The sequence below is a fragment of the Heptranchias perlo genome, chromosome 1 (assembly GCF_035084215.1).
Source record: "Heptranchias perlo isolate sHepPer1 chromosome 1, sHepPer1.hap1, whole genome shotgun sequence".
NCBI lineage: Eukaryota > Metazoa > Chordata > Chondrichthyes > Hexanchiformes > Hexanchidae > Heptranchias > Heptranchias perlo.
Window position 1 is genome coordinate 132,077,185 of NC_090325.1, and position 144,179 is coordinate 132,221,363.

The 144,179-nt window shown below is 45.1% G+C and overlaps 2 protein-coding genes across 2 annotated transcripts; both read left to right on the forward strand.

Annotated features, from left to right (window-relative positions):
• Positions 1 to 17,246: 17,246 nt before the first annotated feature.
• gpr78b (G protein-coupled receptor 78b) lies at positions 17,247 to 24,771 on the forward strand. Its single transcript, XM_068007165.1, has 3 exons — positions 17,247 to 17,914; positions 19,020 to 19,133; positions 24,462 to 24,771. Exons 1-3 carry the CDS (start codon positions 17,247 to 17,249, stop codon positions 24,694 to 24,696), a joined length of 1,017 nt encoding a protein of 338 aa, XP_067863266.1. The 3' UTR covers positions 24,697 to 24,771.
• A 922-nt stretch (positions 24,772 to 25,693) lies between these two features.
• cpz (carboxypeptidase Z) lies at positions 25,694 to 80,592 on the forward strand. Its single transcript, XM_067991089.1, has 11 exons — positions 25,694 to 25,838; positions 51,710 to 51,733; positions 52,852 to 53,226; positions 55,087 to 55,290; positions 56,922 to 57,118; positions 67,203 to 67,364; positions 69,193 to 69,351; positions 69,438 to 69,573; positions 71,675 to 71,814; positions 75,861 to 75,960; positions 79,338 to 80,592. The coding sequence occupies exons 1-11, from the start codon at positions 25,751 to 25,753 to the stop codon at positions 79,673 to 79,675; spliced, it is 1,923 nt and encodes a 640-aa protein (XP_067847190.1). The 5' UTR covers positions 25,694 to 25,750; the 3' UTR covers positions 79,676 to 80,592.
• The last annotated feature ends 63,587 nt before the right edge of the window (positions 80,593 to 144,179 follow it).

A 144,179-nucleotide genomic window follows, 5' to 3' on the forward strand; every position in this document is an offset into this window, starting at 1 on the left:
TAAAATGGCAACCAGGGTCCAGGACCTTGATTTGCATATCAAAAGGGGCCTACTGCCTGAAACAAATGGGCACACTGAGGGCCTTTCCAAATGGCTCCAGCCGCATCGTTGGGGTTAATGAAGCAGTAAGGTTACTGGCCCATTAACACCAGGTGCAACAAATTAAAACTGACCCCACTGTGTCCATCGCTGTCCGTCTGTTGGTCGGTCTGTTTCGGTGTCACTATCTGTCTGTCACTACCTTCTTGTTTCTCTCTCTGTTTCTGTGTATCTCTTTCACTATCTCTCTGTCTATTTTAGTCTGTCCGTCTCTTTTTCTGTCAGGCTCTGTCTGTCTGCCTCTGCCTGTCTCCCTTTCTCTGTCTTTGTTTCTCTCTATTACAGTCCCAAATACCTCTTTATGTGGCTCGGTGTCAAATTTTGTCTGATAATGTCTCTGTGAAGCGCCTTGGGATACTTTATTACGTTAAAGGCTCTCTATAAATCTTGTTGTTTATCTTTCTGTCTCTATCAGTTGCATTCTTTGCCTTTGTCTCCAATTCCCTCTCTTTGCCTGTCTCACTCACACACACTTAATGGGGGTGATTTTAAACCCCAGGAACAGCTAGGTTGGGGGTGGGTGGGAGTTGAAAATAGTTGTTTTTTTGGGTTGCAACTGCAAAATCTTTGAACTTTGCATTCCCAGTGGGATGCCTGTACTTTTCCGTGCCAACGTTAAACCCGGAAATAAAGCCGGGTTGCGGTCACGACCCAAAAAACAACTATTTTCAACTCCCACCCGCCCCCAACCCACCCGTTCTTGGGGTTTTAAATCGCCCCCCCAATGTGTGCTCACTTTTTTTTCCCTCACACTACTTTAGTCTGCCTGAAGTAAAAATAGGTTTCCTGTCGAAACTTGCCTCAAAAAAGTTCCAAAGTTTATGCTTGAGCATGTTTGGATGTCAGTTGGAAAAACAAACACATTTATTATTACTGCTAGGGTCTCATGCTGTGAGTAGCACGGTGCAATTTAACTGCTGAAAATGAAACCGATGCATGCTGAGAATTGCTCCACAGTGCAGACACTCAGGCTGTGACATACTGGGAATCCTAGGAACAGATGTTTGCTGAGATTTGTAGTTGTTAAGTGCCCTCAGCTGCCAGGCCACAAAATGAATGCCATTTCAATCTCTTCACACACACAGACAAAAACTTACTTTATTGACAAATTTAATTATGTTCGCGGGGAAATGTTCTTATGTTAAACCTAATTTTTAAATGTTTCAGTTACCAAGAAAACAAAGAGCGCAGCCAAAAGGATTTTGAAGAACATATTTTGAGTGGTTTGGATTGGTTTATATATTGGTAGCTGTTGTGACTACTAATTTTTTATTCGTATCTTTATGAACTCTATGATTGAAGGTTTTTATTCCTGCTTGCTACTTGCTGATTGGTATGTGAGTTATTTGTTCAGTGGCTATTTAACCCGTGGAGGTGAAAGTAACCCAGAAATGTGATGCAGTGTGATGGACAAAGTGTATGCTAGGTGTATCATTGTTATTATATCCTTGTGGATCTCCTGTGGCATTGCTCACCCTGAGTTGGAGGACACATTTTTTTTACATTGGGGGTGTTATGTCATGTAACACAATTTAATATAAGGACCACTGATTTATGATAGTTTAAAAGTCACATAGCATTTTATGAGATATTTATTGGTGGTTTGGGTATTATCTTCCATGATCCTTTCCATGAAAGCCTTAAATCAGTAGCCTTTATCACTATTATATTCCTTTACTTATGCACTAAATGTGTTTTATCTCTTTTTAAAAAAAGAGATATCAACAAGAAGGTAGGCACGATGCGCCAGATTGGAGATAAGTGCCTAGTGTTTAGCAATACAGGGGTCAGGGCATTGTGGAGTTTAGCACCACTAGGGGTCCTATGCTTTGTAGCACCAGGGTGCCCTGGGATTTGTCAACGCTGGGATGGGTGCTCTGGAGTTTGGCATTATGAGGTTTGGTAGCACTAAGGTGGTGACACCTGGAATTTGGTAGCACTTTGGTGCAGATCCTAGTGTTTAGCAGCAGAGGGGATCCTTGGCTTAGGGACAGTTGTTGTGGGGGTCCTGTAGTTTAGCAGAAATGCAGAGAGTGGAACTTTGGGTTTTGGTAAATTGGGGGGTGGGGGGAAAGGTTCATAGCATTAAAGCAAGGATCTCAGAATCTGGGAACAGAAACATCTGGAAAGAAGTTTGTAAGAAATCTTACCAGAAACAATAAAGTAACTGATTAGTTAAATTGGTGCCCAGAGAGATTTGAGTGTCCTGGTATAAGAAACACAAAAAGTTAGTGTGCAAGTACAGCAGACAATTAGGAAAGCAAATGGAATGTTGGCCTTCATTGCAAGGGGGTTGGAGTGCAAGAGTAAGGAGGTCTTACTACAATTGTACAGGGCTTTGGCGAGACCTCACCTGGAGTAATGCGTCCAGTTTTGGTCTCCTTATCTAAGGAAGGAAGGGCCTGTTTCCATGTTGTAAACTTCTATGATTCTATGATTCTATACTTGCCTTAGAGGCGGTGCAACAAAGTTTCAATAGATTGATTCTTGGGATGAGAGGGTTGTCCTATGAGGAGAGATTGAGTAGAATGGGCCTATACTCTCTGGAGTTTAGAAGAATGAGAGGTGATCTCATTGAAACATATAAGATTCTGAGGGGGCTTGACAGGGTAGATGCTAAGAGATTGGGCTCGAATTTAGCAGGCCTGCGGGTTCCCAGCGGGTGGTCCTCCGGGAGCGTCGAAAACGCGGACGGGTAATTGTTCGCGTCCCCCACGCGATCGCGGGATAATTGGACCCATTAAGGCCTGCTTCCGGGTTCTGCGCTCCCCAGCTGCGTGCCGGCCGGCTGCGCATGCGCAGTACCGTCGACGCGATGTAGGAGCTCCAGTTAAAGGGGCAGTCTCCCAAAGCCCCTCCTGCTGCAAGCAAGAGGTCTGGGAGAATGGCTCAACCAAGGGGAAAGGCTGCGCCCCGTTTTTCAGATCTGGCACTGCAGCTGATGCTGGAGGGCGTGAGGAGGAGGAGGGAAACACTCTTCCCTGAGGATGGGCGCAAGTTCCCTGCCGCCGCAACCAGGAAGGCATGGGCAGAGGTGGCGGCGGAGGTGAGCAGCAGGGGCAACACCCCAAGGACTTGGGAGCAGTGCCGCAAGCGCTTCAATGACCTGACTAGGTCTGGCAAGGTGAGTACACCAACGCACCCTCCCACATCCCGTCCCCACCATCACGCCAAGCAGATCACAACCCCCTCCTGCACAGCCACCACTGCGCTCCATCAGCAATCCTCACAGCCACTCATTCACCATCCTCGCCGTGCACGCAAGTACCCACCGTCCCTGACCCCACCCGAACACTACCACACACCCCAATCCCCATGCAATGGGATGGGCACGTGGCCCACACTTCCTCCCATCCGTTCCGCGCCACGCTCAACCCAACCACACCGATGCTCGATGCGTCTCACGATGCAAGACGCACCCACTCACACATCTGTGTTTTGCCTTCACAGGAGAAGAGGAGCAAGAACAACCGCGAAAGGGCACGCACCGGAGGTGGGCCGCCGCAAGTGGTGGAGCTCACCGACGCAGAGGTGGAGGCGCTCGACCTCGCCCGCACGCGACATTGCCTGTCGGTGGCCGATGGCGAGTGTGTCGCTGCCGAAATGGGCGGTAAGGGAAAGCTGACACTCAACACCCATGATCGCGAGTGACCGTATCATCACCTGCCATCAGGCGCACTGTCAAGTTGGTCCACATGCCTCAAAGTGCCCTCTGTTCTCTTGCAGGTGCGTCTTTGGATCAAGCGAGCATGGAGGGCGATTCCTCAGAGGACATGGCGGTCTCTGAGGGTGCATCGTCACATCAGAGCCAACCATCCACCAGCGCAGAGACACGCACCTCGGTGGGTCCCCCTCGCCAACTAGTTGGGGTAGCACTTGGTGAGTCACTGCGCACGAGTGAGCATGAGCAGACCCTGGTGGCAGGGGCAGCCGCGGAGGGTCCGCGACGGAGGGAGCACTCATCTCCAGGCTCTGCTCAGCCGGACCCAGATGCTGAACCCAGGGGGCCACCAGAGAAAAGGAGAGTCGTCGAGGGCCACCAGCTAATTGCTGAGGTGCTGGCAGAGGTGCCGCGCGCATTGTCCACAATAGCGCAGGCGATGGAGGAGTCCACCTCCTGCATGTGGGCATTGGTGGCGCAGGCACAGGAGGGTACCGACGACACAGTGTCGCAGGTAGGTGCGGGACTGTCTGCGGTGGAGGACAGGCTGGCCTCCCTCGAGCGTCACGCACAGCTCCACTTCGAGTCCTTGCAGGCCCTCACAACGTCTGTACGGATTCAGGGTGAGCAACATTCCGACGCCACCAACAGGCTGAGGGATACACTAGGGGTGGCCTTGCAAGGCCTCACACATGCCATCCAAACTGCCGTCCAGCAGGGTGGAAGGGGTGATGTGGGCCGAGGCCAAGAGAGGGATGATGGTGACCGGGGACATGGAAGCGGGGACGCCTCTCAAGGCGTCCCCACGTCCCACCCGTCGCCCACCTCTCAACCAGCACCCGCAATGGTGCCTCCTCTCCAGGTGGCCGAGTCTGCCCCTGCCCCGGTGCAGGAGGAGCAGTCTGTGGAGGTGCCCTCACGGGCACCGAAACCCAGGGGCCGTCCGCCAAAAGCATCTACCCGGTCAAGGCAAGAAGACGAGCAACCTGCCACTACCTCTGCTGGAGCCACAGGGGTAGCACCACGTAGGGGTTCCCGGAGAAGAATTCCAAAGGCCTTATAATCACAAAGGGAATACACCAGGGTGTTTATTATTTTGTACTTTGTTTCTTAAATGATGTCACATTCCACATATTAAATAGTCTATTCTCACCACTCCTGCCACCTCTCGTCCATTCTTCCGCGGCTTGTGCAGTAGTTGCGTTCCGTGGAGGCCATCATGACGGCGAACACCTGCTGCCACCCATTGGGCACACTGCTGTGGGTGCAGGATTACTGGCAGCACTCTTCAGTGGAGGGGGCTGGTATGGCCGCTCGCATGTGCAGGTGAGGAGATGCGAGCGCCTCGCAGTGTCTGACTCTAGGAGAACCGTTGACGTATGAGTGCGTCCCTGGCCCGGCGACCATCCCGGTGAGTCGCGGCTCGGCGCATGGGTCGTCCAACATCCTCGGGCGCGTCCTCCTCCTCCTCCTCCGCCTCCGCCTCCTCCTCCTCCTCCTCCTCCTCCTCCTCCTCCTCGCCCTCGCCTTCCTCAATGTGGGTGGCGGGTGTGGATGGGGCCTCCTCCAGCGGCACCCCTCTCTGTTGGGCCATGTTGTGCAGGGCACAGCAGACAACTATGATTCGTCCCACTCTGAATGGTGTGTATTGGAGCGCTCCCCCAGAACGATCAAGGCACCTGAAGCGCATCTTGAGAAGCCCTATGGTCTGCTCAATTGTAGACCTGGTAGCAGTGTGGCTGTCATTGTACCGACGCTCCGGCTCGGTGATGGGGTTCCTCAGAGGTGTCATGAGCCACGTGTGGAGGGGATACCCCTTGTCGCCGAGGAGCCAGCCGTTGCCGGCGTTGGGTGCCTGCAGGATGGGCGGGACGGCGGACTCCCTGAGGACGAAGGCATCGTGGCAGCTGCCGGGGTATCTGGCGCACACGTGTAGGAATCTCTGGCGGTGGTCACAGATGAGCTGGGCGTTCATGGAGTGATACCCCTTCCTGTTGATGAACAGCCCTGGCTCATGCGGAGGTGCCCGTATTGCGATGTGGGTGCAGTCGATTACACCCTGCACCCGTGGGAAGCCGGCCATGGCATGGAATCCAACCGCCCTCTCCATCTGGCTGCGCTCGTCCATGGCGAAGTTGATGTAGTGGGAGGCCCTGCGGAACAACCCATCGGTGACCTGCCTTATGCACTTGTGTGCAGAGGACTGACAGACCCCGGTGATGTCCCCGGTGGCACCCTGGAAGGAACCGGATGCGAAGAAGTTGAGGGCAGTGGTGACTTTGACGGCGACAGGTAAGAAGATGCTGCTTGGTCCATCAGGGAGCAGCTCGTCGTTAAGGAGGCTGCAGATGTCGGCGACTACCTGGCGATTGACTCTGAGCCTCCGTATGCACTGCTCCTCGGAGAGGTCCATGAAGCTGAGCCTCGCTCTGTACACCCTGTGCGGAGGGTAGTGCCTCCTGCGACGCATCTCTCTCTGCGGTTGCCCTCCCTCCTGCTGTGCAGGTGGGTGTGCCGCAGCACCGTGTTGGGGGGCCCCACCTCTCCGAGGCGGACGGCGTGGACTGTGAGGCTGCTGGGGCTGGTCATCCTGTTCGTCCTCCGACGATGTCAACGCACCACCCATCTGGCAGGTGTTGGTGTGAGGGGTTGTGCAGGGTAGGTGGGTGGGTCCTCGGACTGGGGCTGCGGTTTCGTGTCGGTCTGTCCTCTGGCTTGGCGGGGGTTGGTGGAGGGCAGGGGTTGCCCTATGTGACGCGGTGGCCTCCTGCGTGGGTGAGGGCTCTCCCCCGTGGAGTGCACCTTGGCACCTGCCACAGGCTGCTGGCTGCAACACGCCTGGTTTGAAGGGTCCTGTTTCCCCCAGTGTGGGAAACTGACTGCTTTGACCGTAAAATCCCACACTTCCTCTTTTGACAGCTGCTTCAGCTCATTAACTGACCACAACGAGCAAGTTAAGTGCTCTCAAGTGGAACCCCGCTGGCTTTAATTGCCTGCGGGATTCCCACCAGCGGGGCTTGCGCGCGCAGCCCCGCACGTCAGCGCGGTACCCGGAAGTGGCCGGGATTTCGTCCGATTCCGGTCACGTGATCGGAGATCGGGATTTTCGGGGCCCCCCCGCTGGAAACCCGCAGGTAACCCGACCCTAAAATCGAGCCCATTGTTTCCCCTGGCTAGAGAGTCTAGAACTAGAGGGCATAGTCGCAGGATAAGGGGTCGGCCATTTAAGACTGAGATGAGGAGGAATTTCTTTACTCAGGGGGTTGTTAATCTTTGGAATTCTCTACCCCTGAGGGCTGTGGATGCTCAGTCATTGAGTATATTCAAGGCTGGGTTGGATAGATTTTTGGACTCTAGGGGAATCAAGGGATATGGGGATTGGGCAGGAAAGTGGAGTTGAGGTTGAAGATCAGCCAGGATCTTATTCAATGGCAGAGCAGGCTCGAGGAGTCATACGGCCTACTCCTGCTCCTATTTCTTATGTTCTTATGTTCTTAAATTAACTGGATTTGTTTTTGTAGACACTAATAGTAAGTAGACACATGCTGTTCTAATAATCATAAATTACCCAGGATGCATCAGTATAATTTCCTCGGTGCAACTGGAAGCAGAGAAACCACCCTTAGTACATACATTGTTTATTGTGTCACCTCACAATGTGCTCAAAGCTTCATGTTTTATGCTGTTTCTGTGTTGGTGCTGGGCTGTGGAAGTATGCATATCTCTAGTGAAAGAATTTAGAAAGAAATATCTCAGACTTTTGCTCAGAGACAGAAAAGAAAGTTTTTTTTTGATTGGTTCCTGGAAAATAAATAGTGTTTCTCTTACCAACTGCAATTGTGCAAACAAATATTTATAACAACAAAAACTTGCATTTATATAGCACCTTTATCATACTAAAACATCCCAAGGTGCTTCACCGGAGCATAATCAGACATAATTTGACACCGAGCCACGTGAGGAGATATTAGGACAGGCTTGGTCATAGAAGTAGGTTTTAAGAGGTGTCTTAAAGGAGGAGACAGAGGTAGAGAGGCAGAGAGATTTAGGGATGGAATTTCAGAGCTTAAGGCCTAGGCAGCTGAAGGCACAGCAGCCAATGGTGGAGCGATTAAAATCGGGGATGCGCAAGAGGCAAGAATTGGAGAAGCACAGAGATCTCGGAGGTTTGTAGAGCTGGAGGAGGTTACAGAGATAGGGAGGAGTAAGGCCATGGAGGGATTTGAAAACAAGGGTGAGAATTTTAAAGTCAAGGCATTGCGGACTGGGAGCCAATGTAAGTCAGCAAGTACAGGGGTGATGTGTGACCGGGACTTGGTGTGAGTTAGGATATGGGCAACATAGTTTTGGATGAGCTCAAGTTTATGGAGGGTGGAAGATGGGAGGCCAGCCAGGAGAGCAAAAGAATAGTCAAGTCTAGAGGTAAAAAAGGCATGGGTGAGGGTTTCAGCAGCAGATGAGCTGAGGCAGGGGTGGAGATAGATGATGTTATGGAGGTGGAATTAGGCGTTCGTGGTGATGGTGCAGCTATGTGGTCAGAAGCTCATCTCAGGGTCAAATAGGACTCCAAGGCTGCGAATGGTCTGGTTCAGCATCAGACAGTGGTCAGGGAGAGGGATGGAGTGAATGGCTAGGGAACAGAGTTTGTGGCAAGGACTGAAGACAATGGCTTCAGTCTTCCCACTATTTTGTTGGAGGAAATTTCTGCTCACCTACAAGCAGTGCCAGACAAGCAGTGTGACAAATCAGAAACATTGGAGAGGTCGAGAGAGGTGGTGGTGAGGTAGAGCTGGGTGTCATCAGCGTACATATGGAACCTGCAGTTGTGTTTTTGGATGATATCGCCGAAGGGCAGCATATAAATGAGAAATAGGAGGGGGCCGAGGATAGATCCTTGGGGGATTCCAGAGGTAACAGTGCGGGAGCGGGAAGAGAAGCCAATGCAGGTGATTCTCTGGCTATGACTGGACAGATAAGAATTTAACCAGGCGAGGGAGGAGAGGCTTTGGAGGAGGGTGGTGTGATCAACTGTGTCAAAGGCTGCAGACAGGTCGAGAAGGATGAGGAGGGATAGTTTAGGTAAATAATGATTGGCTTTGAATTCTAATTGGAAACAAGAAAAAAAGCAGTTGTTCCAAACATCTACCTCTGCCTTATTTTCTCCATTGGTCGGTCTCTCTATTTCAGTCAGCCTCTTTCCCTCTGAAGTAAACTATAAGCAGTTGATAATGTGAAGCTTTACTTCAAAAAACTTCTTGAATTTAATTTTTTGAATTTAATTATTTTTTAAAGTGCTCTAATCTCATCTCCCTCTAGCTGTCTGTACTAACTAATTACTTTCTCTGAAGTAAATAAGCAGTTGATAACTTTAATTTAGTGGTTGTTGGAGGCCAATCATCTCAGCCCCAGGGCATTGCTGCAGGAGTTCCTCAGGGCAGTGTCCTAGGCCCAACCATCTTCAGCTGCTTCATCAATGACCTGCCCTCCATCATAAGGTCAGAAATGGGGATGTTCGCTGATGATTGCACAGTGTTCAGTTCCATTCGCAACCACTCAAATAATGAAGCAGTCCGAGCCCGCATGCAGCAAGACCTGGACAACATCCAGGTTTGGGCTCATAAGTGGCAAGTATCATTCGCGCCAGACAAGTGCCAGGCAATGACCATCTCCAACAAGAGAGAGTCTAACCACCTCCCCTCGACATTCAACGGCATTACCATCACCGAATCCCCCACCATCAACAGTGATTATACTTATGAGTTACATAGAACTACATAGAATGTACAGCACAGTAACAGGCCATTCAGCCCAACAGGTCCATGCCGATGTTTATACTCCTCATGAATCTCCTCCCTCCCTACTTCATCTAACCCTATCAGCATATCTTTCCATTTCTTTCTCCCTCATGTTTTTATCTAGCTTCCCCTTAAATGCATCTATGCTAGTCGCCTCAACTACTTCTTGTGGTAGCGAGTTCCACATTCTAACTTCTCTGGATAAAGAAGTTTCTCCTGAATTCCCTATTGGATTTATTAACGACTATCTTATATTTATGGCAGCTAGTTCTGGTCCCCCTGCAAATGGAAACATCTTCTTTATGTCTACCCTATCAAACCCTTTCATAATCTTAAAGTCCTCTATCAGGTCACTCCTCAGTCTTCTCTTTTCTGGAGAAAAGAGCCCCAGCCTGTTCAATCTTTCCTGACAGATATATTCTGTCAGTTCTGGTATCATCCGAGTAAATCCTGGGGGTCACCATTGACCAGAAACTTAACTGGACCAGCCAACTAAATACTGTGGCTACAAGAGCAGGTCAGAGGCTGGGTATTCTGCGGCGAGTGACTCACCTTCTGACTCCCCAAAGCCTTTCCACCATCGACAAGGCACAAGTCAGGAGTGTGATGGAATACTCTCCACTTGCCTGGATGAAAGCAGCTCCAACAACACTTAAGAAGTTCAACACCATCCAGGACAAAGCAGCCCGCTTGATTGGCACCCCTTCCACCACCCTAAACATTCACTCCCTTCACCACCAGCGCACTGTGGCTGCAGTGTGCACCATCCACAGGATGCACTGCAGCAACTCGCCAAGGCTTCTTCGACAGCACCTCCCAAACCCTCAACCTCTACCACCTAGAAGGACAAGAGCAGCAGGCACATGGGAACAACACCACCTGCACGTTCCCCTCCAAGTCACAAACCATCCCGACTTGGAAATATATCGCCGATCTTTCATCGTTGCTAGGTCAAAATCCTGGAACTCCCTTCCTAACAGCACTGTGGGAGAACCTTCACCACACGGACTGCAGCGGTTCAAGAAGGCGGCTCACCACCACCTTCTCAAGGGCAATTAGGGATGGGAAATAAATGCCGGCCTCGCCAGCGATGCCCACATCCATGAATGAAGAAAAAAAAAATTGAACATTTTACCTCAAAAAGCTTTTTAAATTCATCTGCCAGGTTGTTTTTAGTGTCATATAATCATGTTATCATGAAATATGCAATTTGTGATGCTTTTTGGTATGTTAGATAACTACTTGAGGCCTAAGCATTCGATTTTGTGAGAAAGAAAAATGGCAGACAGAAGGATTTTGAAAAAAAATGCTGACTTCATTGGATCAATTTCTGCTCTGTATTGATCAATTTTTATCAGTGATTATACTTATGAGTTACATAGAATTACATAGAATGTACAGCACAGTAACAGGCCATTCAGCCCAACAGGTCCATGCCGATGTTTATACTCCTCATGAATCTCCTCCCTCCCTACTTCATCTAACCCTATCAGCATATCTTTCTATTTCTTTCTCCCTCATGTTTTTATCTAGCTTCCCCTTAAATGCATCTATGCTAGTCGCCTCAACTACACCTTGTGGTAGCGAGTTCCACATTCTAACTTCTCTGGATAAAGAAGTTTCTCCTGAATTCCCTATTGGATTTATTAATGACTATCTTATATTGATGGCAGCTAGTTCTGGTCTCCCTGCAAATGGAAACATCTTCTTTATGTCTACCCTATCAAACCCTTTCATAATCTTAAAGTCCTCTATCAGGTCACTGCTCAGTCTTCTCTTTTCTAGAGAAAAGAGCCCCAGCCTGTTCAATCTTTCCTGACAGATATATTCTGTCAGTTCTGGTATCATCCGAGTAAATCTTTTTTGCACCTTCTCTAGTGCATCCCCTTAAATGCGTCTATGCTAGTCACTGAGATGAGCTTCCGACCACATATCCACTCCATCACCAAGAACGACTACTTCCACTTCCGTTACATCGGTCGTCTCCACCCCTGCATCAGCTCATCTGCTGCTGAAACCTTCATCCATGTCTTTGTTACCTCTACACTGGACTATTCCAATGCTCTCCTGGCTGGCCTCCCATCTTCCACCCTCCATAAACTTGAGCTCATCCAAAACTGTGCTACCCGTATCCTAACTCGCACCAAGTACTATTCTCCCATCACCTCGTGCTCACTGACCTACATTGGCTCCCGGTCCTGGAACACCTCGATTTTAAAATTCTCATCCTTGTTTCCAATCTCTCCATGGCCTCACCCCTCCCTAGCTCTGTAACCTCCTCCAGCCCTACAATAGATCCCTGCGCTCCATCAATTCTTGAATCTTACACATCCCTGATTTTAATCGCTCCACCATTGGCGGCCGTGCCTTCAGCTGCCTCGGTCCTAAGCTCTGGAATTTCCTCCCTAAACCTCTCAACCTCTCTCCCTCTCTCTCTCCTCCTTTAAGAAGCTCCTTAAAACTCAACTCTTGACCAAGCTTTTGATCACCTGTCCTACTACCTCCTTATATGGCTCGGTTTGATAACTCTCTTGCAAAGCACCTTGGGACATTTTACTACGTTAAAGGCATTATATAAATGCAAGTTGTTGTTGTTGTTGTTGTTGTTGTTTTATAATGTGGACACCAGAACTGTGCACAGTACTCCAAATGTGGTCTAACCAAGGTTCTATGTAGGTTTAACATAACTTCTCTGCTTTTCCATTCTATCCCTCTAGAAATGAACCCCAGTGCTTGGTTTGCTTTTTATATGGCCTTATTAACCTGCGTCATTACTTTTAGTGATTTGTGTATCTGTACCCCTCGATCCCTCTGCTCCTCTACCCCATGTGATCGGTCATTGTTTTGTGAATGTAAAATTTGATCTAATCAGCTTAAGCTATAACAATTGAAATTTCTGTACATAGATGGTGTAACAGACACTGAAGTGTGAGGGCCACAGAAATGTGCTGGCATTGAAATATGACAGACCAAACTTATAAAAGTTGTACCATTTTTACAAATACTAGCAATTCTCTGAGGGTACCATTTTAAAAACATGTCTTAGCTCTACCCAAATAAAGCTTTTGATTATTTTTTTCCTGTAGATTTTTTCTTCAAAAAAATAACCAAGATCATATATACTGTTAAAAGACTGAAGAGAAGCATTGAGCCAGAATTTACTGTGAGCGGTGAAAGAATGGAAGGCCTTGCATTTGCCTATATTTCAGTGGCCCTCACACTTTCCATGAGCTTTTGCGCTGGAAGTTGCTGGAAGTTAGAGATCCAAATAGCAAGGCGCCCTCTACAGGGCATCTGGGACCTGTGTAAACAGGGCAAGCAACTGTGTATCTCCCAAAGCAATCAGATTGAAGAATCATTAATGAACAACACAGAGTTTGAATGGTGAATTCAATGTCAAATCAGGTACAGAAAGTGAAATAATAAGAGGGAAAGAAAGTTTGGATTAATAGAGAGAGATAAAGAGACAGAAAGAAAAAGTAAAAAAAAGTATCAAATTTTTAAAAATCTCCAACAACCATTAAAGGCTGAAAGAATGAGACTCCACACTTGTCAAAGTTAATTTTCACTGCCAACGAGGTTGTTTGGCAGTAATTAAGACATATCATATCGTTAAAAGGGTGCTTACACTGAAATGGACAAGCAAGGGTGCTTACACTGAAATGGACAAGTAAGGGTGCTTACACTGAAATGGACAAGTAAGGGTGCTTACACTGAAATGGCGTGAAGTTCCTGGACGAACCGGATAGATACCGACTAAACTCACCACTTTGTTATCTATCTACCTAGATACCGACTAAACTCACCACTTTGTTATCTATCTACCTATTTATCATTAAAAGTCTTGCATTTAGTTTACGGTTTCTACAAGTGTAACACTTTGTGGTGAGTTTAGTCGGTATCTATCCGGTTCGTCCAGGAACTTCACGCCATTCAATGTATTTGAATGGTGAGTCAGACAACGAGATGTGATATTCGCGAAGCTGATGGAGAGGCAGCGCATCTCGGATAGCAACTTCTGGATTTTCGTGTTTAACTGCGCATGTGCGCTTGCAGGAAGTTACTGTTCAATTTGCACTTAAATAATGGTGAGCGTTGTTAGTCTCATCGTTATTTTCACAGTAAATTCTGGGCCTTTATATCAATTGGGCTGACAAAATGCTACTGATACATTCTGGAAAATTCTGCACACTGTCCATGCTCAGACTATGATATCATAGAATCGTACAGCACAGAAGGAGGCCATTCAGCCCATCGTGCCTGTGCCAGCTATCCACCTTTAGCCACAGAATCTTAACTGGACAAAAATATCAAGTACAAGGTTGAGGCCTTCATGTAAAAACATTAATAAAATTAAACAAAGACACAAAAGACCACTTTATATTTATGCATAACCATGTTATTGTGAAATATTTTATTTTAATGCCTTCTTTATTTTACAAGTATATTTTGAACAGTCGAAATTTCAGTTGCTGGAAAAAATGGCAGACATTGTTTTCAAAAGTTCTTTGTACCTTTTATAGATAGTTTTTGAGCCACAAGCCTTGCTTTTGATTCCTACATTGCCTGCCTTTTTGAGTTTTGGTTGCTATTGTTTACTTTCAGCCAATTAAGTGTGATAGAAAACTGTGACAGAAAAAAGAATGACCTAATAGTGTGACAGGAAACTATTAGAGGAAGTGTTACACTTGTAGAAACCGTAAACTAAATGCAAGACTTTTAATGATAAATAGGTAGATAGATAAATGATCAATAGGATGAATAACAATATTTATGCTTAAAAATTTATTTAAAACCTAGCTTTACTCCAAACGTTTTACTCTAAGTGATTTCCTTTCTTTCAATAGTGAAACCACTAAGCAACCAATTAAATGAGATCAGCTAATAATTGAGAAATAAAATGCCTCAAATATTTGAATAAGAATTTTACTGAGTTAGATATAAGGATGTTAAATGTATTTATTGCTCACTTAGCCTCTCACAAATTGGGAGAGGTTTTGTATTTTTTCCATGATGCTCTTTATAATTGAAGTTAATTTGGAAACTGCATCTACTATGGTGGAACTATCAATCACATGAAACTCATTGGAACTCACCATTAATTACTCCTGAAACAAAAATGATGTTTCCACTTTCCTAATTATGTTAATGTCTACATCTATTCAAAAGTTCATTAAACTTGCATTACCTTGTCATTTTTTCAATTAAATCGTGTTGAATAATTGAATCATGTTTTCTTCAAAATTCAGCTCAATCAGTATTGTTGTGTTTTACACTTATTAAAAAATAAATTAATCACTACAACACATTCAATTTTGTCTTAAGTACTGGTGCAGTTACGAAGCTGAACATATTTCCTTCAGGCAATCAAGGTATTTGTGAATGTGCATCACAATTTAAGAACTTTGGCAAAAGAAAAGGTCATTGGCCCCAATAAAATGGCTCCTTTGGAATTTTAGATCAACTGTTGCAGCCGATCATTCTAAGATGACTTTCCTGTGTATTTCAGATTTATCAACTACTCCTCAGGCCCTAAACAAGGCAGTGTCCATCATATACCCAAGTTTACACCATTCAATGTTTTCCCAGTTAAGAAATGTGTCCAAATCTCGCTTTTGAATAACTCTACCGTTTCAGCGATCACTCTTCTAGATGGTGCATTAACCAATGTATGTACATGTACGAATGAATTCAGACGATTAGTCCTGTAGTTTAACAGTACAGCTGTATACAAATGAAATCAATATTGTACAGAGTACTATAATACAAAGCATAGGCCAGGCTTATGCTCTGAAAATAATGGCAAGCCTAACAGCGCTCACTGTTATTTCAGTGCAAATGATAGAGCAACTTTCGGCGACCGCACGTGAGCAGTTCAATGCAGAAATCCAGATGTTGCTCTACCAGATGCCCTGTTCCTCCATAAGCTTCCTGGGAAGGACATCTCACTGGTTGACTCACTGTTTAGGTGAATGGCTGTGAAGTTCCTGCACTGCCCTGATGGATACAAAGTAATCACGCCAAATAAAGGTACATCAAGTTATTTAAGTCTAAGCACACTTTTAATGATTGCCAGACAACCTCTCTGGCACTGAAAATTAACTTTTACAAGTGTGGAGTCTCATTCCTTCAGATTTTAATTGTGTTGGACATTTAAAAAAAATATTTTTTTTTTACTTTTTCTTTCTGTCTCTTTTATCTGCCTCCCAATATTTCTTACCCTCTCTTTATTTTGCTTTCTGTACCTGATCTGACAATGCATTTTTTATTCTAACTTACACTTGCTGGTCCTGACTCTGCAGTCTTATTAACATGCTTCAATCTGATTGGTTAAGGGGATGCACAGTTGCTTGCTCTGTTCACACAGTGCCCAGATGCCAAGAGAGGACGCCAGGCTGGATTGAACGTCCCATGAGAGGAACTTGCCGTGCAAAAGCCCATGCAAAGTGCAAATCTAACAAATGACGGCGCGCTTCGTTCGCCGCTCAGAGCAAAATCCAGCCCATTATATTTTTATGGGTGTATAAATCTCTATCATTGGATGTGTGACTGCCTATCATTGATGCAAATTAAATTTGGAATGGCTTAAAGCAGCATACATGTTCTAGGCGATTAGGTGACACCACTCATATCAGTATACGGTGGTGAGAAGGCAGGCAGCTTTCATTTATAGAGTAGCTAACCATTCATTTTCCCACCAGTTCAGGCGAGGCAACACAAGCAGGTGGGCATTGTAAACTTGTTATTTTCTTTTACTCGGCTGTCCGTTATGTTTTTTTTACTTTTATGAGCACACACTCAAAAAACAAATCACACTGCTGTTACAGCGCTTGCCCTGTGTTTGCTCACATTGTTAACACTGATCGTTGAATAATATAATGATCTCTATCTACGTGTACTTTAGTGAAGTCCCAAGGCTGCAGCTGGACCTGTTTTAAGAGCTTAACCGTTCGCAAAAACTCCAGGAGAGAGCAAAAGCCAGTTATTAGCAATGACAAAACGACACAGCTGTCATCGAAATAATACAACTTCAATAAAGAGAAATGACACAACTCGCCACCCTGCCTTGGCGACCAGTCTTCTGAAAAACTCTTTCCACTGTATTGCACTTTAAAAGGTGACAACGAGCTCTCTCTCTCTCTCTCTGTCTGTCTCCTTTATCTCTTTGTAACGATATTCAGTATAATGTGTGCAATTCTACTGCGGGTCCCTATGCGCATGACTCGACCGGTGTTGTTGGATGGAACTGATGATGAAAAGGTGACAAACGGTGTCTATTTTGGGGAGAGATCAACACTGTCTGTTGGCTCAGTTGAGTGCGGCTGGGAGGTGGGGTGGGAGGGAGGGGGGAGCTTGAGGAGAAGGGGCTGATCGGTTGTGCTGTGCTGAAGTCATTGTGAAAGGAACCCGACTGCACCGATGAGCAGTGCGGGAACTGAGGTTAACAGGCATTTATTCCAGCAACATCTGTATCTTTTCAACTCTCCATCTCGCATTTTTTTCAATCGGTTCCGAGACTCTGGACAGCTCCGATTTAGAGAAGCTTTCTTGGATATCTGTTGAGTGCGATTGCGGAGAGAAAAAATAGGTATCAAAGAAGATTATTGCCGATGGTGCTGATGTTCCCATTGAATCTTTTTCGAGATAAAAGGATGGGCTCTGACCTATTGCTATAGGCTACCCTTTGAGAGATGGACTTGACAGGAGTTTTTTTGGTGCTGTTCATTGTTGTGGTGCTGATCGTCTCCTTGTTGTCCAACTTGTTAGTGTTGATATGCTTCATCTACAGTTCCGACATCCGCAAGCAAGTGCCGGGCATATTTATAGTTAATTTGTCATTTTGCAATCTGCTTATCACCGTTTTGAATATGCCAACGACCTTGTTGGGGATTGTCAAAAAACAGCAGCCATTTGGTGATTGCATCTGTCAAACAGTTGGCTTTTTGGAAACATTTCTCACCACAAACACTATGCTGAGCATGGCAGCACTAAGTATAGACAAGTGGATTGCCGTGGTGTTCCCCTTAAGTTATGCCAGCAAGATGAGGTACAAGGACGCTGTGCTTATGATGAGCTACACTTGGGTTCATTCTCTCACTTTCCCCGTCGTCGCAGTTTTCTTTACCTGGGTCGGTTTCAACAATATATACACATCGTGTACTTTGCATCTGCAAGAAGAGATCGAGAGGAGACGGTTTACAGTGTACACCATTGTCTTTCATGCCGCCAGCTTTATGCTTTCCCTTGTAATATTGTGCTTTACATATCTGAAGGTCTTGAAGGTTGCACGCTTTCATTGCAGAAGAATAGATATCATCACCATGCAGACTTTGGTTTTACTGGTGGATATCCATCCCAGGTAATGCCATCTCGCTTTAGAAACTTTTAAAATTTGTTGCAACAAGTTTCCTATGATGTGGGCACTATAACTTTTGAACGCAGTGCATTATTGTTGGTACACAGTGTAGGTGCTGCACAATACATTTCAAGGTGAATTAAACATGTTTTGTTTGAAGTGAACATAAACACCTATTTATTCTAAGGGCGGTTAACGGCCGTACGTTGAAAACATATCAGTCATTCGTCATTGTGTCTGCAGTACTGCGAACACATAAGGTTTAAGAATCATATATTCTTACTGCACAGAAGGAGGCCATTCAGCCCATCGTCTCTGTGTCGGCTTTCTGAAAGAGCCTCACTCCCCTGCTCTTTCCCCATAGCCCCGTATTGTTTTCCTTTTCAAGTATATATTCAATTCGCTTTTGAAAGTTACTATTGCATCTGCTTCCACCACCTTTTCAGGCAGTGCATTCGGGTGCCAGACCGTGTCAGAAAAGTTACAACGTTCTCAGCATAATCTTTTCGATCCGAGAATTAACATTCGAGCGTTCGCTGTCTTATGACCCATTTTGTATTATCAATATTAATTATGAAAAGTGGCAGACTAAAGTTTCATAACAGTAGATTCATGAGTTCTGTTCCGGTTGTCGCCACGACAGTATTTAATAGCCTAACTTTGTTATTCAGAGTACTTTTTTTTCAAAAACCAAGTACAACAGACATCTGTTTTGAAGATGGAGGAGGGCATGCTCTAAGACAGAAAGCAATTTGGTTTTGCAAACCATTTAAGTTTCTTTTGAACTATTGGAAATATAAAGGATTAAGTACATTCCCCGGATTGATACGTGGGCAGCCATATGCACTATGGAGACTTGTTTATAAATACAGCCATGCTACATTAATGCAACAGCAAGGTTGTGTTTAGACATACAATGACTTGATCAACATTTCTCGTTTTTTAATTATATTTTACTTTTTGGCATTGACTGGATTTTTTTGACGAATAAAACTAACTGAAACGGAATATTTACTCAACTGATCATTTTCATGGCTTGTACGGTCTCGGAATTCAGCACATATCTCTAACATTGTGAAATTAAGTGCTGGCTTTCTTCTCATTTCAGTGTGAAACAGCGTTGCCTCGCGGAACAAAAAAGTAGAAGACAGCGTGCAACTAAGAAGATCAGCATTTTTATAGGCTCGTTTATTGTCTGTTTTGCTCCTTATGTTATCACCAGGTAAAATACTTCAGATATTCAACTTTCTTGGCTTTCAATAGTTTTTTTTAAAAAATTGCCAAATAATTGAAATCTTCTTTATTTTTCTTATTAGGACGAATAGGAAATAATAATTCCTATTATTATATAATAGTTTAATTAAGGTAATTGAAACACAATCAGAAGAAAATGATGTCCTACTGAAAGACCTCTTACAACATAAAGCAGCAGCTTGCTTTGCACTGTTAAGAGTCATGCTTGTACTGGGGAGGGCGGGGTGGGGTGATTGGAACAACACAGAATAAAACAACACAATGACAAGCTATATTTACGACGGCTGCTGAAATCTGGGATTCCGTAACCAGTATACAGGTCCAACCCATTAAAGCATATCCAAGTTAACAGGAAACATCGTTTTTTTTTTACCAACGGCAGTTACATTTAGCTCATTACTTATTTGGAGTGGGTCTGTGCTGTTAAACGACAGCAGTGCATTCTAACCCATTACCTATTTATCATTTTCACAAGAAACTCGGGCTTTCCTTCGAGTGGTAGCAACCCGCCATTAAGATGAGCCCGATTGTCCTCTTGACTTTGGAGGTGTCATCCTTAAGATGTGGCAATAACAGTAAAAGCACTGAAACACTACTACAGAGCAAACACCTTACTACTGTAATGCAAAGATATAGTACTGAGTAGTTATTTGAATCCTTCATTTGCGCGTCGCCACTTTCCCAAAAAACACAATTTATGATTAACAATCCCAGTTATGTGCTGGTTGCGCCTTCGTGTGTTCTTCAATTGTTAACAATGATCAACAACCTTAAAAGGTGTAATGTGATCCAAACATGAAACATTCCGTATTTTACAGTCTAGCAGTGTGACCGCAGTGTGAATGTTATCTATTTTCTAGTAGTGAGCGCAAGGTATAAATGTGCATTATCAGCTGGCTATACTAGGCGAACATCACGGTGGGTCGGCGGTAGGGGAAGAGGGAGACAGATCCAAGTTTACCGCAAGTCGGATCTAAAAGTAGCAAGTTTCACGCTACATCTTAACGTGATAAATGTGTTGGGTAATTATTTGCAAGGTGTAAATGAATGTGGATCGATATCCCTTCCAAATCCCATAAAGATTGCACGCAAAATCCTACCTTTTACACACCACTAGAGTGCCCTGCTAACCGTTAAATGGACCGCAAACAAAATCTCATACCTTATCATACACATGGTAATAACTTACCACAAAACTCCGACTTTCCTAAAACATCAACCCACAATCCAATCTATTTTGACCCTACACACACGTGTCTATATGGAAGTTATTGCATGAAGTAATCCGTACTAACTGATGGAACATTCCTCACACCTTAACGGAGCACCGATTCAACGGGTGCCCTTTAACTAGCAGCTACGATAATTATTCATCGCTCCAGAACTCAGGTCCAAGTGAAAGTATAACCGTGGGCTTTGTCTGCTATCAATCTCAGTCTCCGTGACAAGTATATTTTGAATCACTGCAAAAGTCTGTCTAATGGCCATTGGCTGAGCAGAAATAACGGAAAGAGTTTAGTTAAAACTTGTGCCTTTCCGTCGTATAAAGCCAGGAATAATTGCCATGACTATCCGTCCAGTGATCTTATGCTAAATATGTATTCAGTAGAAAAGGTATTGAAAGAAGTGTGGGTTAGTTGTACCTAATGCCTACGGCTACATAAACATTGTAAAATCACCCTTCTTTCCAGACTATAAGATTCTTTAAGACTATAGTGTTTTTTACACTACCAATCTGTGACTGGTAACGGTTGAGTGTGAATTGCAGCTGGCAAGACTGAAGTTACATTGCGGCAGCAATTGGCACCCCGTCGAGCAGGAGCTAGCTCTGTGCATGCATATTTGGCTGTGTCTGCTTTCTCATAACATTTTAAAAAGACTCAATTCCAAATTCATGATATGACCTAGAAATCGAAGTCGCCGCTCGAGCACTTTTTAAAAAAGAATCTGGCTTCACATGCGACTGCAGATACACTCCACCTGGAATGAAGCCCGGTCAGTGTGAGGATGAGTCGGGTCGGGCTCTCTCACCTTTGACTTCAGTAGCCTTGGAGGTCAGATGGGACCTGACATCTAAACGTTCACATTGATACAAAGCCCAAAACTGCTTCAGCTGATGCAAAACTGATGGTGTGAGTACAGCCTAAATCACTGCCAATAAGGAATTATGGAAAAGAAAGGTGAGTTTAAGTGTAGGCTTGTCGCTGGTTTTGATCACCTGATTAGCATCAGTCTGTAGAAATGTGCACCACCCTATAACTGCAATTCTGGTTTCACAGTCCCCACGTGCACTACAACCTTAAAAGATAAGCAGGTCTTAACCATTAATTCTTACTAGTATACCTAGTTCCCCAGATTTACATTTCCCTCTTTTGCTATTAAAAATTAAGATGCACCACGCGCAGATCACCCGGTTATCGCCATTAGTTCCAGTATGCCCAGTATTTGACCTGCTTTTTTGATATTGCAACAAGACCTGAACATGAGACACACAACGTTACTGTTAAGCACTAGCCCCTCATCTGACGAGTGTCTTAAATAATAATTTGGATAGAGATGGACTAATGCATATCGACATGCAGCTCCAATCTCTTAAAGTCATTTTAACAGAGAAGCCTGGAAATAACCTCTTGGGGCACTTATCCAAGGCTAGTGATTTCTAAGTCTATTTTTAAGAGACCGTCTATTTTTAATGTCCGGAGTTTTGAAAGAATTCTCCAGGGAAAGCTCACTGGAAAGGTATCCATAAATCTTAGCCAAGCCCCCTAAAGTTCTTTAGCAAAGTAAACATTATCTGCATGTGGTATTTTACTTTTAGTTGAAAAAGCGTTATCTACCGATTGGAATGATTGAGTCATTAAACTGTGCCTACTCAGATTGAGATGGCAAGGTTGGATGCCAATTTTACGCTGTTGAGCAAAGCATTGACCCGAAAGAAAATGTTACTAACAATACACCGCCCTCCCAGCAGGCGGACTTCATTACAGAGGTATAAATAAACCAGGCTCCCCTCCCTGCCCCTCCTGCCGAGTGTTCAGGTTTCCCATAGTAGGAAGCTCGACCGCGTGATTCGAATAAGGATTACGAGCCTCACCATGACTGTAACCTGAGATTCAGAGGCTGACTTCCTGGGGTCTATTAAATCCAATCAAAAAGGTATGAAGTATTCCTCAGGCGGCATCGTCCTTCAGGCTGTAGTTGTCACTTGACACTTTTGGCTTTGTCTCGCCAGGATGACAGCAATTCTTAGGAGGTACAATGTTACAGAAGACTAGTACAGCTAGCATTTGATTTCAAAGCTTCAGTTGTTTTAGCATTTGCAGAATGCATAAATAGTTCACATTCCCTAAAAAAAAGCGTCTATAACCATAAAGGTTCTATATACTTAACAGTACAATATGAAACTCCGACATTGATTTGGTGAAGTTGGATTGCTTCGCCAAGTCAACAGCATCCTCCCCTGTTTTAAACTTTCGCCAATGGTACACCAGAGGCGCAATTGAAACTGAGAAAATCGCCTCTGGGACTTTGGTTCAAAGACCTCGATGTGTGCAATTCATTCACCGCCTCGGGATAACAGCCGTGAAACTAAGAAACTAATAGAAAAAGCGGTAGTCCATTCAACCTATTTGCAAGTAACATTGAGCACTTATTATTGTTCAGACACAAAAATCCCATCTAACTCATTCGCTAAAATGAGGTGACATACCCCCGGTTTTCCTTCAAACATAGTGTATGCATCGTATTTAATTACACAATGTCGATAAGCCAGTGCTGAAAATGGATGTGATGGGATCCGTGTGAAAAGAAATCCTGAGTGGATTTAATTTAAAAGACGTGTGGCAAACGTAAGCATAGAATGGTGTCCAGGGAAACAAGAAACACGATGGGGAAAAATCAATGCTACGGTGGATGGCGAAACTTAATAATCCGTGAGCTCAATGTGGTAACTTTTTTTTACTCTCGTCCAACTCCGAGCTGTACGTACTTGAGCCGTGTCACATCATTCAAACGTGTACAATGTGAAACACACGGTAAGGACACAGAGAGCCACGCAGTTTGCTTCGATGCTGAGCTGGCTATGCATAAATGGAACACGAGGATCTGAAGAGGGGCCAGCCAACAAGTGCAATATAGAGTACCCGCCCAGCACGATAAACACATTTATAGATTAACATTAATTTGGACAACAAGCAAGTTTATACGTCATAAGATGTGTGTTTCAGAAACAGATAGTGTTAAAACTATTAAAATGGATGATGCATTTACGAATCTATATATATAGGGGAAGAACATAAGAAATAGGAAGAGGAGTAGTCCATACCATCCCTCTAACCTACTCAGCCATTCAATAAGATCATGGCTGATCTTCGACCTCAACTCCACTTTTCCTGCCCTATCCCCATATCCCTTGATTCCCTTAATGTCCAAAAATCCATTGATCTCAGCCTTGAATATACTCAATGATTGCGCATCCACAATCCTCTGGGATAGAGAATTCCAAAGATTTACAACCCTCTGAGTGAAGACATTTTTCCTCATCTCAGTCCAAAATGGCCAACCCCTTATCTTGAGACTATGACCCCTAGTTCTAGACTCCCCTACCAGGGGAAACCGCCTCTCAGCATCTACCCTATCAAGCCCTCTAAGAATTTTCTATGTTTCAATGAGATCACCTCTCATTCTTCTAAACTCCAGAGAATTTAGGGCCATTCTACACAATCTCTCCTCATAGGACAACCCTCTCATCCCAGGAATCAATCTAGTGAACCTTCATTGCATCCCCTCTAAGGCAAGTATATCCTTCCTTTGGTAAGGAGACCAAAACTGTACACAGTACTACAGGTGTGGTCTCACCAGAGCCCCATATAATTGTGGCAAGATCTCCTCATCTTATACTCCAACCCCCTTGCAATAAAGGCTAACATATCATTTGCCTTCCGAATTGCTTGCTGTACCTTGCTTGGAGGGGGGCTTGATCTGTGTGGGACCGTTGGAATTAAAGATGACATCCTCGTTTAGGTGGCTGCTGGGAACACTCGGTCCTCAGTTGAGAAGATATATGGTGATATGCTGATAGATGAAGAGGGGTGGGAGAAGGCTCCTGTGGAACATAAACATCCCGCATTGACCAGGTGGGCCGAACGGCCTGTTTCTGTGCTGTAAATTCTATGTAATTGATATGTAATGGCATCGGACCGCTGTTGTTTCGATTGCAAGTAGACTACAGGACTTTAAAACATTTAGTATTAACGAACCCGGTATGATTTTCTTCCCCCCCCCCCCCCCCATATAGGTTGATAGAGCTCCTTCCGTTTGTGACCATAAACTACTACTGGGGAGTTCTGAGTAAGTGCCTCACCTACTGCAAAGCTGCTTCTGATCCCTTCGTCTATTCGCTGCTGCGACAACAGTACAAGAAAGTCCTGGTCAACATAGTCAACCGGGTACTTAAAAGGGATTTGTATCCCTCCTCCGGACACAACAGCTCCTTGGATACTGAGAACGATTACTGTCTACAGAGAACCTGAGGGAACCCTTACCCTGAGGGATCCCTTTCACCAATTGTAAATGAAAGTTCTGCCAATCGGAAGCACGCGAGACTACATGCACTTTTTGATCATTCCAGTATTATGAGGAAAACTATAAGAGCCAAAGGCAAACGTCTTTTTATGATATTAAATATTTTATTGAAAGAATGTATTATTGTCAGAGTTTTCGTCTTATTCCGTAAATATTTGTATTTTCGCAGTTTTGTGCAAATTATTATTATTAAGCTTGAGCATTTGTATATGGGGGGAGGGAGGGTCAGTTGAAACTATCTGTTTGCACTGTATCACTTAATTTTTGTTAAGGCTTTCTATAGAGCAGTTACAGAATGAATAAACTTCTTGAAGAGGAATATGTTACTCATTAACCTGTCTAGGTCCTGTGCCAAAAGTCGAAGCATTCATGATCCCGTTTAAAACCAAAACGTTAAAAAAACAAAAAGGAACGTTGTCAAAGATCAAGGCAACTCCACCAAACATTTGAGTTGAATGGTGTCCACAATGTATGCTCAAAGTCGTTGATTTAGACTAGATTTCAGGGCGGGGGGAAACCGTTGTGAGATTAATACTGAACGTGTTTACATTCTGTGTGAGCTTCGCGACAGATAGACGAAGCAACAATAAAAGTTTGATGAGACCACTTCGTGTGTCGAGCAGAATTTTATTTGGACACGAGTCTGTCGTTTGAGGAAATACATCCAAAACAAACAAATTGCGGAATGTGAATAAGATAACAGTTACTACCGTCGGTTAACTCTTTAATTTCACGCAGTGGTTTAAGAGCAATCTGTGTGAGTCGAAAGTTTACGATTACGAATGCAAACATTTCGATCGAGACGAATTGGTGATTTTCTCTCGTGATTTCACGATTGTAATTGTACCTCCACGTGGCAATACGGTAATATGATATTCCGCCGTATTTCTTATAAAACATGCACATTGCCTTTCGGATCCTATTTCGCAACTGTGCACACATGTAATTCAAGCCTGTAGTCTAGTGCCATTATCAGGGAGCAGTGCACTCAAACGGAGCGAAATGAACCCGGTTCCGTTTATTCTGCATTTCCTTCTTATTACAATAATACATTGCGCTCCACGGTGTGAGCCCGGCGATCAAGCACTAGGTAAGAAAGAATAACTCGGAGTACATGTTTCATTTAACGCCGCATTCCGGGACTTAGCAAGTAGCCACCGAACGTACTACACTGTACCTTTTTACTCCAGACACAATACCGGGTGCTTCTTTAACATTGAAGATGTATTTATATAAATTCAGTTTATGTTTTGACGCTGATCTCTCGATGCTTTTGAAAGAATTGCTCGCTAGACGCTGCACTGCAATCTTTGTGGGAATGGTCTGTGATCTCAGATAAGGACTGGTACAGCTTCTACCATTAGACAACATTGTATGTAAAACACATGTATTCCCCGGGGGATTATTATACATAATACAAAATGATTATACTTTCCCCAGATGTAAGTTAGAAAGTGCAATGTGGCGATTCGTTATGTGACATGCAACTTTTTTTTGGAAAAAAAAGTCAATGTGAAGAGCTTGCACATAAATCTTGAAGATGAAAAAAAAAGTTTCAAAAGTTGGATTGCCCGTGCCATCGTGGCGAATTCGCAGCGCAGTAATAACTGCGGGAATAACTTTAAGAGAACCTTAGCTTTAACTTTGGCTAAAAAAAAATATTTTTCATTTTTAAAGAGCAGAATGTCTAAATTAGTTAAAGGATCCTGTGCCCTAATACGAGAAGTCAGCGTTTTGTCACCGGTGAGGTTATCTGCAACGACAAACGTGGATCGCCGTTTTATTCGTACCCACATCTCGCAGGCACAATCCCAGATACATCTGGGGAAAGTATAATAGGGATCCCATCCCATGTTTGCACCAGATGCTCGTGGGCTGCTGGAGAAATTAGTTGCAGTCCCTGAGAGACCACCCCTCCCCCGTCCGGTAGCTTGAGCGTATCATCACCATTGAATTCGCAGTGGTTTCCAATCGAAGGAGAATTACTGAATGCAATACGTTATATGTATGCTAAAGACTGAAGAATATGTATCAGTTCGAGGTTACTTTTGAGTGTAGGGTAGAACAACTCATTATAGAAATAGCCAAGAGAATGTTATTTCTGAATTAGTTACGTACAGACTAAACGTGCACTATATTAAGGGTGCCAATAAATAAATTCCTTATTTCACTTTCCAGCAGATGCAGGTTTCCTGCTCTGATCAAAGGCAGGGCGCGGATTTATAAAATCTGAAGACAAAACGAAAGGAGTAGGTGGCACTGCGACTCGATCTTTTCAAAATCAAAATTAAACACTTCGGTTCTGCTTTGGTCTCTGAAGACTTTAGTTCCAAAGTTTCAACCATGGTTAGCAACTTTATCTTTTACTAGTTTCCCCTATGGTTAATTGTTCAGGATTAAACAAAAATTAACATAGTCTCTGCTGCCACCCAGTGTCACTAGTATAAAATACAACATTATAAAAAAAACAAAAGTAAAAACACTGCCGGATGCTGGAAATCTGAAATAAAAATATAAAACGCAGGAAACACTCAGCAGGCCAGGCAGCATCTGTTGAGAGAGTTAACGTTTCAGGTCCATGACCTGTCATCAGAACACTGATGCCTTTACTTATATTAGTGGATTTCCCGTGACGTTTCCGATGGTAAGTCAGTGGATACATGGGCCTGGGATTTCTGCGGTGGTTCTCAGGTGGGAGATGAGCAAATTCCTCGGACAAACAATGTAAACAGCCAAAAACGGCCGTTTTTACCAGTTTTCCAGGGTTCCACTGATCTGCCAATGGAGTTAATGGCAGGAGAATCCTGCAGAAATTCAGGACCAAGCTGTTTAATAAGGAAAGCACGGTTACACCCTGTAATACACGGTGTGTTATTCTGCTTCCGAGGTAGCAGGTCTAGTTGCTGAAGGCTACAGGTCTAGTTGCTGTAAATAGGGACATTCTGAGGTCAATTAGAGGCTAACTGGCTGCTCCCAAAGTCAGAAAAGGCAGCAAGAAATGACTGGCATTCTTTCTCTTTTCTAAGACTGTGTTGATCTGAAGCAAAGCGTGTCATTTTAAAGTGTGATGTCTGAAGTGTGATAGACGCCAAACTTTAATATTCATGGTTAGATAACAGACTAAAAAATGTACAATTAGGAAAAGACTGAGAGAGACAAGAAGTTTCACAGTTTTGAGGTCCTGGGAAGGAATGAACTAAAGTAGGAGACAATACAATAAGTTCTGATTTGAATATAATGGAGATGTAAGGAGGAGGAATAGCATGCAAGATGGTGTATTTGCAGTTCAGAGGGAACAACAGGAACATTAACACATAGACAAGAAAAGTTGCAATAGAGAGGGAGGAATTGGAGTCTAGATGTGAGAGAGGGGCACCTATATGACAACAAGCTTTTTCTTGTAAACCATCTAAGAGTGCAAGACAGCTTCCCCAGATGTGGAGGCATTATTCAAGTCTTGGACAGAATTGAGTTTCATAGAGAGATAAGAGTTGTCAAGTTGAAAAGAAGTCTTTGGCATGAAAGAGCAAATTGAGTTTCTTTGAGGCAGCGTTAGCAACAGAGGAAATACAGGATTTCCATTTGCTTTAGGTAAGGTCTAATATAAGCAGGTGCAGAGCAACGTTCTCCACTGTCCAAACAACATGCCTTAAACCAAACCACCTCAAACCTGCTTCAGTGTGAATTTTCTGTTTCTCACACTATATATGTTTGTACTTTAGCACCAGATTACATTGAATTATAGGCACCTATAGCACCATTGTGGGCTGTGGCCCCAAGCTCACCTAAAAATCATGTTGACAGTAGGGCCTTGACAGACAGCAGAGAGTAAATTGTATTTCAAACAACTTTTCATGGGCTTGGTTTATACACAAGGAAAGCCCATCTCTCTGATTAAAAGTCCTGCACACAGTGAACATTGCACTTTAAATCTGAATGTCATACCCTAAACCTGTTATGTTACATTTTAATAATTGACTTAAATACCCTGAATTTTCTCAGTTAAGTGTGTTGTTTTGCTGAAATATCTAGTAAGCTAAGAGAAGGTAACAGTGCCAATCAGGAACAAGGAATCTCTATCCAATTAAATCGTTTTTTTAAAACAAACTGACACAATTATATTGCCCAAATAATTTTTTTGAAGTGGTTTCAATGACAGACTTGATTTCTGACTGACTTCTGAGTATATCCTCATTTAAATAATACTTCTAACATGGTAAAGTTGTAAAGCATAATAATTCTGAATAAACATACCTATAAGGTCAATCATTGTATGTTAGAAATTCCTCTATAAAATCTCCCCCTCTCTCTGTGACCTGAGATTTCAGTTCTGCTACATTCGCAGTTTACGTTGTATACCTGCCTCAATGAAGAGGCTTGACTAAGTGGCAGACTCACAGAATTCACACACTTCTAGATTAAAACTCCCAGAATCCACCTTCTACCGAGTCTCGTATTGGACAAGGAATGGCTTACAAACAGGAAGTCGTGGCATGCTCTATAAGTAACTAATTTTGCTGTCAAACCTAAAATAGATTCCATGCTTTAAAGGCACAACCCAATTTTCTGAATTGGCAAACAAAAATAGACACAAACTTCTGATTGAAAATTAAGATCCAGAAAAAAAAATCTCTCACAATAGCTGACACCAAAGTCCAGTGCATCCCACATACTATTAAACAGGTTGGTCCCTATTTTACTCCAGGTCCATGGCTTTAATTTTAAAATTCTGTGGCCTGTTGTCCAGCCCCTTTTATGCTCTTCCTCCTGGCCCTTCCTATTGTGCTATACCCCCTGGACTTCCCTCTGCTGTATTCCATTCCCCAACTTCCACAGTGCTCCACTCTCCGGCACATGCAATATGTCACAACCACACAGCAGTCTCCAGACTACACGAAGCAATATCATAGGAGATCAGTTAGTCTATATTGTTAGTGAGATAAACAATTGATGGCATGAAAGTACTTCTGTATCCTGATTCAGGTTTTACTGCAAAGCACAATTTCCTTCCTCTGTATTTTCCTTGAATTTTCAGCCTAGTTTTCATTTCCTGTGTTCACATGGATGCAAACACATAGTAAATATTTTGGAAAGAATAAAAGTCTTTCTTAATTTTTGTGAGGTATTTCCAGTTGTTTGCATGAAGGAATTAACTAATTCAATACTAAATTTTAACATTTATGTATGGTCTTTCTCAATGTAATAGCCGTTTCTTTTGCTTCTCCTTTTTGTCGTTTTTATTTATCTTTATTCACTCACCCTGGCTTCTGATGTCATTTCTTTGCTGCTCATTCTTTTGTTTCCCCCCTTTTTTCAGTATTGATTTGAATTTCTTATTCATCATCTCCAACATACAAACTTACGAAATTGACGGGCAGGAAAACAGCAGCTGGTCCATCAAACCTGCCCCACATCATGATGGCCAGAGTATCATGACTAAATGCTTCCCCCCGCATCCCCCATCCTTCCTCCCAGCCATGTGGTCTCATGGGAGAGGCAAAAAAACAGAGAAAGAACCCAGGGCCAATAAAGGAAAAAGTATTCTCTGGAAAATTCCTTTTTGACCACCTGAGGCGATCAAAACCAGTCCAGGAGATCTAATGGACTAAGTGTTATCTACAAAGATACTGACCATCTCTTCGTTCTTTATCTTTTTGTTCTTTCTCCTTCAGATCTTTCTCTTTGCTATTTCTACCAGGTTTATCTGTTCCTTTGGCTAACAGACCACCAATCAGCCAGAGAAGCATTTTTTTCCACAAAAGTTGCCTTCTGTACACTCTCTAATGCATTAATGGAGCACGTGTTATGCTTGTCAGTTATGCCATTTTATAACTTTGGCAGCAGTCAACTATTTAAATTGTGCCATTTCTAAACACAATAGAAAGACAATCTTTCACTACACTAGAATCTCTTTATAGATGAAGGCACTGGCATGTTATTTAGTCTAATGAATATGTGCCATTCAGGTTTTATTCTCAAGGGATAGGATGTGAGGAGAGTCCTTTGATTGAATTACAGCTTGGAACGTGCTCCAACTAATTTATTAAGTGAACCGTAAAGAACTTTTCTTTTTCTTTCTGGAAGTATTTAGCATTACTGTTAAATTAAACAAGGGCACAAAAGTTGGAAATGCGTATGGTTTACATTATAAACGCAGTAGAAAGTATGACACAAAGTTACAACACCACCAAGAGACTTTGATTACATCACATACTGTGAAGCTGAAGACTGTATTACAGCCCACAGCAAACTCTCATGAAACAGTGTTCTATACAACTACATCATCAAACTATTTGTCTGAGCTGCTGGTGGTAAATTACCTGCTTTGTCTTACTGCCTTTCATTAGTAATTCAGTAATCTGTTAATAATTCATCATTCATCCCAGTAAGTAATTAATACAATGTATTTTATAAATGCAATTCAGAATAACAAAAGAAAGACTTGCATTTATATAGCACCTTTTATGACCTCAGGACGTCCCAAAGTGCTTTATAGCCAACAAAGTACTTTTTATTGAAGTGTAGTCACTGTGGTAATATAGGAATCACAACAGCCTATTTGCACACAGCAAGGTCCCACAAACAGCAATGTGATAATGACCAGATAATCTATTTTTAGTGAAATTGGTTGAGGGATAAATATTGGCTAGGGCATCAGGGAGAACTCCCCAGCTCTTCATTCAAATAGTGCCATGGGATCTTTTACATCCACCTGAAAGGGCAGACTTTGGTTTAACATCTCATCCGAAAGACGACACCTCCAATAGTGCAGCACTCCCTCACTGTGGGAGGGGGAGTGGGACTTGAACCCATAACATTCTGACTCAGAGACCAGAGTACTGCCATCTAGTGCTGATGGAAATAACATAATTTTTACAAAATATCACATGGCTCTTAATTTGTAATGTGGAAGTATTATTTGATTGAAGAGTGTTCTGACTGAAAAGAAAAGAAGGTAATGCTATCGGCATAAACAAATTGTTATGTTTGATTTCAGTGAGTCATGAGACCCTAGTGTAAAATAGGATGCTGTTCAGAAGAGGCAATTTATGGGTCCCAGTTACTGAAAACTAGAATGAATGAACCATTGGACTTTTCATTGGAATAGCAGACTGAGAGCTGATTAATGTCTTTGTTATACAAAACCTGCTGGTATAAACAAAGCGCATTAAATAATGTCATCTTAGTCTCGCATATTGTGCATTGTTGGGTGCTCTGGCTTCCTCCAAAACTAAGAACACTGCCAGAACTGCTCAAGCATTTAGGAACATAGGAACAGGATTAGGCCATTCAGCCCCTCAAGCCTGTTCTACCATTCAATTAGATCATGGCTGATATGTATCCTAACTCCTTCTACCCACCTTGGTTCCGTAATTAGGGATGGGCAATAAATGCTGGCCTTGCCAGTGACGCCCACATCCCATGAACGAATAAAAAAAACCCTGTAATACCCTTACCTACCAAAAATCTATCAATCTCAATTTTGAAATTTTCAATTGACCTAGCCTCAACATCTTTTTGGGGGAGAGTTCTCCAGATTTCCACTACCCATTGTGTGAAGAAGTGCTTCCTGACATCACCCCTGAACAGTCTAGCTCTAATTTTAAGGTTATGCCCCCTTGTTCTGGGTGCCCCCACCAGAGGAAATAGTTTCTCTATGTCTACCCTATCAAATCCTTTAATCATCTTAAATACCTCAATTAAATCACCCCATAATCTTCTATCCTCAAGGGAAATCAAGCCTAGTCTATGCAACCTGTCCTCATAATTTAACCCTTTTAGCCGGTATCATTCTGGTGAATCTGCGCTGCACCCCCTTCAAGGCCAATATATCCTTCTTGAGGTGCGGTGCCCAGAACTGAATGCAGTACTCCAGATGGGATCTAGCCAGAGCTCTGTACAGCTGTAACATAACTTCCACCCCTTTGTATTCCAGCCCTTTTGAGCGAGGGCTAACATTCCATTAGTCTTTGAAAATATTTTTTGTACCTGTTCACTAGCTTCTACTGATTTCTGTACTTGGAAACCTAAATCACTCTGTTCATCCACTGTCCCTAGCTTCTCACCATTTAGAAAATACTCTAATCTATCTTTCTTAGGTCAAAATGGATAACCTCACACTTTCCCACATTGAACTCCATCTGCCACAATTTTGCCCACTCATTTAATTTATCAATGTCCTTTTGCAACTTTCCGTTCCCATCTACACTATTTACTCTGCCGCCTAACCTAATGTCATCAGAAAACATAGATATACAGCTCTCTATTCTTTCATTCAAGTCATTTATAAATATAGTGAAAAGCCAAGGCCCCAGTACAAATCCCTGGGGGACACCACTAGTCACATCCTGCCAACTGGAGTACGTAACCATTATCCCTACTCTCTGTCTCCTACCTCCTACCTCCTAACCAATTCCCTATCCAAGCCAATAGGTTGCCTCCGATTCCATGCACTCTCATTTTTGTTAGTCTCTTTTGTGGAACCTTGTCAAATGCTTCTGCAAGTCCATATAAATAACATCCATAGACATGCCCTTATCTACCACATTAGCCACCTCCTCAAAAAATTCAACTAGGTTCATTAGACATGACTTATCTATTACAAGTCCATGCTGGCTCTCTCTGATCAGCTCATATTTGTCCAAATGCTCAGTCAATCTCTCCCTAATAACAGATTCTAGTAACTTCCCCACAACTAATAGGCCTGTAATTTCCTAATTTATCTCTTTTGCCCTACTTAAATAGTGAAGTGACATTGGCTATAAGGGACAGAAAACAGAGAGTGGTGATGAACGGTTGTTTTTCAGACTGGAGAGAAGTATACAGTGGTGTTCCCCAGGGGTCGGCATTAGGATCACTGCTCATTTTGATATATATTAATAACCTGGACTTGGGTATAGAGGGTATAATTTCAAAGTTTGCAGATGACACAAAACTAGGAAATGTAGTAAACAATGTGGAGGATAGTAACAGACTTCAGGAGGACATAGACTGGTGAAATGGGCAGACACATGGCAGATGAAATTTAATTCACAGAAGTGTGAAGTGATACATTTTGGTAGGAAGAATGAGGAGGCAATATAAACTAAATGGTACAATTTTAAAGGGGATACAGGAACAGAAAGACCTGGGGGTGTATGTACACAAATCTTTTGAAGGTGGCAGGACAAGTTGAGAAGGTTGTTATAAAAACATATGGCTTTATAATAGAGGCATAGAGTACAAAAGCAAGGATGTTATGCTCAACCTTTATAAATCACTGGTTAGGCCTCAGCTGGAGTATTGTGTTCAATTCTGGGCACCATGCTTTAGGAAGGACGTCAAGGCCTTAGAGAGGGTGCAGAAGAGATTTACTAGAATGGTACCAGGATTGAGGGACTTTAGTTATGTGGAGAGACTAGAGAAGCTGGGGTTGTTCTCCTTAGAGCAGAGATGGTTAAGGGGAGATTTGATAGAGGTATTCAAAATCATGAACAGTTTTGATAGAGTAAATAAGGAGAAACTGTTTCCATTGGCAGACGGGTCGGTAACCAGAGGACACAGATTTAAGGTGATTGGCAAAAGAACCAGAAGCAACATGAGGAAACATTTTTTACTTAGCGAGTTGTTGTGATCTGGAAAGCTCTGCCTGAGGGGGTGCTGAAGGCAGATTCAATAGTTACTTTCAAAAGGGAATTGGATGAATACTTGAGGGGAAAAAATTTACCGGGCTATGGAAAAGAACAGTGGAGTGGGACTAATTGGATAGCTCTACCAAAGAGCTGGCACAGGCACGATGGGCCAAATGGTCTCCTTCTGTGCTGTATCATTCTATGATTCTAAGATATATACGTTGTTTCATACATATCTGCGCATATGTAATGATGGACAAAGTCAGGATGCTCATATGGACAGCTAGGATAACCTAACTGATACACGTTGATTGACTTAACCTGAGGTATAATTGATATTTATAATGCATGTCATGATACATATTGGATTATGAGGTATTGTGTCAGCTTTAGGTGTTAGACTGCAGCTGAATGCATTACTTTATCACTAGGCCAGCACTTTGGCTCAGTATCAGAGAGAGAAATCAACGTTAGATTTAATAGCAGCATATTGAGTTTTTCACACCATATTTCTTCTGTTAGTTATAAATGCAGAACAGTAATCCTAATATAACAAAGACATAAAGCACATGGTCATAGACAAGTGAATTAATTCATTGTTACTACAACCTACTCCTGATGATTCAAAGTCCCTTTTTTACTTAAAAATATGAATTATCAAATAATTTGGATTAAGCAAAGTAAGAATTTAATACTAAAACTTAATTATCAGATAATTTGAATTATGCGGCTTTTAATTAAGAGGAGTGGACTGTATTCCAATGCACTGGATAATTCATTCTAAATGATACTCACTGGTAGCACTTTTTAATTCCCAAATGAGGAGTGTGAAACTTTAACATGGATTAATGCTGGGCAATTAGTTTGTGTTTTCTGAATAATCAATTCAACAGTGACCATTAATATTACAGATTGAAGTAAACCATAAGCAGTTAGTTTCTTTCTTTCAAGGAATTACTTGGTTGCATTCTTTTATTCAGCACCATTACTTAATCAATAGTAGCTACAAAGCACTATCATACCTGATAAAAAATTGCATCACAGACTGGGAGCAACAAATCACAAACCTGTTGCTTCAAATCTTCTTGTGGTGAAGAATCAATGTGAGCTGCCTTTACCTACCAGCCACATCTCTTCAGGATGACAGTAAAATCACCCTGTGTTGGCATACAGCCGTGCTGTGGATTCAGCTAATACTTTTTCCAGCTTGCGTACCTCCGGATCAGCAACCAGGCTGATACAAATTGGAACATTCTGGGTTTCCCTACGGAGTTCCCCCATTCCATTCCATAGCCAATGTTATTGAAATGGTTCTAGGTGAGATTAAGGAAGCCTGAAACGGTAGGTATCTTGGGGGAAGGGACGGTGATAAATCAAGACTGAATACTAGGAAATTTACTACAAGGTAGGATTTTTTTTTAACTCAGTTACATAACGTTATATGGATGGAAGGAAGAGTACTTATGGTCTCAAGTATAATGAAAGTAATTCCCTGCACTACTTGTCTCTTTCATAACCCCAGGCAAAGAATTGCTAAAAGAGTGAGAAGTCCAGTCACAATTACCTACAGAAATGAACAGATTGCATTGCATGAAAGCCTTAATGGACTTCTGAAGACTATTGTTGTAAATGTCCAAACCGATCTCTATATCTCTGGTCATCAGAACCAAGAACAGCACTGAGCATTTACGAGAAACGGCATTGGTTTATGACCCTTCATAGGTATTAATGAGATTCTATCACATGCTAACTCAACATCTGCCATTGACCAGTAAGTTGATATTAAAAGTCAAAAGCTGAAGAGAAAAGACACATATGCCAACCTAAAAATCTAGTAAAAACTGACCAATAGCTTCATAAAAGCTGACACAGGCCCCAAAAAGGCTCCATTTGCTTTCTCCTTCATTACAATCCATTTCCATATTCATTGCCATCCATTTCCCCCCTTTCTGCTTTATTTATTTTCCCCCTTCCCTTTCCTCTTCATTGTCATTCACTCCAGTCCCTTCCCTCTCCCCTCAGCTCTATTCCTACCTGAGTGCTGTTGCTAGTGGAACTGAGTGCAGCCACTGTTCACTATGGGTGCAAATTCTTGTTGTTGTGAGAATTCCCACCTATAGTATTCTGTGGCCAGAATCACTACATTAGCAACAGGACTCTTGTAGGAGCAGCATTGAGGGGAGGAGGACCTGGTCCACACTGATCTTTGACAGCAAACGTTGACATGGAGAACAGAGCCTCAAAACACTAATGTTAGCATGAAAAACTGATGGTGCGCATGTATGAAAGGAGCAGCTCAGCCCACAAATATAGGAAGATCAACAACACGGCTTTTCACAGTAGCAATCTGTTCTTCCCTGTAAAGAAAAATATACATATGCGCGCGCGCGCGCACACACAGACACACACACACACACACACACAGACATAAGAACATAAGAAATAGGAGCAGGCGCAAGCCATACGGCCCCTCGAGCCTGCTCCGCCATTCAATAAGATCAAGGCTGATCTTTGACCTCAACTCCACTTTCCCATCTGATCTCCATATCCCTCGATTCCCCTAGAGTCCAAAAATCTATCAATCTCAGCCTTGAATATATTCAATGACAAACCATCCACAGCCTTCTGGGGTAGAGAGTTCCAAAGATTCACAACCCTCTGAGTGAAGATATTTCTCCTCATCTCAGTCCTAAATGGCTGACCCCTTATCCTGCGACTATGCCCTCTAGTTCTAGACTCTCCAGTCAGGGGAAACAACCTCTCAGCATCTACCTTGTCAAGCCCCCTCAGAATCTTATATGTTTCAATGAGATGACCTCTCATTCTTCTAAATTCCACAGAGTATAGGCCCATTCTACTCAATCTCTCCTCATAGGACAACCCTCTCATCCCAAGAATCAATCTAGTGAACCTTTGCTGCACCGTCTCGAAGGCAAGTATATCCTTCCTTAGGTAAAGAGACCAAAACTGTACACAGTACTCCAGGTGTGGTCTCACCAAAGCCCTGTACAGTTGCAGCAAGACCTCCTTACTCTTATACTCCAACCTCCTTGCAATAAAGGCCAATATACCATTTGCCTTCCTAATTGCTTGCTGTACATGTGTGTTAACGTTCTGTGTTTCTTGTACGAGGACACCCAAATCCATCTGAACACCAACATTTAACAGTTTCTCACCATTTAAAAAATATTCTGTTTTTCTATTCTTCCTACCAAAGTGAATAACCTCACATTTCCCCACATTATACTCCATCTGCCACCTTCCTGCCCACTCACTTAACCTGTCTATATCTCTTTGCAGACTCTTTGTGTCCTCCTTACAGCGTACTTTCCCACCTATCTTTGTATCATCAACAAACTTGGACACATCACACTCAGTCCTTTCATCTAATTCATTAATATAGATTGTAAATAGCTGAGGTCCAAGCATTGATCCTTGCGGCACCCCACTAGTTATAGCCTGCCAATCTGAAAATGACCCAATTATTCCTACTCTCTTTTTTGTCCGTTAACCAATCCTCTATCCATGCTAATATATTACCCACAACCCCATGAGCCCTTATCTTGTGTAATTACCTTTTGTGTGGCACCTTATCGAATGCCTTTTGAAAATCCAAATATACTATATCCATTGGTTCCCCTTTATCTACCCTGCTAGTTTCATCCACAAAGATCTCTAGTAGATTTGTCAAACACCATTTCCCTTTCATATAACCATGTTGCTCTGCCCACGCATATATATATATATATATATATATATATATATAAATAAGTGCCCCATTACCTTAATAATGGATTCCAACATTTTCCCAACTACTGATATCAGGATAACTGGCCTGTAGTTCCCTATTTTCTCTCTCCCTCCTTCCTTGAGTAGCGAGGTTATATTTGCTACGTTCCAATCCACTGGGACATAGAGAATTTTGGAAGATCACTACCAATGCATCCACTATCGCTGCAGCCACATCTTTTAGAACCCTAGGATGTAGGCTATCAGGTCCAGGGGATTTGCTGGTTTTTATTCCCTTAATTTCTCCAATACTTCCCCTTTACTAACATTAATTACTTTAAGTTCCTCACTCTCATTAGACCCTTGGTTCCCCATTATTTCTGGTATATTTTTTGTGTCTTCTACTGTGAAGAAAAATAAAATATTTGTTTAACATCTCTGTCATTTCCTTATTCTCCATTATAATTTCTCCTGTCGTAGCCTCTAAGGGACCCATGTTTAATTTTGCTATTCTCTTCCTTTTTACATACTTGTAGAAGCTCTTAAAATTTGTTTTTTTATATTTCTTGCTAGTTTACTTTCATATTCAATTTCCTTCCTCTTTATCAATTTCTTGGTCATCCTTGGCTGGTTTCTAAAACTCTCCCAATTCTCACGCTTACTACTGTTCTTGGCAACATTATAGGCCTCTTCTTTTAATCTAATACTATCCTTAACTTCTTTAGTTAACCATGGATGGATCACTTTCCCTGTGGAGTTTTTATTCCTCAATGGAATGTATATTTGTTGAGAATTATGAAATATTTCTTTAAATATTTGCCATTGTTTATCTACCGCCATACGTTTAATCTAATTTCCCAATCAACCTTGGCCAACTCACCCCTCTTACCGATGTAATTGGCTTTGTTTAAGTTTAAGACTCTAGTTTTGGACTTAAGCATGTCACTCTTGAACTCAATGTTCATATCACATTCATGCACGAGGAATCTTCTACAATTAATTTTCCTCAAGATGAATATCAGAGATGTTAGGATGGCACTCTGCCAATATTCATCCATGTGTAGCAGGAAGCTGCTTTTTTCTTTCAACGGTGGGTTTTTATGGCGCAGGGGCTGATGTGATAGCTATATGATATAAAAGCTTGATCTGATACCCACTCCACTAATTATCTAAATTACTTTTAGGTTAACTGAGAAAAACAGCAATTATGTTAGCAGAAATTGTTATGCAGAGTGAATCCCATGAGAGTCACTCTGGAAACTAGTGCAAATAGGGCTTAGGATATAAGCAGACAACATCACATTGTTTTGTTTGGCCTCCTTCAAATGTTATAATTACAGTGTAAAAGAAAGGTTCTTTATAAATGTAAAATAGTATCATCAATGATAGTAATTAAAGTCAAACACGTGCATGCCTTTTCCAAGTACTGTCATTGGGGGTCACCAATCTAATCTTCTTTACAGTATACCTGCATCAGAAGCAAGGCCTTCTGAGCCTCAAAGGTAATCATTGTGTCTTTTCTCATCAGTCACAACCTGCACATCAGGCTGAATTATAGGTTTTCACACTGGAATCCCTGGACCCCAAAGGGTCTGTGAGGGGATCCTGGGGGTCTGCAAGATCATCAGATTTCTGTATTTTTTCACTGACTAGCACATTATTTCTGTTGCTGTTTATGGTGGAATCTGGTTATATTGGTTGATTTGGACAGCCCCCAAGTAATCACCGTAACTGAATGATCACTAAATTCAAAGATGACAATCTCATGATGCCATGTGGGACAGCTGTTAACCAAAACTGAGACTAAGCATTGGCAATTTAAATAGCTAATCGATAAGCAGTTGGTGCACTGCTGAAACTGTTACAGAGAACACAAACAAAGAACCAGTTATGAAAGTGTTAGAGATACGCAACAGATCTGTCAATATCTGTAAAGAAAAAAGATAGGTTTTGAGACCATGAGAACTGGAAACTGGAAGAAAAGGGAACTCCTTAATAGAACTGAACAAAATGGCAGGGATTGGGGGGTAGGAAAACAGGTAATTGTAGACTCAGAAATGCTGAGGCTGTCATAGAGAGGAGTCAAGAGTTTGAATGGTCTGAAAACAGATTTTTTGATAAGCTGGAAAGTGGTGAAAACTTATGGATACTATAGGATGATCATCTCAATAAGACAATGAAAAAACATTGAAAGAACAAAAGGGCATGAAAATAGCTCAGTAAGATGGCGAAAAGGATATGGGAAAGAAACAAATGAAGTGAAAGGAGATGGGAGTAATAGGAAAGAAAGTAAAAAGATAAAAACTGCAAATACTGGAAATCTGAAATACAGGCAGAAAGTGTTGGATACATTCAGCAGACCCACCAGCACTTGCAAAAAGCAGTCCAGTGCGACTGGCATTGCTACTCACAAGAAGATGCATTACCCCATGTGGTGAAGTAAAACCCTCCATACAACAAATAAGTGATTGAAACATTAGTGTGAGTCAGAATGGATAATGTCCACTAGCAGCTCTCTAGTTACCAGGTAGTTCGGAGATCTTTCCTCAAAGCATACATGACTCTCCTATTCCCTAGCACACACATACAGACACAAACAGACACCTATGCACTGAATCTGTGTCTTTCTCTAGTTTCTCTTCTATCTCCCCTCATACCCATCTCCAAGCTCATCTTGTTCATGAGACCCACCTCCTGCTGCCTTCACCCCATTCTCACTAAACTGCTGAGCACCCATCTTCCCTTCTTGGTCTCCATGCTAACTGACATCATAAATGGTTCCCTTTCCTCAAGCACTGCACCCCCTGCATTTCAAAACCAATCCCCCGCCTCAAAAACTCACCATGACCTCTCTGTCCTTGCATACTATATCCCCATCTACAACCTACCTTTACTCTCTAAAGTACCTGCACCTGTTGTTAACTTCCAAATCCATACTCATATTTCCCACAACTCTATGTTTGAATCTCTCCAATCAAGTTTGAACCCCTGCTTCAGTGCTGAAATGGCCCTAATCAAATTCATAAATGACATCTTCCATGACTGTGACCGTGGTGCACTATCCCTCCTCATCCTTCTCGGTCTCTCTGCAGTCTTTGACACAGTCAACCCTACCTACCTCCTGTAACGACTGCCCTCGCATTATGCCACTCTTAACTATTCATTCATTGCTACAGTATCTCAGGCGATGGCTTCTCTTGCGCCCTTGCATAGTTACCTCTAGAGTTCCCCATGAACATATCCTTGGCCCTCTCCTCTTCCTCATCTACATGCTGCCCCTTGATGACATCATCTGAAGACACGGGGTCAGATTGTACATGTACACTGATGACACACAGCTCTTCTTCACCACCACCCTGAGCTGAGCTTCTGGTCCCATATCCTCTCCAACACAAAGACTGCCTACTTCCACCTCTGTAACATTGCCACTGCTTCAGCCTATCTGTTGCTGAAACCCTCATCCAAGGTCTGGTTAGCTCCAGACTACTATTCAAATGCTCTCCTGGCTGGCTTCTCATCCTCCACCCTCCATAAACTTCAGCACATCCAAAACTCTGCTGCCAGTATCTTATCCTGCACCAAGTTCTGCTCACCCCTGTGCTCGCTGACCTATATTGGCTCCCGTTCCTTCAAAACCTGAAATTTAAAATTCTCATCCTCATTTTTAAATCCCTTTATGGCCTCACCCCTCCCAATTTCTGTAACCTCCTTCAGCCCTACAACCCTCTGCATTCTCTGCATTCCTCCAACTCTGGCCTCTTGTGTGCCCCCACTCCCTTCACCCCAACACTGGTGGACTTGCCTTCAGCCGTCTAGGCCCTATGCTATGGAATTCCTTCCCTAAACCTCTCCATTGCTCCACCTCCCTCTCCTCCTTTGAAACTCTGCTTAAAACCCATCTCTTTGACTAAGCTTTTAGTCATCCCATCAAATATCTCCCTCTTTGGCTTGGTGACCATTTTTGCCTGAATAAGATTCTGTGAAGCACCTTGGAAATGTTTTTCTACGTTAAAGGTGCTATATATAAATGCAAATTGTTGTCATTGTTGTATGCATCAAGAAAATAAAAAATAAACACCAGCTAAAAACAACACATTCTAAAGCCCCTCAAAAGGTAATCATCCAAACCAGTATGAGCACTATATAATATTCCCAACCCAATGAAATCCCAGGATCTGTCATTATTTTATCTTGGCTACCAAAAATCAAGTTGTTTCCAGTGTGTACACTAATACACTGATAACTCCATTGTGCTACTATGTTCTCCTGTAAGTACTGTGCAACAAAACTATACAGTGACTTCACTAAATCTCTACAGTGACTTCATAAATACATAGGGTTAAATGAAGTAGGGAGGGAGGAGGTTCGTGTGGAGCATAAACACCGGCATTGACCTATTGGGCTGAATGGCCTGTTTTTGTGCTGTACATTTCTATGTAATTCTATGTAATGTATCTAAATTTCATAAATGAAAATGGAAACAAAATAAAAAATTACTTTTAGGGATGATAAAGTGCACTTAGTCTATCTAGTTCACACTTTTTTCTTACCCCAGATTCCTTGGGGTTGATTTTGCAATGGTGGCGGGTTGGCAGCGGGGGAGGGTGGGGGGGTGGAGGGGGTGGGGGCGGAGGGGTGGTGTCAAACTCGCATGAACAAAACTCACCGTTTCCAAGGTGCTTCACAGAATCTTATTCAGGCAAAAATGGACACCAAGCCAAAGAGGGAGATATTAGATGGGATGACTAAAAGTTTAGTCAAAGAGATGGGTTTTAAAGAGGGTTTCAAAGGAGGAGAGGGAGGTGGAGCAATGGAGAGGTTTAGGGAAGGAATTCCATAGCATAGGGCCTAGACGGCTGAAGGCAAGTCCACCAGTGTTGGGGTGAAGGGAGTGGGGGCACACAAGAGGCCAGAGTTGGAGGAATGCAGAGAATGCAGAGGGTTGTAGGGCTGAAGGAGGTTACAGAGATTGGGAGGGGTGAGGTCATAAAGGGATTTAAAAATGAGGATGAGAATTTTAAATTTCAGGTTTTGAGGGAACGGGAGCCAATATAGGTCAGCGAGCACAGGGGTGAGCAGAACTTGGTGCAGGATAAGATACTGGCAGCAGAGTTTTGGATGTGCTGAAGTTTATGGAGGGTGGAAGATGAGAAGCCAGCCAGGAATGGTGATTGCTGATGATTGACGTCCTCTCCGGGTTTTGTGCCTGGCAGCCGGCCTGATTGACAGGCTGGCTGCCGTCAGGAGCTGCAACGTTGTTGGGGAGGGGGACACGAGAAAGAGAGAGAGTGAGACGTCATCCGGAACTGGAATGTAAGATCGGGGTGGGAGGAGAGGGGAAGATCTGAGGAGAGAGTGGAAGATCGGGGGTGAAGAGGAGGACATTGGGGGAAAGAGGGGAAGATCGGGAGGACATCGGGGGGGGGGGGGGGTGAAGAGGGGGAGATCGGAGAGGGAGACAGCGGACATCAGAGCAGGGTGCATAGGTAGGTTCATTTTGTGTTTTAACTTCCTTCTATGGTGTTTTATGTAATTTATTTTGTTACTTTTTCCCTGATCCGGCCCTTCATGCCTGGTGAAGGGCCGAATCATTTTACTCTTTAACTGACATCCCGCCGGCTTTAATTGCCGGCGGGACTTCGGGTTTCAGGTCGTCCATGCTCACACAGGTGGGTCCCTGGGAAACTTGGATGTCGGCGTGCCGGGCTCCAAACCCGAACAGAATTTCTGTGATTTTTGGAGCCCCCCTCTCTGCCCCCAACGCACCCCCAATTGCCCCCTAAAATTCAGCCCCTTATCTCTCAACTTGCTACCAAGCTAAAGTTAACATTTTCTCCATTCCTACATCACTGAATTTCCTATGCCTGGACTTATTTAATTGTTGAATGAACAGTCTGCACAACAGATCACCTAATACACTTGCATGAATGGCTGGCTGATTGTAATTAAGCAATTCTCAGCCCCAAAATGCTTTATGGAAGTTCAGGTTTAAATCGTGATTAAGTCTTTGGAATTAATACTGGACTGTTCTGGTTATCACAGTATTGCAACCTTCCTCCTCATCCCCCTGCCCCCCCACCAGTATTAGTACTTTCCATCCATCCTTTAGATAAGACACTAAAACAAAGCAACATTTTGGGATACAGTGTATGAGTAATTTGAGACATGACATGGTAAGTGTAGCGTGCTTGAGAGGAAAAAGGTGACTTTAGGCCTATGGTTCTCAAAGCTCTCCACCAGTGGGGTTTTCTTTGCATCACACCTGGGTCTGTTATAGATTAATTGATAGAGGTTGATTCCTATGATTAATCAACAACTCCATTATCATATCATGTGACTACCAGGATGGTAGAAAGTGAACTAAATGGACCGTGGTCTTTCTTCGTGTAGCAATTCCTATGTTCCTATGGCCCCTTCTGCCTGTTCCAAAGGTGAATGTTAAAGGCCCAATGGCACTATTCAAAAAAGAGCAGGGACTTCTCCCACTGTCTGGGCCGACATTCCTCCCTCAAACAATATCACCAAAAATAGTTTATCTGGTCAATCACCTCACTGCTGTTGGTGGGACCTTGCTGTGTGCAAATTGACTGTTGTATTTGTCTACTTAACAAGGCCTGCACTTCAAATTCATTGATTGCGAAGTGTTTTGAGACATTTCTGAGAGACATGATAAGGGACTATGCAACTGCATGTTCTTTGTTTAAAGGGGCAATCAAGAGCTCAGCTATCAAGTAAAATTGATAATTTGACTACCATTTGTCATTACATTTCAAATGTAGGACATTCAGAATAAAATAAACCACTTTTCTTTATTCTACGTAGAGCTACTGGCAGTGTAGGGGCTGGTCAGCTCCACATTTGAATTTGTGGCAATAATTTAACATAGCCAAAGCTAACCTGCCTGCTGGGAAGAGAAAAGGACATTTATCTCAAGTAGATCATCTTTTTGCACAGATCTATCCACATTCTCTCCAAACTACTTCTCTCTCCAGAAATTCATTCAATTGTCTCTTGAGTCCACATATAATGTCCACTTCTATGGTCTCCCCAGGCAATTCATCCCACATGCCCATTACACCTTGCATAAAAAAAATTGCCGGACTTCCCTATATAGTCCTAATTTCCTAATTTTTATGTAGTGTCCCTAATCTTTCATTTTTCCTTATAGTGAGCAACATGCATAATTTTGTGAATTCCCTTAATCTGTTGTATATTAGATTCGATACATGGGGTGCTTGTTTAATTGAAATCTCATTATAAGTATCTGTACTACCTGTTACTCTTGTAGGTGGTGTTGTGATTGACCTTTTCAATGTTAAAGATGTCACTTTATAGTCAGAGTATATTATGCTGAGATAGTGCAATCTGGCCAAATCACTCAAAACGCTTTCTAAAAATTTGTTTCAGTTGCCATTTTTTCTCAGAATATCTTAAATCTTAAATAAGGATTACAATTACATTTTTAAAAATTACATTTATCCATTGAATTGTCTTTTGTGTTTTTTAATGCTTTTACTAAAGTTTTTACTTCTCTCAAAACCCTGGAAATAGACTTGATATTTTTGGTCAGGGTTGCGATCCTGTGAACTGAATTTAAATTGTGACGTCTGAGCATGTGCAGTGTACCTAATTTCTCATAGAAACATAGAAACATAAAAATAGGAGCAGGAGTAGGCCATTCGGCCCTTCGAGCCTGCTCCAACATTCAATATGATCATGGCTGATCCTCTATCTCAATACCATATTCAGTGACTCGGCCTCCACAGACTTCTGGGTAGAGAATTCCACAGGTTCACCACCCTCTGAGTGAAGAAATTTCTCCTCATCTCAGTCCTAAATGTCCTACCCCATATCCTGAGACTGTGACCCCTCGTTTACCAGCCAGGGGAAACATCCTCCCTGCATCCTGTCTGTCTAGCCCTGTCAGAATTTTATACGTTTCAATGAGATCCCCTCTCATTCTTCTAAACTCGAGTGAATATAGGCCGAGTCGACCCAATCTCCCCTCATATGACAGTCCTGCTATCCCAGGGATTAGTCTGGTGAACCTTCGCAGCACTCCCTCTATGGCAAGTATATCCTTTCTTAGGTGAGGAGATCAAAACTGCCGACAATACTCCAGGTGTGGTCTCACCAAGGCCCTGTATAACTGCAGTAAGACATCCTTGCTCCTTTACTCATCCTCTTGCAATGAAGGCCAACATACCATTTGCCTTCCTAACTTCTTGCTGCACCTACATGTTTGCTTTCAGTGACTGGTGTACAAGGACACCCAGGTCCCTTTGTACATCAACATTCCCCAATCTATCACCATTTAAATAATACTCTGCCTTTCTATTTTTCCTTCCGAAGTGGATAACTTCACATTTATCCACATTATACTGCATCTGCCATGTATTTGCCCACTCACTCAACTTGTCTAAATCACCTTGAAGCCTCTTTGCATCCTCCTCACAACTCACAATCCAACCTAGTTTTGTGTCGTCAGCAAACTTGGAAATATTACATTAGGTTCCCGCATCCAAATCATTGATATATATTGTGAACAGCTGGGGCCCAAGCATTGATTCCTGCGGTATCCCACTAGTCACTGCCTGCCACCCCGAAAAAGACCCATTTATTCCGACTCTCTGTTTCTTGTTTGTTAACCAATTTTCAATCCATGCCAGTATATTACCCCCAATCCCATATGCTTTAATTTTGCACACTAACCTCCTATGTGGGACTTTATAAAAAGCCTTCTGAAAATCCAAATAAACCACATCCACTTGTTCTCCTTTATCTATTTTACCAGTTACATTATCAAAAAACTCCAGTAGGTTTGTCAAACACGATTTCCCTTTCATAAATGCATGTTGACTTTGTCTAATGCCGTTGATATTTTCTAAGTGTCCTGTTATCACATCCTTTATGATAGACTCTAGCATTTCCCTACTACTGATGTTAGGCTAACCGGTCTATAGTTCCCTGTTTTCTCGCTCCCTCCTTTTTTAAATAGTGGGGTTACATTTGCCACCCTCCAATCTGCAGGAACTGTTCCATAATCAATAGAATTTTGGAAGATGACAACTAATGCATCCATTATTTCCATGGCTACCTCTTTTAGTACTCTGGGATGCAGATTATCAGGTCCTGGGGATTTGTTGGCTTTCAGTCCCATTAATTTCTCCAGTACTTTTTTTTATTAATACTAATTTCCTTTAATTCCTCCTTCTCACTAGTCCCTTGGTTCTCTAGCATTTCTGGGAAGTTATTTGTGTCCTCTTCTGTGAAAACAGAACCAAAGTATTTGTTTAATTGGTCTGCCATTTCCCTGTTCCCCATTATAAATTCTCCCGTTTCTGACTGTAAGGGATCTACATTTGTCTTCACTAATCTTTTTCTTTTTACGTACTTGTAGAAGCTTTTACAGTCCACTTTTATGTTCCTTGCAAGTTTAGTCTCATACTCTATTTTTCCCCTCTTAATCAATCCCTTGGTCCTTTTTTGCTGAATTCTAAGGCTTGCTACTTTTTCTGGCAAATTTATATGACTCCTCTTCGGATCTAATACTATCCTTAATTTCTTTTGTTAGCCATGGTTGGGCTGCATTTCCTTTTGTGTTTTTGCACCAGAAAGGAATGTATAATTGTTGCAATTCATGCATTCGTTCCTTAAATGTTAGCCATTGCCAATTCACCATCATGCCTTTTAATGAAGCTTCCCAATCTATCATAGCCAACTCACTCCTCATACCTTCGTAGTTTCCTTTGTTTAGATTTAGGACCCTAGATTTGGATTGGACTACTTTAATTTCCATCTTAATGAAGAATTCTATCATGTCATGGTCACTCTTCCCTAAAGGACCCCGCACAACAAGATTATTAATTAACCCCTTCTCATTGCACAATACCCAATCTGTTCCCTGGTTGGCTCCTCAATGTCTAAAAAACCATCTCGTACACACTCCAGGAATTCATCCTCCACGGTATTATTGCGAATTTGGTTTGGCCAGTCTATATGCACATTAAAGTCACCCATGATTACTGTAGTACCCTTGTTACATGCATCTCTAATTTCCTGTTTGATCCCATCCCCTACATTACCACTGCTGTTTGGAGGCCTATCGACAACTCCCACCAGTGTTTTCTGCCCCTTGGTGCTTCTTAACTCCAACCAGACTGATTCTACATCTTGATTTTCTGAGCCCATATCCTTTCTCACTCTTGCTCCGATTTCATCCTTTACTAACAACGCCACCCCACCTCCTTTTCCTTTTTGCCTGTCCTTCCTAATTATCGAATACCCTTGAATGTTCAGCTCCCAGCCTTGCTCACCCTGCAACCATGTCTCTGTAATTGCTATTATATCATATCCATTTACATCTATTTGCGCTGTTAATTTGTCTACCTTATTACGAATGCTTCGTGCATTCAGATACAGTGCCTTTAGATTTGTCTTTTTAACATTTTTAGACATCTTAACATTTTTATGTACTATGGCCCTATTTGTCTTATTACCATTTTTTCTTACCCGGACCCTATTTGTTGTCTTTTATTTGTACGCTCTGTCCCTTCTTGACACAGTCTGATTATCCTTACCCCAATCACTTTCCTGCACTGCTTCTTTGTCTTTTCTCTTTAGCATTCTAGATTTCTCTCCACTGGGACCCTCCCCCCACTATTTAGTTTAAAGCCCTATCTATCTCCCTAGTTATTCGATTCGCTAGAACTCTAGTCCCAGCAAGGTTCAGGTGTAGTCTGTCCCAACGGAACAGCTCTCTCTTTCCATTCTCAGAATGCATCATTACTGTTTAGTTAGCTGTAGTGATGGGATATTTTTCTGTAGCTTCTATTACTTTCTGCCTAGCAGTTCTTCAAATAATTGTGAAAAATAGGAAGACAAATGTCAAAAGTTTTACTGAGGTAAAGTTTATATTGAATAATTGTGAGAATATTCCGATTACACACCTGTGGTAGTTTAAAAGTGTATTAATCTGAGAGTCAGGAAGATCGACTGTGTGTTTCTTCATTTACCACTTCCATCTTGAAGCCAACTAATTATCTCCAGGGGGACAATGAATGGAGTGTTAAGGATTAGGTGAGTGACAGTGAATCAAGAGGAAGAGGAGGATTTAAGGATTGGGTCGGCAGTTCAAAATGTGTATTGATAGGAGTGAGCGGTGGTTGGAAGGGGAATGGTGGTAGGAATGTGAAGGGATAGGGAACGTGATGGGAGCAAGGGGGAAGATGAAGGGGTAGAAGACATGGTGGAAGCAAGGGGATGGGAGAAGCATGAGTGATTGGGGGAGGGGATGGGAGGGAACCACTAAGGGCCATATTTTCCCTGCAACCACCTCGTCAAAAACAGAGTGTAGCAGTTAATGCGTGGTTAAATGCCAATATCTAAAAGTTGCTGTTTGAGTTACGCTGCTCCACCATTAGCTTCTCGAAAACGGCATCTCGCTGTCTACCTCACCATTCACATGTATTGAATGGCGTGAAATTGCTGTATTTGCGCAGTAGATATGAACTAAACTCGCCACAGAAAGTTAAGTCTTTTCATTTCAAGCGGAAGTACCCTTTTAATGACGTGATAATTGTTAATTACTGCCAATCAACCTCTCTGGCACTGAAAATTAACTATTACAAGTGTAGAGTCTCATTCCATCAGGTATTAATCGTTGGTGGAGATTTTAAAAATGTCAAATTTAAAATTTTTAATTTTTATTTTACTTTTCCTTTGTCTCTTTTCTCTCTCTCTTAATCCAATCTTTCTTTCCCTCTCTTTATTTCTCTTTCTGTACCTGATTTGTCATTGAATTCACCCACTCTAATTTACGCTTTCTTCTCAGTCCTTCTGCTGTCTATTTCTCAATCCTTCAATCTGATTGGTTAAAGAGATACCTTGTTGGTTGCCCTGTCCACTCAGGAGAACCTTCACCACACGGACTGCAGCGGTTCAAGAAGGCGGCTCATCACCACCTTCTCAAGGGCAATTAGGGATGGGCAATAAATGCTGGCCTCGCCAGCGACGCCCACATCCCATGAACGAATAAAAAAAAAGGTCTTAGATGCCCCGATCCCCTCACTGCACCGTTATCAGCTCGCACTTTCAGTACCTTAATGGGCAAAAATGTTTTGAGCTGAAGGGGGAAGGGGCAAATCTAACTAACGGCAGGTGCTGTAAGATGCCCTGACACAGCAAAATCTGGCTCCATATTCTCTGACTTATGTGTAATTTCATGGAAGGAGGACTAGTAACCTTTAAAATTTCAATTAGATTAGATTGAAGTTTTGTTTCTTTGCCTATTTTCATCTCTACCTTGAACGGGCTGATTCCTTGTTGGGGTTGCATGGGCTCAGATGGACCTCTGATACCTTGCCCAAGTGATTATTCTTCATATGCAAGCCCAGTCAGTGAGGCCTCACTTTTAAGCCCGGCAATTCAGGTCCTGGACGCGGCACCCGCTAAAAGCAGGCGAGTAGGGGCTACTTAAGATTCAAAAGTCACGACCTTAAGATGTTACCCGGCAGCAGAAATGTGGTGGGAGGAGCCGACTAGCCAGAAGAGACCCAGATAAGTTTTACAACTTTGCCTGTTTTTAAGCTCCTTGTGGGCCAGGAGCAGCAGGAGTGCTCCCCCCAGGCCTCACGAGGAAGCCTTTGGCACCCCCAGCCCTGGCCTTCAGCTGATCGTGCCCAGACCTCCCCTCCCCTCCCGATCGTGCCCAGAGCCTTCTTCCTCCTCCCAGGGATCACAATCAGGCCCGGAGCCTTCCTCCTCCCCCTTGCAATCGTGCCCAGAGCCTTCCTCCTCCCCCTCACGATCATGGCTGGAGCCTTCCTCCTCACCCCCCAGGGATCGCCATTGTGCCTGGAGCCTTCCTCCTCCTCTCTCCCTATCACTATCACTCACAAGCCTTTCTTCTTCCACTCTTCCTCCGGAACCCTTCCCACTTTCCTGTTAATATCGGGGCCTAAGTGTCAGCAGGCTATTTGATCGCAGGGTAAATCATAGTCAGGGCCAATTACCCAAAGTCCAGCCACATGCACTTTGACCAGGGATTGCTAGATCCCTGTTTAATTATTTCCTCACTAGGTCAGGGGCACTGAGGCCAATTATAGAATTCCTACCGCCACACTCATGGAGATCAGCTAACTCAGCATAAAAAGAAAAGGAAGAACTTGCATTGTATGGGGGAGGGGGGCGATTTTTACCTTACCCACCCAGCAGAAATGTAAATTTCCTCCGTTAGTAAAGAGTTGACAGGACAGTCACCCTTCACTAATGTGTCACTGGTGTTTGGACAGTGTTTAGCAGGATATTGTGCATGTACTACATGTGCATGTGCAGTGCTCTGCTTTACCTGAATTGAGAACAATGCAGTCGGGAGCATAATGACATGCTGCCAGCTCGCATCACTCTAAAGTAGATACTCTTGTGAAACCAGTATGTGTAGTATAATGGTGACATCCCAAGGAGTAATTTTGACTTTGGGTGATAATGTAAAACGGACGGTTTCGATTCAGCCACCCGTTAAACATCTTTTCATTTCCAATCAAATATTACCCCCCCTCCCCCCTGATTCTAATGCAGATCTTATTCTTTTTCTCTGAACCCCATATGTTTTCTCTTTCAGGACGATGTCAGGTGGAAGAGAAAGGTAAGGGTTCAAGCTTTTATTTTCCCTGTACATCTATCAGCAAGGTTGAATTTTAAAATTTCAGAGCAACATAATTTAAATACATGATTATGTAAGTCATAACCCCACCCCAGCCAGATTCACTTCAAACCTAGACAGAAAAGCCAGTGTAAGTACAAATATTGGTGACTGAAGTGTCTCGATTCACATCTCTTTAAGGAATATGAATATAATTATATTCAGTGGGGTGAGTACAAAGAAATTATTTATCCATTCACATCAGTAACAATTATTTTATTTCCATGATGGTGCTATTCAATACCTTGTAACATTTTGCAGCAGAGTGCTGTGCTAATTTAATTCATAAACTGAGAAATGAATTTGATTTTCATATGCATGGCAGCACAGTTGAAATACGTTTGATCAACCTCACTAACCTTTTTCATCAGACTTGGAAATAAAGTAATCAGGTATTAAGTAATAATAAAGAAGTGGACACAGCCTGGGCTCTCCAGCAACACTTAAATCTCAGCAGTCCAGTCATTCAGTTAGGTGGCTGCAGACAAGCAACATTTTCCATTGCCTCAACACACCTGGAATGAGTGAAACAGTCCCATGATACTTAGCTTGGATCAATCCAAAAAAAACATCCCAATTCAAGCCAAAACTGGCATATTCAAAACAATATTTATTCCCTTATCAATGGAAAAATAAAAAGTAAACTCTCCCAACTCCAAGTTTCTCACACAAATAAAATAAATTATAGTACAAATTCCCACAATTTGAAGGGGACTGCCTGCATGTGAAGCACACATTTTTTCATTTGCTGTGGATTGCACTGAAATATCATATTTCATTATAAAAATATCATTGTTATGATAGTGCATGATGTCACTGTGATGAAAGAAATGCTCAGTCTTTTGTGATTATTCTTTCCCAGCAATAAAGACAATCCTACTTTAAAATGTGAACCAATCAAAGCTTAGATCTGGTTTTGATTTCTGGTTTTGAGATCTGTGCTCATCCCTAATGCATTTAAAATAAAGACCAGATTAGATCAAACTGCTGCTATAACCTATCTGAGAGCATGGTAATGTACATCTGATTTAATTAACTTGTTCCATTTTATGTTTCTACAGCACAGTGTGTAGATAACTATCTAAGTTACTGTACTGGTATGTCTTACTCAAAGATTATGTTTCCTAACTTGATCGGTCAAGCATCGAGAGACGTAACTGAGTTAAGTACAGAATATGTTCTTATAAGTGTCTTGGACAACTTGCTGAATGGAGAATGCAATGCTGATCTCAAGATGCTGGGCTGTTCCATCATAGCTCCACGTTGTGAAAACAATAAGATTCTAAAGCCTTGTCGATATGCTTGTGAAGCACTTAAAAGAGACTGCCAGTATGCATTTGAACAGATACAAATGGCGTGGCCACATTTTATGGACTGTGATCGGTTCTTTGTCAGTGAAGAAGAGGGTTGTTATGACCCTATCGGAAAAAGCAGAGGTAGGTATCTAATTTTGATTAGAACTGGAAATTATGCTGTGAAACCTAGCTTGTATATTTTCAGTAAGAAGTGATAAATAACTGTGAAATAGTATGCTCTTCCTATTACTCGAAGTGAGATTCTGTCCCCTACACAACACTTTACAAATTTAGTCCATATGAAAAATAAATAAAACTCACACCCCCCCTTTAGTGATTCAATGGTAAGTGCACCCGGTTTTACTTTCCAGTGAAGATTGGGTTATTTTAAAATTACTCCCATAAAAGAACAGAAAGATTCTGTATTTAATCCCTGTCTGTACTGAGTTAGCTGATCTGGCACAGCAAGTGGGACCCTATAGTCAGTCTCAGTGTCAACAGGTTAAAGAAAGCATTCCTGGTCTGGACTATTGTCCAGTGACTCAAGCTGGAAGTATCTATGTGTGGATGTTAGATGAGGACAGGATCACGCTTAGATGTGAAGTCCCACACATTGTCCAGTCTGACAAACCATTGCAAATTTCCACTTTGCACTCGATATTCTCTCAGATTCGGTGTCATCTTAACTGCCCAATATTTACTCATAAGACTGCATGATCCAGGGTTGTGACAATGAAACCCCTTGTTATTTGAACCAGAAGATGTACACTTGCAAGTCTGACCAATCTTCTGAAAGGCAGATTAATTAACACTTTTAGTAAGACCAGGCCAAATGTAAATCCATAAAGAACGAGGAGAGGCAATATAAACTAAAGGGTACAATTCTAAAGGGGGTGCAGGAACAGAGAGATCTGTGGGTATATGTGCACAGGTCGTTGAAGGTGGCAGGGCAGGTTGAGAAAGCGGTTAAAAAAGCATACGGGATCCTGGGCTTTATAAATAGTACAAAAGCAAAGAGATCACGATGAACCTTTATAAAACATTGGTTCGGCCACAACTGGAGTATTGTGTCCAATTCTGGGCACCGCACTTTAGGAAGGATGTGAAGGCCTTGGAGATGGTACAGAAAAGATTTACTAGAACGGTTCCAAGGATGAGGGACTTAGTGGTCAGTTATGTGGATAGACTGGAGAAGCTGGGGTTTGTTCTCCTTAGAGCAGAGAAAGTTGAGAGGAGATTTGATAGAGGTGTACAAAATCATGAGGGGTCTAGACAGAGTAGATAGAGAGAAATTGTTCCCATTGGCAGAAGGCTCAAGGACCAGAGGACACAGATTTAAGGTGATTGGTAAAAGAACCAAAGGCAACATGAGGAAAAACTTTTTGACACAGCGAGTGGCTATGATCTGGAATGCACTGCCTGAAAGGGTGGTGGAGGCAGATTCAATCGTGGCTTTCAAAAGGGAATTGGATAAGTACTTAAAGATAAAAAATCTGCAGTGCTACAGGAAAAGGGCGGGGGAGTGGGACTAACTGGGTTGCTCTTGCGGAGAACCGGCATGGGCTCGATGGGCCGAATGGCCTCCTTCTGTGCTGTAACCATTCTATGATTCTATGATTCTAACTGATTTATTTTACAATTGCGAAGTGATTAACGTAAATCTCACTATTCTTAGTGGGCTAAATATTCACGTTTCAGCCTTTCCTCTGGTCTTGAAACTTTCTCATGCTGGGTCTGTCTGCCTCCCTAAATTTTATCCAACTGAACTGGAACATGTGTTCCTCTGCTCTTTTGTTTTATTCCCTAGCTGGACAGAAAGCCAGCTGCTTGACCTCTGACCCTCTCCTTGTCCAGGAGTTGGCGAGTAGGGCTGGCAATGAAACTGGTTATTGTTCCTCCCACCCCCCCCAAGGTATGGGCTCCTTAGGGGTTATTTTAACTTTTGCCGATAACGTAAACGGGACGATGTCAGATGTAAATAGCAGTCATCTTTTTTGACAGATACAAGTTTGACAGATGAATCTGAGACACCATATACCATGTTACAATTCAAATACCACAGTTATTCAGAGATGACAAAACTGCTGAAACGGACTGTATCTGTGTGTGCACCTATTTCAACAATGTACACCATTGGCCGTAGTTTTGAAGGCAAAGACCTTTATGTAATTGAATTTTCAAGTAATCCTGGGGAACATGAACTGCGTAAGTAGCTCATTTATTCATCCTGCCCCTTCCTTCTCTTCTTACCCTTCATTTTCAGTGCCTTTCTTGATTCAATGGGGACAATTTTAATCTAACCCGCCCAGAGAGAAACTGACAGGAACAGATCGGCCACCCATTTTACACCTTGCCGGATTTTACTTTCCATCAACTTCCCTTTAAAGTAAAATCGATGGGTTGTAAAATGGGCGGCCTATCCAATCCCATTAGTTTCTCGCCAAGTGGGTTAGGTTAAAGTTACTCCTAATATTTTAAAGTAATAGGCCTCGATATTAACAGGAGAATGTGAGGGGTGTGGGGGAGCCCGGTAGCAGGTGACGAACTCGGCAAGGCCAGGGACGTGGAGGCCCTGCTGATTTTAATGGCAGAGCCTTGTTTAAATTACTCTTCATTGACTCCAACCTGACACCCGGCCAGATTGACTGCCTGGCCGATGGGCGGGAGTAGAAATTAGCAGCAGGAGGCCGCAGCCGGGGACCCATGAGGACATTCCCCAGTAGTCAGTGGAGGGCTTTGCATGAGATGGGGGAATCGGGGGTGCCAGCCAAATCGAGGAGGAGGCTGGGGCTGGGGAGGCCCAAGGATTCCTTGAGGAGGCTGGGGGAGCAATCCTGAGCCTCATGGCCCACAAGGAGTTTTAAAAGGAGTAGATCTTAAATCGTACCTTGGCCATTTGATGCCCCTCGCCTCGGATCTGCTGCCGGACAGCTAACAGCGCAGGAGTCCCCCTGACGTTGGGACTCACCTGACGTTGGGACTCCCCCTGACGTTGGGACTCCCCCTGACGTTGGGACTCCCTCTCTCGTTGGGATTCCCCCTGACGTTGGGATTCCCCCTGACGTTGGGACTCCCCCTGACGTTGGGATTTCCCCTGACGATGGGACTCCCCTGACGTTGGGACTCCCCCTGACGTTGGGACTCCCCTGACGATGGGACTACCCCTGACGTTGGGACTCCCCCTGACGTTAGGACTCCCCCTGACATTGGGACTCCCCTGACGTTGGGACTCCCCCTGACGTTGGGACTCCCCCTGACGTTGGGACTCCCCCTGACGTTGAGTTAAGTTTACGATGCGCGCCGATGATGTCATCGAGCCACGACTTTTGAATGTTATCTAGGCCCCCACCTGCCTTTTGCGGAAGCCCCGTCGATTGCCTGACTTGGGGTAGTAAAAATTTAAACGGCCGGGAAGGGTGCCATTGGAGCCAAGATGTAGAATTTTTAAAATTTAAACCCCTCCTCGCACCATTCCTGCTGGGAGGGTGGCGGAGCGGGAGGCGGGGGGGATGTTAAAATCGGGGCCATTGAATCTGTAGTTTTACATGAAGTAATTTTTGCTCCATATAAAAGAAATGATTTATTTAAATCTTTTAGGGTAATTTTAATCTAACGTACCTGGTGGGAAACTGATGGGATCAGATCGGCCGTGGGTTTTATACCCTGTCTGATTTTACTTTCCATTGATTTTGGGTGGGTTGTAAAACAGGCGGCTACTCCGATCCCGTCAGCTTTCACCAGGCGGGTTAGATTAAAATACTCCCTTTGTTGACAAAAGACGTATAATACATCATTTATATAATCACTTAACAATAAATCTCATTTTATTTTCTCAGTTGAGCCAGAATTTAAGTATATTGCAAATATGCATGGCAATGAAGCATTGGGAAAAGAGCTGCTGATTTATCTTGCACAGTATTTGTGCTCTGAGTATTTAAATGGAAACCAAAGGATTCAGGCTTTAATCAATAATACCAGAATCCATCTACTTCCTTCTATGAATCCTGATGGCTATGAAATAGCATCTGAAGAGGTATTTTTATTTTCTTTTAGTGCTCCTAAATACATAAATACCGGAAGATCTCCCATGGCATTGCTCATAATAAGCTGTATTTCATCTTGCAAAGCAGAATGTATTATTTTGATTATTTTCTTGTAACCACGCCAGCTCTTTTAAGGCCACAAGATTTATCTTAAGATAAACAAACAGGACTGTCACAATAGACCAATTGTTTCAGTCTGCTCCTATCTTCCCGAATTTATTTTCTCTTATCTTTACTCAATCCCCCCCCGCCCCCGCCTTATCCATTTCATACCCACCTACATCCGTAACTCTTCTGACCCCCTCTCCCACTTTAGCGAATTCTGGTTTTCTGGTCCTAACCATCTCCTCTTCACTATGAATGTACAGGCCCTCTACATCTCCAACCCTCACCAGAACATCCTGTGACCGCTCCCCCCCCCACTTAGCTTCTTTCTTGAACACCAGCCCAACCAGGGCCCATCCACCCTCCCCTCTTCCACCTGTCTGAACTTGTTCTCACATTGAACAACTTTTCTTTGAACTCTACTCACTTCCTCCGGATAAAAGATCCCAACTATGCCTGTCTTTTTGTAGGATATGTTGAACCCTCTTTATTCCAGACCAACTCAGGTTCCTCCCTCACCTCTTTTTCTGGTACACTGATGAATGTGTGGGTGTTGCTTCCTGCTCTTACCTTGATCTAGAGAATGTCACTAATTTTGCTTCAAATTTCCACCCCTCCTTTATCTTAAATGGTCCATCTCCTTCCCTTCCCTTCCTGGACTTTTCCCTCTCTTATCTCTGTGGATGTGCTTTCCAATAACATCAATTAGAAGCCCACCAATTCCCACAACTACTTCTTCTCATCTCGTTTCCTAAAAGGACTCCATTCTCCCAGTTTCTCCATTTCCATTGCACCTGCTCTGATGAATCCACCTTCCACACAGCTTCTGAAACTACCTCCTTTTACCTTAGCCAAGGATTCCCCATCACCACTGGGCACACGATTCTCGACCAGGTTAATCCCATTTCCCATGCTTCTGACCTCACCCCTTCCTCCCCCCTACAACCAGGATAGGGTCCCGCTTATCCTCACCATCCAACCCACCAGACTTTGCGTTTGACAGATCCTCATCCAGCATTTCTACCACTTCCAATCTGATCCCACTACCAAATATATCTTCTCCTCCCCTCCCCTCTGCACTTTTCAAATGGACCATGACACGCTGGTTCATTCTTCCACCACCCCTATCACCTGCTCTCCTTCCCCTGTCACCTTCCCATGCATCTCCTCCCACATCACCGTTCACGGCTCAAAGCACTCCTTCTGGGTGAGAGAGCAGTTAATGTGTACTTCCTCCAACCTAGTGCACTGCACTTGCTGCTCTTGGTCTACTCTCCTCTACAATGGGGGGAACAAATCCAGATTAGTTGACCACTTTGCCAAATCTCTCTGTTCTGTCTGCAAGTGTGATTCCAAGATCCCCTGTCCCATTCTCACTCTGACCTCGCTGCCTTTGGCTGTCTACACCATTTCAATGAAGCTCAACATAAGGAGAAGGAATAGCACCTTATCTTTCTATTGGCCACTTTGCAACCCTCTGGCTAAGGTTGCCAACATTGGTTGGATGTATTCCTGGAGATTTCATCATATGAAAATGTTCAAAAAAAATGAAAAAAACTCTCAACATTTTTTTTAATGCCCCCGAGCTTTTTTTCCCGAGCTGCTCGCAGCAGTGTCCAAGAGATTAACCTTTGATTTCTGGAGACTCCAGGACAATCTTGAAGGGTTAGAAACCCTACCTCTGGCCTTAATATTGATTTAGATCTAACTATAGCTTCTGCTTTCTCTTTGGCAGGAAGTGTTGGTAAGGTGGGATGGGTGTGCTGTCCAGGGTGGGAGGGGAAGAGGGAATGAGTTGGTGCTTGGGGTGACCACACTCCGTTAGAACACCATGCTGGCAAGGTGCTCTGCACATTTGGTGTTGGCCTGCTTCTTTATTACCTTCTCTCAGGCTCCTGGGCTGCTGGGCTCTTTGCCAGATTTTCATGCTGCCCTTTCTACCTATCCTCAGCGTTCACACATTTTTTACAACCTTCGTGTCTCATGCCATTTGACCATCTCCTGTTTTCCACTTAAGTGCTTTACAGCTTATTCTGTTTCTTTTCTTGTGTGTGTATTTTTTGCACACCCCCTTCCCTTTGTTTTGTTCCTTTTTAAATGCTGTTCATCTGTAATATCCTCCAGTATTGACAAAGGGAGTGCAGGAACTGTACAATTTAACAGGTCTAATTTAGTATATTACATCTGTAGAACGTAATTATGAGGAGTTTTCTGAGCAACAGTGAACTACTCACATTTATAATTCATACAAACCAGGTCTCACAATGAGTTTCAAGAGCTGTATTAGTGATGATTTTAGATCTCTGAACTTTCTTTCCTGTACTGTGTGCGACAATCTATATCTGTATTGTGTTTTAAATTCATATACAATCACTGTTTCAGATACACAAATGCTGAAATTCCTAGGACCATGGTGATGCAAAGCCGTCATTATCTGTCCAGGGCAGGAAGGCGTTTGGGCAAAACTCAGTTGCACAGGGACGCCCCCCACTTTGTTTGTATTTAAAAATCTTACTGTGAGTAGGGACAGATGCCTCTTGCATTTGCCCCCTTTTCATGCAAATGTAAGCGAAAGAATCGAGGCCGGTGGAATGATCTACGTGGTATCTTCACTGCTCATATTTGGACAGAGGTGATAGGTGAGCGGACCGTTGTGTGGGGCAGGATATGGGCAGCTAAGTTGGAGTTTATGGAAGGTGGAGGGTGAGAGAGCGGAAAGGAGGACATTGGAGAAATCGAATCTAAAGGCGACAAAAGATGAATAAGGGTTGGTGGGATTAACAGATGGGGGGAAGCAGGCAATGTTGTGGAAGTGGCACTGCGTAAAAGATGCGGGCTTTGAAGCTGAACTCCGGGTTTAACAGGTTACTGTGGCCTGGTTCATCCTGAGTGAATGGCCAGGGAGGGGCATGAAGTCAGTGACAAGGAAGTGGATTTGAAAGCAGGGGCGAGAACGCTGGCTTTGATTTCCCCGATGTTCAGTTGAAGGAAATTTTGACGCATCCACACCTAATGGGGGGGTAATTGTGTGGGGGTGGGAAGAGAAGCCGGCGATGCATTGGCTGCATTCGGACAGGTAAGACTGGAACCAAATGAGCGCAGTCCTAGGGAGCTGAATAGAAGAGGAGGACAAAAGAGGAGGTTCTGTGATTGATATTATTAAACTCTGAGGACAGGTCGAGGAAAACAAAAAGAATATCGCAAGACGGTCACAGACACAGAACTGAGAATGTCTTTCATGACTTTGGCCAGGCCACTCTCAGTTCTGTGAGTAGAGCAGAAACCAGACTAAAGGGATTCAAACAGAGTTTTGGGAGAGGTAGATACAGAGTTGGGCCCCACCTGCTTGGGTGCTGAACAGGGGCAGTGCACTAGACAAATGCTGCATCTGCCCAACCCCACAGTCATCCACAATTAAATGGCCCAGGAGCTGCCACGGTGCAGACCCATACCCTGAGAGGGCCTGGTACTGGCAGCAGAACCAGGAAATTCAGGGGCAGCTGTATACCTCTCAGGCCTGCAGTTGTTTCTCTGGCCTTGGCGAATGAGAAATTCAGGCTGCAAATGGAAATCAGCAGCCAGATGTCCCTTTTGAAATTCACACTTCTGAGGCAAGGGTTAAAATATAGCAGGTGTCTTACCAGAAACTCTCTGGCCTGCTCCCAGGACACCACAGATTATAACACCACCTTTCCCCTGTGTTGGGGTACTTGGCAAGCATTGCACCAGCAAAATGAGACAGGAGGCCAGCAGTGCCTAATCCTGCCTCATTTAAATGGATCTATCTGGCCTCAGTGATCCTAACGCAGCATTAAATAGTGATCATTGAGCCAGAGAATGGTGAGAAAATCACCCCTATTACTTCTTTCTTTCTTCCCTCTAGCTGTAGTTGGATGAATGTAAACGCACTGCATACTAACTTCCTTATACTACCAAAATTATACACAAATGTACACAAAGATAAGGCAACATACCTTTCCCCACCATCATGCCAGGAACAAAAATGTAATAATAATAGCTGTAACAAATGAAGCAAATATGTCTTGTCAGATATCTTTAAATCTAAAATGATATATTGACATTGGCTTGGTTGCAAAACCAGGAAGGGCTTTCTTTGAATTGGTGATTGAGAATACTGGTCTTAAGTGCAAATTTTTGCATTTGATGTAAAAGTAAAGGGGGGTTAAATTGGGCCGTGTTGCGCCTGTTGTTTCGGCGCTACACGGCCTCTCCAACATCCAAGATGGCGTCTTGGCTGCGCACGCACGTTTCCAGCCTGACGTGCCCCCAAAGCTATCTTGGTATTGGAGTTAGCGCATGCGCAAATATCAAACACAGGAAGCATGTAAAGTAAGGCGAAAATGGATACAATCAGTGTGCAACGCGGATTTAAAGTGATAGACACCATTTTGGGACTTAACGCTCAACTCCATGCACAGTTTTAACCCCGACCACCTGAGCATGTCTTAGAGTGCCTGGAGGACCTCCCACCAGTGCTATTCAAAGGGACCATGCAGGATTTACAGGTTAGTGGCTGGATTATTGCTTCTGGCTGCCAAGACATTTATAACCGTTTTTGGAGATCTCCTAGACTTGAATACTAGGACGCAGGGACATAGCCTAACATTTAGAGCCAGGACATGCAGGAATGAAGTTAGGAAATGGTTCTACACGCAAAGGGTGGGAGAAGTTTGGAACGCTCTTCTGCAAACGGCAGTTGATGCTAGTTCAATTGTTAATTCTAAATCTGAGATTGATAGATCTCTCTGAACCAAGGGCATTAAAAGATATGGGGCTGAGGCGAGTTTATGGAGTTAGGTCACAGGTCCACCATGATCTCATTGAATGGCGGAACAGGCTCGAGGGGCTAAATGCCACTGCCACTTGCTGATTCCTGATATGTGCTACGGTCTCCTGCAAGAAAGTGGGACTTGTGTCTGGGTGATGTGCCTGTCATGGTTGAATAGCTGTCAGTGTGTGTGGTTTGTAAGTTGTGGGTGGGCGGCTTGCAACTGTGGTAATTTGTAAGGGTGAGAGGAAGCATCTGATTGGAAGAGTTGAGTACAGATGGAAAGAGTTTGTTGGTATGTGGTGATGGGGGGTGTAGTGCGAGGAGCAGTGGATGTGGCTAGTGGTGCAGTTGGTAGGAGACGCCACTGCGTCACTCACCTTGGTTGACCTCACTCACCTTGGCCACTCGTGTCAAAGCATTGAACTTCTTCCTGCACTGCATCCATGTTCATGGTGCTGTGCACCTGGCATTGACTTTGTCTCCCGTTGCCTCCCACTGCCTTTTGGGTATATATCTGGATGGCCTCTTGTGCCCCACCCCCCACTCCCTGCGGATATAGGGTCTGGCGTGCAGATTGGAGGATGTGGGATTTAGTAGTGTGCAACCTTTATTCAATGTTTTAACATAACTCATCAGTGTGTAAACATAGAGACGGGACCTGCATCTGTGTTTTGCATGTGCGATGTCTGATCTCCGTTCAGATTCTGCGCAGACAGCAGACTGTTATTTTCAGCAAATAACAGGTACCAGCTACTTTTAAGAGATTTCTAACAGACAGCCTGCCTTTAAGAGATTGGAGCTCCCCTGCTGGTGGAAAGTGCAAATTGCATTGAATCCTCGTTCAACACTGATTTGGAACGCTGCTTGCAGGTAAGTCCTCAGGGCTGACAAAAGTCTTGTCCTGCCTGCGCAGGGGCCATTGGGCGCGGGGTAATAGCGGATTGCGCTACCCCTGCCTAATAATAGGCCCTGTCCAATTTTTCCCCTTTAGTTCCAGGACTTCACAAGTGCTGTTGGCCGATCATTATATTTGTGTTGTATTGTATCCTTTGTGATTGCTGAATTTGTTTATGCATCATTTTGTTCCACATACATGTAAATAATTACAATAGCTATTTTAGCCAATAAAAGTTCTGATCTTATGCTTAATACTCTGCCAATGCTGAAATGATTGAGAGTGTAGTAAACAATGATGCATATTCCAGTATGCAGATTCCTGCAACTAAACTAATTGCTAATCCTACAGGTCATGCAAGAACAGAACACAAAAACATACAGCTGTGTTTACGGGGGATCATGGTCTGCTCACAGTAACTGCTCTGAACTGGTTGATAAAGAAAATGATATTTTGAACATCTGAAATTGTGCCAAGGGGATTCAAAGATCATTTTTGTTTTGAATTGACACTATCATTGGTACATGAGCATCTACTTTGGACAAATAGTATGAGATAAAGAAATGCTGGTGGGACAGTTGAAATAATAATAGATTTACAACAGGACATTGTGTCCCTCTGTGCATCAATGCCACCTTTTATATGGGCAGCAGCATCATACCCAAAATTTTAGAACTGCAATAGTCAAAGTAATGAATAACAAAAACATAGAGTCATAGAGTCATAGAGTTATACAGCACGGATAGAGGCCCTTCGGCCCATCGTGTCTGCGCCGGCCATAAGCCCTGTCTACTCTAATCCCATATTCCAGCATTTGGTCCGTAGCCTTGTATGCTATGGCATTTCAAGTGCTCATCCAAATGCTTCTTGAATGTTGTGAGGGTTCCTGCCTCCACAACCCTTTTGGGCAGTGAGTTCCAGACTCCAACCACCCTCTGGGTGAAAAAGTTCTTTCTCAAATCCCCTCTAAACCTCCCGCCTTTTACCTTGAATCTATGTCCCCTTGTTATAGAACCCTCAACGAAGGGAAAAAGCTCCTTAGTATCCATCCTATCTGTGCCCCTCATAATTTTGTACACCTCAATCATGTCCCCCCTCAGCCTCCTCTGCTCCAAGGAAAACAAACCCAATCTTCCCAGTCTCTCTTCATAGCTGAAGCGCTCCAGCCCTGGTAACATCCTGGTGAATCTCCTCTGCACCCTCTCCAAAGCGATCACATCCTTCCTGTAGTGTGGCGACCAGAACTGCACACAGTACTCCAGCTGTGGCCTAACCAGTGTTTTATACAGCTCCATCATAACCTCCTTGCTCTTATATTCTATGCCTCGGCTAATAAAGGCAAGTATCCCATATGCCTTCTTTACCACCTTATCTACCTGTTCCGCCGCCTTCAGGGATCTGTGAACTTGCACACCAAGATCCCTCTGACCCTCTGTCTTGCCTAGGGTCCTCCCATTCATTGTGTATTCCCTTGCCTTGTTAGTCCCTCCAAAGTGCATCACCTCGCACTTTTCCGGGTTAAATTGCATTTGCCACTGTTCCGCCCATCTGACCAACCCATCTATATCGTCCTGCAGACTGAGGCTATCCTCCTCGCTATTTACCACCCTACCAATTTTTGTATCATCAGCGAACTTACTGATCATACCTTTTACATTCATATCCAAGTCATTAATGTAGACCACAAACAGCAAGGGACATATATTTATCCAGCACTTTTAACGTAGAAAAAATGTCCTAAAATGCTTCACAGAGACAGGAGAAAATGGATTCTGAGACAAAAAAGATGTTAGGAGGAGTGATCAAAAGTTTGGTCAAAGAGGTGGGATTTAAAGAGGGTTTTAAAGGAGAAGAAGGAGGCGAAGAGAGCAGAAGGGTTGGGGGGGATTTCCAGAGTGTGGCTGAAAGAACAACTGCCAAAAAATTGATGAAAAGGGAGAAAATAGAATATGAAAGTAAACTAGTGAGAAATATGAAAACGGATTGTAAGAGCTTCTCCAGGTATGTAAAAAGGAAGAGAATAGCAAAAGTAAATGTGGGTCCCTTAGAGGCTGAGACAAGAGAAATTATAATGGGGAATAAGGAAATGGCAGATGCGTTAAACAAATATTTTGTATCTGTCTTCACAGTAGAAGACACAAAAAGCATATCAGAAATAATGGGGAACCAAGGGGTAAATGACAGTGAGGAACTAAAAACAATTAATATCACTAGAGAAAAAGTACTGGACAAACTAATGGGACTAAAAGCCGACAAATCCCCTGGACTTCTTGGCCTATATCCTAGGGTTCTAAAAGAGGTGGCTGCAGAGATAGTGGATGCATTGGTTATGATCTTCCAAAATTCCCTAGATTCTGGAATGGTCCCAATGGTTTGGAAGGTAGCAAATGTTACCCTGCTATTCAAGAAGGGAGGGAGAGAGAAAACAGGGAACTACAGGCAAGTTAGCCTGACATCGGTTGTCAGGAAAAATGCTGGAATCCATTATTAAGGAAATGGCAACAGGGCACTTAGAAAATCATAATATGATTAGGCAGAGTCAACATGGTTTTATGAAAGGGAAATCCTGTTTGACAAATTTATTAGAGTTTTTTGAGGATGTAACTAGCAGGGTAGATAAAGGAGAAACAGTGGATGTAGTATATTTGGATTTTCAAAAGGCATTTGATAAGGTGCCACATAAAAGGTTGTTACACAAGGTAAGGGCTCATGGGGTGGGGATAACATATTAGCATGGATAGAGGATTGGTTAAAGGACAGAAAACACAGAGTAGGGATAAACGGGTCATTCTCAGGTTGGCAGGCTGTAACTAGTGGGGAGCTGCATGGATCAGTGCTTGGGCCTCATCTATTTACAATCTACATTAATGACTTAGATGAAGGGACCGAGTGTAATGTATCCAAGTTTGCTGATGATACAAAGCTAGATGGGAAAGTATTCTGTGAGGAGGACGGAAGGACTCTCCAAAGGGATATAGACAGGTTAAGTGAGTGAGTGAGGCAAGAAGGTGGCAGATGGAGTTTAATGTGGGGAAATGTGAGGTTATTCACTTTGGTAGGAAGAATAGAAAAACAGAATACTTTTTAAATGGTGAGAAACTATTGAATGTTGGTGTTCAGAGAGACTTGCGTGTTCTTGTACAAGAAACATAAAAAGTTAGAATGCAGGTACAGCAAGCAATTAGGAAGGCAAATGGCATGTTGGCCTTTATTGCAAGGGGGTTAGAGTACAAGAGTAAGGAATTCTTACGAGAGTTGTACAGGGCATTGGTGAAACCTCACCTGGAGTACTGCATACAGTTTTGATCTCCTTATCTAAGGAAGGATATACTTGCCTTAGAGGCGGTGCAATGAAGGTTAACTATATTAATTCTTGGGATGAAAGGGTTGTCCTATGAAGAGAGGTTGAGTAGAATGGGCCTATACTCTGGAGTTTAGAAGAATGAGATGTGATCTCATTGAAACATATAAGATTATGAGGGGGCTTGACAGGGTAGATGCTGAGAGATTGTTTCCCCTGGCTAGAGAGTCTAGAACTAGGGGGCATAATCGCAGGATACGGAGTCGGCCATTCAAGGCTGAGATGGATAGATTTTTGGACTCTAGGGGAATCAAGGGATATGGAGATCGGGCGGGAAAGTGGAGTTGAGGTCAAAGATCAGCCATGATCTGACTGAAAGGTGGAGCAGGCTTGAGGGACTGTATGGCCTACTCTTGCTCCTATTTCTTATGTTCTTATGCTTTTATGGGCTGAAGGGGGTAGGAGTTGAACAAGTGGCTGTATGGCTGCAGGAGGTTAAACACATAGTGTGGAACTTCTAACCTCAGCAGGGGAGTGAAACCAGAGGTAATGGATCGGCCGCCCAAAAATTGGGTGGGCTGTATGATGGGCGGTCGATCAGCTACCATTGGTTTTGCGTCCCAGGCGAAGTTAAAAGTTCTGCCAATAGGGAGAAGCGATGTCATGGAGGATATGAACACAAGGATGAGAATTTTAAATTTCAGGCGCTTTGGTGGGCTTGGAGCAAATGTAGTTCAGGGAGGACTGGGTGATGGATGAGCAGGTTTTGGTTTGGGATGGGATAAATGCAGCAGCGTTTTGGATGTCTTGAAGTTTGCGGAGGGTAGGGGATGGAAGGCCAGTCAGGAGAGCTGGTGACTAACATAATTCATTGAATAGCACAATCAGTTGGAATTCAGAATCTCATTCATCACTATCCCCAGGAAACAATACATGTCGTTGTAATGATATCTAATAAAATTAATTTTCCTAATAATGTAGGGTCCTGGATATAATGGATGGGCCACTGGTCGGCTAAATGCTCAAAGTATTGACTTGAACAGAAATTTTCCAGATCTAACATCAGTATTTTATCAAGAAAGAAGAAAAAGAGGAGGCGTTGTTGATCACATCCCAATTCCAAGGTCATACTGGAATGGTAAGGTATGAGCTGTTAACATATTGTACTGTATTCGACTAGTTTAGCCCATTCTATTGATATTGATGCTGAATTTCATTTTATATTCAGAGGCCACACAAGTTGGCTTTCATCATGTAATTCCACTGATTACATGCTTTTAATAACAATAGCTGTTATGTTGTTTGTGGGTAATGCAGAGATCATTTCTGGCTTGGCATTTCTGGTGGAAAGCCTTGCTCACCAGCAGCATATTTGCAATAATAGTTTCCTTTCTCTAGTCCCCTATAATGAATGTATTGTGGATTGTACAGCATAATTAAGAATAATTGAAAGAAAGGGTATTGTGTTTACATTTGGGATGTGAGCTTCAGTGCAGCTCAGTCAGATAGTCGTGCTCTCGCTGAAGAGTGATTGCTACATCAGATTAGTGTGTATAGTTTCAATCTAATCCCTAGTGAACCTGATTCCAGAGTATGAGGCTGCTTTGAACTTGTCTCTAATTTAAGGCCCGATTTTAGCTTGGGCAGCAGTCGTGCGGGGGGTGGTCGGGGGGTGAGGTGAGGTGATGTGAGTGCCAAACCCCCATCCTGACCTCTGCAGAGAGAGGCCCGGGCGATTTTAATTCCAGGGCCTTATCTGCTCGCCAATGGTCAGCTGCATGCCTAAAATCGGGGGCGGGAAGTGGGGAAGGTGGCAGATGGCCGGCAGGCGGCAGCAGAATTTCGGGCGGCTTTCGATGGAACCCTTGGATAAACCTTGTAAATGTGACCTCTGTCGATCTTCCACCGAAGTTACGGTGGCCAATAGGCAGAACCCCTGTAGAAATTTCCAGCATTGGCCTGGAAGTGTTTCACTATCCCTGCGCTGTGAATATAACATCTATTCTGGGTTTGATTGAGTGTCTGGCTGCAGTTTTTCCTAATTTGACTCATAAAGCAATGACAAAGATGACTTGGTTGTGGTGATTTTAATGTATCAATTTTTATAGTTATGCCACTCGATTTGTTGAACACACAGCCCTTTGAGTCAGTGTTCAAGCAACCAGTTTTTCTAATTTGAATCTCACCTCCAAAATAGACAGTGCTAGAGGTACTGAAATTAAGGTCAATTATTTTAAAATTAAAATAATTTGAAAATGGATAAGGTTGCATTGGTTAGAAATTAAGTAAAAGTACGGCTAAATAATAAAAGTGCATGAAGACTGTGGAAAGAAGGTGGGCAGGGAAAAGGAAGAGGAAAGCAAAATAAAGTGATTACAATGTATTTTTATTTTTAAAAAATTCTTGTGTTTATTTTTGTGATGTAGGGTTATTATTACTATAATGAAACTTTTTCTGTCATTTGAATAGCTTTATTACTGTAATATTAATATTTATCCAAGCATCCCAGCATATGAGTTGAACACTCAAAAAAGAATGTCTGGCCCAGGAAACTGAAATTTGCTTGGACTGCCAACAGTCTAACAAACTACCTGTCACTTAATAATGGAGCAAAATGCTCCATTTATCAGCACTAACATCTTTTATCTTGATGAATATAAAAAAAGGAAAAATTGGCACAATTAGCATCCAGAATTAATAGATGGAAAACGGGGCCATGCTCCATTACTGGTGTGTGATCCTCTACATGCTCCACCCAGGTGATTAGTTATACCCAAGTGCAATAGAGGAAAACCTTCTCTCTTACCCTAGCTAATGGTGAATAGTTTTGACCTCTGCTGACAAGACATAGCTTATGACAACACAGTTAACATCAAATAAAGTTAAATGAAATCTTAAAAAATACATAAATTCCACACTAGATTATCTATTATGTTTCAATTTGTACTGTTTCCTTTCTTATTACTTTTAGATAGCACCTGAGACAAGGGGAGTGATAAAATGGATGAAGAAAATACCTTTTGTTCTTTCTGCAAGTTTGCATGGTGGAGATTTAGTAGCAAGTTATCCTTTTGACTTATCAAGACTTCCGGAAGAAGATAAGTTGTTTTCGCCCACTCCGGATGAACAGGTACATTATTTATCACGTTTAAAATGTTCTTTGACAAAAAGTAAATTAAAATCTAATCACATTCATTATTGCTTTTATGATTCCAGATTTTCAAGATGTTGGCTAAAACATATGCTGATGCACATCCGATTATGTCGGAGACATTAGAGGAAAGATGTGGAGGGAACTTTGCTGATGAAGGAGGCATTATAAATGGAGCGCAGTGGTACAGTTTTGCTGGAGGTATATCACTTCCATAGTCTTATGTAAGAATTGGATAAACAACATTTAAGTGCATTTACAAATAAATTAATATAGTTGTGCAGTAAGTCATGTAATCACCCATCACTGCTTAAATTTTAGGATTAAAGCTTCATTATGATCACAATTTTACTTGCCACACTTATAACAAGTTTTCTCAGTTCTCAATTAGAATGGCTTTGCTTACTTTGAGCAGCACATCCCATTCTGGAAGTAATTCTTACCTATACTCCTTATTGTCGGTGAAAAAAGCAACTTGAACTGTCCTAAGCCGGATGTATTCCCATCAAAGACTATGTCAAATGGACTCTCACATCTCTTCCATTACTAAAGCAGTCTCCAAGAAGCTTGGTTTCCTCTTTCAAGCCAAATGCTTCTTCTTCCCTTTTAATTCTCTTTACAGCTCAAAACCAACCAAAACTTAAATACTCTTCTTATTTCTGGGGAGGCTCTTCGAATAGCTCTTGTATCCCTAGACAGAATGCAAAACGACTTTTCATCTAAAAGTGATCCCTACCTAGCATCTCCGTCACAACACTTCCTTCTCTCTCTCTTTCTATTTTATCGATATTACTATGATCAATGCTCCAATGAAATTTCCTCTCTTGTTCCTTCTAAGCTACAAATACACTTTTCCTTCTCCCTGCATCTTCATGGTGTTGAAGTCAAGGACTGGATTTCCTGGAGGCCCCTGCTTATTGTTTTGGAATATTGGGATGGGCAGGATTGGAAAATTGTTCAGGGACATTTTCTGCCACATCCCTGCATCCCACAGCGTTCTCCCACCCCCCCATTTCATGCTCCCCAGGTGCATCTACATTGGATATGCCTGCATATGGGCATGTATATTAAAAATATATGCAAATGAGGGAAATATGTCCTCTTATTCCCTTTATTTGCATATTTAGAATACTGGACACAAGGTGCTGCCTGTCAGTCCCAATCATCCAGTGTTCCAGCGGTGGCGGAGAGGGCCCCAAGAATTTTGTTGGGTGGCAGGGCCTCTGCAGTTGATGTCAAAGTAATGCAATGTACAGGCCTAAAAGGTGGGCAGAATTTTTTAATATATAAATGTTTCCCATTTTATGGACTGCTTGGAGGCCACCTGCACCTCTACCGCCACAGCAAAATCCCACCCCCATTTCAGCAGGACTCCTTGGCAGAGGCTGGAGAGCCCACCACCAATCCTCAAATGACCAGAAAATCAGCCGGGGTCAGGGGCACATCTCCTTGATAGGCAAAAGCCCCACCTGCCCAGAGACACATCCCAATTGCAGGAAGGGTGATGGTCCAGTCCCAAACTTACAAATGGTCTCACTACCGCTGCCATTTTTGACAGACCTCTGGTGCCAGTGTGGTACAGAAGACAGCAGATTACCAGTGTGTATGGTTGAAATTAAAGTAATCTGCCACCAAATCAGAGATTACAATGTCACTCAGGAGAGGACATTTCTGTTGGAAACACTACTGGAAATGACCATCTGAAAGTGAATTATTTCTCTGAGATGCTTAATAAAGCAGAAAGTGACAGGAGAAGTTTAACTTTCCCTGATCGGCAGGAAAAGAGCAGGGGTACAGTTAAAATGCAACGGCTCCAATTCCTACCGATCTGCGATTTTAATGCCACTAATTTAAATGTACATGGGACCCCGATGGCATTTTAACCTCTGCAGGCACTCCACCAGGTATAGCTATTGGGAGACCAGTGACGTCACTGAAGGTAAGTTAAAAGACTTTTCTTAGAAGGGATAGGAGACGCAGGGGTGCTCCTCCATACCCCACAAGGAAAGTTCGGGCCTCTGCTGCACTGGGCTCCCCCCTCCCCAACCGCGAGACTCTCACAACACTCCCCTTCCTGGACTTAACTTGCTGCCTCTGACATATTTTCCTTCTCCTGATGCCCCACCCACTCTTCTTCTCATTATATCCTTCAATTAGTTTTCTCCAGAAACACATCCATCTGGCCCTTTAACATCTTTTATACTGGGTCAATGTGCAAATGTCATAAGAATCTCATGAAACAATTCAGCTCCTTTAGTTAATGCACCTTTAAAGTACTGTCACATCTATTTTGTAATTTCAGGGATGCAAGATTTTAATTATCTGCACTCAAACTGTTTTGAGATAACTTTGGAACTTGGGTGTGAGAAATATCCTGTTGATGAGGATCTCTATCCAGCCTGGCAAGAAAACAAGGAAGCCCTACTGACCTACATTGAGATGGTATTCTTTAGAATTGAATCAATTAATCAAATATCATTTAAGAATATTGAGGTATTGTCTGCCTAAAATATATATATTTCAAATCAACATTAGCGCACTAACTAGCTAAATTCCTTTTTTAATAATTTGTTTCGTTTTTTTTATTTGTAATTTTGATCTATCTCAAACCTCATGAGTTTACTTATTTTTAAAATAAAGATTTTTTTTTCACTTTTAAATGGGTTAGAAGATTCTCCTTTAAACCCAGCTAGTTTGCCTTCACTTCACTATGTTTCCGGGTTAGGTCAAGTGGCAGAGATGACAAGGAAGCCTTTTACAATTGTCTTTTAGCCATATATTTGCTGGGAAGCTGGGTCAAACGTCAAGCGGCTGGAACATAGTTCCCTGAGCTCTCATGATATTTAAAATGGCGGCCCTGGCAACATAGCAAGATTGCTGCTCCATATTATAAAATATTTTTAAAATCATTAGTTTAATAAGTATATTGGCCTGGAAATTTCACGGTGGTTTTGTGTTTATAAAAGAGAAAGATATTGGGGAGGGGGTAAATCCTGAATTGGTTAAAAACAAGTTGAGATATAATAAATAAAAGGAAAGTCTTAGAGAAGGTAGTTAAACTAATGGAGGACAAATTGCCAGGGCCTTATGGGATATATCCAAAGATCCTGAAGGAAATGGGGAAAGACATAGCAGAGGCCTAGAAATTATGGGATAGGTTTTGAGGCCTCCCACCTGGTGGAAGTAGGGTGATATTGGCCCAAAAATGGGGGGAAATGCTTGCTGCCTCGTTCCCATCGATGGTGTAACCGACGTTATCTTTCCAAGGGACAATCATTGAGTGGACGGAGCGCTCACCTAAGTTAGATGGTCGGCCCTTTTAATATGCAAATTGAATTCCTATGACAACAATAGGACCCGATTGCCATTTAAGGACTCAACCGGGTGGAGCATGTACCATGCATTTTCTGAATCCTTTCTGTGTGTCACCATTTTCTGACAGAAATCAGCACTTCTTCCAGTCTTGAGGCATTTTTCCCTAAGTTGCCCCAAAAATCCCTGAAGTTTGTTTGTGCATATACACAGAGTTTAAGAACGTGTGAAGAATTCAAGCATTTGTGTGTATGCCCAGAACTGGAACACTTGTCTGCATGCACAGAAACTGGCACAATGTGGGCATGAGCAAACACGTGGCTGCTGTACTGGCTCATAATCACCTGGCACCCAATGGCAGGTTGATAAGGGAACATTACTCTTTGTACTTTACTGCATTATTTCAGCTCTTCTGCCCCTACAATCCTCTAAAAGGAAGTGAGTGGCATCTTTTCCTGATGAGGTTCAAATTTGGTTATAATCTTGAGATATTCTAAAGTGTGTACAATGATTTTATTTTAATATTTAAAATACAACCTTCCAAAATAAATGATTTTTGGCTTCAAAAGTTGAAACACAATGTACTCCAAAACTTTCTGGAAAATGCAACAAAAAAGTGTCAAAAATCTAAATTCCTTGGGAACGTGCATCCAGATCCCATTGTGTCTTCAGTGCTCAGATCCCCCTTCAGAAAATTTCTAGATTTCCCACTGCAAAAAAATTAATTTTAGTTTTTTCCCTGCAATACAAGTGACAGATATATTGGATGTATTTGCAGTTTGAGTTACAAGTTGATATCCCACTGCACTCTCAGCATAACAACATTTTTCCAAATCGTAGGCAAATGCTTTAGGTTTTGGTTTTCATGAAGAAACGGTCAGATCGTATAATGTGATTCTAAAACATGGTGAAAATCCAGGAATCTCATGTATAAGAATAAATGTGTACATATTCAGTCACCATAACTCAGTGGCTCCATTTTGTCGTACAGGAGCTGGACGTTCAGCGAGTGGAAGCCCTTCCTGTTGATATACACTCCACGGTCTTGTGTTGGAGCACGCAAGACAAAGGGCTCAATTTTAAAAGTGAAAAACGGGTGGGTTGGGGGCAGGGGGGCATTGAAAATTGCCATCCTTTCAGGCCCGCCCCCAACCCGCACATTTCCGGTTTTCATCTGTGCAGGAAGAGGGGAGGGCAACCAACCCATTCCCAGGAGGCGGGCCGGGCCTTAAAACCTTTCAAGGAGGCTTCAGGCCTCCATTTTTCTGGATTTCCTAATTTCAACCCCGGATTCCTGGGCCTTCTGTTTTATGCCTCAAGAAAGGAGGCGAGAAGGCTCGAGTCTAACAGGTAGGAGCCTAGAAAAGCACAGCTTGTGGGCCCGGAGGAGCAGGAGTACTTCCCCCAGGTCCAACAAGCCTTCCTGCACCGACCCTCCAACGATCGCGGACACCTGACCCCCGATTGCGGGAACCCCCCGATCGCGAACCCCCGATCCCCGATCCCGATCCTCCCAACCCCGACCCCGATCCTCCCATCCCGACCCCCGATATTCCCCCCGATCCTCCCTCCCCCACCCCGATCCTCCCAACCCCGACCCCGATCCTCCCATCCTGACCCCCGATATTCCCCCCGATCCTCCCTCCCCCACTCCGATCCTCCGATCCCCAATCCTCCCCCTCGACGATCGCAGACTCCCACGATGACCCCCGATTCCTACACCCCGCCGTGACTGACCCTGATCCCTCCCGCCATGACTGACGACTCATATGCCCACCCATGCCAACACATGCCCACTTATGCCAGCCTATGCCAACCCATGCCCCCCTGTGCCCCTCTCATCTATTCAAACAAAGACTTACCTGCAGACTTACCTGAACATGTCCTCTCCCTGGCTGGTCTCCCATCCGACCGAGACCAGCATTCAATCAGGCCGGTCAGTCGGACGGGAAACTGACAAAAAAAAAGACGTCCTTACGTCAAAATCGTAAGGACGTTAAGGAAGCCCATACTTCCGGGTTTCCCGTCTGCGATTCGACCTCCTCGCCCCTTTCCCAGCCCGGTTTTAAAATTGAACCCAGTGTGTGTGCAGTCGATCGTGCCCTGTACCTGGGGGAAGCATGCAGACCTGGCAAAGCCCGGAGTCCTGTTTTCTTGCTTCATTGCCTCCAATAGAGAAGGAGATGAAGTTGTTGGTGTATCCATCACCTGTTTGATGCAGGCACGCACAGTAGGTTGGCTAATATTGGTAATGAGTCCTGCTGCGGCCTGAAATGACCCGAGGCATAAGAATTCAGGGCCGCAGTGACTTTTGGAGCCACAGGCAAAGAAGAGTGTAACCTGGTGCTGGGCTGCAGTTGGTACTGCAGCAGGTGACATAGCTGTGAGTCGGCCTCCCTAGTGAAGCAGAGCCTCCTCACTCACTGCTCCTCGCTGAACTGCAGGTGTGAAGTTTTTGGCCTGCACACTCGAGTGCGGTAAGACCTCCTGCGAGCTTCCCTCTTTCTGCCTCTTCTCTCTGAGGCTTCAGGTCTCTGGACCCTTGCCTGCTTCTCCTTCTCCTTTTCTTTCAACCACAATGGCATGTCAATCCCAAACCCATAATGTCAGTCTGAAGGTTGCCAAAAGCTCCCGGTCAAAATTCCAGTGCAGACTCAGGCAGATAACTTTTTGGAAAGCTTAACATCAGCTATAGCAGCCAACACAGCCAAGACACCAAAAGCAGCACACTAGCTGCCAAAATGAACAAACCATTGATTTACCTGAGAGCAGTTGACGATCCCGTTAAATAACACTGGAAATGGGGCCCTTCCAACTGTTTCCGACCATGATTTGTGAGTCTATGTTATAACTGGCGAATAGGAAGAAAATGGCATTTGACTCCTTAAACAAGCACAGGACTCTCATTTGCATTTATTAAATAGGCGCCCGCCAATCCAGGTAGGTGCACTGGATGCCTAAGAGGAGGCCAGCCTGCAATGACATCCAGCATACTTCTGGTGTGAAATCGGCGGGCGAGACCACGACCTCATTTTCAGGGTCCTGGAACCCATTTTATGAATGTAAAATGGGTGGGCACCCGTTGAAATTCTCCCCCGTGAACTCCCATAGACATAGGTCACCTCGTTACTTAGTAAGAGCTAGAACTAACTCACAATTTTGTTCTGGGCTTGTAGGTGCACCGAGGAATAAAAGGAATCATAATGGATGATAGAGGAAGAGGAATTAAAGGGGCACAGATCAAAGTTCGAGGAACCCGACATAATATCCTTTCAGGTAAAAGTGAAAATTTGGGACAAGTTATCGGGATAAGAGTTCCTTTGGTTACCACATATAGTGATATTGCAAATGTGTTTGTGAGGATCCTCTTCGATATTTCTAGCAAAACCGTAATATTCACTTAGAACATGTTTACGATTTTGCTAAAAGTACCCAACGGAGGAAATCTTCATGAATGCACTCATGGGGCCCGATATTACCATGGCGGCGGGTTCGCAGTGGGGGGGCGATTGGGCGTGTGGGTAACGCGCCCGATGAAATCAGTCTGCCCCACGCGCAATCGCAGGCTGATTGGATCCACTTACCTGGTGTTCCGGGTTCCCCGCTGCTGAGCTGCGCGTCGGGCGGGCTGCGCATGCGCAGTAAGGTCTGTCAGCTGGAGGAGCTCTATTTAAAGGGACAGTCCTCCACTCACTGATGCTGCAAGAAATAGGAAAAATTACAGCATGGAGCAGCCCAGGGGGAAGGCTGCTCCAAGGTTTAATGATGCCTCACTCCAGGTATTATTGGATGGGGTGAGGAGGAGGGGGAGGACAGAGATCTTCCCCCCGGCAGGCCGGAGGAAGCGGCCTGCCTCTGCCACCAAGAAGGCCTGGCTCGAGGTGGCAGAGGAGGTCACCTGCACCACCAACATATCGCGCACCTGCATACAGTGCAGGAGGCGCTGCAATGACCTAAGTAGGTCAGCCAAAGTGAGTACACTTACTCATTCCCCTACACTCCATCTGCCACATCACGGCCCCCACCCCACATCTCCTTCTGCATAGCCAACACTACTCTGTCACATCACCCCTCACACCCACTCAAACCTCATCCTCATCTCACCTGCACCGACTCACCTCGCCAGTACTCATCCCGCCACTACCACTCAACCCAATCCTCATACAATCTCATGGCTCTGTCTCATACTCACCCTCTCATGCATCTCTTTCACAGTCAGCCTCACTCAACCTGCCACTACCTGTGCTGCAGCCACAGGGCATGCATCACATATGTGCAGTAGGAAGCGTAAGGCAAACGTGTCGTGAGCATGAAGGGGATGCACAAGGGTGTTTGACGGTTTGTCATGGTTTTTACTTATATTTAATTTCTGAGCAACTCACATTACATATTATATTGGCACCACTACTGCCACATCTTTGCGAATCTTGTCTGGTTTGTGCAATAATGCCCTTTCCTGAGGATCATAATGAAGACCCACAACTGATGCCACCCATTGTGTCACTGCAGAGTGGGTGTAGGTGTATTTGCAGGGCTCTTTTGTGCAGACGACTGAGAGACGTCGGCGATGTCTCCGGTGGCACCCTGGAAGGATGCGGAGGAGAAGTTGTTGAGGGCAGTGGTGACTTTGACAGCGCAGTGCAGATAGTGCTCGGGCCAGCCAGGAGCAGCTCGGCATGAAGGAGGCTGCAGATGTCCACGACTACATGTCGAGTGACTCTGAGCCTCCGTGTGCACTGCTGCTCAGAGAGGTCCAGAAAGCTGAGCCTCGGTCTGTGGACCCTGTGGCGAGGGTAGTGCCTTCTGCGACGTATCTCTCTCTGCAGTTGCCCTCCCTCCTGCTGTGCAGGTGGATGTGTCACAGCACTGTGTTGTGGAGCTCCACGTGTCAGAGGTGGACGGTGAGGCTGGTGAGGCTGGTGATGCTGTTCGCCCTCCGAGGAGGTCATGACTGCAGCTACGGCGGCCCCCATCTGGAAGATGCACATCTGAGGGGGTCCGCAAGGTGTCTGGACCCCGGGGTAAGTGTGCAAGTTGGTGAATTTTATTGTTAGGAGGAGGGTGGTGGAGGCCAAACTTTGTCCAAAGTGACAGAGTGGCCTCCTGCAATGAGTGAGGGTCTCCCCCCACCCCCACCTGTCAAATGGACCTTTGCAGCTGCCACAGGTTGACAGCTGCAACACATCCATTTCAACTTGGAGCGTTTTCCCCCAGTACGGGAAACAGTCCCAGTTGTTTGTAAAATCCCAACCCTCCTAAATTATCACATTAATCAGGTCTGTAAACGACCTGAAATACCAAAATAAATATCTTAAGTGGCACCCCGCTGGCTTTAATTGCCGGCGGGAGTCCTACATGCGGGGGCTGCGCGCGCATGTCAGCGCGTCAGTGGGCAACCCGGAAGTGGGCGGGTTGGAGCCGGGCTCCTGACCTGCCCTGGGAATCCCCGATTTTCGTAGCCCCCCCGCCAGGAACACACCCGCTAGCGGGTGCTAAAATAGAGCCCATGATGTTGCTGCATGTGACCAGAGGAATTCTTACCCCATAGTTTCAATAAGTAACACCTGCACGATAGCAACTGTAATGCTGGAACATAGAGAATTAAAAAAGAACGTTTGAAAATAACAGAGGTTAACACTTCAAGTGCTGTGTACAAGTTACTGACGGAAGTGCCGTTGGCCTCCATGGGCGGCCATTGAGTTGACTCATTCGGCTATCCTGCTCCGCTTGGTTTGATGCAGGAAAACAAATTTGTCAAAGACTGATTTGTTCATAACTGAGATGTTACCATATCAATCTTCCAAGTCTGGGCTTTTAAATGGCTGATAAGTTACCCTGCGGCCGAATTTTGTACCTGGCGTACACCGGGCAGGCAGTGTGAGGGACGACCACTCCATCCGTCCATTGATGTCGACAGGAGGCCCGATCAATTTTCTTGGTCAGTCTTCATTTAAACAGAAGAGGTGAGCTGCCAGCGCTAATCACAATGCTTGTGAATTCAAGTTCTTTCTTTCTTTCTTCATATAGGCAGCTTGCCTTTTAGGAGGGTGGAAATCTAACAAGGCATAGACTGATGTGGGCCTGCAGCAGACCCTGAAAGAGAGCGTTGAAAATTTCGGGGTGAGGGGGTTAACAGAGCAGCAGATTTAAGTGGCAGGATAATGTAAAGAACACACCCAGCAACAAGGTTAAACTTTGCACATGTAAACAGGGTTTCTCCCAAAGTTAAGGCAGAGGAGCAGGATATGCCCTGGGGAAATTCACCACCCCACCCCCAAGAAAGTTCCAGATCTGTGCTCTGTGTTCTGCGCTGTTTTGGCCAATCTGAGCTAGGTTGACAATAAGGACTACTACTGGCCTCAGAATCTTAAGTTATGGCGGGAAAAGAATCAACCAGGCTTCCCACTTCTAGTAGTTATGAGGTGAACTCTACTGGGAAGTGAGAGAAAGTCAAGGGAGGACAGAGTATTGCTTGTCTGTGCTACCTCGCACTGTAAAAATAGCTTGCCAACACTGACTGTTTATGCTCACACATGAAAAATGGCTATTTGGGTGAGACAATACCAGCAGGAGTGGAGAAGGAGAAATTCTGTTTCATGTTTAATTATTTTTCCTAAAGTTAATATAACTTTGTTTTCCATTTTTGGTTATAGTTGCTGATGGAGAGTATTGGAGATTGCTGCCTCCAGGCACACATTTTGTAAGCGCACATGCTCGAGGTCACACACGGGTTTTGAAGAAAATATATTTACCGGTAAAGATGGTAGGGGCTGGTCGTGTGGACTTTGTTCTGCGTCGCCTGGAGCCTGATATTGATATTGAGCCCATCGATGAAGGAATGGATGAATTAGATTTGATAGATCATCTCGAGAGGACTGAGCAGGCACCTGACAATGCATATTCACCGTCACGTGGAGAAAAGCCTTGGTGGTGGTCCTTCTTTGCCACTTTGGGACATAGTTCACCAGATTGGCTTCTAAGGGTCGATTAACTGCCATTGTAGCTATCATATTAAATGGAAGATACATCAACGAGTTTGCATTAGAGAATGCATTTGTATTTTCTGTGATTCTTACTTTAGTAGATTACAGTAAATCACATTATGATATGGGAAACAATATATTTTAAAAACATATCTCTTTAATCTTTTAGTCCTGAAGGAGCCAAATATAATTATGAGCCCATGACACAAGACGGCATCACAGATCACAGTATTATAAATGAACACTAACCCATGTGCGTTGCTTTGTGAATTTGTATGTCCGGTGTGTGCCTGCATATTATGGCAAACATGGTGTATGTCTAATGAAGAGAATTTGGGAGAGATAATTCTGTTTCATTTATCTTTTTTTAATGAAAAGACATAATTTCTGCCTAAGTGTTTAACCTACATGGCATGCTTGAACCAAGTTGTCACTCTAACAAATTATGTCATGCATGGGATAAATCTATAATTTTGTTTGGGTATATCATCTTGTTCTTGTTATACTCGATTACTATAACAGTGGAATTTAGATCTTTTCAACTTTTATCAAGAATAAATACAGATTCCAAAACAACAAACTACAATGGGCAGAAGAAATAGTTTACCACCCATAGACAAATATAAATATCTTCATAACTTAATACAAGCAATACTTTTCTTCCCAGGTGATTTTTTTTTTTAAATGCATCAAAAGTAAATGCTAATCTAACATATTAGATGACTCAAAGCTGGCTGTATGAAAGTAGTTTTATGGAAGATTGATGGATTGCTACCTGCTAGAAATGGCATTGTTACTTCATGCTCTGCAAAGCTTAATAAAATCCTTTCTCTTTTTCTGATAAACTTTAGTCACAACTCTATTGCTACTGGTACTCATTTACAAAACGTTGATCATTCACAAATAAAATTGAATATTTAATATACATGAACACTGGAGCTATTTGTTTTCAACCTTTTATCAAATGTTTTACTTTAATGATCAAAAGTCATATAAAAACATATGCAAAAGCACATCACTGTGACATGGCAAATACATCACTTTTATCTTAAAGTCCATTATTACTGTAGAAAATTAAATGAATACTACAATTCAAGAGCCTTTAAACCTCGTAACCAAAACTAAACAAAACATACCTGATAAACATGATTGGTTTAATTTGACCAAATTGTGCTCCCAGTCGGGAACCAGGGGTGCACGTTGGAAATTCAGCCACACTGACCATCATTTTCCATCCATTAGAATTAATGGACAGGAAATCATGGGCAGGATGTATCTAGATTCTCCATTTATACTCAGGGCAGGCAAGGCTACTGCCAGGAGCATGATTTCATAAAATCGTCTCAATAAATAAAGACACTTGCCTCGAAAATCTGCACTGTGGTCTAAGTGCTGACATGTACCCGCCGAGAGATTGCGCCGCTGACCCTGGTGTGCTATCCAGGTCATTGAGGGTTCCCTAATTTGTCTGCCGTTGGCAGGCGCCTGTTCCATTAGGGATGCACCTGAGATCCTCGCTATACCGGGAAGGCTGAAAGGTCCAGCTGAAGAGTAACTAGTCTGGGGGCTGCCAAGTCCCCAGAAAGAATTATTTGTTGCCCCCATAGTCCTTTTGTAAAGAGTCTACTTCAAGTATATATAATAAAATTGCCCCATAAATCTTGGGGAACCAGGTTATGATCTTGGTCTGAAGCCCTTAGTGGGGCCCCACTGCTGCCGATTGTTGGGAGGTATGCCTGATGTAACCAAGCATAATTCCATCGATGCTACGCCAGGCCCACTGAGGTTTTCAGGATGCAGGAACGCCCAACGTAGGGAGCCCCCACCCCTGGCCCCACCTGCTTATGACAATGGACACTAACTAAGTTCACACCCGAGGAATGGGCACTTTGATGAGGTACTGGAGGATTTCTGAAGTAAGAGGAATTGTACCCCTCCCCCCCCCCCGCCAACCAGCCAAGACAGAGTACTAGGGTTACTTATTATTCCCTGCAAAGGAGGGTTATATTAACTTGGCAATACATCCAATATCAATTTTACAGAATTCATGAGGGCTGCCCAGTCAAAACTCTGTAAAATACAATGGCCTAGAAATTTGGCCGTGCAGCAACATTTTTTTGCACTAAATGACCTACTAAAGTCCTAATATGGCAGGCAGGAAGCGTGCTGCATTTCCAGTCGGAAGTACGCTGCCCGCCATATTGGTGAAGGTGGATGGTCGGAGGTAGGAGTGCTCCTCCGGAGTATGCAAAGCGTTGAATATTTTATTTAAATTAGGGTCCAGTGCTTCTTGCAGGACCTGTTTTCAATATTGGTATGCTGCGTTACTCTCCACATGCTAAACTCACCTAGCAACTCATGGTGCTAACTGGCAGGAAGGACCCCTCACCAGCAATATTTAAAGGCATCATGCAGTACTTACAGGTCGGTTGCTGGTTTGTTATTTCCTGCTGCTAGTTAACCTCTGGACATTTCTCCTTGTGTTTTATCACTCTGGAAAGTTCAGTTTGTCTGCTGAGAACAAGATTTTGCTGGTGTTGCACTGTTGTTGGCTGCCTCAGGGATAGATTGGCTAAAGTCAAGGATGATCTCATTGAGCTGCCATTAGGGCTGGAGGACGAGGGCGAGCAGCAAGGAAGACACCAGACAGCAGTATCAGCTGCCAGAAGAGGGAGGCACAGAGCACTATGCAAGAGGCCATATCGACAGTGGGTACTCAGGGAGCATTTCTACCTCAACTTTACTCAGGAGCAATGTCTTAGGTGCCTTCGCTTCACCAAGGAGGCTGTCACCGAGCTATGTCTCCTGCTGTAGCCACACCTCAAGCATCAAACCAGGGCATGGACAGCATTGTGTGGCTATCATGATCACTGTGGCTCTTAACTTACCAGGTTGCAGCTGGTGACATCACCGACATATCCCAGTTCGCAGTACACCGAATTATCAGGGAGGTCATCGAGGCTCTCTACACCAGGAGGAACACCTACATCTCCTTCCCCATGGACAGAGTGAAGCAGGATGAGAGAGCACTAGGCTTTGCCTCCATGGTAGGGTTCCTCATGGTCCAAGGTGCCATAAACTGTCCCAACCTTGTCTTGCCTGCTCCCTATCACTAGCCTGGCATCTTTATCAATCATAGGGGATCCCACTCCCTCAACGTACAGCTGATTTGTGACCACAGGCCACTATCCTAGCAGCAGTCATGACTCTTTTGTCCTGTGCTAGTCCTCTGTGCCGCCTTTATTCCAACTAGGCCAGCAAGTTACAGGCTGGCTATTAGGCGACAAGAGCTATGTGCTCTGGACATGGCTCATGGCTCCTGTCAGGAATTCGGGCACAGCTGCAGAGCTGGCCTACAATGAGAGCCATGCCACCACCAGAAACATCATCGAGCAGACAGTCGATGTGCTCAAGCAATACTTCCGCTGCTTGAACTGTTCCCGAGCAGCGTTTCAGTACACTCCTGAGCTGATATCCAGATTTGTGCTCATCTGCTGCACGCTCCACAACAATGCCTTCGTGAGGGTCGAGCATTTACCACCACCCAGGCAGCAACACCTGCACGTGGTGGAAGAAGAGTAGGAGGAGGGGGAGGAGTAGGAAGAGGAGGAGAAGGTGAGACAGCAACCATGAGTGCCCCTAGCTGCCAGAGCTCTCAGAGACCAGCTCATCAAGGAGGGCTTCACCTAAATCGGTCCTCCCATCCCCAATACACCAACAATCCCACAATCCTTACCACTGTCCTTACTACTACCATCCGATTGCTTTCCTTCAGTCCAGGCTTAAGGGTCTTGTCCTTACTTCACTACAAAGATAAACACCAACACCAAATCCAGGACAAAAAACAAATTTATCAATCAATTCAATTCCAGAAGTTAACAGAAATAATTAAGAATCATCTTTGTGCCAGCACTTAGTGCTTGTCTTGTGTGTTCCTTTCCCTATCCTAGTGCTCTTACCCGGTGTTTCTCCAGTGGCGACAGCTTGGGTGGTGGATGGCTGCTGAGTTTCCATTGAGGACACTTCAGATGATTGTGGTGAGCGACCTCGAGCAGCTATGGGCCTTGAGGGCCATGCTGCAGACTGTAGCATCTCGGAGTGGGCCGGAGCAGCCTGGTGCAGCTGGAGCAGTGGCACTAACAAGACCACTGGTGAAGTGGCTGGCGGGGGAGGAGGCATGCTGTCATCTTTTTTTACTCATTCATGGGCGTCGCTGGCAAGACCAGCATTTATTTCCCATCCCTAATTGCCCTTGAGACGGTGGTGGTGAGCCGCCTTCTCAAACCGCTGCAGTCCATGTGGTGAAAGTTCTCCCACAGTGCTGTTAGGAAGGGAGTTCCAGGATTTCCAGCGACGATGAAGGAACGGCGATATATTTCCAAGTCGGGATGGTGTGTGACTTGGAGGGGAATGTGCAGGTGGTGTTGTTCCCATGTGCCTGCTGCTCTTGTCCTTCTAGGTGGTTGAGGTCGTGGGTTTGGGAGGTGCTGTCGAAGAAGCCTTGGCGAGTTGCTGCAGTGCATCCTGTGGATGGTACACACTGCAGCCACAGTGCACCGGTGGTGGAGGGAGTGAATGTTTAGGGTGGTGGATGGGGTGCCAATCAAGCAGGCTGCTTAGTCCTGGATGGTGTCGAGCTTCTTGAGTGTTGTTGGAGCTGCACTCATCCAGGCAAGTGGAGAGTATTCCATCACACTTCCATCCTGAGAGAGGACATCGGGTGCCTCTCCCATGGAGCCATGGTCACTCTCCTGGGACAGTGCCTCAGTACTCCTATGGCTCTGTGCATGAATAGAGTGCAGGACTGTTGTGACGCTCTGGAGGCCCCTATCGATATTGGCAGGGCCAAGATGGCAGTGTGAGCTGCCATATTAGCCCTCTCAGCTTTCATGGCAGCTGTCTGTGGAAACTGTTAGAGCTGTCAGTAGAGGCTCCATCATGGTGGGTGCAACTGTTGTGTTAATGGAGCTGACCACATGGTCCATGTTGGACAGAATGGTCTCCATGCTCTGCGCAATTACTTAAGACAAGTTGGAGTTGGATTCCTCCATGCTCCATGACATTGCACGCAAGCTCGCTGACAGGTTGCCCAGTGCACCTAGCATTTCCTGGTAGATGCCCATGAGCCTTCTTCCATAGCCTGGGCCCTCGAACTCTGCATCTGAATCCTCTGCAACACAACTAGTTTGCAACCTTGCCCTCTGGCGAGCTGGTACCTGTGGTATCCTACCCCCTTTCCCTAGCTCCTGTGCACTTCTTCCTAGTGAGTCACTATCATAGTATCATATTATAGTATCATACTATGAACAGCGCATGAGGAGGCCATTCGGCCCATCGTGCCTTTGTCTTTGAAAGAGCTTTGAAATTAGTCCCATTCCCCATCTCTTCCTCATAGCCCTGTAATTTTTTCCATTCAAGTATTTATCCAATTCTCTTTCAAAAGTTACTATTGAATCTGCTTCCACCGCCCTTTCAGGCAGTGCATTCCAGATCATTGCAACTCGCTGCGTAAAAAATGTTTCCTCAAGTCGCCTCTGGCTCTTTTGCCGATCACCTTAAATCTGTATCCTCAGGTTACCGACCCTTCTGCCACTGGAAACAGTTTCTCCTTATTTACTCTGTCAAAACCCTTCATGATTTTGAACACCTCTATCAAATCTCCCCTTAACCTTCTCTGTTCTAAGGAGAACAACCCCAGCTTCTCCAGTCTCTCCACATAACTGAAGTCCCTCAGCCCTGGTTTCATTCAATGAAATATCTTTTGTATCATCTGTAAGGCCTTGACACCCTTCCTAAAGTGTGGTGCCCAGAATTGAACACAATACTCCAGCTGAGGCCTGACCAGTGTTTTATAAAGGTTTAGCATAACTTCCTTGCTTTTGTACTCTATGCCTCTATTAATAAAACCCAGGATCCCGTATGCTTGTTTAACAGCCTTCTCAACTTGTCCGGCCACCTTCAAACATTTGTGTATGTGCACCCCCCGGTCTTTCTGTTCCTGCACCCCCTTTACAATTGTATCATTTAGTTTATGTTGCCTCTCCTCATTCTCCTACCAAAATGTATCATTTCACACTTCTGTGCATTAAATTTCATCTGCCATGTGTCTGCCCATTTCACCAGTCTGACTATGTTCTCCTGAAGTCTGTTACTATCCTCCACATTGTTTACTACATTTCCGAGTTTCGTGACATCTGCAAACTTTGAAATTATACCCTTTATACCCGAGTCCAGGTCATTAATATATATCAAAAAGAGCAGTGTTCCTAATGCTGACCCCTGGGGAGCACCACTGTATACTTCCCTCCTGTCTGAAAAACAAATGCTCACCACTACTCTGCTTTCTGTCCCTTAGCCAATCTTGTATTGATCCTGCCACTGACCCTTTAATCCCATGGACTACCATTTTGCTAACAAGTCTATTATGTGGTACTTCATCAAATGCCTTTTGAAAGTCCATAAGCGCGGCATCAACCATGCTACCCTCATCAACCCTCTCTGTTACTTCATCAAAGAACTCAATCAAGTAAATCAAACACGATTTTCCTTTAACAAATCTGTGCTGACGTTCATTTATTAGCCCATACTTTTTCAAGTACCAACTAATTTTGTCCCGGATTACTGTCTCTAAAAGTTTCCCCACCACCGATGTTAGGCTGGTCTGTAATTACCAAGTTTATCCCTCTCCCCTTTTTTGAATAGGGGTGTAACATTTGCAATCCTTCTGTCCTCCACCACCGTCCCATATCTAAGGAGGATTGGAAGATTGTGGCCAGAGCCTCTGCAATTTCTACCCTTACTTCCCTCCGTAACCTAGGATGCAACCCATCTGGACCGAGAGACTTTTCTACTTTGAGTACTGCCAATCTTTTAAATATCTCCTCTTTATCTATTTTCATCCTATCCAATATCGCTACTACCTCCTCCATTACTGCTACAATGGCAGCATCCTCTTCTCTAGTGAAGACTGATGTGAAGTATTCATTTAGTGCCTCAGCCATGCCCTCTGCCTCCACAAGATCTCTTTTTTTGTCCCTAATCAGTCCCACCTTTCCTTTGACTCCCTTTTACTATTTGTATGTTTACAAAAGACATTTTGGTTCCCTTTTATGTTAGCCGCTAATCTAGTCTCATAGTCTCTCTTTGCTTCTCTTATTCCCTTTTTTAGATTTCCTCTGTACTTTCTGTATTCAGCCTGGTTCTCTACTGTATTATGAACCTTACATTCAGCATAAGCCTCCTTTTTCTGTTTCATTTTGATCTCTATATCTTTAGTCATCCAGGGAGCTCTAGCTTTGCCTTCCTTTCCCCCTCGTGTGAATGTGTTTATTCTGTACCTGAACCAACTCCTCCTTGAAGGCCTCCCATTATTCAATTATTGTGTTGCCTACCAATTTTTCATTGCAATCTATTAGGGCAAGATCCCTTTTTAATTCACTGAAATTTTCCCTCCTCCAGTTAAGTAGTTTCACATTTGATTGTTCTTTGTTCTTTTCATAACCATTCTAAATCCAATGATATTTTGATCACTGTTCCCCAAATGCTCCCCCACTGAAACATGCTCCACCTGCCCCACTTCACTCCCCAGAACTAGATCCAGCACTGTTTCCTTCCTGGTTGGACTGGAAACACACTGTTCCAGAAAGTTCTCATGTACACATTTCAGAAATTCCTCCCCCTCTTTGCCCTTTACACTGTTACTGTTCCAGTCTATATTGAGATAATTGAAGTCCTCCATTATCACTACTCTATAGTTCTTGCATCTTTCCGTAATTTGCCTGAAAATTTGCTTTTCTATCTCCTTCCCACTAAAGTGTGCACACAGTAGCATAATAGTTCCTCTATTGTTCCTTAATTCTAACAAATAGATTCTGTCTGTAACCCCTCAACTACATCATCCCTTTCCAGTGCTATAATAGTTTATTTGATCAATACTGCCCCAGCCCATCCATTCTTTCCTTCACTATCTTTCCTGAATACCTTATAGCCAGTACCCAATCCTCCCCTTCTTTGAGCCAGTTTTCTCTTATTGCGACTATATCATAGTCCTGTTTGGTGCCTTGAGCCTGCAGCTCACCAACCTTATTCACCACGCTACGTGCGTTTACGCACATGCACTGCAATCTCATCTTAGACTGCCTCACATTTATCCCCTGTCTGATCCCTCCTATTTCTGAACTATTCTTTACTCAAGTGCTACTTGTCCCATCCAGTCCTTTGTGAACCTTGTTTCTCCTCTCTAATGTTTCATTCTGGTGCCCATCCCCCTGCCAAATTAGTTTAAACCCTCCCCCACAGCACCAGTTAACCTCCCCATGAGGACACTAGTCCCAGCTCTGTTGAGGTGCATCCCGTCCATCTTGAACAGATCCCTCCTGCCCCAGAACTGGTCCCAATGCCCCAGGAATCTGAAGCCCTCCCTCCTGCACCGTTGCTCCAGCCACGCATTAATCTGTCTTATCCTACTATTCCTGTACTCACTAACACGTGGCACTGGGAGTTATCCAGAGATTACTAGCTTTGAGGTCCTGCTTTTTAACTTCCTCCCTAGCTCCTGAAACTCTGACTGCAGGGCCTTGACCCTTTTCCTTCCTATGTTATTGGTTCCCAGATGGACCACGACTTCTGGCTGTTTCCCTTCCCCGCTCAAAATGTTCCGCACCCTTCAGTGATGTCCTTTACCCTGTCACCAGGGAGGCAATACACCATGTGGGACTCACATTGGCGGGTGCAGAAACGCCTGTCTACCCTCTAAATATCGAATGCCCTATAACAACTGCATTTCTTTTGCCCCACTGTGCAGCCGAGTCTCCCACAGTGCCATGGATTTGCTCCTGACTACACTCCCTCGAGGTGTCAACACCCTCACCGGTATTCAACACTGAATACCAATTTTTGAGTGCCACACTCCCAAGGGACTCCTGCATTGCCTGCCTGTTCCTCCGAGTCACCCACTCCTTCTCCGCTTGAACTCTCTGTAGCTGCGGGGTGACCACCTCCTGAAACGTGCTATCCATGAAACTCTCAGCTTCCCGTATGTAATGACGGCAGCCATCCCTCAAGTTCAGAAACTCTGAGCTCGAGCTCGAGCAATTGGTGGTACTTCCAGCACATGTAGTTTTCTAGGACATGGGCCCCATCTGCCCTGCCATGTTAGCTAACAGTTATTTAAATGTTGGTTTAGCTTTAAGGCAATTTACTGTTTATCTATTTTTTAGTGGTTAGTGTTTTAACCATTAAAAACACTAACCAATAAACTAAATACTTACTGATTTACCCTCAGCGCTCTTCCTTGTCTTTGACTTTTTCTTGATTTTTTGATTCCTCACGTGGCTTCCTTTATGCTCCACTCAGCCGTTTCTCCCACACTTTATGCTCCACTCAGCCGTTTCTCCCACACTTTATGCTCCACTCAGCCGTTTCTCCCACACTTTATGCTCCACTCAGCCGTTTCTCCCACACTTTATGCTCCACTCAGCCGTTTCTCCCACACTTTATGCTCCACTCAGCCGTTTCTCCCACACTTTATGCTCCACTCAGCCGTTTCTCCCGCACTTTATGCTCCACTCAGCCGTTTCTCCTGCACTTTATGCTCCACTCAGCCGTTTCTCCCGCACTTTAAGCTCCACTCAGCCATTTCTCCCACACTTTAAGTTCCACTCAGCTGTTTCTCCCATGCTTTATGCTCCGCTCAGCCGCTTCTCCTGCACTTTATGCTCCGCTCAGCCGCTTCTCCCATGCTTTATGCTCCGCTCAGCCGTTTCTCCCGCTATGTGTAGACTACACTTGTGTAGACACCTCTTCAAGCCTAGCCTCTAAAGTATGCATGGTGCCAATAGCTGACCTGGTGTTTGTGAGGGTCAGAATGAGTGACGGTGCATCTTCAGGATGGCTCGCCTCCTCTTCTTGACTGGTAAAGGGGCTTCCACATTCTCAGCACCTGAAATGAAAGAGAGGGACAAGGATTAGCTTATGGTGTGAAGGGAGAGTTTCTGGGAATAGCTCTTTTGTAGACCTGACTAATGCACGAGTGGAGCCTCCAGTCAAAATGGGTCAAGATTGGGCAGAAGCTGGAGAAAAATTTCACAATGAGTGGGAAATTCAGTTTGTCGTTGTGCAGAAAGCCATTTACTGAGAGAAAGATGGATAATTTGAAGAAACATTTCAAACAGGCAAATTCTGAATTCTGTATTTGACGGAAAATTTCCAATCAGTTTGTGGAAAAGAGTGAAATTTCTCAACTGAAAACAGAATCAGTGGAAAAGAGTTCTGAAACAATTTCTCCCATCTTCGGAACTTGTAACTTTGGCCACTTACAAAACTGCTTGGAATCTGGCATGAAAAAATAAACCGTTTTCTGATGGATAGGTGGTGAAAGAGATTATGGTGACAGTCATAGAGACTTTATTGGAGAACTATGAACCGAAAATCAGAAATGATATTCTGCAGAAAATCCAAGAGCTGCAGCTGAGTCATCAGACAGTTTGTCATTTGCTGGATCTGTCTGGCAGCATCTAATCTCAGTTGAAAGCTGAGCTGGAAGAGGCTTTTGTTTATTCACTTGCACTGGATGAACCCCTGCAACATTTGCCGCACTGCCCAGTTAGTGTTCCAGGAAGAGCTGTCGGTGCTTTACAGGACTGAAAGGTCACACAAGTGCTTCTGACATTTAAGCGGCAGTTTTGAGATGAACTGGACAACCTGGTCTCGGTTACCACTGCTGTGCATCTGCCATGATTTGTTGAAACTCTGGCTTCGTTACACTGCTGAAAAAATATCTGAGTGAGGTTGCAAGCATACAGCAGTCTCTGGTCTCCTTTCACTGTATAACTCACCACCAGAGCCTTTGCGCTCAGATGGCAGCTGATGATTCCTGGAAAGATGCGATGGAAATGGTTGTATACACCGTCAATATTATCTGATCCAATGCACTAAATCACCGGCAGTTTGTTGGGCTGCTGCAAGAGACTGATGCCCGTTATTCGGAAATTGTGTACTTTGCGAAACTGGGCTGGCTGATTCGGGGCAAAGTGTTGGAAAGGTTTGTCAGACTGCTGCAACCAGCCAGAGACTCTCTTGATGGAAAAGGCGAATTGAACAATTTTTTACAAATCGAGGATGAAGCTTGGAAGTGTGATTTGTTCTTTCTCACCAATATCAATAGTCTCCTGAATGAACTAAATGTGAAGTTTGTGACCCCGCTTGCTTTACTTTGCAGGCAAAGCTGAAACTGTTCATTTGGCAAATGGAAGAGCAAGACTTTACTCACTTCCCAAATTTGCAGTGACCATGAGAACTGCTGCTTGGCTTCGAAATTTTTAAAATTTGAGAAGAGATTTGCTGATTTGGACGGTTTCAGTCTGGCCTTTCAGTTCATGAAAGCTCCATTCTGCTTCAACATTGGGAACTTGCGGAAACTAATGGTACTGCTCTCTGTGGATAAATATGGGCTGGAGATGGATCTGCTGCAAAGTTTTACATGACTGAGGCCGACTCGGTGCTAAAAATATGGCAAAATGCCCTGAGTGAGGACGAATATCTGGTTTTGAGAATTGCCACCCACATGTTATATCCCATGTTTGGCTCAACCTATTTGTGCAATTCAACATTCTCAGCAATCACTTTGATGAAGTCAAAATACCATTCACAGTTGCTGGACGGAAACCGAGGAGCTGGACTAAGATGTGCTGTGTCAGATAAATTCATGCCAGAATTCCAAACTTTGGTGATTGCAAAGTTTAGCATTGAAATGTGGTAAATGTCTGTTAAGTTTGTTTGTTAAGTAAATATATATATGAAGTACATTTACCTGCATTATGTGAGCATATGAAAGGCCGATTTCTGCTAAAATTAATGCATGTTGCTAAAACAGTGTCACAGTAGCCACACTTGTGGCTAGTCAGCGATTTCTATTGATCAACACTGATCTAGCACAAGTTGCTGGGCTCGTGCAGTGAGTGAAGATTTGCTGCAAACATTCAAAAGGGAGCTAGGTGAATTCCTGAGTTTGGACGATATAACTATGTATAGAAGGTGGATGGGGTATTGGGGAATGTGTCTCCCAGTTACAATTGTGTCCTGGAACTTGTTTGATCGCCGTCGGGTGTCGGAAAGGAATTTCCGAGTTTCTTTCCTAAATTAGCCTAAGGTTTTTCCGTCTGGCATTTTACATCTCCCAGGAAAGTGCATGGTTGGTTGGTTGGGGGGTCATGGTGTGCGTATGCTGCACCACGACAGTATGGGACAGGTTTGATGGACTATCTGGTCTTTTCCTGTTCTTCGTTTTCATATGTTTCAATATTCGTAAGCATTGGAAGAATATAGTGTTCAATGTGCGCTTGGTGTTTGCAACTTGCCACATTTCATGACACACAGGGCAGATATTATGTGAAGGAGCTGGCCTCACATTATAGCACAAGGTCAGCTCACAGTGCAACAGGCACACGTATCCCCCAAAGAGCAGCATTCCCAGATCACTCCGCATCCACAGCCCTCTGGGGTAGAGAATTCCAAAGATTCACAACCCTCTGAGTGAAGAAATTCCTCATCTCAGTTTTGAATGGCCAACCCCTTATCCTGCGACTATGCCCCCTAGTTCTAGACTCTCCAGTCAGGGGAAACAATCTCTCAGCATCTACCCTGTCAGGCCTCCTCAGAATCTTATATGTTTCAATGAGATCACCTCCCATTCTTCTAAACTCCAGAGAGCATAGGCCCATTCTACTCAATGTCTCCTCATAGGACAACCCTTTCATCCCAGGAATTAACCTAGTGATCCTTCGTTGAACCGCCTATAAAGCGAGTATATCTTTCCTTAGATAAGGAGACCAAAACTGTACACAGTACTCCAGATGAGGTCTCACCAAAGCCCTGTACAATTGTCGTTAGACTTCCTTACTCTTGTACTCCAACCCCCTTGCATTAAAGGCCAACATGCCATTTGTCTTCCTAATTGTTTGCTGTCCCTGCATACGAACTTTTAGTATTTCTTGTACCAGGACACCCAAGTCTCTCTGGACACCAACATTTAATGGTTTCTCACTATTTAAAAAATATTCTGTTTTTCTATTCTTCCTACCAAAGTGAATAACCTCACATTTCCCCACATTATACTCCATCTGCCACCTTCTTGCCCACTAGCTTTGTATCGTCAGCAAACTTGAATACATTACTCGGTCCCTTCATCTAAGTCATTAGAATCATAGAATCATAGAATCATAGAAGTTCACAACATGGAAACAGGCCCTTCGGCCCAACATGTCCATGTCGCCCAATTAATACCACTAAGCTAGTCCCAATTGCCTGCACTTGGCCCATATCCCTCTATACCCGTCTTACCCATGTAACTGTCCAAATGCTTTTTAAAAGACAAAATTGTACCCGCCTCTACTACTGCTTCTGGCAGCTCATTCCAGACACTCACCACCCTTTGAGTGAAAAAATTGCCCCTCTGGACCCTTTTGTATCTCTCCCCTCTCACCTTAAATCTATGTCCCCTCGTTATAGACTCCCCTACCTTTGGGAAAATATTTTGACTATCTACCTTATCTATGCCCCTCATTATTTTATAGACTTCTATAAGATCACCCCTTAACCTCCTACTCTCCAGGGAAAAAAGTCCCAGTCTATCTAACCTCTCCCTATAAGTCAAACCATCAAGTCCCGGTAGCATCCCGGTAGCATCATTAATATAGATTGTAAATAGCTGAGGCCAAGCACTGATCCTAGCGGCACCACACTAGTTACAGTCTGCCAACCTGAAAATGATCCGTTTATCCCTATTCTCTGTTTTCTGTCTGTTAACCAATCCTTCATCCATGCTAATATATTATGCCCAATCCCATGAGCCCTTATCTTGTGTAACAACCATTTATGTGGCACCTAATCAAATGCTTTTTGAAAATCCAAATATACTACATCCACAGGTTCTCCTTTATCTACCCTGCTAGTTCCATCCTCAAAAAACTCTAAGAGATTTGTCAAACACGATTTCCCTTTCATAAAACCATGTTGACCCTCCCTAATCATGTTATGATTTTCTAACTTCCTTAATGGATTCCAGCATTTTCCCAACGACTGATGTCAGGCTAACTGGTCTGGAGTTCCCTTTTTTCTCTTTCCCTCCTTTCTTGAATAGTGGTGTTACATTTGCTACCTTCCAATCCGCTGGGACCGATCTAGAATCAAGAGAATTTTTGAAGATCATAACCAATGCATCCACTATCTCTGCAGCCACCTCTTTTAGAACCCTCAGATGTAGGCCATCAGGATTTGTCGGCTTTTAGTTCCATTAGTTTGTCCAGTACTTTTTCTCTACTGATATTAATTACTTTAAGTTTCTCATTCATTATCCCCTTGGTTCCCCACTATTTCTGGTATGCTTTTTGTGTCTTCTACTGTGAAGACAGATACAAAATATTTGTTTAACATCTCTGCCATTTCCTTATTCCCCATTATAATTTCTCCTGTCTCAGCCTCTAAGGGACCAATGTTTACTTTTGCTACTCTCTTCCTTTATACATACTTGTAGAAGCTCTTACAATCCGTTCTTATATTTCTTGCTAGTTTACTTTCATATTCTATTTTCTCCCCTTTTATCAATTTTTTGGTCTTCCTTTGCTGGTTCTAAAGCTCTTCCAATCCTCAGGCTTACTACTCTTCTTTGCAACATTATAGGCCTCTTCTTTTAATCTAACACTATCCTTAACTTCTTTAGTTAACCACGGATGAATCACTTTTCCTGTGGAGTTTTTATTTCTCAATGGAATGTATATTCGTTGAAAATATTGAAAAATTTCTTTAAATGTTTGCCATTGTTTAACTACTGACACACCTTTTAATCTAATTTCCCAATCTATCTTAGCCAACTCGCCCCTCATACCAATGTAATTGGCTTTATTTAAGTTTAAGACTCTAGTTTTAGTCTTAAGTACATCACTCTCAAACTCAATGTGAAATTCTATCATATTATGATCATTCTTCCCCAGTGGATCCTTTACAGTGAGATTACTAATTAACCCTGTCTCATTACACAATACAAGATCTAAAATAGCCTATTCCCTGGTTGGTTCCATGATGTATTGTTCTAGGAAACTGTCTTGAATACATTCCATGAACTTGTCCTCCAGACTGCCTTTGCCAATTTGATTTGTCCAGTTTATATGAAAATTAAAGTCCCCCACAATTATTGCATTACCTTTGTTACAAGTCCTATTAGTTCTTGATTAATACTATGTCCAACAGTGTAGCTACTATTAGGGGGCCTATAAACTGCTCCCACCAGTGTTTTCCGCCCCTTGTTATTTCTTATTTCCATCCATGCTGATTCTATTTCCTTATCCTCTGAGCCAAGATCCTTTCTCACCACTGTCCTTATATCATCCTTCATTATCAGGCTACCCCCTCCTTTTCCATTCTGCCTGTCTTTTCAAAACGTCAAGCACCCTGGAATATTTAGTTCCCGACCTTGGTCACCTTGCAACCTTGTCTCTGTAACGGCTATTAGATCAAACCCATTTATCTCTATTTTTACCACTAAGAATCTAAATGGGGTAGAGGAGCAAAGGGATCTGGCGATACAGATACACAAATTACTAAAAGTAGTGTCACAGGTTAATAAGGCCATAAAAAAGCAAACAAAACACTGGGGTTCATTTCTGGAGGGATAGAATTGAAAAGCAGAGAAGTTATGTTAAACTTGTATAGAATCTTGGTTAGACCACACTTGGAGTACTGTGAAAAGTTTTAGTCTCCATATTATAAAAAGTATATAGAGGCACTGGAGAAGGTACAAAAAAGATTTACTAGGATGGATACCAAAACTGAGAGGTTAAACCTATCAGCTGGGGATCTTTTCTCTAGAAAAGAGAAGACTGAGGGGTGACCTGATAGAGGTCTTTAAGATTATGAAAGGGTTTGAAAAGGGAGACATAGAGAAGATGTTTCCACTTGGACTAGGAGCCATAAATATAAGATAGTTACTAATAAATCCAATTGGGAATTCAGGAGAAACTTCTTTACCCAGAGAGTGGTTAGAATGTGGAACTCGCTACCACAAGGAGTAGTTGAGGCAACTAGCATAGATGCATTTAAGGAGAAGCTAGGTAAACACTTGAAGGAGAAAGGATTAGAAGGATATGTTGATGGAGTTAGATGAAGAAGGGTGGAGGAGGCTTGTGTGGAGCATAAACACAGACATGAACCTGTTGGGCCGAATGGCCTGTTTCTGTCCAATACATTCTATGTGATTCTATGTAAGTGTATTTCTTTAAGTGAATTTGTAATTGTAATTTGTATCATCAGGCACAATTTATGAAACAATGACATTGTTACTAAGTTCTTTTTCTGTTTGCTGACCCAAAGTATTCTCTTCATTTTGAAAATGTCTGGTCCTAAGAGGAAAACTTGCAAGAGATATGCGGCCGACTTTTATAAATTGTGGGACTTCTTCATATCTGTTTATGAGCTGGTGGAGGAGTTGGATGAGTTTTGACATTTCAGAGAGCTGTGGTTGGGCTGTCTCTTAAGGTCTGTGAAGCTTTTTATTTGGTCTTTGGCCAATGTAATGTCATCCTTCCTAACAAGGGAAGATTAATAAGCGTAGCACATTCTTCCAGAGTAGAGGGGAGGAGTGCAGCCATCATCCAGTTCCTTCAAGGGCCCGGGGCTATCACAAAATCATTGTTTTTTAGAATTAAAAAGGTCCATTATATAATATAAAATCACCTGTAACTAAACACAGGCATAATGCTGACTCTAATTCCTATTGCTTTTATTCCATTTTATTGCATCATAGTTGGATATTATATTTATTTAGTACAATACATTACTATTTGTATGGTTTAAGCTCTTAAATTTAACGTATCCTTTGTTATAATTACTCCTGGATGAAATTACATGAATTGGAGGACATCAGATGCAATCAGAGTCTGAATGGTTGATTTCACAAGCTAGTTGCAGCAGTAAAATTTACTGATGTTGTGCCACAGTTAATTACTTAGAATTGACTACTTAATAAAGTAATCAGAGCCTAAAATGCCTCCCAGACATAGAATTAATATATCAACAGCTGTAGCGTATTATAATACAGGGATGCAAAAATTTGTGCAATGACAATGTCTGGTCAGGACTTTCAGATAGAAAAATGAGAATCAAATGTGATGCAAGACCTCTATGAATGATTAATTCAATTATAATGCTTTCATTCTTTGTAATTCTGTTCTATTTACTGTAATTTAAAAGCGCATTTTAGTGCTAACATTTCCTATAATTGTCGGGCATAAATCCTTATCAAGATGAGGGGTGGATGTGCTGGAGAATGGAACATGTCTTTTTGCTGCATCTGGGAACAGCATCAAGGACACACACAGATTAGAAGTGAACATGATACTGGACCAAATGCTTGAACCTGACTTAAGTGGGCAGGTTCAGCCAGGGTGGTCTGCAACGAGGTTTTAATTGGGTCAGTTTCAGTTGGCTTTGGGTTTCTTGTGCATGGTAAGAGAATGGCCTAGGAACTGTAGGTTCATGTTCCATCTGTTTCTTTTGAAGCTACATGAAAAAGTAGAGAAAATTTGAGGATTTACCTGCTAATTCTCTAATCAACTTGGACACACAGTCTGAACTTTACCAGCACCTTTCAGGGACATGGTACGATTGGGTCAAATTGCAATGCCTAATTGCAACTGAAGTGGAAAGGGACTGGTGAACGAAATGATGGTAATCATATTAATTGTTCACTGTTACATAGGATAACTCAGTTGCTGTGAATTGTGTGATCAGCATAGAAAACAAAATGATCTCATACAAAGCAATGCTGAATATGTAGTTCCTCAATGTAGATTTCGTTTTTTAAGTCACTTAACATTTCAGTGCCTTGTCAAATTGGTTTTACATTGAGAAAAGCTTAAAAGAATTTGCTGTGAAATGTCAGTATAAATAAGGTTAGAGACATGGGGCTTGATTTTAATTCCCGGGTGGGAATACGACAAAGCGAGCAGGCTCGGCCGATTTTAATGGCTGGGCCTCATTAACGTGCCACTTGCCAATTTTCCGAACAAAATTCCCTGGAAGTCGGTGGGAAGCGGCTGCCCGATCATTAAAATCAGGTGGCAGGAGGCTGCCATCGGGGACCCTGGGGAATGGTCTCCAGCACAAGGCAAGTGCTATGGGAGGGGAATCCCGGTCGGGGGAGGGAGGAAAGCTCGGGGCAGGAGAGGGCCAAGGTTTGCTTGTGGAGCCTGGATGACCATTGCTGCTCCTTCTGGACCACAAGATAAGTTTAAAATATTATTTTAAACTTACCTTACTGGACGGACCTTTTTTGGCCACGTTGCTGTTCCCGGCAGGGTTTGGCTGGTGGGAAGGGCATTACTGCTCTCCTGCTCAGGCTTCAGGCAGGAAACCAGAGGAGGCATCTGCACCTTTAAACCCCTTTTGCCCTACGAGGAGAAGGCCATGGAGCTCCTGGGAATGCCCTCTGTTCTTGCCGTGGGAGATGGTGAAGTCAGTGGCATGTTGCCAGCACCAGGTTAGTGACAGAACACCTACACTATCACTCAGGTCTCCCTGCAAAGTACTAGACAGATATAACCTTCCACCCCCTTTCTCTTTCTCCTTAATCCCAAGGATGTAATGCTCATCCATTCTTAGCTTCTACCCCCTTTCCTGCAGATTTACCACAACAACAGCGAGCACAGGAGGAGGAAGATGATATTGATGAAGGAGAGGGAGATGATGGCAGTCTGCACCCCAACCATGAGTTCCTCCAGAGACCTCCAATCCCGTGTTCCTCTGCCCCAACCCCCTCCAACTTACCCCCTGTAACATTTGCTTGCTCACTCCCAGGCACCGGCTCAAATACTCTAGCCATTTGATTTTCAAAATTGCAATTGGGGTTCTACAACCTATTTGGCATATTTGATGCTGAATGGAGTCTTTGAAGTGCAAGCACTAATACACTAGAGTAATTAATCTGGTTCATTGTGCACATAAGAGGGGTGTCCATATTGCATCATTGATGCATCATTCATTCGATACATTCATCTCACTCATATACTAATGGAGAGACTGCAGTGAGGAAGCTGGAGTCTTCATTTAAAGGTGAGTTGCTTCAAATATTTCATCCACTTTACTGGTTTTTGTTCACTATGGGGACCGCATTCAGTGCTCCATTAGCACTGGATTTGACAGAGGAGGGCCAGCAAGAGGTAGAAAGGGTTGCTCATGATGTCAGATGACATTTGTGGAATATTGTCAAGTCTAGCCCCTCTAATACACATTGGGCTTCCGTACCAGGTACAGTTACCTGGTAGCGAGAGTACAGATGTGCCAAAGGAGGCTAAGGTTTAATGAGGAGTCAATGACAGATCTGTGCTAGACAAGCAGCCTCTCTTCAACTTGGGCTCCTTCTACTTGACAACTTTCACAAAGTACATTACATTAGTGGAAATTGCTGCTGCTGTTTTATTTGGGGAATAAGTGGTAGTTATTAAAAGTTTTTGGAAGAATTTGCTCCTGCTGGCAGCGAGGAGAGGCCACGGTCAGCAGAAGGTTTGCTTGAGGGCTGGGAGGGAGCATTCCTGCTCCTCCTGGCTCATAAGGAGTGCTCTAAAAAGCTCTTACCTTCTGCAGCCAGCCGTTCCCTTCTCCAGGCTCTCAATTGGACAGTGGGAGCCTGATTTAAATATTATAATGAAGTGTCCTGCCTCTCCAAGACAGGACACAGGCAGTCCATGCAACCGGCCACCATAAAAATGGCAGCAGGTGCATATGCGGCAGGTTGGGGTCTCGTTTCACCATTTAAAGTTTTTCCCTCTCCCACCCATCGTGTAGGGGTTAATATCTATCCCATTGACTTTACATCACAGCTGTCATTGAGATATTGTTGTGCAGCATATATCTTTATTCCAATTTATTCCTCCCTCCCTTGTACTTCTCATGCCAATCGAGTCACTTTTGACCAGAGCTGTACAGACTGAGTCAGAATGATCCATTTTCCCCATCATTCCATGATCAGCTGACAGGAAGTGAGATTTGAACGAGTACATGTGACTTTTTGATCAATCTTGACAAAGCTCACCTAACCAAGCAAGTTGGACTGATAATTACCCATGGGGCTTGAGCTCATGACCTTTTGCTTGGAAATCAAACACTCCCACTACTCGAGCTGCCAAGCCACGCATAAGTCACTATTGAAGCCAAATTGGTCAGATATCCCTTTGCCAGGGGGTTAAGATAATATGTTGGTTTTCTGAGCGATATAAGCCTTGATGGACTCTTCTCTTTTGTTACAATCATAAGTACAATATCTAAATGAGGTAACCTGAATTAAAACCATAAAGGGATATAATAGGGATTTAGAAGAATGATTTGTGAGCATTCCCCAGTAAAGTAAAACTGACAGTAGCAGCATGGGATTCAAAAATCATTTCCACCCTGCTGTAGATTGAGCTGATCATCTGCTTAGTTGCTTCAAGTGTAATGATGCAATTTATATGAAGCACAGTGAGTGAGTTTTAGCCAAACCCAGTAGTTATATTAAATTGTTTAGAATTAAAGAAATAAAATGAAAATAACAAATCTAAACAGCACAGAAACCAGGAACTGTCAGAGACTTCCCAATTGAAAGAAAAAAAAGAGTTTGGTTTGTCTGTAAGTTGTTCTAAGGGAGACCAGATTGAATAAACAAATTTTTCGACCCGAGCAGCATCTTCAACAGCCACAGCAGGTGCATCATTCCAGTTGTAACTTTACCTAATCTGAAACAACTGCCACAAATGACCAGTAAGTAAAAATAATTTGCATTTATATAGAGCCTTTCACAACCTCAGGAGGTCCCAATGTACTTTACAGTCAATGAAGGACTTTTGAAGTGTAGTCACTGTTGTAATGTAAGGAAATGCGGCAACCAAATTGTACACAGCAAGGTCCCACATCCAGCAATGTGATAATGACCAGATAATCTGTCCTCGTGATGTTGTTTGACGGATAAATATTGGCCAGGACACCAGGGAGAACTCCCCTACTCTTCTTCAAAATATTGCCATGGGATCTTTTACGTCCACTTGAGAGGGCAGACGTATATTTTTCAATAGCTGTTCCTTTAAACAACAAACATTTCTTTTTATGTTTTATCTTTCAGAATGTTGTTGCGGAAAACTTTCAAAAGTTTGCCTGAAAATGGTCACAAATCCATGGGCAGATGGACTTTTCTGGATCGGGGAGAGGTTCCCTCATTACCCTACCACAATGGTGAGTGTACATACAACTAGTGGCGCAACTGGGCATCTGCCCACTGATGGAAGCCTTAAACTGCAGCACTGGTTGCTGGATCCTAGTGGGGATGCCGAGCGCTTCCCCCAAAAAGACGATAAAGATTCTCTCCTAGTCCCCTTTGTAAAGGGGATGATAATGCATTTTTTTTTAATTCACTGATTGTGAGTCCAGAATGCACTCCAGGTGGCCTCTGAGAGTCCAGGGACATATGAACTCCTGGCATTGGGAGTTCCCACCACCTGCCCTTCTCCCTCCTACACCACTTGGCATTGCTTGGGATAGATGGAGCTGCTGCCCATTGCAGAATCCCCAAAGTAAGGCCAGGACCTGGCATATCCGAGTCCTGATATAATGCTTTCTGGCTCTTCTGACTCACTCTCTAGGAGTGGACAGGTCTTGCAGATAGGAGTACACTGGAAGAGTGTTAGAGCTGGGAGTACACTGCAAGAGTGTTAGGGCTGGGAGTACACTGGAAGATTGTTAGAGCTGGGAGTACACTGGAAGATTGTTAGAGCTGGGAGTACACTGGAAGAGTGTTAGAGCTGGGAGTACACTGGAAGATTGTTAGAGCTGGGAGTACACTGGAAGAGTGTTAGAGCTGGGAGTACACTGGAAGAGTGTTAGAGCTGGGAGTACACTGGAAGAGTGTTAGAGCTGGGAGTACACTGGAAGAGTGTTAGAGCTGTGAGTACACTGGAAGAGTGTTAGAGCTGGGAGTACACTGGAAGATTGTTAGAGCTGGGGGTACACTGGAAGAGTGTTAGAGCTGGGAGTACACTGGAAGAGTGTTAGAGCTGGGAGTACACTGGAAGAGTGTTAGAGCTGGGAGTACACTGGAAGAGTGTTAGAGCTGGGGGTATACTGGAAGAGTGTTAGAGCTGGGAGTACACTGGAAGAGTGTTAGAGCTGGGAGTACACTGGAAGAGTGTTAGAGCTGGGGGTACACTGGAAGAGTGTTAGAGCTGGGAGTACACTGGAAGAGTGTTAGAGCTGGGAGTACACTGGAAGAGTGTTAGAGCTGGGAGTACACTGGAAGATTGTTAGAGCTGGGGGTACACTGGAAGAGTGTTAGAGCTGGGAGTACACTGGAAGAGTGTTAGAGCTGGGAGTACACTGGAAGAGTGTTAGAGCTGGGAGTACACTGGAAGAGTGTTAGAGCTGGGGGTACACTGGAAGAGTGTTAGAGCTGGGAGTACACTGGAAGAGTGTTAGAGCTGGGGGTATACTGGAAGAGTTTTAGAGCTGGGAGTACACTGGAAGAGTGTTAGAGCTGGGAGTACACTGGAAGAATGTTAGAGCTGGGGGTATACTGGAAGAGTGTTAGAGCTGGGAGTACACTGGAAGAGTGTTAGAGCTGGGAGTACACTGGAAGAGTGTTAGAGTTGGGAGTACACTGGAAGAGTGTTAGAGCTGGGGGTACACTGGAAGAGTGTTAGAGCTGGGAGTACACTGGAAGAGTGTTAGAGTTGGGAGTACACTGGAAGAGTGTTAGAGTTGGGAGTACACTGGAAGAGTGTTAGAGCTGGGAGTACACTGGAAGAGTGTTAGAGCTGGGAGTACACTGGAAGAGTGTTAGAGTTGGGAGTACACTGGAAGAGTGTTAGAGCTGGGAGTACACTGGAAGAGTGTTAGAGCTGGGAGTACACTGGAAGAGTGTTAGAGCTGGGAGTACACTGGAAGAGTGTTAGAGCTGGGAGTACACTGGAAGAGTGTTAGAGCTGGGAGTACACTGGAAGATTGTTAGAGCTGGGAGTACACTGGAAGATTGTTAGAGCTGGGAGTACACGGGAAGAGTGTTAGAGCTGGGAGTACACTGGAAGAGTGTTAGAGCTGGGAGTACACGGGAAGAGTGTTAGAGCTGGGAGTACACGGGAAGAGTGTTAGAGCTGGGGGTACACTGGAAGAGTGTTAGAGCTGGGAGTACACTGGAAGAGTGTTAGAGCTGGGGGTACACTGGAAGAGTGTTAGAGCTGGGAGTACACTGGAAGAGTGTTAGAGCTGGGAGTACACTGGAAGAGTGTTAGAGCTGGGAGTACACTGGAAGATTGTTAGAGCTGGGGGTACACTGGAAGAGTGTTAGAGCTGGGAGTACACTGGAAGAGTGTTAGAGCTGGGAGTACACTGGAAGAGTGTTAGAGCTGGGGGTACACTGGAAGAGTGTTAGAGCTGGGAGTACACTGGAAGAGTGTTAGAGCTGGGGGTACACTGGAAGAGTGTTAGAGCTGGGAGTACACTGGAAGAGTGTTAGAGCTGGGGGTATACTGGAAGAGTGTTAGAGCTGGGAGTACACTGGAAGAGTGTTAGAGCTGGGAGTACACTGGAAGAGTGTTAGAGCTGGGGGTATACTGGAAGAGTGTTAGAGCTGGGAGTACACTGGAAGAGTGTTAGAGCTGGGAGTACACTGGAAGAGTGTTAGAGTTGGGAGTACACTGGAAGAGTGTTAGAGCTGGGGGTACACTGGAAGAGTGTTAGAGCTGGGAGTACACTGGAAGAGTGTTAGAGTTGGGAGTACACTGGAAGAGTGTTAGAGTTGGGAGTACACTGGAAGAGTGTTAGAGCTGGGAGTACACTGGAAGAGTGTTAGAGCTGGGAGTACACGGGAAGAGTGTTAGAGCTGGGAGTACACGGGAAGAGTGTTAGAGCTGGGAGTACACGGGAAGAGTGTTAGAGCTGGGGGTACACTGGAAGAGTGTTAGAGCTGGGAGTACACTGGAAGAGTGTTAGAGCTGGGGGTACACTGGAAGAGTGTTAGAGCTGGGAGTACACTGGAAGAGTGTTAGAGCTGGGAGTACACTGGAAGAGTGTTAGAGCTGGGAGTACACTGGAAGATTGTTAGAGCTGGGGGTACACTGGAAGAGTGTTAGAGCTGGGAGTACACTGGAAGAGTGTTAGAGCTGGGAGTACACTGGAAGAGTGTTAGAGCTGGGAGTACACTGGAAGAGTGTTAGAGTTGGGAGTACACTGGAAGAGTGTTAGAGCTGGGGGTACACTGGAAGAGTGTTAGAGCTGGGAGTACACTGGAAGAGTGTTAGAGCTGGGAGTACACTGGAAGAGTGTTAGAGCTGGGAGTACACTGGAAGAGTGTTAGAGTTGGGAGTACACTGGAAGAGTGTTAGAGCTGGGAGTACACTGGAAGAGTGTTAGAGCTGGGGGTACACTTGAAGAGTGTTAGAGTTGGGAGTACACTGGAAGAGTGTTAGAGCTGGGGGTACACTGGAAGAGTGTTAGAGCTGGGAGTACACTGGAAGAGTGTTAGAGTTGGGAGTACACTGGAAGAGTGTTAGAGCTGGGGGTACACTGGAAGAGTGTTAGAGCTGGGAGTACACTGGAAGATTGTTAGAGCTGGGAGTACACTGGAAGAGTGTTAGAGCTGGGAGTACACTGGAAGAGTGTTAGAGTTGGGAGTACACTGGAAGAGTGTTAGAGCTGGGAGTACACTGGAAGAGTGTTAGAGCTGGGAGTACACTGGAAGAGTGTTAGAGCTGGGAGTACACTGGAAGAGTGTTAGAGTTGGGAGTACACTGGAAGAGTGTTAGAGCTGGGAGTACACTGGAAGATTGTTAGAGCTGGGAGTACACTGGAAGATTGTTAGAGCTGGGAGTACACGGGAAGAGTGTTAGAGCTGGGAGTACACTGGAAGAGTGTTAGAGCTGGGAGTACACTGGAAGAGTGTTAGAGCTGGGAGTACACTGGAAGAGTGTTAGAGCTGGGAGTACACTGGAAGATTGTTAGAGCTGGGAGTACACTGGAAGATTGTTAGAGCTGGGAGTACACGGGAAGAGTGTTAGAGCTGGGAGTACACTGGAAGAGTGTTAGAGCTGGGAGTACACTGGAAGAGTGTTAGAGCTGGGAGTACACTGGAAGAGTGTTAGAGCTGGGAGTACACTGGAAGAGTGTTAGAGCTGGGAGTACACTGGAAGAGTGTTAGAGCTGGGAGTACACTGGAAGAGTGTTAGAGTTGGGAGTACACTGGAAGAGTGTTAGAGCTGGGAGTACACCGGAAGAGTGTTAGAGCTGGGAGTACACTGGAAGAGTGTTCGAGTTGGGAGTACACTGGAAGAGTGTTAGAGCTGGGAGTACACTGGAAGAGTGTTAGAGCTGGGAGTACACTGGAAGAGTGTTAGAGCTGGGAGTACACTGGAAGCGTGTTAGGGCTGGGAGTACACTGGAAGAGTGTTAGAGCTGGGAGTACACTGGAAGAGTGTTAGAGCTGGGAGTACACTGGAAGAGTGTTAGAGTTGGGAGTATACTGGAAGACCTGCAGATCTTCAGCCCCATTATTTTAAATGTCCCCAGAGATGAACACATTAAGCATTTTGTGTGATAACATCGCTGACAGCTAATTGTACCCTATAAACTTTACAACACAAAAAATCACCCCATATCATGTCAAGGAATCCCACTCAGGGGAGACAACTGAGGTGTCATCTTTATTATATGTGGGATGACTTAAAGAACATTGTTTCTTCCAGTAAAATGTCACATGGAGTCATACCTAGCACAAAGGACGATGGTAGTAGTGGTTGTTGGAGGCCAATCATCTCAGCCCCAGGACATTGTTGCAGGAGTTCCTCAGGGCAGTGTCCTAGGCCCAACCATCTTCAGCTGCTTCATCAATGACCTTCCCTCCATCATAAGGTCAGAAATGGGGATGTTCGCTGATGACTGCACAGTGTTCAGTTCCATTCGCAACCCCTCAGATAATGAAGCAGTCCGAGCCCGCATGCAGCAAGACCTGGACAACATCCAGGCTTGGGCTCATAAGTGGCAAGTAACATTCGCGCCAGATAAGTGCCAGGCAATGACCATCTCCAACAAGAGAGAGTCTAACCACCTCCCCTTGACATTCAACGGCATTACCATCGCCGAATCCCCCACCATCAACATCCTGGGGGTCACCATTGACCAGAAACTGAACTGGACCAGCCATATAAATACTGTGGCTACGAGAGCAGGTCAGAGGCTGGGTATTCTGCAGCGAGTGACTCACCTCCTGACTCCCCAAAGCCTTTCCACCATCTGCAAGGCACAAGTCAGGAGCTGCACTCATCCAGGCAAGTCTCCACTTGCCTGGATGAGTGCAGCTCCAACAACACTCAAGAAGCTCAACACCATCCAAGATAAATCAGCCCGCTTGATTGGCACCCCATCCACCACCCTAAACATTCACTCCCTTCACCACCGGCGCACTGTGGCTGCAGTGTGCACCATCCACAGGATGCACTGCAGCAACTCGCCAAGGCTTCTTCGACAGCACCTCCCAAACCCGTGACCTCTACCACCTAGAAGGACAAGAGCAGCAGGCGCATGGGAACAACACCACCTGCACGTTCCCCTCCAAGTCACACACCATCCCGACTTGGAAATATATCGCCGTTCCTTCATTGTCGCTGGGTCAAAATCCTGGAACTCCCTTCCTAACAGCACTGTGGGAGAACCGTCACCACACGGACTGCAGCGGTTCAAGAAGGCGGCTCACCACCACCTTCTCGAGGGCAATTAGGGATGGGCAATAAATGCTGGCCTCGCCAGCGACGCCCACATCCCGTGAACGAATAAAAAAAAACATAAAACACTTGAGAATGTTTAACCAGGTTCTGCACAATACAGTATAACCGAGAGTATATTTGCATTATCATGGCACTTCAGGACCGTAAATTTTATAAATATAATTTTTTTGAAAATTAAACGTGGTATGAAAACCACAACAGAAAAGTTTATGTTACAGCTGTTTACAGTGCAACTGTTTCATTCGTTACCATGTACATGATTAAATATTATAAACTGTATTGTATGACAATTTATTCAAAGGACAATGCCCTTTAATTAAATGTCATAACTTGAAGTAATTTGAATCAGCTCTTTTTGCCGAATTCATAGCACATAAATTTTGTCAATTTTAATCCAGTCCTGGTTTTAGATTGATCGAAAAATCTCCATTTACTTGAAGGAACCAATCAGGTGCATGAAGAACACTCGTCTGACTTTTAGTTGTAGTTAAAATATCATCACGGCGCTGATGACATCATAGGGCCTTGACTTTTACATTTGAATTAGGTTTCCGCCTACCTGTAGCGGGAGCCTCGGTCGACTTGAAAGTCAGCGAAGAGAAAAAGGCGGTGGGCTGGAACGGAGCGACCTTGTGCATGTAAGTCTTCTTGCCTGATTCTAACTCCCCTCATGTACCGTTCCTGCATAGGAGCGGGTTAAAATTCCCCTGTTCTCTGATCATAACAACACCATTGTAACCCTTGTTCCTCTTCTGTTTCTCTTGGTGTTCCACAGGAAGGAGAAACAGGGTCCAGAGTATCCGGCTATTCGAGCACTTTATAGCACCAATAGTTACTCACTCTGTTGCTCCCAAGCATCACCCCAGAGGTAGCAACCTTAATGAATTAGAAAATGAGTTAGTGGGGAGTTAGATACAGAGCATGAGTGAGCTTGATCTGGTGCTGACAGCAGAGGAGCAGGTACCTGATTATCAGAGGGCCAGCTTGGAAGTAGTGGAGTCTTCTGCAAAACCATTTCAGGCTCAAATGCCAGGTAGAGAGTGCTACCTCAACCCCATGAGACTCTGATGAACACCTAACAGCTGGCGTCCCCTGTGGGAGCACCTATATGAAGTATTAGATTAGATTGAAGAGGATATATATATCATCTACTGTTACCAAGGGGAAACACCGAACAGTAGGCACTCGCACACATCACGTACAGGATTATTGGAAAGTTGGTTGCACTACAGCTGGACTATGGCCCTGATAATTACGGGGAGGCGGGGAGGAAACGGGGGCGCATATCGGCGGCCAGGAAGCCCGGAAATACCGGGAATTTAACGGCAGGACCTCATTAGAATTTTTTCCTGCCCGGCAGCCAGTCAGATTGAGAGGCTGGCCTGCTGCAGGGCGGGAAAGCCTGCGGTGGAAAGCCGCAGCCGGGGACCAAGAGGATTGGGGATCATGGTGGGGGGGAGTGTGGGGGGGTCGGAGTGCAGCAGTGAGGAGGGAGGGAGGGAGAGATCGATCATGGTGGGGGGAGAGATCGTGGGGGGAGATTGCAAGGGAGAGATAGAGCGACACTCTCCTGCCCATCGTAGAGGGGTTAAAATGTCCCCCTTTGTGTCTAGAGTGTTCTTTCTGAGGTTTTGCAACACGTTTTGTCAGCTTGCAGGATTGGGAGTTTTGGGAATTGAGTAGGAGAGTTAAGGTACCGCAGATGAGGGCCGATTAATGGGAGCATGGGAAGATGCAGACAGGCCTGTTAATGCATTGCGCCTAATTTCACTTTTAAAGAAGGTCTCCTCTACGAGAGCTTGCTGAATGGTTTGTGTAGCTTGGAACTGATTATTTTCGCAGCCTCTTCATACTCCTTGTGCTCTTTTTGTTGGCTCTGTTGCTGCAGCTGGGTGTTTTCCTCCTCGAGGCACTCGATAATGATGTCCATTTGCAGTTATGTAGCACAATCCTTCAAGCCTTAGCCAGGCTGTACTGCAGAACATCCTCAGACCTGTCCAATATTACCCTGATGTGGAGATGCCGGTGATGGACTGGGGTTGGCAAATGTAAAGAATCTTACAACACCAGGTTATAGTCCAACAAATTTATTTGAAAATCACAAGCTTTCGGAGGCTTTCTCCTTCGTCAGGTGAATGTGGAAATGAAATCCTTGAACGTTTTGCATTTATATTCAGAGAACAATACCTGGTGATTACAGATAATCTTTCCAACTGCCCATTGTCAAGGCAACCAAAGTGTGCAGACAGAGAGGTGTTACCTACAGGACCACCGAATATAAAAACGGCCAGAACACAAAACAGAGAGAGAGGGAGAAACATTCTAAAGGAAGAGAAAGACAGAAAATGACCCGTTGTATTAAAAACAGATAACTTTTATTCGCTGGTGGGGTTACGTGTAGCGTGACATGAATCCAAGATCCCGGTTGAGGCCATCCTCATGGGTGCGGAACTTGGCTATCAATTTCTGCTCGACGATTTTGCGTTGTCGTGTGTCTCGAAGGCCGCCTTGGAGAACGCTTACCCGAAGATCGGTGGCTGAATGTCCTTGACTGCTGAAGTGTTCCCTGACTGGCAGGGAACCCTCCTGTCTGGTGATTGTTGCGCGGTGTCCGTTCATCCGTTGTCGCAGCGTCTGCATGGTCTTGCCAATGTACCATGCTCCGGGGCATCCTTTCCTGCAACGTATGAGGTAGACAACGTTGGCCGAGTCACAGGAGTATGAACCATGTACCTGGTGGGTGGTGTCCTCTCGTGTGATGTTGGTATCTGTGTCGATGATCTGGCATGTCTTGCAGAGGTTGCCGTGGCAGGGTTGTGTGGTGTCGTGGACGCTGTTCTCCTGAAAGCTGGGTAATTTGCTGTGAACGATGGTCTGTTTGAGGTTGGGTGGCTGCTTGAAGGCGAGTAGTGGAGGTGTGGGGATGGCCTTAGCGAGGTGTTCGTCGTCACCGATGACATGTTGAAGGCTGCGGAGAACATGGCGTAGTTTCTCCGCTCCGGGGAAGTACTGGACGACGAAGGGTACTCTGTTGGTTGTGTCCCGTGTTAGTCTTCTGAGGAGGTCTATGCGATTTTTCGCTGTGGCCGGTCGGAACTGTCGATCGACGAGTCGAGCGTCATATCCCGTTCTTACGAGGGCGTCTTTCAGCGTCTGTAGGTGTCCATCGCGTTCCTCCTTGTCTGAGCAGATCCTGTGTATTCGCAGGGCCTGTCCATAGGGGATGGCCTCTTTGACCCTGGTAATATTACCCTGGTAGATGCATTCACCTCATTATACCTGCTTTCAACTGGTATCTTTGGAGGCTGTCATGATGTTGTGAACCATAGCTGCAGAGAGTATCCTTGATCAGCCTGCCACTTCCCTTTGTAGATCAAATATTGGTGAGATGTTGGACAGCCTGAAAATGAAGGCAGTACAGCTGCCCGAGAGGCGAGCATTAGCTTGCATCATCTGGTACTGAAAGTTGCAAAAAAGTTGAACATTCATGGAACAGAATCCTGTCCAATTTCTGCAGGTAGTGGCATTGTCCACTGGAGTATGTATAACTACAGTCTTTAACCCCAGACCTTTGGGAATCCTGTTGCTCTATAAAATTGCACAGCCCTCTCTTGCTGTTAAGAGTTGTCCACGAGGAAGAGATTAAATTGCATGCTCGAGCAAACAAGGCATCGGTCTCTTCCTTTCTATACCTACAGACAGCTGATTGGATTATGTTGCTGATGTCCCCAGCACAGGATCCCGACCTAAATATTTCAGTAAGGCTCCCATTGACCAATTGAGTCAAGAGGGCCTTGGGCGGCAAGTGAACGGTAGGTTTTCTTCACAGTGGTCGGCAGACGAAAATCACTCAGATTACTTTCAAGTAGCTTTTTGAGTTTTTTCCCTCTTTCCCTGCCTCGACATCAGCTAAAGGCAAACATTCCTTTAAAGTGCTGCCTATTGCTGTGTGAAGTAAAGGTTGCTGCTTAGCAAATGTCAAGCTTCCCCCATTGCTTACTCTGCTCAGTAGGTGGGTGTGTTTTGACAGAGACTGCCATATGGGGACACAGTACGTGAATAACATTACTGGCTGTAAATCTCCCCAGGGGCAAAAATTTCAGATATCAGCCTTCACATAGCAGCCTTGATCTCCACGTACAAATCATCAGATGGTTAACTGAAAAAATAGATCTGTCAAGTAAGTGTATCCAAAACCCTAAAATAAATCTGGTAATTAAAGGCTTCAGCTACTTTTTAAAGTCTCCTGTAAGGTTTATCAATTCTTTTCTGGGCTCGAAAGATTAGAATCAACCGAGACTCAAACACTTTAGAATGGGTTTCAAACACACTAAATAATTATACTGATATTAAGACATGGCAGCTTTCCAGATAATGATGCCATACAACCTGATCCAGGGAGTACAACTCGAAACTAAGAGTGATCAGTTACTCATTTCAGGAGAGGTGAGAGAATTAATTCTTCGTTGACGACTTCTTCTTTGAATGCTTCTTGTGATCTCCTAAAAATCATTGTAAGCCTGTATTTTTATATCTTTTTTTCCTGCTACTGGGAGAACAGCTTGCTGGTGCTTCTCCTCTCTCTCACAGTTCAGCACACAGCTGTCTTATCTTTGACCTTGTTTATCTCTCACTGTTAGTTGTTAGCAGTCAGTGTCCTTGCCTACAGACAATAATCCCAGACAGTCTTTCTCAAGGCAGTTTGGAGCAATAAAAAGATCGATGATACTTTTCAGTCTTGGTCAGGTTAACAATAATCCAGCACGCACTCTGATTTTGGTCAAGTTTAACATAATTCTTTGCTGCAGTGATGTTTCAATACAATGGATCCATTCCTTGGTAGGCTATCAATCCAAATTAGTCCATCTGTAATTTGTATTATTATACAATGCAATCTCAATTGTGTTGACTGCATGAGTTATCCTCAGAGCAATGTGCAATTAAGCAATTAGCCTGAAGAAGCTGATATTGGCAATATTCATTGCAAATGGAAAAAATTTGATGTCAATGGAAAAGAAAAATCAGGCGAGATGTAAATCGAATGGCCCATTTGCTATTGTCCGCTTTTCGCTCGGCAATAACATTTAAAATGATCCTCCCCAGTGTGTAAGCCCATGGGAGGTATAGCATGTAACAAAATTGTGAGCCTGTTTATATAGAACAGGTGCAGAATTTTGTTGTATGTAGTTCTCGGAGGAAACATATAAGATCCTGAGAGGGCTTGACAGGGTAGATGCTGAGAAGCTGTTTCCCCTGGCTGGAGAGTCTAGAACGAGGGGGCATAGGCTTAGTCTCAGGATAAGGGGTCGGCCATTTAGGACTGAGATGAAGAGGAATTTCTTCACTCAAAGGGTTGTGAATCTTTGGAATTCTCTACCTCAGAGGGCTGTGGATGCTGAGTCGTTGAATCTATTCAAGACTGAGATCAATAGATTTTTAGACTCATGGGGAATCAAGGGATATGGGGATCGGGCAGGAAAGTGGAGTTGAGGTCAAAGATCAGCCATGTTCTTTGGATGGCGGAGCAGGCTCGAGGGGCCATATGGCCTATTCCTGCTCCTATTTCTTATGTTCTTATGAAATCTTCCTCACAAGATAGTATGCATATTTCTCCTCAAGCAGTGCAAACTGCCATTTTGCAAAAAAATTGAACTAAACTGGTTACAACCCAGTTGTGTTCCAGCCTGATTGAAGCATCCAGCAACAGTTCAGTAGTAAGTCATGGGAGATCAACCAGTAATATATTAAAAATCTTACATTTGCATGTACGTCCTGTCAACTTTTTCCATTATAAATGATCACGCCTACATTTATAATGGAAATTGACCAATGTAAACTTGTCACACTGTAACTGCACTCTCCCTCCAGTGGATGTGCTGAAGCATCACAATTTGCGAGAGGGTGTAATTGAAGTGTGACATATATTCATGGGCACTTCCCATTATAAATGTAGACATTGGAATTTCTAATGGAAATATAAATTAAGGACAGATTGGATGACTTTAAAATGGGGATTGAATTATGTCTGTATACCCTGGTCCAACCTGCAAAGACTACACTTGATCTTGACTCCCCATGTGCAATATCAAGGTGAATCCGAAATATTGCATCAAGGTAAGTCAGGTCAGGTGGATCTGAGGACAGCAATTCGGAATAGTGAACAGTTAATTTAAAACTGATGTTAGAAAAATGAATTTATTAGAAGAATAATCTACCAGGCAAGGTAATAGATTCACAGACACTGGGGATAGTTGGATGCCAGACTGGGTGACTTAGAGTATGAGCTTTGATGGGTCAAATGATCTTTTCTTGTCCTTGAAGTTTTCTCATGTTCTTATGCTCTTAATAGTCGAGTAGTAAAGTAAATCTGACAGGGTCAGCATGGCATTCAAGTTTCCATCCTGTTACAAACAGCAGTGATCATCTGTTCTGGTTGCTTCAGGCACAATGATATGGTTGAATACCATTTGTTTAAAAAAGGAAAGGAAGAGCTATCTCAGGAAAATCCTGGCAAAAAAAGAACATTCCTATAATCTTAAAAATATAACACAAGCAGTTATAGAAATATTTAGTTATCATACTTTAACGACTGTCTTTTGCTATTAGTTTGTTCAAAGAGACAAGTATTTTTTTTGTTGAAAAATTCAGAATTTGTTTTCGACCTTAAGAAGATAGGTAGAAAAGGGTGAGTAAGGCCATTTGGTTTGCCCTGACACTGGCGCTACTCCAATCCGACCCCAAGCAAGGAGTCTGACCAGAACATTTTCCTCTTTGGGTATCGAGGTTGCTTGCCAGGCCTTGACCCCACCATTGGGCCCCACATGCATCCTTGTGGAGGCCGGTACACCTCACCTCACTGGGTTTGTCAGCTGCCACTGCAATGCTAGGTCCCCATGGTCCCCCTCCATGACCAGGACTGGGATCTCCCGGCTTTGGGAATCCCCACCCTTTGCCTGCTCCCAGCCTGGCAGTTGCCTTGTAACGGCTGGATGGCAGATGATCTCAAGTGATATGATGCTTAAATTCAGTAGATCACATAACAATTTAATTACATCTTTGTCATGTGGCACTGAATAACGTTAAATAATATTGTATTCATCACAATATTATCTGTGGTCATACATTTATGAAATATTGAAAAAATTAAAACTTGTGTGAAAAAAAGTAGGGATCCTCAGTTCAGCCCTGTCGCCCATCTCCCCCATCCTCACTGATCTACACTGGATCCCAATCCCTGCAATTTAAAATCCTTATCTTCAAAACTCTCTACAGCCTTTCACCCCTCTACTTCCACAACCTCCTCCAGCCTTACACCCTTTCCCACACTCTTCAATTCTTTCACTGAAGCCTCTTGTGCATCTGCCTATTGTGACTGTCCCACCTTTGGTTGCAGAGCTTTCAGTCTTTCCTTAAATATTAAAATTATTTTAAAAAAGACCTGGACAAAGAATATTACATAACTTAGTCAATAGATATATAAATTATTTTTAGTTCTTAAAGTCATCTTTCTGGAGTCTTTTGAAGAAATATTTTATGCCGGTAATTACAAACATTTTCTAAACCTTTATTATTTATATATTTCTTTTTCCATTGGATTTTAACAAATAGAAAATAAAGTATTTATTGTGGCCAGTAGCTTTTGCCTTAACTACTCCCTACGGAGCATTCCATGCTCCAACGATTCTCTGTGTAAAGCAAATCTTTCTAATCTCTGCCTTCATTGTCTTAAATTGGTGACCCCCTGTCACTAACGCCCCAACCAGAGGAAATAGTCTTTCACTCTTCACTCCATCAAAAGTCTTCATAATTCTAAAGATCCCTATTAAATATCCTCCTAGCTCTCTCAGCTTCAATAGAAATAGTCCCCCTGGTGAATCAATTCTATAGCTTTAATCTCTTTTCTATAATGGGATGCCCAAAACAATTCACAGTACTCCATTACCTTGTATAGGTTAAACATGACCTCTTTACTCTTATACTCAATTCAAAATGCTAATGGCCTTTTCCGCCAGGATTGCACTCATTGGTGCCCTCCAGCATTTACTCCACCGGAATTTGTAGAATCAGTGAGAGGGCAGCTCATTTGCATAAGGCTGGTGGACACCCATGTCGCTATGGACACATTTCCGACACATGCCTGCTCCGAGTACCCGGAAAATGTGATGCCTATCTGCCCACCATTAAAGCCCGGAGATTGGCCCAGGCCCCATTGCCCAAGATCCCATCCATCTCCCCCTTGACTCCTTGTGTACAGGGACTGACACAGATTTTATTTACAAAAAATACCTTACTTCGGGGACTAGGCCACTTCCCTCGCCTAGACCCCACCAGTGGAGCCCATTTATCTCATCTGTCTTGGTGTACCAGCCTCCAGTAATATCCTGGGTCACTTTTGAGTTGAGGAAGTTGAGGAAGTAACCATCCTTACAAGTCTGACTGGGAAAGCCCAGGTTTTGGTGGGGATCTGTTGTAACCAAGTCACTGCTTTGTTCCTGTAGGTTCTGCCAGAATTATGGTGGGAATCCGGCAAAAAATTTGAGGAAATTCAAGGCCTATATCTTGATTCAGCTGTGGCACAGTAGTAGCACTCTCACCTCTGAGTCAGAAGGTTGTGGGTTCATGTCCCACTCCAGGGACTTGAGCACAAAATCTAGGCCGACACTCCAGTGCAGGACTGAGGGAGTGCCGCACTGTCGGAGGTGCTGTCTTTCGGATGTGATTTTAAACCGAGGCCCCGTCTGCCCTCTCAGGTGGACGTAAAAGATCCCATGGCACTATTTCAAAGAAGAGCAGGGGAGTTCTGTCTGGTGTCCTGGCCAATATTTATCCTTCAAACAATATCACGAAAACAGATTATCTGGTAATTATCTCATTGTTGTTTGTGGGAGCTTGCTGTGTGCAAATTGGTTGCCACGTTTCCTACATTACAACAGTGACTGCACATCAAAGAAAGTACTTCATTGGCTGTAAAGAACTTTGGAGCATCCTGAGGTCATGAAAGGTGCTATATAAATGCAAGTCTTTCCTTCATTTTATCATCCTTTCAAGGAATTATGTGTTTTCAACCAGCTCAGATAAAATATTTTAGTCATATATAGAAGCATTAAATGTTGCAACAAAATCACTGGATGACTCCTAAATATATATAGGTGTCTGGCAGTTGAAAATTGGGGTAGAGGGCACCTTGGCTGCTCCATGGATGACCAAGGCCCACCTCATGTAATTTTCATGTGGTCCTGTAAATGGCCGAGCAGCTCGCCCACCTGAAACAGAAGGGAGGCCACCTAAATATGCAAATTGAGGTCCTAGGCCAATCGTCGGCCCTTGATTGCAATTTTCAGATACAAATGGATGGAGTATACTTGGTGCTTTCTACACACTTGTACCAGGCATTGGGCAGCCTAACCAACGGTCCTTAATGAGACCACTGAAAGCCGCTCAAAATTTTTTTTTGAGGAGCAGGAGGCCCGCAAAAAAACTCTAACCTGCTGTGGGTCCATGTGAAGCCCCCGCCAATTGTTTCTCCATCCTGCCAACCTGCAGAGTCCTAAAATGGCATAAGTGTCCTATTGATATCATAGGACCCAGATTTAAATACCTAAATTAGCAGTGTGCTTGTTTTGGGATGCCGGTTACGAGGTCCCCAGCAAAATGGAGATGGCCACATGGATGGCGGGAACGGGGCGGTAAATTCTTCCCTGCAATTTCCGGGGCCATGCCACCAAGTTTTCGCTGGGGCTAAATTGGACAGCTCTTTCATGTTTCTGGCACAGGCACGAGGGGCCGAATGGTTTCCTTCTGTGCTGTATGATTCTATGATTCTAAGGTAAAGGGGAGACCTAATCAAAGTTATGAGGGGTTTTGATAGAGCAAGTAGGGAGAAACTGATTTGTCTGGCAAGTGGGTCGGTAACCAAAGGTCACAGATTTAAAATAATTGGCAAAAGGATTAGAGGGGAAATGGGGAGAATTTTTTTCACATAGACGGTTGTTAAGATCTGGAATGCCCTACCTGAAAGGATGGTGGAAGCAGATTCCATAGGAAGTTTCAAATAGCAATTGGACATGTACTTGAAGAGGATTAATTTGCATGGGGAAAAAGCTGGGATATGGGACTAAATTGGACAGCTCTTTCAAAGAGCCAGCACAGGCAAAACAGGCTGAATGGACTCCTTCTGTGCTGTAAGATTCTATGGCAATGAGAAAGGATACATTAACAATCTTGCTGTGTGGGGTCCCGAAGGGAAGAGCGACCATAATATGATAGAATTCCTCATTAAGATAGAGAGTGAAGTAGTTGAATCCGAAATGAGAGTCCTGAATCTAAATAAAGGAAATGAGGTGCGAGTTGGCTATGATAGATTGAGGAACTTTACTAAAAGGGATTACGGTGGATAGGCAATGACTAATATTTAAAGAACGTGTGCAAGAATTACAACAATTATTCATTCCTGTCTGGCACAAAAATAAAACAGGAAAGGTGGCTCAACCGTGGCTTACAAAAGAAATTAGGGATAGTATTAGATCCAAAGAGGAGAAATATAAAATTGCCAGAAAAAGCAGCAAGCCTGAGGATTGGGAGCAGTTTAGAATTCAGCAAAGCAGGACAAAGAGATTGATTAAGAGGGGAAAAATAGAGTATGAGAGTAAACTAGCAGGGAACATAAAAACTGACTGTAAAAGCTTCTATAAATATGACAAGAGAAAAAGATTAGTGAAGACAAATGTAGGTCCCTTACAGTCAGAAATGGGGGAAATTATAATGGGGAACAAAGAAATGGTAGAACAATTAAACACATACTTTGGTTCTGTCTTCACAAAGGAGGATACAAGTAACCTGTCAGAAATGTTAGGGAACCAAAGGTCTAGTGAGAGGGAGGAACTGAAGGAAACCAGTATTAGTAAAAAAATAATGCGGCTAAAGGCTGACAAATCCCTAGGGCCTGATAATCTACATCCCAGAGTACTAAAGGAAGTGGCCCTGGAAATAGTGGATGCATTGGTGATCATCTTCCAAAATTCTATAGATTCTGGAACAGTTCCTACAGATTGGAGGGGGCAAATGTAACCCCACTATTTAAAAAAGGAGGGAGAGAAAAAACAGGGAATTACAGACCAGTTAGCCTAACATCAGTAGTGGGGAAAATGCTAGAGTCTATTATAAAAGATGTGATAACAGAACACTTGGAAGGCATTAATGGGATTGGACAAAGTCAGCATGGGTTTATGAAAGGGAAATCATGCTTAACAAATCTACTGGAGTTTTTTGAGGATGTAACCAGTAGAATAGATAGGGGAGAACCAGTGGATGTGGTGCATTTGGATTTTCAGAAGGCTTTTGATAAGATCCCACACAAGAGGTTAGTGTGCAAAATTAAATCACATGGGATTGGGGGCAATATATTGGCATGGATTGAGAATTGGTTGACAGACAGGAAAAAGAAAGTAGGAACAAATGGGTCTTTTTCCGGGTGGCAGGCTGTGACTAGTGGGGTACCTCAGGGATCAGTGCTTGGGCCCCAGCTATTCACAATATATATCAATGATTTGGATGAGGGAACTAAATGTAACATTTCCAAGTTTGCAGAAGACACAAAGCTGGGGTGGAATGTGAGCTGTGAGGAAGATGCAAAGAGGCTCCAATGTGATTTAGACAAGTTGGGTGAGTGGGCAAGAACATGGCAGATGCAGTATAACGTGGATAAATGTGAGGTTATCCACTTTGGTTGTAAAAACTGAAAGACAGATTATTATCTGAATGGTGATAGATTGGGAAAAGAGGAGGTGCAACAAGACCTGGGTGTCCTTGTACACCAGTCGCTGAAAGCGAGCATTCAGTTGCAGCAAGCAGTTAGGAAGGCGAATGGTGTGTTGGCCTTCATTGCAAGAAGATTTGAGTACAGGAGCATGAATGTCTCACTGCAGTTATACAGGGCTTTGGTGACCACATCTGGAGTATTGAGTGCAATTTTGGTCTCCTTATCTGAGGAAGGATGTCCTTGCCATGGAGGGAGTGCAACGAAGGTTTACCAGACTGATTCCTGGGATGGCAGGACTGATGTATGAGGAGAGATTGGGTCGACTAGGCCTATATTCACTAGAGTATAGAAGAATGAGGTGATCTCATCGAAACATATAAAATTCTAACGGGACTAGACAGACTAGATGCAGGGAGGATGTTCCCGATGGCTGGGGAGTCCAGAACCAGGGGTCAAAGTCTCAGGATACGGGGTATGTCATTTAGAACCGAGATGAGGAGAACTTTCTTCACTCAGAGGGTGGTGAACCTGTGGAATTCTCTACCACAGAAGGCAGTGGAGGCCAAGTCATTAAATATATTCAAGAAGGAGATAGATATATTTCTTAATGCTAAAGGGATCAAGGGATATGGGGAAAAAGCGGGAACAGGGTACTGAGTTAGATGATCAGCCATGATCATTTTGAATGGCAGAGCAGGCCCGAAGGGCCGAATGGCCTACTCTTGCTCCTATTTTCTATGTTTCTATGGCCCCGATATTAGCGTGGAGGCGGGATGGCAGCGAGGGGGCGATTGGGTGGGTGGGTAACCCACCCACTAAAAAATGTCCACTTCGCATGTGATCGCGTGTCAATTGGAGCCACTTAATGTGACTTCCAGATTTGCCATCTGAAAGCTGCGCAGTGGGCAGACTGCGCACCCGCATCACAGGCTGTCATCTGGAGGAACTCTATTTAAAGGGGCAGTCCTCCAATGGCTGCTCCTGGAGCAAACATCCACACACCACAATGGAGCAGCACAGGGGCAAGGCTGCTCCAAGATTCAGTGATGCCTCACTCCAGGTGCTACTGGATGGGGTGAGGAGGAAGGACGTGTTTTACCCAGCGGACGGGAGGAAGTGGCCTGTCTCTGCCACCAAGAAGGCCTGGCTCGAGGTGGCAGAGGAGGTCACCGGCAGCAGCAACATCTCCCGCATCTGGATCCAGTGCAGGAAGCGCTTCAATGACCAAACTAGGTCAGCCAAAGTGAGTACACTTACTGATTCTCCTACTTTCCGTCTTCCACATCACCACCCCCACCCCGCAACTCATTCTGCACTGCAAACACTACACTATCACATCACTCCCCACACCCACTTAAGGCCCATCCTCAACTTACCTGCACTTCCTCACCTCCCCATTAGTCACCCCACCACTACCACTCAACCCAATCCTCATACAATATCATGGCTCTGTCTCATACTCACCCTCAGATGTATCTCATTCATGGTCAGCCGCACCCAAACCATCGGTTGGCCACGTCACCATCACTCACTCACGCATCTGTACTTTCTCCCCTTATAGGAGAAGAGAGCTCAGAATGCACGGGAGAGGGCGAGGACCGGAGGGGGGTTGCAACAAACCGTCGTCCTCGCAGATGCGGAGCAAGAGGCACTGGAGCTCAGCCGAACCCTCGAGTGCCTGTCCGTCGGGGACGCTGAGACTGGCACCCGACAAACATCTGGTGACAGAACTTTAACATTCAGCACACACAATATGAGTTGATGTTAATATGTCTTGCCACCTTCAGCACCTCAGTATGCTCATCGCAACATGACACATCTGTGATCATGTTTAATATTGCCTTCTCTTCTCTTACAGGGCCTACAGCTGTGACGACAGAAGGCGATTCCTCAGAGGACCCGCCGGCCTCTGAGGGTGCATCGTCACATCTGAGCGAGCCATCCACCAGCACAGATACTCACACCTCGGTGGGTCCCAGTCTGCAGTTAGTTGGGTTGGCACCTGGTGAGTCACCACGCACGTGAGCATGAGCAGACACTGGTGGCAGGGGCAGCTGTGGAGAGTCCGTGTCGGTGGGAGCACTCCTCTCCAGGCTCTGTTCAGCTGGATACAGATGCTGAACCCTGGGGGCCATCCTTTAAAAGGAGAATGATCGAGGGGCAGCAGCACATTTGCGAGATAGTGGAACGGGTGCCATGCGCACTCTCCACAATCGCACAGAGGATAGAGGAGTCCAACTCCAGCATGAGTGGAATGGTGGCACAGGTACGGGAGGGAATCTCTGAGATAGTGTCACAGGGACGTGAGCAACTCACTGAGATACCGTTACGGGTAAGTGCAGGAATGTCTGCGATGGAGAGAAGGCTAGCCTCCATTGAGCTTCAAGCACGGCTCACAAATGAGTCCATTCGGGCCCTGACAATGGCTGTTCGGACTCAGGGGGAACAAAATTCTGCTGCCTTTAACAGGCAGGCAGATACACTAGTATTGGCCTTACAAGGCTTCACACATTGCCCCCCCCTCTCATCCAGTCTACTCTCAATCATCAGCAAAGTGATGGGAGGTGTGGTCGACAGTGCTATCAAATGGCACTTACTCACCAATAACCTGCTCAGTTTGGGTTCCGCCAGGACCACTCGGCTCCAGATCTCATTACAGCCTTGGTCGAATCATGGACAAAAGAGCTGAATTCCAGAGGTGAGGTGAGAGTAATTGCCCTTGACATCAAGGCAGCATTTGATTGAGTGTGGCACCAAGGAGCCCTAGTAAAATTGAAGTCAATGGGAATCAGATCGAAAACTCACCAGTGGCTGGAGTCATACCTAGTATAAAGGAAGATGGTAGTGGTTGTTGGAGGCCAATCATCTCAGCCCCAGGACATTGCTGCAGGTGTTCCTCAGGGCAGTGTCCTAGGCCCAACCATCTTCAGCTGCTTCATCAATGACCTTCCCTCCATCATAACGTCAGAAATGGGAATGTTCGCTGATGATTGCACAGTGTTCAGTTCCATTCGCAACCCCTCTGATAATGAAGCAGTCCGTGCCCACATGCAGCAAGACCTGGACAACATCCAGGCTTGAGCTGATAAGTAGCAAGTAACATTCGCGCCAGACAAGTGCCAGGCAATGACCATCTCCAACAAGAGAGAGTCTAACCACCTCCCTTGACATTCAACAGCATTACCATTGCCAAATCCCCCACCATCAACATCCTGGGGGTCACCATTGACCAGAAACTTAATTCGACCAGCCATATAAATACTGTGGCTACAAGAGCAGGTCAGAGACTGGGTATTCTGCGGTGAGTGACTCACCTCCTGACTCCCCAAAGCCTTTCCACCATTTACAAGGCACAAGTCAAGAGTGTGATGGAATACTCTCCACTTGCCTGAATGAGTGCAGCTCCAACAACACTCAAGAAACTCGACACCATTCCAGACAAAGCAGCCCACTTGATTGGCACCCCATCCACCACCCTAAACATTCACTCCCTTCACCACTGGCGTACTGTTGCTGCAATGTGTACCATCCACAGGATGCACTGCAGCAACTCGCCAAGGCTTCTTCGATAGCACCTCCCAAACCCGCAACCTCTACCACCTAGAAGGACAAGAGCAGCAGGCACATGGGAACAACACCACCTGCACATTCCCCTCCAAGTCACACACCATCCCGACTTGGAAATATATCGCCGTTCCTTCATCGTCGCTGGAAATCCTGGAACTCCCTTCCTAACAGCACTGTGGGAGAACTTTCACCACATGGACTGCAGCGGTTTGAGAAGGCGGCTCACCACCACCTTCTCAAGGGCAATTAGGGATGGGCAATAAATGCTGGCCTCGCCAGCGATGCCCACATCCCATGAACGAATAGGAAAAAAATCATGTCCTCCAAACTGCTGTCCAGCAGAGTGGTAGGAGTGATGTGGGTCTGGCCCAGGGGAGGCATGATGGAGAAAGGGGACATAGAAATGGGGACTCCACTCAAAGCGCTCCCATGTCTCACCCGTTGCTCCCCTCTCAACCAGTACCCGCAATGCTGCCTCCTCTCCAGGTGGCCGAATCTGCGCCTGCACAGGTGCAGGTGGAGCAGTCTTTGGAGGGGCCCGCACGGGCACCTAAACCCAGAGGGCATAGGCCAAAAGCATTTAATCGGTCAGGGCATGAACAAGAGCAACCTGCCACTACCTCTGCTGCAGCCACAGTGGATGCACCATGTAGTAGTAGTCGGAAGAGAAAGGCAAAAGTTTTCTAAGCACAAAAGGTATGCAGAAGGGTGTTTAACGGTTGGTCATATTAATTTATTTATATTAGCTTTTTGTTAAACGCATATTAAATATTATTGTCTACTACTGCCACATCTTGGCCATTCTTGCCTGGCTTCTGTAATAGGGCCCTTTCATGAGGTTCACCATGAACGGCGACACTTGATGCCACCCACTGAGTCACTTTACAGTGGGTGTATGTGTAATTGCAGGACTGTTTTGTGCAGGGTTGTGGGGGGGGTGGAGAGGGTGTTGGTGTGGGCGCTGCTCTATCCAGGTGGTATGAGGACTGGACTCTTCACACTGTCTGATGTTAGGAGAATCGTTCACATATCAGTGACACCCTGGCCTCATGAGCAGCCAGGTGAGCCACTGTTCTGCCCATGGGTTGCTCCTTCTCCTCCTCCTGCTCCTCCTCAATTTGGGTGGCAGATATGAATGGGGCCTCCTCAAGTGGCACTCCTGTCTGTGCCATGTTGTGAAGGACACAACACACTAATATAATGAGTCCCACTCTGTCTGGTGCATATTGAAGTGCTACCCCAGAACGATCAAGGCACCTAAATCACATCTTGAGCAGCCCTATAGCATGCTCAATTGTAGACCTGGTGGTGATGGGGCTGTCGTTATATCGATGCTGTTGCTCGGTGATGGGGTTCCTCAGAGATGTCATGAGCCACGTGTGCAGGGGGTATCCCTTGTCCCCGAGGAGCCAGTTCTTAAGGGTGTTTGGTGCATGAAAGAGGGGCGGGATGTTGGATTCCTGGAAGATGAAGGAATCGTGGCAGCTGCCAGGGTATCTGGAGCACACGTGAAGGAATCTCTTGCAATGGTCACAAATGAGCTACGTGTTGATAAACATAGAAACATAGAATATAGGAGCAAGTGTAGGCCATTCGGCCCTTCGGGCCTGCTCTGCCATTCAAAATGATCATGGCTGATCATCTAACTCAGTACCCTGTTCCCGCTTTTTCCCCATATCCCTTGATCCCTTTAGCATTAAGAAATATATCTATCTCCTTCTTGAATACATCTAATGACTTGGCCTCCACTGCCTTCTGTGGTAGAGAATTCCACAGGTTCACCACCCTCTGAGTGAAGAAATTTCTCCTCATCTCGGTTCTAAATGGCATATCCCGTATCCTGAGACTGTGACCCCTGGTTCTAGACTCCCCAACCATCGGGAACATCCTTCCTGCATCTAGTCATTCTAGTCCCGTTAGAATTTTATATGTTTCGATGAGATCACCTCTCATTCTTCTATACTCTAGTGAATATAGGCCTAGTCGACCCAGTCTCTCCTCATACGCCAGTCCTGCCATCCCAGGAATCAGTCTGGTAAACCTTCGTTGCACTCCCTCCATGGCAAGGACATCCTTCCTCAGATAAGGAGACCAAAACTGCAGACAATAGATGGAGTGATACCCCTTCCTGTTGCTGAACAGTCCTGGCTCATGTTCGTATTGCTATATGGGTGCAATCGATTGCATGCTGCACCCGTGGGAAGCCAGCCACGGAGTGGACTCCCACTGCCCTCTCCGTCTGGCTGATGTCATCCATGGGGAAGTTGACGTACTGCAAGGCTCTGCGAAACAAGCCGTTGGTGACCTGCCTTAAGCACTTGTGTGCAGACGACTGAGAGACCCCGGCGATGTCCCCGGTGCCACCCTGGAATGATTCGGAGGCGAAGAAATTGAGGGCAATGGTGACTTTGAAATCGACAGGTAAGGAGATGCTGCTCAGCCCAGCCGGGAGCAGCTCGGCATGAAGGAGGCTGCAGATGTCTGCGACTACCTGGCAACTGACTCTGAGCCTCCATATGCACTGCTCCTCAGAGAGGTCCAGGAAGCTGAACCTCAGTCTGTAGACACTGTGACGAGGGTAGTGCCTCCTGCAACGTCGCTCTCTCTGTTGTTGCCCTTTGTGCTCTTTGCAGGTGCCTGTGGCGCAGCACTGTGTTGTGGAGCTCCACATGGCGGAGGTGGACGCCGTGCATGGTGAGGCTGGTGATGTTGCTCGTCCTCGGATGTAGTGGTGAATGCAGCCATGGCACCACCCCCCCCCCCCCCCCCGCTCCTGACGGTGTGAGTTTGAGGGGGTCCGCAAAGTAGTTAAATAAGTTTGAGCTGCAGAATTTTGAGTGGAAAGTAAGAATCTTCAGTGCAAACACAAAGATCTTGCAGCCAAAACTTTGTCCGAAGTAACAGAGTGCCCTGCTGCAATAAGTGACCTTTTCTTTCCATCTGTCAAATACACATTTGCATCTCCCACTGGCTGCTGGCTGAAACACATCTGTTGCAACAGGGAGTGTTTCCCACAGCACAGGAAACACGCTGAGGATGCTTCAAAATCGTACCTCTGCCAAAATATGGAGAAAATTAAGTACTTCAAGTACTTAAACTACCTCAACAACTGTGTAAATGATCATCCCGCCAGCTTTAATTGCCGGTGGGAATTCCACATTCGGGAAGCGCACGCGAAGCCGGATGCGTCAATGGGGAACCTGGAAGTCTGCGGGTTGGAGCAGGGCTCTGGACCTGAACAGGATTTCCCCGATTTTCAGAGCCCCCCCGCCCCCAATGCACCGGCAATTTCCCGGGAAAATCGAGCCCGATGGTTCCATAAGAGCCAGAAATTCAAGGATTTGCAGTTACAATAAAGGTCCAGCAGAGGATGCTAATGCTACAAAGTTAGTCAACAACTACAGCTGCAGTTAATGGTCTGTTGTGTAATGCAAAGTGAATGATATGGCCATACTTTAAGCAAAATGCACATATGAACAAACAGAGATGCAATATGGGTACAAAGTACTCAGGGATGATTCATCTATTTTAAGCTCTGTTTGAGGATTCATTTTTCTTCAAAAATGCATTAAGGAACATTAGCAACTAGTGAATGAAAAGTCAATTGTCTGCTTGCTAGATTCTTTTCAGGTCATTAATGGGGAACTAATACAGCTTTCCTTAGCTGCATAGACAATATAAAAGTGTTTGATGCCAGGTCAGACCAGGTGAGCTGAATAAATGGGAAGGATAATATTTGTGTGATTCTTAGCAAGGGGAAAGGGATAGGGATAGGGGAAAGGGAGAGGGAATAATTTCTTTATTTTTCACCTGACCTTTAAATAACTTATTAGTCTCCTCTCAGCAGGAGAGTAACAAATGGAATAGTACTGTGATCCCTGCCTGAACCATTCATATAAAGTTACTGGGATATTATATTTTAAAACTGAGAAACCTGTTTGTGCACTCAAGGGGGGGCACATCTAGGCACTATTGTCTACATAATTCCCCCATCATCATTATATATATATATATATATATATATATATCAATTTACAAAATTGATTGAAAATAAAATCTGTTTTATACTATTACCAAGTATCTCATTTAATAGGCTTATCATTGTGTTGTGTAATCCTTAATAGATATAATTAATAATAATCCCAGATCCATGGGTCAGATTTCCTCAGTCAGATGCTATATAAAAGGACAATGTCTCCTATTGCTTTGCAGTCAACTAAACTGCATAATTTAATAGGAAAACAATCTTGTTTGAAAAAAATCAAGCAACTGTGCAGCTGCATGAAAATTCTTAACAAGTATTTAACTTTGTATTAGTAGATGGTGAACACTGATTAAAGCATGAGTTTGCTGGTTTAAAAATAAGCTGGAAGGGACAGATCTTGAAGAAAAAGATCTGGAGTACATCTAATCACACAGGGCATCACTATCCATCGTCCAAAATATTAAATTCACTTTCCCAGAGCATATTCAAAGAAAAAGATTTATAATGAGATATCAACATCAGCTATTCATATGAAACCAGGAACATCAGATTGTTACAATCAAAGGAAATATAATTTTGAACAAAATAAGGTGTACATATAAAAGTATTTATAAATATTAATATATCAACAAAAAAATTTAAATAATCAATATGTGTGTATACACATCCTGTGATAAATTTATTTCCATGCTGTCCCCAGCGTGAGCCTCATTCGAAAATTATGGATGGACTTCTGCTATTGTCAATGCCTCTGGTGGGGAGCTCGCCTATTTGAGGGTGGGAAATAATGGGCTGTTGCAGGATATAAATATTTGCAGCAACTTAAAGTACAAGGCTTCATCATTGAATTTTAATTTTGGAAAGCAGTATTGCAAATCGTCACAGAGTGTCTCAGACGTTTGCTGCAGGGCAGACAGCCGCCACATTTTCAGAGACTGCACTGGAAGCACTGTTGGCCAAAATAACACAGGGGAAGGAGGCCCCGTTTCAGGCTGAATGAAGAAGGTCATCAAAAGGTAATGCCAAGGAGCAGTAGAAGAAAGTGGTCAGAGTAGTCAGTGCCAACTGCATGACATCAGGCATGGCAACTCAGTGCTGCAAGGAGTTCATGGCCATGTAGAGCAATTACCCAGTTCCAGTGACTAGGCAGGAATACAGTCACATGATGCTGCTGTCTCTCACATGCGTGCCCTCTTGCCAGCCCCCTCAGATACACATGTGACGGTAAGGAGGCAGGTCAGAGGAACCCATGCAGCAGTATCAGAGGTACAGTCTGCAACAGCTCCATGTCAGGACTTAACTCCCATGAGACAAGGGCCACCTTAGTAGTAAGAGCTCATTATAACACATGGCAGCCACTCAGGAGCATCTGGGGGGAGTATGAGACTGTGTGTAAGATGTCACACGTTACATGCTAGCACCAAATGGAAGCATGGTAGAAATTGTAAGTGCACACATACACAATGGCCCTGATATTACTCCCCCCCCACCCCCCCCCCCCCCCCCACCTCTTGCTTGGGCTTAGGATAGATAGAGCACACTAGAAGATCAATTCACCTATCCAGACTCAGATGCACTTGAATTTGGTTCATTAACATGGCCTCGTCACATCTCTGGCGAAAGCCCATCCTCTGGCCGAGCCTTGCACCACTATTTGGGGATGGAAATGCAAGGCCAGCTCAGGACCTGCTGGCTGCTGTTGGAGCACAGCATCCATAAGGCCGCCAGACCCAAAAATCCAATGGGTCCCTAAAAAGAGAAATAGACTACTTATCATTTTAGCCGGCTTCCTGTCTGGGCTTCTCAGACTCACTAATCTATGGGTGGGGTTGGAGGGGGGATGGAGTCCAGGGGCAGTGTCCATCACCAGCCACTGTAAATAGGCATCCTAGGATGCAAGGACAGGAGATTACACCAGCAGGCCCAGGAACCCATTTCATTAAGAGTTCAATGCTGGACCTGCAATTATTAAAGGTACAGGCACTGCTCCACCCCTTGGTGGAAGCCCAAATAATCATGGAGCAATGTAATGGAGGGGTGGAGACCTGGCATAACAGGCTCTATTCGTCTCCACAGCACCTGGGAAATTATGGCCGATGTGTGTGCAAACATTTGTCTTTGGTGATGTTTGAAGTGACTTTAGTGAGGTCGCATGAATGGGACCCATGTGAGTTGATGTGTGCAGAGAAGTGTCTGTACATGATGGATTCTTTGTGGTGGGAAGGGGAAATTAGGGATGTCAACTGTAACATTTGGTTAAATCACCTATGGTTTAGTTTGAGTATTTTTAGGAGTCTGGAAGTCTTTTTTTAGATTTTTACCTATAGGTTTTCACCACTCTCAGGAGATTAAGTTGGGGAGAGTCCATGCCAGAACAATCGCAAATAGTCTGTAGAAAGATGTAGGTTCAATGAGCCAACTGGCCTTTTCTCGATTTCTTACAAGCGTAAGTATTCTCGTTGTCTTAACACGGTCCCGAACCCCTCCTCCCACCTATACATTGGAAAAGCAGCAGCCCGCTGCACCAGCATGACTGTTTCCATACCCACTCTGCACTAACCATATGGCTTTTATCAGTGAGTTTAACAATTAATGCCAGATTTTCAGTAGTTTTGTGTTGTGGACCCAGACCTTTGAAATGCTTCGAATTCATTTCACTTTGGACACTTACACCTGGCAGAGAGATGCAGTGGCCCAAAATTCCAACTCAATTCACCGGTGAGCTGCCTGAATATGCCCAGCAGGACCTCGATATTACCAGGGGGGCAGGATGGCAGCGGAGGAGGGGGGGGGGGCGACTGTGCACGTGGGTAACCCACCCAGTAAAATCCGTCCATTCCCCACGCGATCACGGGTAAATTGGAACCACTTAACGTGGTTTTGGGGTTTCCCGTCGTCAACCTTGGCAGCGGGCGGACGGACTGCGCACTCGCATCACAGGCTGTCAGCTGGAGGAGCCCTATTTAAAGGGACAGTCCTCCAATGCTGCTCCTGGAGCAAACATCCAAAATTACAGAATGGAGCAGCCCAGAGGAAAGGCTGCTCCTAGATTTACTGATGCCTCACTCCAGGTGCTACTGGATGGGGTGAGGAGGAGGAGGGATATTATCTACCCAGTGGATGGGAGGAAGTGGCCTGCCTCTGCCACTAAGAAGGTCTGGCTCGAGGTGGCAGAGGAGGTCACCAGCAGCAGCAACGTCTCCCACACATGGATACAGTGCAGGAAGTGCTTCAATGACCTAACTAGGTCAGCCAAAGTGAGTACACTTACTCATTCTCCTACATTCTGACTTCCACATCACCGCCCCCACCCCACAACTCCTTCTGCACTGCCAACACTACTCTATCACACCACTCCTCACACCCACTCAAACCTCATCCTCAACTTACCTGCACTTCCTCACCTCTCCATTACTCACCCCATCAGTACCACCCAACCCAATCCTCATACAATGTCATGGCTCTCTCTCATACTCACCCTCTGATGCATCTCTTTCACGATCAGCCTCACCCAAACCAATGCATTCATCGGTTGGCCACGTCACCATCCCTCACTCACGCCTCTCCACTTTCTCCCCTTATAGGAGAAGAGAGCCCAGAATGCACGGGAGAGGGCGAGGACCGGAGGGGGGCGCAACATCTGGTCGTCCTCACAGACCCGGAGCAGGAGGGTTTGGAACTGAGCCGCACCCTCGAGTGCCTGTCCGTCGGGGACGCCGAGATCAGCATCTGACAAATGTCTGGTGACAGAACTTTAACATTCAGCACTCACAACAGCAATTGATGTTAACATGCCTTGCCATCTTCAGCACCTCAGCATCTGTCATCATGCTTAATATTGCCTTCTGTTCTCTTACAGCGCCTTCAGCAACCACCCTGATGGCGGAGGGCGATTCCTCAGAGGACCTGCCGGTCTCTAAGCGTGCACCATCACATCTGAGCGAGCCATCCACCAGCGCAGATACACACACCTCAGTGGGTCCCCGTCCTCAGTTAGTTGGGGTCGCACATACATGTGAGCACAAGCAGACACTGGTGGCAGAGGCAGCTGTGGAGAGTCCACGTCAGTGGGAGCACTCTTCTCCAGGCTCTGCTCAGCTGGACAGAGATGCTGAACCCTGGGGGCCATCCAAGAAAAGGAGAATGATCGAGGGGCAGCAGCACATTTGCGAGGTGCTGGAGCAGGTGCCACGCGCACTCTCCACAATTGCGCAGAGGATGGAGGAGTCCAACTCCTGCATGAGTGGAATGGTGGCACAGGTAAGGGAGGGCATCTCTGAGATAGTGTCACAGAGACGTGACGGCATCTCTGAGATAGTGTCGTGGGTAAGTGCTGGAATGTCTGCGATGGAGGGAAGGCTAGCCTCCATGGAGCTCCAAGCACAGCTCACCAATGAGTTCGTTGAGGCCCTGACAACAACCCTTCAGACTCAGGGTGAACAGCATTCTGCCGCCTTAAACAGGCAGGCTGATACACTAGCACTGGCCTTACAAGGCTTCACACATGTCCTCCAAACTGTCGTCCAGCAGAGTGGTAGGAGTGATGTGGGCCTGACCTGGGGGGGGGAAGATGCCGAAAGGGGACATGGAAGTGGGGACGCCACTCAAAGCGCCCCCACGTCTCAACCGTTGCCCCCCTCTCAACCAGTACCCGCAATGCTGCCTCCTTTCCAGGTGGCCGAGTCTGACCCTGCACAGGTACAGGTGGAGCAGTCTTTGGAAGGGCCTTCACGGGCAATGAAACCCAGAGGGCGTAGGCTCAAAGCATCTAATCGGTCAGGGCATGAACAAGAGCAACCTGCCACTACCTCTGCTGCAGCCACAGGGAATGCACCATGTGGGAGTAGTCGTAAGTGTAAGGCGAAGGTTTTGTGAGCAAAAAGGGGATGCACAAGTGTGTTTGACGGTTTGTCATGTTTTTTATTTATATTTGATTTTTGTTAATCGCACATTAAATATTATTATTGCCACGTCTTGGCCATTTTTGACTGGCTTGTGTAATAAGGCCCTTTCAGGAGGTTCACCGTGAACGCCCACACTTGATGCCACCCATTGAGTCACTCTATAGTGGGTGAATGTGTAGTTGCAGGACTATTTAGTTCAGGGGGTGGGGGATGCTGGTGTAGCCGCTGTTGTGCCATGTTGTGCAGGGCACAACAGACGACTATAATGCGTCCCACTCTGTCTGGTGCATATTGAAGCGCTCCCCCAGAACGATCAAGGCACCTGAAGCACATCTTGAGCAGCCCTATAGCATTCTCAATTGTAGACCTGGTAGCGATGTGGCTGTTGTTATATCGATGCTGTTGCTCGGTGGTGGGGTTCTCAGAGGTGTCATGAGCCACGTGTGCAGGGGATATCATAGGAACATAGGAACAGGAGTAGGCCATTCAGCCCCTCATGCCTGCTCTGCCATTTGATAAGATCATGGCTGATCTGTGATCTAAATCCATATACCTGCCTTTGGCCCATATCCCTTAATACCTTTGGTTGCCAAAAAGCTATCTATCTCACATTTAAATTTAGCAATTGAGCTCGTATCAATTGCCGTTTGCGGAAGAGAGTTCCAAACTTCTACAACCCTTTGTGTGTAGAAATGTTTTCTAATCTCGCTCCTGAAAGGTCTGGCTCTAATTTTTAGACTGTGCCCCCTACTCCTAAAATCCCCAACCAGCGAAAATAGTTTCTCTCTATCCACCTTATCCGTTCCCCTTAATATCTTAAAAACTTCGATCAGATCACCCCTTAACCTTCGAAACTCCAGAGAATACAACTCCAATTTGTGTAATCTCTCCTCGTAACTTAACCCTTGAAGTCCGGGTATCATTCTAGTAAACCTACGCTGCACTCCCTCCAAGGCCAATATGTCCTTCCGAAGGTGCGGTGCCCAGAACTGCTCACAGTACTCCAGGTGCAATCTAACCAGGGTTTTGTACAGCTGCAGCATAACTTCTACCCCCTTGTACTCTAGTCCTCTAGATATAAAGGCCAGCATTCCATTAGCCTTATTGATTATTTTCTGCACCTGTTCATGACACTTCAATGATCTATATACCTGAACCCCTAAGTCCCTTTGGACATCCACTGTTTTTAACTTTTTACCATTTAGAAAGTACCCTGTTCTATCCTTTTTTGATCCAAAGTGGATGACCTCACATTTGTCTACATTGAATTCCATTTGCCACAGTTTTGCCCATTCACCTAATCTATCAATATCGCTTTGTAATTTTATGTTTTCATCTACACTGTTTACAATGCTACCAATCTTTGTGTCATCGGCAAACTTAGATATGAGACTTTCTATGCCTTCATCTAAGTCGTTAATAAATATTGTGAATAATTGAGGCTCCAAGACAGATCCCTGCGGGACTCCACTAGTCACATCCTGCCAATGTGAGTACCTTCCCATTATCCCTACTCTCTGTCGCCTTTCGCTCAGCCAACTTCCTAACCAAGTCCGTACTTTTCCCTCAATTCCATGGGCTTCTATCTTAGCTAACAGTCTCTTATGTGGGACCTTATCAAATGCCTTCTGGAAGTCCATATAAATAATATCCATTGACATTCCCCTGTCCACTACTTTAGTCACCTCTTCAAAAAATTCAATCAGGTTTGTCAGGCACGACCTACCTTTCACAAATCCATGCTGGCTCTCCCTGATTAAGTGAAAATTCTCGAGGTGTTCAGTCACCCTATCCTTAATTATAGACTCCAGCATTTTCCCCACAACAGATGTTCGGCTAACTGGTCTATAATTCCCTGGTTTCCCTCTCTCTCCTTTCTTAAAAAGCGGAGTGATATGTGCGATTTTCCAATCTAGAGGGACAGTTCCTGAATCTAGAGAACTTTGAAAGATTATAGTTAGGGCATCTGCAATGTGCTCACCTACTTCCTTTAAAACCCTGGGATGGAAACCATCTGGTCCTGGGGATTTGTCACTCTTCAGTGCTATTATTTTCTTCATTACTGTTGCTTTACTTATGTTAATTTTATCGAGTCCCTGTGCCCAATTCAATATAAGTTTTCTTGGGATTTCCGGCATGCTATCCTCTTTTTCTGCTGTAAATACTGATGCAAAGTAATCGTTCAACATGTCCGCCATTTCCCCATTGTCAATGACAGTATCCCCACTTTCAGTTTTTAAGGGGCCAACACTGCTCCTGACCACCCTCTTTTTCCTAATATAACTATAAAAGTTCTTCGTATTGGTTTTGATATCCCTTGCGAGTTTCTTTTCATAGTCTCTTTTTGTAGCTCTTACTATCTGTTTTGTGACCCTTTGTTGATCTTTGTATCTTTCCCATTCGTCAGGATCTGTGCCATTTTTTGCCTTTTTGTATGCCCTTTCCTTATGTTTTATACTGTCCCTTACCTCTTTAGTTGTCCATGGCTGTTTTTTTTGGCAAGTAGAGTTCTTGCCCTTCAGGGGTATAAACCGATTCTGTATCACGTTAAATGTTTCTTTAAACATTTCCCACTGATCATCAGTCGTTTTACCCATTAACAGATTTGCCCAGTTTACTGTGGACAGTCTCTGTCTCATCCCATTTAAGTCGGCCTTGCCCAAGTCTAGAATCTTAGCAGCTGATTCACTTTTTTCCCTTTCAAACACCACATTGAACTCGATCATGTTATGATTACTATTGGATAGATGTTCACGCACAGTTAAGCTGTTAACCCGAGGAGCCAGCCCTTACGGGTGTTTGGTGCGTGGAAGAGGGGCAGGATGTTGGACTCCCAGAGGATGAAGGAATCGTGGCAGCTGCCAGGGTATCTGGCACACTCGTGAAGGAATCTCTTGCGGTGGTCACAGATGAGCTGAGTGTTGATGAAGTGATAGCCCTTCCTATTGATGAACAGTCCTGGCTCGTGTGGAGGTGCTCGTATTGCTATATGAGCGCAATCGATTACACCCTGCACCCGTGGGAAGCCAGCCACAGAGTGGAATCCCACTACCCTCTCTGTCTGGCTGAGGTCATCCATGGGGAAGTTGATACAGTGCGAGGCCTCGCGAAACAAGCAGTCGGTAACCTGCCTTATGCACTTGTGTGCAGACGACTGAGAGACCCCGGCGATCTCCCTGATGGCACCCTGGAATGATCTGGAGGTGAAGAAGTTGAGGGCAGTGGTGACTTTGACAGATGCAGGTAAGCAGATGCTGCTCGGCCCAGCCGGGAGCAGCTCGGCATGAAGGAGGCTGCAGATGTCCGCGACTACCTGGCGACTGACTCTGAGCCTCCGTATGCACTGCTCCTCAGAGAGGTCCAGGCAGCTGAGCCTCGGTCTGTAGACCCTGTTGCGAGGGTAGTGCCCTCTGCGATGTCACTCTCTCTGTTGTTGCCCTCCGTGCTCTTGTACAGGTGCCTCTGATGCAGCACTGTGTTGTGGAGCTCCACATGGCGGTGGTGGACGGCATGCCTGGCGAGGCCGACGATGTTGCTCGTCCTCGGATGAAGTGATGAATGCAGCTATGGCACCCCCCCCCCCCGTCCTAACGGTGTGAGTTTGAAGGGGTCCGCTAGGTAGATAAATGTGTTTACACAGCAGAGTTTTGGGTATAAATTAAGAATTTTGAGTGGAAACACAAAGGTCTTGCAGCCAAAACTTTGTCTGAAGTGACAGAGTGCCCTGCTGCAATAAATGAGGTTTCCTCCCCACCTGTCAAATAATCCTTTGCATCTCCCACTGGCTGCTGGCTGAAACACGTCTGCTTAAACAGGGAGTGTTTCCCACAGCACGGGAAACGTGCTGAGAATACTTGAAAATTCCACCCCTGTCAAAATCTCCACTCAATGAGGTCTCTCAAGTACCTCAACTATCTACCTAACTACGTAAAGCAGCATCCCGCCGGCTTTAATTGCCGGTGGGAGTCCCACATTCGGGAGCTGCGTGCGCTCCCAAACGCGTCGCTGGGGAACCCGTAAGTCAGCGGGTTGGAGACGGGTTCCGAACCCGCTTCGGGATTCCGCCATTTTACGAGCAGCCCCGCCCCCAACGCACCCACTCCGCCATCTGAAAATTGTCCCCCAGGTGTCTGCAGCTCACTGGTTTCATGTAAATTAGGCCCGAGGCCCAATATCGGCTGTGCCTCGAGCCTAGCCATTCCTGGCGCAGGGATACATAAATTCGTCTTATTTATTCAATTAAATAAATAATTGTTTAATTGACTAAATAGATGTCCCCCATGCCTGAAAAATGGCCCGGCCCAATATCGGTTTGGACGTCTTTTAGGCATCTTTGGGGCGTAGGATGTTGCTCATCAAATGAGCACATTGTGGTCCAATTACTAACCCACAGGTGTGTTCCTTACTTATTGTGGGTAGATAAATAAATAATACCACATCCATATCAATACAACTTTGCATGCAATATGGAGAAGCAACTATTTACTGTTTTTATAGGGTTTGGCTTTCTATAGTGAAAACTCAATATGATATAAAACTTTAGTTTCAATATTTTCTTATTTACATCTTTATTACTAAATATCTCTGCAATTGTACTTAGTGTATTTAAGCAGAACCTGTCAGTAAAACATTTTAAATTCAGAACTTCTCCCCTCTCCCGATCTCTGTCACAGGCTTCTCCCCCCTCTCCCGATCTCTGTCACAGGTTTCTCCCCTCTCCCGATCTCTGTCACAGGCTTCTCCCCCTCTCCCGATCTCTGTCACAGGTTTCTCCCCTCTCCCGATCTCTGTCACAGGCTTCTCCCCCTCTCCCGATCTCTGTCACAGGTTTCTCCCCCGTCCCGATCTCTGTCACAGGCTTCTCCCCCCCCTCCCGATCTCTGTCACAGGCTTCTCCCCTCTCCCGATCTCTGTCCCAGGCTTCTCCACTCTCCCGATCTCTGTCACAAGTTTCTCCCCCTCTCCCGATCTCTGTCACAGGCTTCTCCCCCTCTCCCGATCTCTGTCACAGGCTCCTCCCCCTCTCCCGATCTCTGTCACAGGCTCCTCCCCCCTCTCCCGATCTCTGTCCCAGGCTTCTCCCCTCTCCCGATCTCTGTCACAAGTTTCTCCCCCTCTCCCGATCTCTGTCACAGGCTCCTCCCCCCTCTCCCGATCTCTGTCAAAGGCTCCTCCCCCCTCTCCCGATCTCTGTCACAGGCTCCTCCCCCTCCTGATCTCTGTCACAGGCTCCTCCCCCCTCTCCCGATCTCTGTCCCAGGCTTCTCCCCTCTCCCGATCTCTGTCACAAGTTTCTCCCCCTCTCCCGATCTCTGTCACAAGTTTCTCCCCCTCCCGATCTCTGTCACAGGCTCCTGCCCCTCCCGATCTCCGTCACAGGCTCCTCCCCCCTCTCCCGATCTCTGTCACAGGCTCCTCCCCCTCCCGATCTCTGTCACAGGCTCCTCCCCCCTCTCCCGATCTCTGTCACAGGCTCCTCCCCCTCTCCCGATCTCTGTCACAGGCTCCTCCCCCCTCTCCCGATCTCTGTCACAGGCTCCTCCCCCTCTCCCGATCTCTGTCACAGGCTCCTCCCCCCTCTCCCGATCTCTGTCACAGGCTCCTCCCCCTCTCCCGATCTCTGTCACAGGCTCCTCCCCCCTCTCCCGATCTCTGTCACAGGCTTCTCCCCCTCTCCCGATCTCTGTCACAGGCTTCTCCCCCCTCTCCCGATCTCTGTCACAGGCTCCTCCCCCTCTCCCGATCTCTGTCACAGGCTCCTCCCCCCTCTCCCGATCTCTGTCACAGGCTCCTCCCCCTCTCCCGATCTCTGTCACAGGCTCCTCCCCCCTCTCCCGATCTCTGTCACAGGCTCCTCCCCCTCTCCCGATCTCTGTCACAGGCTCCTCCCCCCTCTCCCGATCTCTGTCACAGGCTTCTCCCCCTCTCCCGATCTCTGTCACAGGCTTCTCCCCCCTCTCCCGATCTCTGTCACAGGCTTCTCCACCCTCCTGATCTCTGTCACAGGCTTCTCCACCGTCCCGATCTCTGTGACAGGTTTCTCCCCCCTCCTGATCTCTGTCACAGGCTTCTCCCCTCTCCCGATCTCTGTCACAGGCTTCTCCCCCTCTCCCGATCTCTGTCACAGGTTTCTCCCCCGTCCCGATCTCTGTGACAGGTTTCTCCCCCCTCCCGATCTCTGTCACAGGCTTCTCCCCCCCCTCCCGATCTCTGTCACAGGCTTCTCCCCCCCCTCCCGATCTCTGTCACAGGCTTCTCCCCCCTCTCCCGATCTCTGTCACAGGCTTCTCCCCCGTCTCCCGATCTCTGTCACAGGCTTCTCCACCCTCCCGATCTCTGTCACAGGCTCCTCCCCCTCTCCCGATCTCTGTCACAGGCTCCTCCCCCCTCTCCCGATCTCTGTCACAGGCTCCTCCCCCCTCTCCCGATCTCTGTCACAGGCTCCTCCCCCTCCCGATCTCTGTCCCAGGCTTCTCCCCTCTCCCGATCTCTGTCACAGGCTTCTCCCCTCTCCCGATCTCTGTCACAAGTTTCTCCCCCTCTCCCGATCTCTGTCACAAGTTTCTCCCCCTCCCGTTCTCTCTCACAGGCTCCTCCCCCCCCTCCCGATCTCTGTCACAGGCTCCTCCCCCTCCCGATCTCCGTCACAGGCTCCTCCCCCCTCTCCCGATCTCTGTCACAGGCTCCTCCCCCTCCCGATCTCCGTCACAGGCTCCTCCCCCCTCTCCCGATCTCTGTCACAGGCTCCTCCCCCTCCCGATCTCTGTCACAGGCTCCTCCCCCCTCTCCCGATCTCTGTCACAGGCTCCTCCCCCTCTCCCGATCTCTGTCACAGGCTCCTCCCCCCTCTCCCGATCTCTGTCACAGGCTTCTCCCCCCTCTCCCGATCTCTGTCACAGGCTTCTCCACCCTCCTGATCTCTGTCACAGGCTCCTCCCCCCTCTCCCGATCTCTGTCACAGGCTTCTCCACCCTCTCCCGATCTCTGTCACAGGCTTCTCCACCCTCCCGATCTCTGTCACAGGCTTCTCCACCCTCCCGATCTCTGTCACAGGCTTCTCCACCCTCCCGATCTCTGTCACAGGCTTCTCCACCCTCCCGATCTCTGTCACAGGCTTCTCCACCCTCCCGATCTCTGTCACAGGCTCCTCCCCCCTCTCCCGATCTCTGTCACAGGCTTCTCCACCCTCCCGATCTCTGTCACAGGCTTCTCCACTCTCCCGATCTCTGTCACAGGCTTCTCCACTCTCTCGATCTCTGTCACAGGCTTCTCCCCCTCTCCCGATCTCTGTCACAGGCTTCTCCACTCTCTCGATCTCTGTCACAGGCTTCTCCCCCCTCTCCCGATCTCTGTCACAGGCTCCTCCCCCCTCTCCCGATCTCTGTCACAAGTTTCTCCCCCTCCCGATCTCTGTCACAGGCTCCTCCCCCCTCTCCCGATCTCTGTCACAGGCTTCTCCACCCTCCCGATCTCTGTCACAGGCTTCTCCCCCCCTCCCGATCTCTGTCACAGGCTCCTCCCCCCTCTCCCGATCTCTGTCACAGGCTCCTCCCCCTCCCGATCTCTGTCACAGGCTCCGCCCCCCTCTCCCGATCTCTGTCACAGGCTCCGCCCCCCTCTCCCGATCTCTGTCACAGGCTCCTCCCTCTCCCGATCTCTGTCACAGGCTTCTCCCCCCTCTCCCGATCTCTGTCACAGGCTTCTCCACCCTCCCGATCTCTGTCACAGGCTTCTCCCCCCTCTCCCGATCTCTGTCACAGGCTTCTCCACCCTCCCGATCTCTGTCACAGGCTTCTCCACTCTCTCGATCTCTGTCACAGGCTTCTCCCCCTCTCCCGATCTCTGTCACAGGCTTCTCCACTCTCTCGATCTCTGTCACAGGCTTCTCCCCCCTCTCCCGATCTCTGTCACAGGCTCCTCCCCCCTCTCCCGATCTCTGTCACAAGTTTCTCCCCCTCCCGATCTCTGTCACAGGCTCCTCCCCCCTCTCCCGATCTCTGTCACAGGCTTCTCCACCCTCCCGATCTCTGTCACAGGCTTCTCCCCCCCTCCCGATCTCTGTCACAGGCTCCTCCCCCCTCTCCCGATCTCTGTCACAGGCTCCTCCCCCTCCCGATCTCTGTCACAGGCTCCGCCCCCCTCTCCCGATCTCTGTCACAGGCTCCGCCCCCCACTCCCGATCTCTGTCACAGGCTCCTCCCTCTCCCGATCTCTGTCACAGGCTTCTCCACCCTCCCGATCTCTGTCACAGGCTTCTCCCCCTCTCCCTATCTCTGTCACAGGCTTCTCCCCCCTCTCCCGATCTCTGTCACAGGCTTCTCCACCCTCCCGATCTCTGTCACAGGCTTCTCCACCCTCCCGATCTCTGTCACAGGCTTCTCCCCCTCTCCCGATCTCTGTCACAGGCTCCTCCCCCTCTCCCGATCTCTGTCACAGGCTCCTCCCCCCTCTCCCGATCTCTGTCACAGGCTTCTCCACCCTCCCGATCTCTGTCACAGGCTTCTCCCCTCTCCCGATCTCTGTCACAGGCTTCTCCCCCCTCCCGATCTCTGTCACAGGCTTCTCCACCCTCCCGATCTCTGTCACAGGCTCCTCCCCCCTCTCCCGATCTCTGTCACAGGCTTCTCCACCCTCCCGATCTCTGGCACAGGCTTCTCCACCCTCCCGATCTCTGTCACAGGCTTCTCCACCCTCCCGATCTCTGTCACAGGCTTCTCCCCCCTCTCCCGATCTCTGTCACAGGCTTCTCCACCCTCCCGATCTCTGTCACAGGCTTCTCCACCCTCCCGATCTCTGTCACAGGCTTCTCCACCCTCCCGATCTCTGTCACAGGCTTCTCCCCCTCTCCCGATCTCTGTCACAGGCTCCTCCCCCCTCTCCCGATCTCTGTCACAGGCTTCTCCCCTCTCCCGATCTCTGTCACAGGCTTCTCCACCCTCCCGATCTCTGTCCCAGGCTTCTCCCCTCTCCCGATCTCTGTCACAGGCTTCTCCCCCCTCCCGATCTCTGTCCCAGGCTTCTCCCCTCTCCCGATCTCTGTCACAGGCTCCTCCCCCTCTCCCGATCTCTGTCACAGGCTTCTCCCCTCTCCCGATCTCTGTCACAGGCTCCTCCCCCCTCTCCCAATCTCTGTCACAGGCTCCTCCCCCTCTCCCGATCTCTGTCACAGGCTCCTCCCCCCTCTCCCGATCTCTGTCACAGGCTCCTCCCCCTCCCGATCTCTGTCCCAGGCTCCTCCCCCTCTCCCGATCTCTGTCACAGGCTTCTCCCCCCTCTCCCGATCTCTGTCACAAGTTTCTCCCCCTCTCCCGATCTCTGTCACAGGCTCCTCCCCCTCTCCCGATCTCTGTCACAGGCTCCTCCCCCTCTCCCGATCTCTGTCACAGGCTTCTCCCCCCTCTCCCGATCTCTGTCACAGGCTTCTCCCCCCTCCCGATCTCTGTCACAGGCTTCTCCCCTCTCCCGATCTCTGTCACAGGCTTCTCCCCCCTCCCGATCTCTGTCACAGGCTTCTCCACCCTCCCGTTCTCTCTCACAGGCTCCTCCCCCCTCTCCCGATCTCTGTCACAGGCTTCTCCACTCTCCCGATCTCTGTCACAGGCTTCTCCCCCCTCCCAATCTCTGTCACAGTCTTCTCCCCTCTCCCAATCTAAGTCCCAGGCGTCTGCCCCTCTCCCGATCTCTGTCACAGGCTTCTCCCCCCCTCCCGATCTCTGTCACAGGCTCCTCCCCCTCTCCCGATCTCTGTCACAGGCTCCTCCCCCTCTCCCGATCTCTGTCACAGGCTCCTCCCCCTCTCCTGATCTCTGTCACAGGCTCCTCCCCCTCTCCCGATCTCTGTCACAGGCTCCTCCCCCTCTCCCGATCTCTGTCACAGGCTTCTCCCCCCTCCCGATCTCTGTCACAGGCTCCTCCCCCTCCCGATCTCTGTCACAGGCTTCTCCCCCCTCCCGATCTCTGTCACAGGCTTCTCCACCCTCCCGATCTCTGTCACAGGCTTCTCCCCCCTCCCGATCTCTGTCACAGGCTTCTCCACTCTCCCGATCTCTGTCACAGGCTTCTCCCCCCTCCCGATCTCTGTCACAGGCTTCTCCCCCCTCCCGATCTCTGTCACAGGCTTCTCCCCTCTCCTGATCTCTGTCACAGGCTTCTCCCCACCTTCTGATCTCTCTCACAGGCTTCTCCCTCCCCTCCCGATCTCTGTCACAGGCTTCTCCCCTCTCCCAATCTATGTCCCAGGCTTCTCCCCCTCTCCCGATCTCTGTCCCAGGCTTCTCCCCCCTCCCGATCTCTGTCACAGGCTTCTCCCCCCCTCCCGATCTCTGTCACAGGCTTCTCCCCCCTCCCGATCTCTGTCACAGGCTTCTCCCCCTCTCCCGATCTCTGTCACAGGCTTCTCCCCCCCCTCCCGATCTCTGTCACAGGCTTCTCCCCCCTCCCGATCTCTGTCACAGGCTTCTCCCCCTCTCCCGATCTCTGTCACAGGCTTCTCCCCCCCTCCCGATCTCTGTCACATGCTTCTCCCCCCCTCCCAATCTCTGTCACAGGCTTCTCCCCCCTCCCAATCTCTGACACATAAGAACATAAGAAATAGGAGCAAAAGCAGGCCATTTGGCCCCTCGAGCCTGCTCCACCATTCAATAACATCATGGCTGACCTTCAACCTCAACTCCACTTTCCCACCCGATCCCCATTTCCCTTGATTCCCCTAGAGTCCAAAACTCTATCGACCTCATTCTTGAATATACTCAACCACTCAGCATCCACAGCCCTCTGGGGTGGAGAATTCCAAAGATTCACAAACATCTGAGTGAAGAAATTCCTCCTTATTTCAGTCCTAAATGTCCGACTCTTATCCTGAGACTATGCCCCCTAGTTCTAGACTCTCCAGCCAGGGCAAACGACCTCTCAGCATCTCCATGTCAAGCCCCCTCAGAATCTTATATGTTTCAATGAGATCACCTCTCATTCCTCTAAACTTCAAAGAGTATAAACCCATTCTACTCAATCTCTTCTCATAGGATAGCCCTCTCATCCCAGGAATCAATCTAGTGAACCTCCATTGCACCATCTTTATATCCTTCCTTAGATAAGGAGACCAAAAGTGTACACAGTACTCCAGGTGTGGTGTCACCAAAGCCCATGACCTCTACCACCTAGAAGGAAAAGGGCACCAGGTGCATGGAAACAAAACCACCTGCACGTTCCCCTCCAAGTCACACACCATCCCGACTGGAAATATATCACCATTCCTTCATCATCACTGGGTCAAAATCCTGGAACTCCCTACCTAACAGCACTGTGGGAGAACCTTCACCACACGGACTGCAGCGGTTCAAGAAGGCAGCTCACCACCACCTTCTCAAGGGCAATTGGGGATGGGCAATAAATGCTGGCCTCGCCAGCGACGCCCACATCCCATGGATGAATAAAAAAAAATTGCAGCAAGACTTCCTTACTCTTGTACTCCAACCCCCTTGCAATAAAGGCCCACATATCATTTGCCTTCCTAATTGCCTGCTGTACCTGCATGTTAACTTACGGTGCTTCGTGTACGAGGACACCCAAATCCCTCTGAACACCAACATTTAATAGTTTCTCACCATTTAAAAAATATTCTGTTTTTCTATTCTTCCTACCAAAGTGAATAACCTCACATTTCCCAACATTATACTCCATCTGCCAACTCCTTGTCCATTCACTTAACGTGTCTATATCCCTTTGCAGTCTCTATGTGTCCTCCTCACAGCTTACTTTCCCACCTAGCTTTGTATCGTCAGCAAACTTGGATATATTACACTCGGTCCCTTCATCCAGATCATTAATATAGATTGTAAATAGCTGATCCTTGCGGCACCCCACTAGTTATGGCCTGCCAACCTGAGAATGACCTTTTATTCCTACTTTTTGTTTTCATCTATCCATGATAATATATTAACCCCAACTCCATGAGACCTTATCTTGTGTAACAACCTTTTATGTGCCACTTTGTCAAATGCCTTTTGAAAATCCAAATATACTACATCCACTGGTTCTCCTTTATCTACCCTGCTAGTTACATCTTCAAAAAACTCCAGTAGATTTGTTAAGCACGATTTCGCTTTCATAAAACCATGTCACAGGCTTCTTCCCTCTCCCAATCTCTGCCACAGGCTTTCCCCCCCACCTCCTGATCCCTGTCACAGGCTTCTTCCTCCTCCTGATCTCTGTCACAGGCTTCTCCCCCCTCCCGATCTCAGTCACAGGCTTCTCCTCCCTCCAGAACTCCGCCACAGGCTTCTCCCCCCTCCCGGCCTCTGCCACAGGCTTCGTTCCCCTCCTGATCCTGCCCAGAGCCTTCCTTCCACCAGCCCCCCACTGACTGCCAGGGACTGTTCACATGGTTCGCCGGCTGCTGCCTCCTGCCACCAGATGCCCACTCCTGCCCGCCAGCCAGGTCGTCAATCTGGCTGGGTGTCGAGTGGGACTCTGGAGAGATTTATTCAAATGAGGCCCTGCTGTTAGGATCGGCAAGGTCTCCACATCCCTGACCTTGCTTTTGGGCTCCCCCGCACAACTTCCTCCCCCCGCCGTAGAAATCAAGGCCTTTGTTTCTTTGTGCATTTTTTAAGTAGGACGTAGAAATTTGCATTGTGTGTAAGTCTGAAGTTTGACAGTCAGGAGGTGCATGAATATGTAAAGTTTTTATATTATAGATAGATAACTGGATAGATTGAGAGAGCAATCAATAGTTCAACACAGATACATCGGACTGTTAATACCTGAAAATTAATTACATTATATATATTCTTGAACACATGTTTAGAATTTTTAGGACAATATTTCTTATTTAAAGTGCTTACATTCTTATGCCCTCTTTTTTCTATTGACCTTCCTTATTTATCTCCAGCTGCCGCCAAAAGGACCAACAGCCAACTTGCCACCTCATGCCAGCATGGTTGAAATAAGGAGTTCAGAGTCTGAAAGGTGTAGATGCACAGAGCGGCGAAAGGATCCAAATTCCCTGAAATCAATTGTGCAAAGCCATGAAAAAGGACATCAGCAAAGAAGGCTAAGAGGAGATTCGATAGAGGTTTTTAAAATTATGAAGAGTTTTGATAGAGTTAATAAGGAAAGACTATTTCCTCTGGTTGGGGAGCCAGTGATGAGTGGTCATCAATTTAACAAGAAGAGAGGTTAGGAGAATTCCTTTACAAAAAGTGTTGTTGTAGCATGGACTGGTTTGTCACAGGAAGTGATTGAGGCAGAGACCATTGCACCTCTTAATGGAAAATTAGATAAATATGTGAAGCAGAGGCAGTCAGAGGGCAATGGGGAGAGCAGGGAGATATGGAAATTGTTTTGGATTGCTATGGCAAAGATTTGGCATAGACACAATAACCTAGTATTTGGTTTGCATGGCCTGCCAGTGTGAACTGGGTGCAGGGAATGATCTCTGCTGGAGTATAGGCGTATATGATAGGCAATGAAAGAGCTTTATAGTTCATAGAATCATAGAATCATAGAAGTTAC

Bases quoted from the DNA above. Each gene is read 5' to 3' on its own strand.
- gpr78b (XM_068007165.1), top strand. From the start codon at position 17,247: ATGGACTTGACAGGAGTTTTTTTGGTGCTGTTCATTGTTGTGGTGCTG. The intron at 17,915-19,019 runs GTAATGCCATCT...TTCTCATTTCAG, and splicing joins CTGGTGGATATCCATCCCAG to TGTGAAACAGCGTTGCCTCG. The intron at 19,134-24,461 runs GTAAAATACTTC...CCCCCCATATAG, and splicing joins GCTCCTTATGTTATCACCAG to GTTGATAGAGCTCCTTCCGT.
- cpz (XM_067991089.1), top strand. From the start codon at position 25,751: ATGAACCCGGTTCCGTTTATTCTGCATTTCCTTCTTATTACAATAATA. The intron at 55,291-56,921 runs GTAAGTAGCTCA...TTATTTTCTCAG, and splicing joins TCCTGGGGAACATGAACTGC to TTGAGCCAGAATTTAAGTAT. The intron at 69,574-71,674 runs GTATATCACTTC...TTGTAATTTCAG, and splicing joins GTGGTACAGTTTTGCTGGAG to GGATGCAAGATTTTAATTAT.